The following is a 144179-nucleotide window of genomic DNA, read 5'->3' on the forward strand; positions in this document are numbered from 1 at the left end:
TTTTTCCCGAGGCTACTATTCCATTTGGTACGTATCCCACTTCGTCTTTCTCCATTCATCTGTTTATGGACCTTTTTTTTGCTTCCATGTCTTGGCTATTTCAATATTGTTGCAATGCACATTTGCCTGCCTCTCTCTTTCCGAATCTGGTGGTCTTAGGTTATAGGCCCAAAAGGTGCCCTGCCGCATCATATGGTAGCTCAATTTTTACCTTTTCAAGCAGCTCAATTCAGTTTGCGTTAGTGCTGTTGCCACTTTACATCCCACCAGCAGCTAGAAGGTACACAGATCTCTAAAACCCCTTCAGCATTTATAGTTTGTAGACATTTTGCTGATGGTCATGACTGGTGTGAGCTGAAACCTTTTTGGAGGTTGGATACGCATGTGGCTAATAATTCCTTATGCTGAGCTTTAGGCATGTCCTATTTTTTCTTTTCCTTTTTTTTAAAAAGAGTGAGTACAACTTCCCTCCTCTTATTGACTTCTTGAAAAGTTTCTCATGTGTTGAATTTTTTTGCCTATTCCCTACCCCAGGGCATTTTTTGAATGCAGGTGTCATTTAGAGCCCTTGAGTCCTTGTGACTATTAAGCAACCTTTGGCACTGGGTTTAAAGCTGCTGTTGTGGGAAACAGCCACAAGGCGGCAGCATTATTACGTTCTCCACTCTTCTTACTAGGGCAACAGAGTCTTCCTGGAGGTAGTTTTCCAAGGTTGTAAATTAGAGTGGAATGTGCTGGGACAAGCCCCCAGAAGTTTATGTCTCCTAACTTATGTTTGCTTTTTAAATTTAATTTCTATTTCTTATCGGAGTAAATTTGATTAGAGTGTTTTGATTGGCTGTACAGAATCTGCTCAATGATTCATACATATATCTGTTCATCTTCGGAACCTGTTATCATGTATGTGATTACAGAATGTATATTTTAAAGGTTTGGTGATTATATATTTTATATAGTTCATATGTTATATGTTTATATACATTTAACATACATTAGTATATGTATGTTAACCCCATAGTCCTAATTTACCCATCCTCCCACCTTTCATTTTGGCTAACCATTAGTTTATTTGATAAGTCTGTGAGTGTCTTTTTTTGTGGAAATATGTTCATTGGTAGCAATCTTAGGATAACATGTATAAATGATATCATAGGATATTTGTCATACCCTTTTGACTAACTTACCCTTATATGACTATTTCTAGTCTCAACTGTAGTTCTGAAAACGGCATTGTTCATTTTTTTCCCGAGGCTACTCTTCCATTCTGTCCATATACCACTTCTTCTTTGTCCATTCACCTGTTTATGGACCATTTTTTGCTTCCATGTCTTGGGTATTTCAGTATTGTTGCAGTGCACATTTGCCTGCCTCTGTATTTCCGATTTTGGTGGTCTTAGGTTATAGGCCCAAAAGGTGCCCTGCCGCATCATATGGTAACTCAATTTTTACCTTTTCAAGCAGCTCCATTCACTATGCGTTAGTGCTGTTACCACTTTACATCCCACCAGCAGGTAGAATGTACACAATTCTCTAAAACCCCTTCAGCATTTAGAGTTTGTAGACTTTTTGCTGATGGTCATGACTGGTGTCACCTGAAACCTTTTTGAATTTGAATTTGCATGTGGCTAATAATTCCTTATACTGAGCTTTAGGCATGTCCTTTTTTTTTCTTTTCCTTTTTTTTTAAAGAGTGAGTACAACTTCCCTCCTCTTATTGACTTCTTGAAAAGTTACTCATGTGTTGAATTTTCTTGCCAATTCCATACCCCAGGGCATTTTTTGAGGGCCTGTGTCTTTTACAGCCCTGCAGTCCTTGTGACTATATAAGCAACCATTGGCACTGGGTTTAAAGCTACTGTTGTGGGAAGCAGCCAAAAGGCGGCAGCATTATTACGTTCTCAAGTCTTGTTACTAGGACAACACAGTCTTCCTGGAGGTAGTGTTCCGAGCTTGTAAATTAGAGTGCAATGTGCTGGGACAAGCCCCCAGAAGTTTATGTCTCCTAACTTATGTTTGTTTTTTAAATTTAATTTCTATTTCTTATCGGAGTAAATTTGATTAGAGTGTTGTGGTTTTCTGGCTGTACAGAATCTGCTCAATGATTCATACATATGTCTGTTCATCTTCGAACCTGTTAGCATGTATGTGATTACAGAATGTATATTTTAAAGGTATTGGTGATTATATTATTTATATATTTCATATGTTATATGTTTATATACATTTAACATACATTAGTATATGTATTTTAACCCCATTGTCCTAATTTACCCATCCTCCCACCTTTCATTTTGGCTAGCCATTAGTTTATTTGATAAGTCTGTGAGTGTCTTTTTCTGTGGAAATATGTTCATTGGTAGCAATCTTAGGATAACATGTATAAATGATGTCATAGGATATTTGTCATACCCTTTTGACTTACTTAACCTTATATGATTATTTCTAGGCTCAACTGTAGTCCTGAAAACGGCATTGTTCATTTTTTTCCCGAGGCTACTATTCCATTTGGTACGTATCCCACTTCGTCTTTGTCCATTCATCTGTTTATGGACCTTTTTTTTTGCTTCCATGTCTTTGCTATTTCAGTATTGTTGCAGTGCACATTTGCCTGCCTCTGTCTTTCCGATTCTGGTGGTCTTAGGTTATAGGCCCAAAAGGTGCCCTGCCGCATCATATGGTAGCTCAATTTTTACGTTTTCAAGCAGCTCGATTCAGTTTGCATTAGTGCTGTTACGACTTTATATCCCACCAGCAGCTAGAAGGTACACACTTCTCTAAAACCCCTTCAGCATTTATAGTTTGTAGACTTTTTGCTGATGGTCATGACTGGTGTGAGCTGAAACCTTTTTGGAGGTTGGATACGCATGTGGCTAATAATTCCTTATGCTGAGCTTTAGGCATGTCCTATTTTTTCTTTTCCTTTTTTTTAAAATGAGTGAGTACAACTTCCCTCCTCTTATTGATTTCTTGAAAAGTTTCTTATGTGTTGAATTTTCTTGCCTATTCCCTACCCCAGGGCATTTTTTGAGTGCCTGTGTCATTTACAACCGTGCAGTCCTTGTGACTATATAAGCAACCATTGGCACTGGGTTTAAAGGTGCTGTTTTTGGAGACAGCCACAAGGCGGCAGCATTATTACGTTCTCAAGTCTTGTTACTAGGACAACAGAGTCTTCCTGGAGGTATTGTTCCGAGCTTTTAAATTAGAGTGCAATGTGCTGGGACAAGCCCCCAGAAGTTTATGTCTCCTAACTTATGTTTGCTTTTTAAATATAATTTCTATTTCTTATCAGAGTCAATTTGCTTAGAGTGTTTTGATTGTCTGGCTGTACAGAATCTGTTCAATGATTCATACATATGTCTGTTCATCTTCGGATCCTGCTACCATGTACGTGATTACAGAATGTATATTTTTGAAGCTATTGGTGATGATATAATGCATATAGTTTATATGTGATATGTTTATATACATTTAACATACATTAGTATATGTATGTTAACCCCATTGTCCTAATTTACCCATCCTCCCACCTTTCATTTTGGCTAACCATTAGTTTATTTGATAAGTCTGTGAGTGTCTTTTTCTGTGGAAATATGTTCATTGGTAGCAATCTTAGGATAACATGTATTAATGATATCATAGGATATTTGTCATACCCTTTTGACTTACTTAACCTTATATGATTATTTCTAGGCTCATCTCTAGTCCTGAAAACGGCATTGTTCATTTTTTTCCAGAGGCTTCTATTCCATTTGGTACGTGTACCATTTCGTCTTTGTCCATTCATCTGTTTATGGACCTTTTTTTTGCTTCCATGTCTTGGCTATTTCAATATTGTTGCAGTGCACATTTGCCTGCCTCTGTCTTTCCGAATCCAGTTGTCTTAGGTTATAGGCCCAAAATGTGCCCTGCCGCATCATATGGTAGCTCAATGTTTACCTTTTCAAGCAGCTCGATTCAGTTTGCGTTACTGCTGTTACCACTTTACATCCCACCAGCAGCTAGAAGGTACACAGTTCTCTAAAACCCCTTCAGCATTTATAGTTTGTAGACTTTTTGCTGATGGTCATGACTGGTGTCACCTGAAACCTTTTTGGAGGTTGGATACGCATGTGGCTAATAATTCCTTATGCTGAGCTTTAGGCATGTCCTTTTTTTCTTTTCCTTTTTTTTTAAAGAGTGACTACAACTTCCCTCCTCTTATTGACTTCTTGAAAATTTCTCATGTGTTGAATTTTCTTGCCAATTCCATACCCCAGGGCATTTTTTGAAGGCCTGTGTCTTTTACAGCCCTGCAGTCCTTGTGACTATATAAGCAACCATTGGCACTGGGTTTAAAGCTACTGTTGTGGGAAGCAGCCACAAGGCGGCAGCATTATTACGTTCTCAAGTCCTGTTACTAGGACAACACAGTCTTCCTGGAGGTAGTGTTCCGAGCTTGTAAATTAGAGTGCAATGTGCTGGGACAAGCCCCCAGAAGTTTATGTCTCCTTACTTATGTTTGTTTTTTAAATTTAATTTGTATTTTTTATCGGAGTAAATTTGATTAGAGTGTTTTGATTGTCTGGCTGTACAGAATCTGTTCAATGATTCATACATATGTCTGTTCATCTTCGGATCCTGTTACCATGTATGTGATCACAGAATATATATTTTGAAGGTATTGGTGATTATATAATTCATATCGTTTATATGTTATATGTTTATATACATTTAACTTACATTAGTATATGTATGTTAACCCCATAGTCCTAACTTACCCATCCCCCCACCTTTCATTTTGGCTAACCATTAGTTTATTTGATAAGTCTGTGAGTGTCTTTTTCTGTGGAAATATGTTCATTGGTAGCAATCTTAAGAAAACTTGTATAAATGATATCATAGGATATTTGTCATACCCTTTTGACTTACTTAACCTTATATGATTTTTTCTAGGCTCAACTGTAGTCCTGAAAACAGCATTGTTCATTTTTCTCCCGAGGCTACTATTCCATTCTGTCCGTATACCACTTCTTCTTTGTCCATTCATCTGTTTATGGACCTTTTTTTTGCTTCCATATCTTGGCTATTTCAGTATTGTTGCAGTGCATATTTGCCTGCCTCTGTCTTTCCAATTTTGGTGGTCTTAGGTTATAGGCCCAAAAGGTGCCCTGCCCCATCATTTGGTAGCTCAATTTTTACCTTTTCAAGCAGCTCGATTCATTTTGCGTTAGTGCTGTTTCCACTTTACATCCCACCAGCAGCTAGAAGGTACACAATGCTCTAAAACCCCTTCAGCATTTATAGTTTGTAGACTTTTTGCTGATGGTCATGACTGGTGTCACCTGAAACCTTTTTGAATTTGAATTTGCATGTGGCTAATAATTCCTTATACTGAGCTTTAGGCATGTCCTTTTTTATTCTTTTCCTTTTTTTTTTAAAGAGTGAGTACAACTTCCCTCCTCTTATTGACTTCTTGAAAATTTACTCATGTGTTGAATTTTTTTGCCTATTCCCTACTCCAGGGCATTCTTTGAGGGCCGGTGTCATTTAGAGCCCTGCAGTCCTTGTGACTATTAAGCAACCTTTGGCACTGGGTTTAAAGCTGCTGTTGTGGGAAACAGCCACAAGGTGGCAGCATTATTACGTTCTCAACTCTTGTTACTAGGGCAACAGAGTCTTCCTGGAGGTAGTTTTCCAAGGTTGTAAATTAGAGTGGAATGTGCTGGGACAAGCCCCCAGAAGTTTATGTCTCCTAACTTATGTTTGCTTTTTAAATTTAATTTCTATTTCTTATCAGAGTCAGTTTGCTTAGAGTGTTTTGATTGTCTGGCTGTACAGAATCTGCTCAATGATTCATACATATGTCTGTTCATCTTCGGATCCTGCTACCATGTACGTGATTACAGAATGTATATTTTTGAAGCTATTGGTGATGATATAATGCATATAGTTTATATGTGATATGTTTATATACATTTAACATACATTAGTATATGTATGTTAACCCCATTGTCCTAATTTACCCATCCTCCCACCTTTCATTTTGGCTAACCATTAGTTTATTTGATAAGTCTGTGAGTGTCTTTTTCTGTGGAAATATGTTCATTGGTAGCAATCTTAGGATAACATGTATTAATGATATCATAGGATATTTGTCATACCCTTTTGACTTACTTAACCTTATATGATTATTTCTAGGCTCAACTCTAGTCCTGAAAACGGCATTGTTCATTTTTTTCCAGAGGCTTCTATTCCATTTGGTACGTGTACCATTTCGTCTTTGTCCATTCATCTGTTTATGGACCTTTTTTTTGCTTCCATGTCTTGGCTATTTCAATATTGTTGCAGTGCACATTTGCCTGCCTCTGTCTTTCCGAATCCAGTTGTCTTAGGTTATAGGCCCAAAATGTGCCCTGCCGCATCATATGGTAGCTCAATGTTTACCTTTTCAAGCAGCTCGATTCAGTTTGCGTTACTGCTGTTACCACTTTACATCCCACCAGCAGCTAGAAGGTACACAGTTCTCTAAAACCCCTTCAGCATTTATAGTTTGTAGACTTTTTGCTGATGGTCATGACTGGTGTGAGCTGAAACCTTTTTGGAGGTTGGATACGCATGTGGCTAATAATTCCTTATGCTGAGCTTTAGGCATGTCCTTTTTTTCTTTTCCTTTTTTTTTAAAGAGTGACTACAACTTCCCTCCTCTTATTGACTTCTTGAAAATTTCTCATGTGTTGAATTTTCTTGCCAATTCCATACCCCAGGGCATTTTTTGAGGGCCTGTGTCTTTTACAGCCCTGCAGTCCTTGTGACTATATAAGCAACCATTGGCACTGGGTTTAAAGCTACTGTTGTGGGAAGCAGCCACAAGGCGGCAGCATTATTACGTTCTCAAGTCTTGTTACTAGGACAACACAGTCTTCCTGGAGGTAGTGTTCCGAGCTTGTAAATTAGAGTGCAATGTGCTGGGACAAGCCCCCAGAAGTTTATGTCTCCTAACTTATGTTTGTTTTTTAAATTTAATTTCTATTTCTTATCGGAGTAAATTTGATTAGAGTGTTGTGGTTTTCTGGCTGTACAGAATCTGCTCAATGATTCATACATATGTCTGTTCATCTTCGAACCTGTTAGCATGTATGTGATTACAGAATGTATATTTTAAAGGTATTGGTGATTATATAATTTATATATTTCATATGTTATATGTTTATATACATTTAACATACATTAGTATATGTATTTTAACCCCATAGTCCTAATTTACCCATCCTCCCACCTTTCATTTTGGCTAGCCATTAGTTTATTTGATAAGTCTGTGAGTGTCTTTTTCTGTGGAAATATGTTCATTGGTAGCAATCTTAGGATAACATGTATAAATGATGTCCTAGGATATTTGTCATACCCTTTTGACTTACTTAACCTTATATGATTATTTCTAGGCTCAACTGTAGTCCTGAAAACGGCATTGTTCATTTTTTTCCCGAGGCTACTATTCCATTTGGTACGTATCCCACTTCGTCTTTCTCCATTCATCTGTTTATGGACCTTTTTTTTGCTTCCATGTCTTGGCTATTTCAATATTGTTGCAATGCACATTTGCCTGCCTCTCTCTTTCCGAATCTGGTGGTCTTAGGTTATAGGCCCAAAAGGTGCCCTGCCGCATCATATGGTAGCTCAATTTTTACCTTTTCAAGCAGCTCAATTCAGTTTGCGTTAGTGCTGTTGCCACTTTACATCCCACCAGCAGCTAGAAGGTACACAGATCTCTAAAACCCCTTCAGCATTTATAGTTTGTAGACATTTTGCTGATGGTCATGACTGGTGTGAGCTGAAACCTTTTTGGAGGTTGGATACGCATGTGGCTAATAATTCCTTATGCTGAGCTTTAGGCATGTCCTATTTTTTCTTTTCCTTTTTTTTAAAAAGAGTGAGTACAACTTCCCTCCTCTTATTGACTTCTTGAAAAGTTTCTCATGTGTTGAATTTTTTTGCCTATTCCCTACCCCAGGGCATTTTTTGAATGCAGGTGTCATTTAGAGCCCTTGAGTCCTTGTGACTATTAAGCAACCTTTGGCACTGGGTTTAAAGCTGCTGTTGTGGGAAACAGCCACAAGGCGGCAGCATTATTACGTTCTCCACTCTTCTTACTAGGGCAACAGAGTCTTCCTGGAGGTAGTTTTCCAAGGTTGTAAATTAGAGTGGAATGTGCTGGGACAAGCCCCCAGAAGTTTATGTCTCCTAACTTATGTTTGCTTTTTAAATTTAATTTCTATTTCTTATCGGAGTAAATTTGATTAGAGTGTTTTGATTGGCTGTACAGAATCTGCTCAATGATTCATACATATATCTGTTCATCTTCGGAACCTGTTATCATGTATGTGATTACAGAATGTATATTTTAAAGGTTTGGTGATTATATATTTTATATAGTTCATATGTTATATGTTTATATACATTTAACATACATTAGTATATGTATGTTAACCCCATAGTCCTAATTTACCCATCCTCCCACCTTTCATTTTGGCTAACCATTAGTTTATTTGATAAGTCTGTGAGTGTCTTTTTTTGTGGAAATATGTTCATTGGTAGCAATCTTAGGATAACATGTATAAATGATATCATAGGATATTTGTCATACCCTTTTGACTAACTTACCCTTATATGACTATTTCTAGTCTCAACTGTAGTTCTGAAAACGGCATTGTTCATTTTTTTCCCGAGGCTACTCTTCCATTCTGTCCATATACCACTTCTTCTTTGTCCATTCACCTGTTTATGGACCATTTTTTGCTTCCATGTCTTGGGTATTTCAGTATTGTTGCAGTGCACATTTGCCTGCCTCTGTATTTCCGATTTTGGTGGTCTTAGGTTATAGGCCCAAAAGGTGCCCTGCCGCATCATATGGTAACTCAATTTTTACCTTTTCAAGCAGCTCCATTCACTATGCGTTAGTGCTGTTACCACTTTACATCCCACCAGCAGGTAGAATGTACACAATTCTCTAAAACCCCTTCAGCATTTAGAGTTTGTAGACTTTTTGCTGATGGTCATGACTGGTGTCACCTGAAACCTTTTTGAATTTGAATTTGCATGTGGCTAATAATTCCTTATACTGAGCTTTAGGCATGTCCTTTTTTTTTCTTTTCCTTTTTTTTTAAAGAGTGAGTACAACTTCCCTCCTCTTATTGACTTCTTGAAAAGTTACTCATGTGTTGAATTTTCTTGCCAATTCCATACCCCAGGGCATTTTTTGAGGGCCTGTGTCTTTTACAGCCCTGCAGTCCTTGTGACTATATAAGCAACCATTGGCACTGGGTTTAAAGCTACTGTTGTGGGAAGCAGCCACAAGGCGGCAGCATTATTACGTTCTCAAGTCTTGTTACTAGGACAACACAGTCTTCCTGGAGGTAGTGTTCCGAGCTTGTAAATTAGAGTGCAATGTGCTGGGACAAGCCCCCAGAAGTTTATGTCTCCTAACTTATGTTTGTTTTTTAAATTTAATTTCTATTTCTTATCGGAGTAAATTTGATTAGAGTGTTGTGGTTTTCTGGCTGTACAGAATCTGCTCAATGATTCATACATATGTCTGTTCATCTTCGAACCTGTTAGCATGTATGTGATTACAGAATGTATATTTTAAAGGTATTGGTGATTATATTATTTATATATTTCATATGTTATATGTTTATATACATTTAACATACATTAGTATATGTATTTTAACCCCATTGTCCTAATTTACCCATCCTCCCACCTTTCATTTTGGCTAGCCATTAGTTTATTTGATAAGTCTGTGAGTGTCTTTTTCTGTGGAAATATGTTCATTGGTAGCAATCTTAGGATAACATGTATAAATGATGTCATAGGATATTTGTCATACCCTTTTGACTTACTTAACCTTATATGATTATTTCTAGGCTCAACTGTAGTCCTGAAAACGGCATTGTTCATTTTTTTCCCGAGGCTACTATTCCATTTGGTACGTATCCCACTTCGTCTTTGTCCATTCATCTGTTTATGGACCTTTTTTTTTGCTTCCATGTCTTTGCTATTTCAGTATTGTTGCAGTGCACATTTGCCTGCCTCTGTCTTTCCGATTCTGGTGGTCTTAGGTTATAGGCCCAAAAGGTGCCCTGCCGCATCATATGGTAGCTCAATTTTTACGTTTTCAAGCAGCTCGATTCAGTTTGCATTAGTGCTGTTACGACTTTATATCCCACCAGCAGCTAGAAGGTACACACTTCTCTAAAACCCCTTCAGCATTTATAGTTTGTAGACTTTTTGCTGATGGTCATGACTGGTGTGAGCTGAAACCTTTTTGGAGGTTGGATACGCATGTGGCTAATAATTCCTTATGCTGAGCTTTAGGCATGTCCTATTTTTTCTTTTCCTTTTTTTTAAAATGAGTGAGTACAACTTCCCTCCTCTTATTGATTTCTTGAAAAGTTTCTTATGTGTTGAATTTTCTTGCCTATTCCCTACCCCAGGGCATTTTTTGAGTGCCTGTGTCATTTACAACCGTGCAGTCCTTGTGACTATATAAGCAACCATTGGCACTGGGTTTAAAGGTGCTGTTTTTGGAGACAGCCACAAGGCGGCAGCATTATTACGTTCTCAAGTCTTGTTACTAGGACAACAGAGTCTTCCTGGAGGTAGTGTTCCGAGCTTTTAAATTAGAGTGCAATGTGCTGGGACAAGCCCCCAGAAGTTTATGTCTCCTAACTTATGTTTGCTTTTTAAATATAATTTCTATTTCTTATCAGAGTCAATTTGCTTAGAGTGTTTTGATTGTCTGGCTGTACAGAATCTGTTCAATGATCCATACATATGTCTGTTCATCTTCGGATCCTGCTACCATGTACGTGATTACAGAATGTATATTTTTGAAGCTATTGGTGATGATATAATGCATATAGTTTATATGTGATATGTTTATATACATTTAACATACATTAGTATATGTATGTTAACCCCATTGTCCTAATTTACCCATCCTCCCACCTTTCATTTTGGCTAACCATTAGTTTATTTGATAAGTCTGTGAGTGTCTTTTTCTGTGGAAATATGTTCATTGGTAGCAATCTTAGGATAACATGTATTAATGATATCATAGGATATTTGTCATACCCTTTTGACTTACTTAACCTTATATGATTATTTCTAGGCTCATCTCTAGTCCTGAAAACGGCATTGTTCATTTTTTTCCAGAGGCTTCTATTCCATTTGGTACGTGTACCATTTCGTCTTTGTCCATTCATCTGTTTATGGACCTTTTTTTTGCTTCCATGTCTTGGCTATTTCAATATTGTTGCAGTGCACATTTGCCTGCCTCTGTCTTTCCGAATCCAGTTGTCTTAGGTTATAGGCCCAAAATGTGCCCTGCCGCATCATATGGTAGCTCAATGTTTACCTTTTCAAGCAGCTCGATTCAGTTTGCGTTACTGCTGTTACCACTTTACATCCCACCAGCAGCTAGAAGGTACACAGTTCTCTAAAACCCCTTCAGCATTTATAGTTTGTAGACTTTTTGCTGATGGTCATGACTGGTGTGAGCTGAAACCTTTTTGGAGGTTGGATACGCATGTGGCTAATAATTCCTTATGCTGAGCTTTAGGCATGTCCTTTTTTTCTTTTCCTTTTTTTTTAAAGAGTGACTACAACTTCCCTCCTCTTATTGACTTCTTGAAAATTTCTCATGTGTTGAATTTTCTTGCCAATTCCATACCCCAGGGCATTTTTTGAAGGCCTGTGTCTTTTACAGCCCTGCAGTCCTTGTGACTATATAAGCAACCATTGGCACTGGGTTTAAAGCTACTGTTGTGGGAAGCAGCCACAAGGCAGCAGCATTATTACGTTCTCAAGTCCTGTTACTAGGACAACACAGTCTTCCTGGAGGTAGTGTTCCGAGCTTTTAAATTAGAGTGCAATGTGCTGGGACAAGCCCCCAGAAGTTTATGTCTCCTTACTTATGTTTGTTTTTTAAATTTAATTTGTATTTTTTATCGGAGTAAATTTGATTAGAGTGTTTTGATTGTCTGGCTGTACAGAATCTGTTCAATGATTCATACATATGTCTGTTCATCTTCGGATCCTGTTACCATGTATGTGATCACAGAATATATATTTTGAAGGTATTGGTGATTATATAATTCATATCGTTTATATGTTATATGTTTATATACATTTAACTTACATTAGTATATGTATGTTAACCCCATAGTCCTAACTTACCCATCCCCCCACCTTTCATTTTGGCTAACCATTAGTTTATTTGATAAGTCTGTGAGTGTCTTTTTCTGTGGAAATATGTTCATTGGTAGCAATCTTAAGAAAACTTGTATAAATGATATCATAGGATATTTGTCATACCCTTTTGACTTACTTAACCTTATATGATTTTTTCTAGGCTCAACTGTAGTCCTGAAAACAGCATTGTTCATTTTTCTCCCGAGGCTACTATTCCATTCTGTCCGTATACCACTTCTTCTTTGTCCATTCATCTGTTTATGGACCTTTTTTTTGCTTCCATATCTTGGCTATTTCAGTATTGTTGCAGTGCATATTTGCCTGCCTCTGTCTTTCCAATTTTGGTGGTCTTAGGTTATAGGCCCAAAAGGTGCCCTGCCCCATCATTTGGTAGCTCAATTTTTACCTTTTCAAGCAGCTCGATTCATTTTGCGTTAGTGCTGTTTCCACTTTACATCCCACCAGCAGCTAGAAGGTACACAATGCTCTAAAACCCCTTCAGCATTTATAGTTTGTAGACTTTTTGCTGATGGTCATGACTGGTGTCACCTGAAACCTTTTTGAATTTGAATTTGCATGTGGCTAATAATTCCTTATACTGAGCTTTAGGCATGTCCTTTTTTATTCTTTTCCTTTTTTTTTTAAAGAGTGAGTACAACTTCCCTCCTCTTATTGACTTCTTGAAAATTTACTCATGTGTTGAATTTTTTTGCCTATTCCCTACTCCAGGGCATTCTTTGAGGGCCGGTGTCATTTAGAGCCCTGCAGTCCTTGTGACTATTAAGCAACCTTTGGCACTGGGTTTAAAGCTGCTGTTGTGGGAAACAGCCACAAGGTGGCAGCATTATTACGTTCTCAACTCTTGTTACTAGGGCAACAGAGTCTTCCTGGAGGTAGTTTTCCAAGGTTGTAAATTAGAGTGGAATGTGCTGGGACAAGCCCCCAGAAGTTTATGTCTCCTAACTTATGTTTGCTTTTTAAATTTAATTTCTATTTCTTATCAGAGTCAGTTTGCTTAGAGTGTTTTGATTGTCTGGCTGTACAGAATCTGCTCAATGATTCATACATATGTCTGTTCATCTTCGGATCCTGCTACCATGTACGTGATTACAGAATGTATATTTTTGAAGCTATTGGTGATGATATAATGCATATAGTTTATATGTGATATGTTTATATACATTTAACATACATTAGTATATGTATGTTAACCCCATTGTCCTAATTTACCCATCCTCCCACCTTTCATTTTGGCTAACCATTAGTTTATTTGATAAGTCTGTGAGTGTCTTTTTCTGTGGAAATATGTTCATTGGTAGCAATCTTAGGATAACATGTATTAATGATATCATAGGATATTTGTCATACCCTTTTGACTTACTTAACCTTATATGATTATTTCTAGGCTCAACTCTAGTCCTGAAAACGGCATTGTTCATTTTTTTCCAGAGGTTTCTATTCCATTTGGTACGTGTACCATTTCGTCTTTGTCCATTCATCTGTTTATGGACCTTTTTTTTGCTTCCATGTCTTGGCTATTTCAATATTGTTGCAGTGCACATTTGCCTGCCTCTGTCTTTCCGAATCCAGTTGTCTTAGGTTATAGGCCCAAAATGTGCCCTGCCGCATCATATGGTAGCTCAATGTTTACCTTTTCAAGCAGCTCGATTCAGTTTGCGTTACTGCTGTTACCACTTTACATCCCACCAGCAGCTAGAAGGTACACAGTTCTCTAAAACCCCTTCAGCATTTATAGTTTGTAGACTTTTTGCTGATGGTCATGACTGGTGTGAGCTGAAACCTTTTTGGAGGTTGGATACGCATGTGGCTAATAATTCCTTATGCTGAGCTTTAGGCATGTCCTTTTTTTCTTTTCCTTTTTTTTTAAAGAGTGACTACAACTTCCCTCCTCTTATTGACTTCTTGAAAATTTCTCATGTGTTGAATTTTCTTGCCAATTCCATACCCCAGGGCATTTTTTGAGGGCCTGTGTCTTTTACAGCCCTGCAGTCCTTGTGACTATATAAGCAACCATTGGCACTGGGTTTAAAGCTACTGTTGTGGGAAGCAGCCACAAGGCGGCAGCATTATTACGTTCTCAAGTCTTGTTACTAGGACAACACAGTCTTCCTGGAGGTAGTGTTCCGAGCTTGTAAATTAGAGTGCAATGTGCTGGGACAAGCCCCCAGAAGTTTATGTCTCCTAACTTATGTTTGTTTTTTAAATTTAATTTCTATTTCTTATCGGAGTAAATTTGATTAGAGTGTTGTGGTTTTCTGGCTGTACAGAATCTGCTCAATGATTCATACATATGTCTGTTCATCTTCGAACCTGTTAGCATGTATGTGATTACAGAATGTATATTTTAAAGGTATTGGTGATTATATAATTTATATATTTCATATGTTATATGTTTATATACATTTAACATACATTAGTATATGTATTTTAACCCCATAGTCCTAATTTACCCATCCTCCCACCTTTCATTTTGGCTAGCCATTAGTTTATTTGATAAGTCTGTGAGTGTCTTTTTCTGTGGAAATATGTTCATTGGTAGCAATCTTAGGATAACATGTATAAATGATGTCCTAGGATATTTGTCATACCCTTTTGACTTACTTAACCTTATATGATTATTTCTAGGCTCAACTGTAGTCCTGAAAACGGCATTGTTCATTTTTTTCCCGAGGCTACTATTCCATTTGGTACGTATCCCACTTCGTCTTTGTCCATTCATCTGTTTATGGACCTTTTTTTTTGCTTCCATGTCTTTGCTATTTCAGTATTGTTGCAGTGCACATTTGCCTGCCTCTGTCTTTCCGATTCTGGTGGTCTTAGGTTATAGGCCCAAAAGGTGCCCTGCCGCATCATATGGTAGCTCAATTTTTACGTTTTCAAGCAGCTCGATTCAGTTTGCATTAGTGCTGTTACGACTTTATATCCCACCAGCAGCTAGAAGGTACACACTTCTCTAAAACCCCTTCAGCATTTATAGTTTGTAGACTTTTTGCTGATGGTCATGACTGGTGTGAGCTGAAACCTTTTTGGAGGTTGGATACGCATGTGGCTAATAATTCCTTATGCTGAGCTTTAGGCATGTCCTATTTTTTCTTTTCCTTTTTTTTAAAATGAGTGAGTACAACTTCCCTCCTCTTATTGATTTCTTGAAAAGTTTCTTATGTGTTGAATTTTCTTGCCTATTCCCTACCCCAGGGCATTTTTTGAGTGCCTGTGTCATTTACAACCGTGCAGTCCTTGTGACTATATAAGCAACCATTGGCACTGGGTTTAAAGGTGCTGTTTTTGGAGACAGCCACAAGGCGGCAGCATTATTACGTTCTCAAGTCTTGTTACTAGGACAACAGAGTCTTCCTGGAGGTATTGTTCCGAGCTTTTAAATTAGAGTGCAATGTGCTGGGACAAGCCCCCAGAAGTTTATGTCTCCTAACTTATGTTTGCTTTTTAAATATAATTTCTATTTCTTATCAGAGTCAATTTGCTTAGAGTGTTTTGATTGTCTGGCTGTACAGAATCTGTTCAATGATTCATACATATGTCTGTTCATCTTCGGATCCTGCTACCATGTACGTGATTACAGAATGTATATTTTTGAAGCTATTGGTGATGATATAATGCATATAGTTTATATGTGATATGTTTATATACATTTAACATACATTAGTATATGTATGTTAACCCCATTGTCCTAATTTACCAATCCTCCCACCTTTCATTTTGGCTAACCATTAGTTTATTTGATAAGTCTGTGAGTGTCTTTTTCTGTGGAAATATGTTCATTGGTAGCAATCTTAGGATAACATGTATTAATGATATCATAGGATATTTGTCATACCCTTTTGACTTACTTAACCTTATATGATTATTTCTAGGCTCATCTCTAGTCCTGAAAACGGCATTGTTCATTTTTTTCCAGAGGCTTCTATTCCATTTGGTACGTGTACCATTTCGTCTTTGTCCATTCATCTGTTTATGGACCTTTTTTTTGCTTCCATGTCTTGGCTATTTCAATATTGTTGCAGTGCACATTTGCCTGCCTCTGTCTTTCCGAATCCAGTTGTCTTAGGTTATAGGCCCAAAATGTGCCCTGCCGCATCATATGGTAGCTCAATGTTTACCTTTTCAAGCAGCTCGATTCAGTTTGCGTTACTGCTGTTACCACTTTACATCCCACCAGCAGCTAGAAGGTACACAGTTCTCTAAAACCCCTTCAGCTTTTATAGTTTGTAGACTTTTTGCTGATGGTCATGACTGGTGTGAGCTGAAACCTTTTTGGAGGTTGGATACGCATGTGGCTAATAATTCCTTATGCTGAGCTTTAGGCATGTCCTTTTTTTCTTTTCCTTTTTTTTTAAAGAATGACTACAACTTCCCTCCTCTTATTGACTTCTTGAAAATTTCTCATGTGTTGAATTTTCTTGCCAATTCCATACCCCAGGGCATTTTTTGAGGGCCTGTGTCTTTTAAAGCCCTGCAGTCCTTGTGACTATATAAGCAACCATTGGCACTGGGTTTAAAGCTACTGTTGTGGGAAGCAGCCACAAGGCGGCAGCATTATTACGTTCTCAAGTCTTGTTACTAGGACAACACAGTCTTCCTGGAGGTAGTGTTCCGAGCTTGTAAATTAGAGTGCAATGTGCTGGGACAAGCCCCCAGAAGTTTATGTCTCCTTACTTATGTTTGTTTTTTAAATTTAATTTGTATTTTTTATCGGAGTAAATTTGATTAGAGTGTTTTGATTGTCTGGCTGTACAGAATCTGTTCAATGATTCATACATATGTCTGTTCATCTTCGGATCCTGTTACCATGTATGTGATCACAGAATATATATTTTGAAGGTATTGGTGATTATATAATTCATATCGTTTATATGTTATATGTTTATATACATTTAACTTACATTAGTATATGTATGTTAACCCCATAGTCCTAACTTACCCATCCCCCCACCTTTCATTTTGGCTAACCATTAGTTTATTTGATAAGTCTGTGAGTGTCTTTTTCTGTGGAAATATGTTCATTGGTAGCAATCTTAAGAAAACTTGTATAAATGATATCATAGGATATTTGTCATACCCTTTTGACTTACTTAACCTTATATGATTTTTTCTAGGCTCAACTGTAGTCTTGAAAACAGCATTGTTCATTTTTCTCCCGAGGCTACTATTCCATTCTGTCCGTATACCACTTCTTCTTTGTCCATTCATCTGTTTATGGACCTTTTTTTTGCTTCCATATCTTGGCTATTTCAGTATTGTTGCAGTGCATATTTGCCTGCCTCTGTCTTTCCAATTTTGGTGGTCTTAGGTTATAGGCCCAAAAGGTGCCCTGCCCCATCATTTGGTAGCTCAATTTTTACCTTTTCAAGCAGCTCGATTCATTTTGCGTTAGTGCTGTTTCCACTTTACATCCCACCAGCAGCTAGAAGGTACACAATGCTCTAAAACCCCTTCAGCATTTATAGTTTGTAGACTTTTTGCTGATGGTCATGACTGGTGTCACCTGAAACCTTTTTGAATTTGAATTTGCATGTGGCTAATAATTCCTTATACTGAGCTTTAGGCATGTCCTTTTTTATTCTTTTCCTTTTTTTTTTAAAGAGTGAGTACAACTTCCCTCCTCTTATTGACTTCTTGAAAATTTACTCATGTGTTGAATTTTTTTGCCTATTCCCTACTCCAGGGCATTCTTTGAGGGCCGGTGTCATTTAGAGCCCTGCAGTCCTTGTGACTATTAAGCAACCTTTGGCACTGGGTTTAAAGCTGCTGTTGTGGGAAACAGCCACAAGGTGGCAGCATTATTACGTTCTCAACTCTTGTTACTAGGGCAACAGAGTCTTCCTGGAGGTAGTTTTCCAAGGTTGTAAATTAGAGTGGAATGTGCTGGGACAAGCCCCCAGAAGTTTATGTCTCCTAACTTATGTTTGCTTTTTAAATTTAATTTCTATTTCTTATCAGAGTCAGTTTGCTTAGAGTGTTTTGATTGTCTGGCTGTACAGAATCTGCTCAATGATTCATACATATGTCTGTTCATCTTCGGATCCTGCTACCATGTACGTGATTACAGAATGTATATTTTTGAAGCTATTGGTGATGATATAATGCATATAGTTTATATGTGATATGTTTATATACATTTACCATACATTAGTATATGTATGTTAACCCCATTGTCCTAATTTACCCATCCTCCCACCTTTCATTTTGGCTAACCATTAGTTTATTTGATAAGTCTGTGAGTGTCTTTTTCTGTGGAAATATGTTCATTGGTAGCAATCTTAGGATAACATGTATTAATGATATCATAGGATATTTGTCATACCCTTTTGACTTACTTAACCTTATATGATTATTTCTAGGCTCAACTCTAGTCCTGAAAACGGCATTGTTCATTTTTTTCCAGAGGCTTCTATTCCATTTGGTACGTGTACCATTTCGTCTTTGTCCATTCATCTGTTTATGGACCTTTTTTTTGCTTCCATGTCTTGGCTATTTCAATATTGTTGCAGTGCACATTTGCCTGCCTCTGTCTTTCCGAATCCAGTTGTCTTAGGTTATAGGCCCAAAATGTGCCCTGCCGCATCATATGGTAGCTCAATGTTTACCTTTTCAAGCAGCTCGATTCAGTTTGCGTTACTGCTGTTACCACTTTACATCCCACCAGCAGCTAGAAGGTACACAGTTCTCTAAAACCCCTTCAGCATTTATAGTTTGTAGACTTTTTGCTGATGGTCATGACTGGTGTGAGCTGAAACCTTTTTGGAGGTTGGATACGCATGTGGCTAATAATTCCTTATGCTGAGCTTTAGGCATGTCCTTTTTTTCTTTTCCTTTTTTTTTAAAGAGTGACTACAACTTCCCTCCTCTTATTGACTTCTTGAAAATTTCTCATGTGTTGAATTTTCTTGCCAATTCCATACCCCAGGGCATTTTTTGAGGGCCTGTGTCTTTTACAGCCCTGCAGTCCTTGTGACTATATAAGCAACCATTGGCACTGGGTTTAAAGCTACTGTTGTGGGAAGCAGCCACAAGGCGGCAGCATTATTACGTTCTCAAGTCTTGTTACTAGGACAACACAGTCTTCCTGGAGGTAGTGTTCCGAGCTTGTAAATTAGAGTGCAATGTGCTGGGACAAGCCCCCAGAAGTTTATGTCTCCTAACTTATGTTTGTTTTTTAAATTTAATTTCTATTTCTTATCGGAGTAAATTTGATTAGAGTGTTGTGGTTTTCTGGCTGTACAGAATCTGCTCAATGATTCATACATATGTCTGTTCATCTTCGAACCTGTTAGCATGTATGTGATTACAGAATGTATATTTTAAAGGTATTGGTGATTATATAATTTATATATTTCATATGTTATATGTTTATATACATTTAACATACATTAGTATATGTATTTTAACCCCATAGTCCTAATTTACCCATCCTCCCACCTTTCATTTTGGCTAGCCATTAGTTTATTTGATAAGTCTGTGAGTGTCTTTTTCTGTGGAAATATGTTCATTGGTAGCAATCTTAGGATAACATGTATAAATGATGTCCTAGGATATTTGTCATACCCTTTTGACTTACTTAACCTTATATGATTATTTCTAGGCTCAACTGTAGTCCTGAAAACGGCATTGTTCATTTTTTTCCCGAGGCTACTATTCCATTTGGTACGTATCCCACTTCGTCTTTCTCCATTCATCTGTTTATGGACCTTTTTTTTGCTTCCATGTCTTGGCTATTTCAATATTGTTGCAATGCACATTTGCCTGCCTCTCTCTTTCCGAATCTGGTGGTCTTAGGTTATAGGCCCAAAAGGTGCCCTGCCGCATCATATGGTAGCTCAATTTTTACCTTTTCAAGCAGCTCAATTCAGTTTGCGTTAGTGCTGTTGCCACTTTACATCCCACCAGCAGCTAGAAGGTACACAGATCTCTAAAACCCCTTCAGCATTTATAGTTTGTAGACATTTTGCTGATGGTCATGACTGGTGTGAGCTGAAACCTTTTTGGAGGTTGGATACGCATGTGGCTAATAATTCCTTATGCTGAGCTTTAGGCATGTCCTATTTTTTCTTTTCCTTTTTTTTAAAAAGAGTGAGTACAACTTCCCTCCTCTTATTGACTTCTTGAAAAGTTTCTCATGTGTTGAATTTTTTTGCCTATTCCCTACCCCAGGGCATTTTTTGAATGCAGGTGTCATTTAGAGCCCTTGAGTCCTTGTGACTATTAAGCAACCTTTGGCACTGGGTTTAAAGCTGCTGTTGTGGGAAACAGCCACAAGGCGGCAGCATTATTACGTTCTCCACTCTTCTTACTAGGGCAACAGAGTCTTCCTGGAGGTAGTTTTCCAAGGTTGTAAATTAGAGTGGAATGTGCTGGGACAAGCCCCCAGAAGTTTATGTCTCCTAACTTATGTTTGCTTTTTAAATTTAATTTCTATTTCTTATCGGAGTAAATTTGATTAGAGTGTTTTGATTGGCTGTACAGAATCTGCTCAATGATTCATACATATATCTGTTCATCTTCGGAACCTGTTATCATGTATGTGATTACAGAATGTATATTTTAAAGGTTTGGTGATTATATATTTTATATAGTTCATATGTTATATGTTTATATACATTTAACATACATTAGTATATGTATGTTAACCCCATAGTCCTAATTTACCCATCCTCCCACCTTTCATTTTGGCTAACCATTAGTTTATTTGATAAGTCTGTGAGTGTCTTTTTTTGTGGAAATATGTTCATTGGTAGCAATCTTAGGATAACATGTATAAATGATATCATAGGATATTTGTCATACCCTTTTGACTAACTTACCCTTATATGACTATTTCTAGTCTCAACTGTAGTTCTGAAAACGGCATTGTTCATTTTTTTCCCGAGGCTACTCTTCCATTCTGTCCATATACCACTTCTTCTTTGTCCATTCACCTGTTTATGGACCATTTTTTGCTTCCATGTCTTGGGTATTTCAGTATTGTTGCAGTGCACATTTGCCTGCCTCTGTATTTCCGATTTTGGTGGTCTTAGGTTATAGGCCCAAAAGGTGCCCTGCCGCATCATATGGTAACTCAATTTTTACCTTTTCAAGCAGCTCCATTCACTATGCGTTAGTGCTGTTACCACTTTACATCCCACCAGCAGGTAGAATGTACACAATTCTCTAAAACCCCTTCAGCATTTAGAGTTTGTAGACTTTTTGCTGATGGTCATGACTGGTGTCACCTGAAACCTTTTTGAATTTGAATTTGCATGTGGCTAATAATTCCTTATACTGAGCTTTAGGCATGTCCTTTTTTTTTCTTTTCCTTTTTTTTTAAAGAGTGAGTACAACTTCCCTCCTCTTATTGACTTCTTGAAAAGTTACTCATGTGTTGAATTTTCTTGCCAATTCCATACCCCAGGGCATTTTTTGAGGGCCTGTGTCTTTTACAGCCCTGCAGTCCTTGTGACTATATAAGCAACCATTGGCACTGGGTTTAAAGCTACTGTTGTGGGAAGCAGCCAAAAGGCGGCAGCATTATTACGTTCTCAAGTCTTGTTACTAGGACAACACAGTCTTCCTGGAGGTAGTGTTCCGAGCTTGTAAATTAGAGTGCAATGTGCTGGGACAAGCCCCCAGAAGTTTATGTCTCCTAACTTATGTTTGTTTTTTAAATTTAATTTCTATTTCTTATCGGAGTAAATTTGATTAGAGTGTTGTGGTTTTCTGGCTGTACAGAATCTGCTCAATGATTCATACATATGTCTGTTCATCTTCGAACCTGTTAGCATGTATGTGATTACAGAATGTATATTTTAAAGGTATTGGTGATTATATTATTTATATATTTCATATGTTATATGTTTATATACATTTAACATACATTAGTATATGTATTTTAACCCCATTGTCCTAATTTACCCATCCTCCCACCTTTCATTTTGGCTAGCCATTAGTTTATTTGATAAGTCTGTGAGTGTCTTTTTCTGTGGAAATATGTTCATTGGTAGCAATCTTAGGATAACATGTATAAATGATGTCATAGGATATTTGTCATACCCTTTTGACTTACTTAACCTTATATGATTATTTCTAGGCTCAACTGTAGTCCTGAAAACGGCATTGTTCATTTTTTTCCCGAGGCTACTATTCCATTTGGTACGTATCCCACTTCGTCTTTGTCCATTCATCTGTTTATGGACCTTTTTTTTTGCTTCCATGTCTTTGCTATTTCAGTATTGTTGCAGTGCACATTTGCCTGCCTCTGTCTTTCCGATTCTGGTGGTCTTAGGTTATAGGCCCAAAAGGTGCCCTGCCGCATCATATGGTAGCTCAATTTTTACGTTTTCAAGCAGCTCGATTCAGTTTGCATTAGTGCTGTTACGACTTTATATCCCACCAGCAGCTAGAAGGTACACACTTCTCTAAAACCCCTTCAGCATTTATAGTTTGTAGACTTTTTGCTGATGGTCATGACTGGTGTGAGCTGAAACCTTTTTGGAGGTTGGATACGCATGTGGCTAATAATTCCTTATGCTGAGCTTTAGGCATGTCCTATTTTTTCTTTTCCTTTTTTTTAAAATGAGTGAGTACAACTTCCCTCCTCTTATTGATTTCTTGAAAAGTTTCTTATGTGTTGAATTTTCTTGCCTATTCCCTACCCCAGGGCATTTTTTGAGTGCCTGTGTCATTTACAACCGTGCAGTCCTTGTGACTATATAAGCAACCATTGGCACTGGGTTTAAAGGTGCTGTTTTTGGAGACAGCCACAAGGCGGCAGCATTATTACGTTCTCAAGTCTTGTTACTAGGACAACAGAGTCTTCCTGGAGGTATTGTTCCGAGCTTTTAAATTAGAGTGCAATGTGCTGGGACAAGCCCCCAGAAGTTTATGTCTCCTAACTTATGTTTGCTTTTTAAATATAATTTCTATTTCTTATCAGAGTCAATTTGCTTAGAGTGTTTTGATTGTCTGGCTGTACAGAATCTGTTCAATGATTCATACATATGTCTGTTCATCTTCGGATCCTGCTACCATGTACGTGATTACAGAATGTATATTTTTGAAGCTATTGGTGATGATATAATGCATATAGTTTATATGTGATATGTTTATATACATTTAACATACATTAGTATATGTATGTTAACCCCATTGTCCTAATTTACCCATCCTCCCACCTTTCATTTTGGCTAACCATTAGTTTATTTGATAAGTCTGTGAGTGTCTTTTTCTGTGGAAATATGTTCATTGGTAGCAATCTTAGGATAACATGTATTAATGATATCATAGGATATTTGTCATACCCTTTTGACTTACTTAACCTTATATGATTATTTCTAGGCTCATCTCTAGTCCTGAAAACGGCATTGTTCATTTTTTTCCAGAGGCTTCTATTCCATTTGGTACGTGTACCATTTCGTCTTTGTCCATTCATCTGTTTATGGACCTTTTTTTTGCTTCCATGTCTTGGCTATTTCAATATTGTTGCAGTGCACATTTGCCTGCCTCTGTCTTTCCGAATCCAGTTGTCTTAGGTTATAGGCCCAAAATGTGCCCTGCCGCATCATATGGTAGCTCAATGTTTACCTTTTCAAGCAGCTCGATTCAGTTTGCGTTACTGCTGTTACCACTTTACATCCCACCAGCAGCTAGAAGGTACACAGTTCTCTAAAACCCCTTCAGCATTTATAGTTTGTAGACTTTTTGCTGATGGTCATGACTGGTGTCACCTGAAACCTTTTTGGAGGTTGGATACGCATGTGGCTAATAATTCCTTATGCTGAGCTTTAGGCATGTCCTTTTTTTCTTTTCCTTTTTTTTTAAAGAGTGACTACAACTTCCCTCCTCTTATTGACTTCTTGAAAATTTCTCATGTGTTGAATTTTCTTGCCAATTCCATACCCCAGGGCATTTTTTGAAGGCCTGTGTCTTTTACAGCCCTGCAGTCCTTGTGACTATATAAGCAACCATTGGCACTGGGTTTAAAGCTACTGTTGTGGGAAGCAGCCACAAGGCGGCAGCATTATTACGTTCTCAAGTCCTGTTACTAGGACAACACAGTCTTCCTGGAGGTAGTGTTCCGAGCTTGTAAATTAGAGTGCAATGTGCTGGGACAAGCCCCCAGAAGTTTATGTCTCCTTACTTATGTTTGTTTTTTAAATTTAATTTGTATTTTTTATCGGAGTAAATTTGATTAGAGTGTTTTGATTGTCTGGCTGTACAGAATCTGTTCAATGATTCATACATATGTCTGTTCATCTTCGGATCCTGTTACCATGTATGTGATCACAGAATATATATTTTGAAGGTATTGGTGATTATATAATTCATATCGTTTATATGTTATATGTTTATATACATTTAACTTACATTAGTATATGTATGTTAACCCCATAGTCCTAACTTACCCATCCCCCCACCTTTCATTTTGGCTAACCATTAGTTTATTTGATAAGTCTGTGAGTGTCTTTTTCTGTGGAAATATGTTCATTGGTAGCAATCTTAAGAAAACTTGTATAAATGATATCATAGGATATTTGTCATACCCTTTTGACTTACTTAACCTTATATGATTTTTTCTAGGCTCAACTGTAGTCCTGAAAACAGCATTGTTCATTTTTCTCCCGAGGCTACTATTCCATTCTGTCCGTATACCACTTCTTCTTTGTCCATTCATCTGTTTATGGACCTTTTTTTTGCTTCCATATCTTGGCTATTTCAGTATTGTTGCAGTGCATATTTGCCTGCCTCTGTCTTTCCAATTTTGGTGGTCTTAGGTTATAGGCCCAAAAGGTGCCCTGCCCCATCATTTGGTAGCTCAATTTTTACCTTTTCAAGCAGCTCGATTCATTTTGCGTTAGTGCTGTTTCCACTTTACATCCCACCAGCAGCTAGAAGGTACACAATGCTCTAAAACCCCTTCAGCATTTATAGTTTGTAGACTTTTTGCTGATGGTCATGACTGGTGTCACCTGAAACCTTTTTGAATTTGAATTTGCATGTGGCTAATAATTCCTTATACTGAGCTTTAGGCATGTCCTTTTTTATTCTTTTCCTTTTTTTTTTAAAGAGTGAGTACAACTTCCCTCCTCTTATTGACTTCTTGAAAATTTACTCATGTGTTGAATTTTTTTGCCTATTCCCTACTCCAGGGCATTCTTTGAGGGCCGGTGTCATTTAGAGCCCTGCAGTCCTTGTGACTATTAAGCAACCTTTGGCACTGGGTTTAAAGCTGCTGTTGTGGGAAACAGCCACAAGGTGGCAGCATTATTACGTTCTCAACTCTTGTTACTAGGGCAACAGAGTCTTCCTGGAGGTAGTTTTCCAAGGTTGTAAATTAGAGTGGAATGTGCTGGGACAAGCCCCCAGAAGTTTATGTCTCCTAACTTATGTTTGCTTTTTAAATTTAATTTCTATTTCTTATCAGAGTCAGTTTGCTTAGAGTGTTTTGATTGTCTGGCTGTACAGAATCTGCTCAATGATTCATACATATGTCTGTTCATCTTCGGATCCTGCTACCATGTACGTGATTACAGAATGTATATTTTTGAAGCTATTGGTGATGATATAATGCATATAGTTTATATGTGATATGTTTATATACATTTAACATACATTAGTATATGTATGTTAACCCCATTGTCCTAATTTACCCATCCTCCCACCTTTCATTTTGGCTAACCATTAGTTTATTTGATAAGTCTGTGAGTGTCTTTTTCTGTGGAAATATGTTCATTGGTAGCAATCTTAGGATAACATGTATTAATGATATCATAGGATATTTGTCATACCCTTTTGACTTACTTAACCTTATATGATTATTTCTAGGCTCAACTCTAGTCCTGAAAACGGCATTGTTCATTTTTTTCCAGAGGCTTCTATTCCATTTGGTACGTGTACCATTTCGTCTTTGTCCATTCATCTGTTTATGGACCTTTTTTTTGCTTCCATGTCTTGGCTATTTCAATATTGTTGCAGTGCACATTTGCCTGCCTCTGTCTTTCCGAATCCAGTTGTCTTAGGTTATAGGCCCAAAATGTGCCCTGCCGCATCATATGGTAGCTCAATGTTTACCTTTTCAAGCAGCTCGATTCAGTTTGCGTTACTGCTGTTACCACTTTACATCCCACCAGCAGCTAGAAGGTACACAGTTCTCTAAAACCCCTTCAGCATTTATAGTTTGTAGACTTTTTGCTGATGGTCATGACTGGTGTGAGCTGAAACCTTTTTGGAGGTTGGATACGCATGTGGCTAATAATTCCTTATGCTGAGCTTTAGGCATGTCCTTTTTTTCTTTTCCTTTTTTTTTAAAGAGTGACTACAACTTCCCTCCTCTTATTGACTTCTTGAAAATTTCTCATGTGTTGAATTTTCTTGCCAATTCCATACCCCAGGGCATTTTTTGAGGGCCTGTGTCTTTTACAGCCCTGCAGTCCTTGTGACTATATAAGCAACCATTGGCACTGGGTTTAAAGCTACTGTTGTGGGAAGCAGCCACAAGGCGGCAGCATTATTACGTTCTCAAGTCTTGTTACTAGGACAACACAGTCTTCCTGGAGGTAGTGTTCCGAGCTTGTAAATTAGAGTGCAATGTGCTGGGACAAGCCCCCAGAAGTTTATGTCTCCTAACTTATGTTTGTTTTTTAAATTTAATTTCTATTTCTTATCGGAGTAAATTTGATTAGAGTGTTGTGGTTTTCTGGCTGTACAGAATCTGCTCAATGATTCATACATATGTCTGTTCATCTTCGAACCTGTTAGCATGTATGTGATTACAGAATGTATATTTTAAAGGTATTGGTGATTATATAATTTATATATTTCATATGTTATATGTTTATATACATTTAACATACATTAGTATATGTATTTTAACCCCATAGTCCTAATTTACCCATCCTCCCACCTTTCATTTTGGCTAGCCATTAGTTTATTTGATAAGTCTGTGAGTGTCTTTTTCTGTGGAAATATGTTCATTGGTAGCAATCTTAGGATAACATGTATAAATGATGTCCTAGGATATTTGTCATACCCTTTTGACTTACTTAACCTTATATGATTATTTCTAGGCTCAACTGTAGTCCTGAAAACGGCATTGTTCATTTTTTTCCCGAGGCTACTATTCCATTTGGTACGTATCCCACTTCGTCTTTCTCCATTCATCTGTTTATGGACCTTTTTTTTGCTTCCATGTCTTGGCTATTTCAATATTGTTGCAATGCACATTTGCCTGCCTCTCTCTTTCCGAATCTGGTGGTCTTAGGTTATAGGCCCAAAAGGTGCCCTGCCGCATCATATGGTAGCTCAATTTTTACCTTTTCAAGCAGCTCCATTCAGTTTGCGTTAGTGCTGTTGCCACTTTACATCCCACCAGCAGCTAGAAGGTACACAGATCTCTAAAACCCCTTCAGCATTTATAGTTTGTAGACATTTTGCTGATGGTCATGACTGGTGTGAGCTGAAACCTTTTTGGAGGTTGGATACGCATGTGGCTAATAATTCCTTATGCTGAGCTTTAGGCATGTCCTATTTTTTCTTTTCCTTTTTTTTAAAAAGAGTGAGTACAACTTCCCTCCTCTTATTGACTTCTTGAAAAGTTTCTCATGTGTTGAATTTTTTTGCCTATTCCCTACCCCAGGGCATTTTTTGAATGCAGGTGTCATTTAGAGCCCTTGAGTCCTTGTGACTATTAAGCAACCTTTGGCACTGGGTTTAAAGCTGCTGTTGTGGGAAACAGCCACAAGGCGGCAGCATTATTACGTTCTCCACTCTTCTTACTAGGGCAACAGAGTCTTCCTGGAGGTAGTTTTCCAAGGTTGTAAATTAGAGTGGAATGTGCTGGGACAAGCCCCCAGAAGTTTATGTCTCCTAACTTATGTTTGCTTTTTAAATTTAATTTCTATTTCTTATCGGAGTAAATTTGATTAGAGTGTTTTGATTGGCTGTACAGAATCTGCTCAATGATTCATACATATATCTGTTCATCTTCGGAACCTGTTATCATGTATGTGATTACAGAATGTATATTTTAAAGGTTTGGTGATTATATATTTTATATAGTTCATATGTTATATGTTTATATACATTTAACATACATTAGTATATGTATGTTAACCCCATAGTCCTAATTTACCCATCCTCCCACCTTTCATTTTGGCTAACCATTAGTTTATTTGATAAGTCTGTGAGTGTCTTTTTTTGTGGAAATATGTTCATTGGTAGCAATCTTAGGATAACATGTATAAATGATATCATAGGATATTTGTCATACCCTTTTGACTAACTTACCCTTATATGACTATTTCTAGTCTCAACTGTAGTTCTGAAAACGGCATTGTTCATTTTTTTCCCGAGGCTACTCTTCCATTCTGTCCATATACCACTTCTTCTTTGTCCATTCACCTGTTTATGGACCATTTTTTGCTTCCATGTCTTGGGTATTTCAGTATTGTTGCAGTGCACATTTGCCTGCCTCTGTATTTCCGATTTTGGTGGTCTTAGGTTATAGGCCCAAAAGGTGCCCTGCCGCATCATATGGTAACTCAATTTTTACCTTTTCAAGCAGCTCCATTCACTATGCGTTAGTGCTGTTACCACTTTACATCCCACCAGCAGGTAGAATGTACACAATTCTCTAAAACCCCTTCAGCATTTAGAGTTTGTAGACTTTTTGCTGATGGTCATGACTGGTGTCACCTGAAACCTTTTTGAATTTGAATTTGCATGTGGCTAATAATTCCTTATACTGAGCTTTAGGCATGTCCTTTTTTTTTCTTTTCCTTTTTTTTTAAAGAGTGAGTACAACTTCCCTCCTCTTATTGACTTCTTGAAAAGTTACTCATGTGTTGAATTTTCTTGCCAATTCCATACCCCAGGGCATTTTTTGAGGGCCTGTGTCTTTTACAGCCCTGCAGTCCTTGTGACTATATAAGCAACCATTGGCACTGGGTTTAAAGCTACTGTTGTGGGAAGCAGCCAAAAGGCGGCAGCATTATTACGTTCTCAAGTCTTGTTACTAGGACAACACAGTCTTCCTGGAGGTAGTGTTCCGAGCTTGTAAATTAGAGTGCAATGTGCTGGGACAAGCCCCCAGAAGTTTATGTCTCCTAACTTATGTTTGTTTTTTAAATTTAATTTCTATTTCTTATCGGAGTAAATTTGATTAGAGTGTTGTGGTTTTCTGGCTGTACAGAATCTGCTCAATGATTCATACATATGTCTGTTCATCTTCGAACCTGTTAGCATGTATGTGATTACAGAATGTATATTTTAAAGGTATTGGTGATTATATTATTTATATATTTCATATGTTATATGTTTATATACATTTAACATACATTAGTATATGTATTTTAACCCCATTGTCCTAATTTACCCATCCTCCCACCTTTCATTTTGGCTAGCCATTAGTTTATTTGATAAGTCTGTGAGTGTCTTTTTCTGTGGAAATATGTTCATTGGTAGCAATCTTAGGATAACATGTATAAATGATGTCATAGGATATTTGTCATACCCTTTTGACTTACTTAACCTTATATGATTATTTCTAGGCTCAACTGTAGTCCTGAAAACGGCATTGTTCATTTTTTTCCCGAGGCTACTATTCCATTTGGTACGTATCCCACTTCGTCTTTGTCCATTCATCTGTTTATGGACCTTTTTTTTTGCTTCCATGTCTTTGCTATTTCAGTATTGTTGCAGTGCACATTTGCCTGCCTCTGTCTTTCCGATTCTGGTGGTCTTAGGTTATAGGCCCAAAAGGTGCCCTGCCGCATCATATGGTAGCTCAATTTTTACGTTTTCAAGCAGCTCGATTCAGTTTGCATTAGTGCTGTTACGACTTTATATCCCACCAGCAGCTAGAAGGTACACACTTCTCTAAAACCCCTTCAGCATTTATAGTTTGTAGACTTTTTGCTGATGGTCATGACTGGTGTGAGCTGAAACCTTTTTGGAGGTTGGATACGCATGTGGCTAATAATTCCTTATGCTGAGCTTTAGGCATGTCCTATTTTTTCTTTTCCTTTTTTTTAAAATGAGTGAGTACAACTTCCCTCCTCTTATTGATTTCTTGAAAAGTTTCTTATGTGTTGAATTTTCTTGCCTATTCCCTACCCCAGGGCATTTTTTGAGTGCCTGTGTCATTTACAACCGTGCAGTCCTTGTGACTATATAAGCAACCATTGGCACTGGGTTTAAAGGTGCTGTTTTTGGAGACAGCCACAAGGCGGCAGCATTATTACGTTCTCAAGTCTTGTTACTAGGACAACAGAGTCTTCCTGGAGGTAGTGTTCCGAGCTTTTAAATTAGAGTGCAATGTGCTGGGACAAGCCCCCAGAAGTTTATGTCTCCTAACTTATGTTTGCTTTTTAAATATAATTTCTATTTCTTATCAGAGTCAATTTGCTTAGAGTGTTTTGATTGTCTGGCTGTACAGAATCTGTTCAATGATTCATACATATGTCTGTTCATCTTCGGATCCTGCTACCATGTACGTGATTACAGAATGTATATTTTTGAAGCTATTGGTGATGATATAATGCATATAGTTTATATGTGATATGTTTATATACATTTAACATACATTAGTATATGTATGTTAACCCCATTGTCCTAATTTACCCATCCTCCCACCTTTCATTTTGGCTAACCATTAGTTTATTTGATAAGTCTGTGAGTGTCTTTTTCTGTGGAAATATGTTCATTGGTAGCAATCTTAGGATAACATGTATTAATGATATCATAGGATATTTGTCATACCCTTTTGACTTACTTAACCTTATATGATTATTTCTAGGCTCATCTCTAGTCCTGAAAACGGCATTGTTCATTTTTTTCCAGAGGCTTCTATTCCATTTGGTACGTGTACCATTTCGTCTTTGTCCATTCATCTGTTTATGGACCTTTTTTTTGCTTCCATGTCTTGGCTATTTCAATATTGTTGCAGTGCACATTTGCCTGCCTCTGTCTTTCCGAATCCAGTTGTCTTAGGTTATAGGCCCAAAATGTGCCCTGCCGCATCATATGGTAGCTCAATGTTTACCTTTTCAAGCAGCTCGATTCAGTTTGCGTTACTGCTGTTACCACTTTACATCCCACCAGCAGCTAGAAGGTACACAGTTCTCTAAAACCCCTTCAGCATTTATAGTTTGTAGACTTTTTGCTGATGGTCATGACTGGTGTGAGCTGAAACCTTTTTGGAGGTTGGATACGCATGTGGCTAATAATTCCTTATGCTGAGCTTTAGGCATGTCCTTTTTTTCTTTTCCTTTTTTTTTAAAGAGTGACTACAACTTCCCTCCTCTTATTGACTTCTTGAAAATTTCTCATGTGTTGAATTTTCTTGCCAATTCCATACCCCAGGGCATTTTTTGAAGGCCTGTGTCTTTTACAGCCCTGCAGTCCTTGTGACTATATAAGCAACCATTGGCACTGGGTTTAAAGCTACTGTTGTGGGAAGCAGCCACAAGGCAGCAGCATTATTACGTTCTCAAGTCCTGTTACTAGGACAACACAGTCTTCCTGGAGGTAGTGTTCCGAGCTTTTAAATTAGAGTGCAATGTGCTGGGACAAGCCCCCAGAAGTTTATGTCTCCTTACTTATGTTTGTTTTTTAAATTTAATTTGTATTTTTTATCGGAGTAAATTTGATTAGAGTGTTTTGATTGTCTGGCTGTACAGAATCTGTTCAATGATTCATACATATGTCTGTTCATCTTCGGATCCTGTTACCATGTATGTGATCACAGAATATATATTTTGAAGGTATTGGTGATTATATAATTCATATCGTTTATATGTTATATGTTTATATACATTTAACTTACATTAGTATATGTATGTTAACCCCATAGTCCTAACTTACCCATCCCCCCACCTTTCATTTTGGCTAACCATTAGTTTATTTGATAAGTCTGTGAGTGTCTTTTTCTGTGGAAATATGTTCATTGGTAGCAATCTTAAGAAAACTTGTATAAATGATATCATAGGATATTTGTCATACCCTTTTGACTTACTTAACCTTATATGATTTTTTCTAGGCTCAACTGTAGTCCTGAAAACAGCATTGTTCATTTTTCTCCCGAGGCTACTATTCCATTCTGTCCGTATACCACTTCTTCTTTGTCCATTCATCTGTTTATGGACCTTTTTTTTGCTTCCATATCTTGGCTATTTCAGTATTGTTGCAGTGCATATTTGCCTGCCTCTGTCTTTCCAATTTTGGTGGTCTTAGGTTATAGGCCCAAAAGGTGCCCTGCCCCATCATTTGGTAGCTCAATTTTTACCTTTTCAAGCAGCTCGATTCATTTTGCGTTAGTGCTGTTTCCACTTTACATCCCACCAGCAGCTAGAAGGTACACAATGCTCTAAAACCCCTTCAGCATTTATAGTTTGTAGACTTTTTGCTGATGGTCATGACTGGTGTCACCTGAAACCTTTTTGAATTTGAATTTGCATGTGGCTAATAATTCCTTATACTGAGCTTTAGGCATGTCCTTTTTTATTCTTTTCCTTTTTTTTTTAAAGAGTGAGTACAACTTCCCTCCTCTTATTGACTTCTTGAAAATTTACTCATGTGTTGAATTTTTTTGCCTATTCCCTACTCCAGGGCATTCTTTGAGGGCCGGTGTCATTTAGAGCCCTGCAGTCCTTGTGACTATTAAGCAACCTTTGGCACTGGGTTTAAAGCTGCTGTTGTGGGAAACAGCCACAAGGTGGCAGCATTATTACGTTCTCAACTCTTGTTACTAGGGCAACAGAGTCTTCCTGGAGGTAGTTTTCCAAGGTTGTAAATTAGAGTGGAATGTGCTGGGACAAGCCCCCAGAAGTTTATGTCTCCTAACTTATGTTTGCTTTTTAAATTTAATTTCTATTTCTTATCAGAGTCAGTTTGCTTAGAGTGTTTTGATTGTCTGGCTGTACAGAATCTGCTCAATGATTCATACATATGTCTGTTCATCTTCGGATCCTGCTACCATGTACGTGATTACAGAATGTATATTTTTGAAGCTATTGGTGATGATATAATGCATATAGTTTATATGTGATATGTTTATATACATTTAACATACATTAGTATATGTATGTTAACCCCATTGTCCTAATTTACCCATCCTCCCACCTTTCATTTTGGCTAACCATTAGTTTATTTGATAAGTCTGTGAGTGTCTTTTTCTGTGGAAATATGTTCATTGGTAGCAATCTTAGGATAACATGTATTAATGATATCATAGGATATTTGTCATACCCTTTTGACTTACTTAACCTTATATGATTATTTCTAGGCTCAACTCTAGTCCTGAAAACGGCATTGTTCATTTTTTTCCAGAGGCTTCTATTCCATTTGGTACGTGTACCATTTCGTCTTTGTCCATTCATCTGTTTATGGACCTTTTTTTTGCTTCCATGTCTTGGCTATTTCAATATTGTTGCAGTGCACATTTGCCTGCCTCTGTCTTTCCGAATCCAGTTGTCTTAGGTTATAGGCCCAAAATGTGCCCTGCCGCATCATATGGTAGCTCAATGTTTACCTTTTCAAGCAGCTCGATTCAGTTTGCGTTACTGCTGTTACCACTTTACATCCCACCAGCAGCTAGAAGGTACACAGTTCTCTAAAACCCCTTCAGCATTTATAGTTTGTAGACTTTTTGCTGATGGTCATGACTGGTGTGAGCTGAAACCTTTTTGGAGGTTGGATACGCATGTGGCTAATAATTCCTTATGCTGAGCTTTAGGCATGTCCTTTTTTTCTTTTCCTTTTTTTTTAAAGAGTGACTACAACTTCCCTCCTCTTATTGACTTCTTGAAAATTTCTCATGTGTTGAATTTTCTTGCCAATTCCATACCCCAGGGCATTTTTTGAGGGCCTGTGTCTTTTACAGCCCTGCAGTCCTTGTGACTATATAAGCAACCATTGGCACTGGGTTTAAAGCTACTGTTGTGGGAAGCAGCCACAAGGCGGCAGCATTATTACGTTCTCAAGTCTTGTTACTAGGACAACACAGTCTTCCTGGAGGTAGTGTTCCGAGCTTGTAAATTAGAGTGCAATGTGCTGGGACAAGCCCCCAGAAGTTTATGTCTCCTAACTTATGTTTGTTTTTTAAATTTAATTTCTATTTCTTATCGGAGTAAATTTGATTAGAGTGTTGTGGTTTTCTGGCTGTACAGAATCTGCTCAATGATTCATACATATGTCTGTTCATCTTCGAACCTGTTAGCATGTATGTGATTACAGAATGTATATTTTAAAGGTATTGGTGATTATATAATTTATATATTTCATATGTTATATGTTTATATACATTTAACATACATTAGTATATGTATTTTAACCCCATAGTCCTAATTTACCCATCCTCCCACCTTTCATTTTGGCTAGCCATTAGTTTATTTGATAAGTCTGTGAGTGTCTTTTTCTGTGGAAATATGTTCATTGGTAGCAATCTTAGGATAACATGTATAAATGATGTCCTAGGATATTTGTCATACCCTTTTGACTTACTTAACCTTATATGATTATTTCTAGGCTCAACTGTAGTCCTGAAAACGGCATTGTTCATTTTTTTCCCGAGGCTACTATTCCATTTGGTACGTATCCCACTTCGTCTTTCTCCATTCATCTGTTTATGGACCTTTTTTTTGCTTCCATGTCTTGGCTATTTCAATATTGTTGCAATGCACATTTGCCTGCCTCTCTCTTTCCGAATCTGGTGGTCTTAGGTTATAGGCCCAAAAGGTGCCCTGCCGCATCATATGGTAGCTCAATTTTTACCTTTTCAAGCAGCTCCATTCAGTTTGCGTTAGTGCTGTTGCCACTTTACATCCCACCAGCAGCTAGAAGGTACACAGATCTCTAAAACCCCTTCAGCATTTATAGTTTGTAGACATTTTGCTGATGGTCATGACTGGTGTGAGCTGAAACCTTTTTGGAGGTTGGATACGCATGTGGCTAATAATTCCTTATGCTGAGCTTTAGGCATGTCCTATTTTTTCTTTTCCTTTTTTTTAAAAAGAGTGAGTACAACTTCCCTCCTCTTATTGATTTCTTGAAAAGTTTCTTATGTGTTGAATTTTCTTGCCTATTCCCTACCCCAGGGCATTTTTTGAGTGCCTGTGTCATTTACAACCGTACAGTCCTTGTGACTATATAAGCAACCATTGGCACTGGGTTTAAAGGTGCTGTTTTTGGAGACAGCCACAAGGCGGCAGCATTATTACGTTCTCAAGTCTTGTTACTAGGACAACAGAGTCTTCCTGGAGGTAGTGTTCCGAGCTTTTAAATTAGAGTGCAATGTGCTGGGACAAGCCCCCAGAAGTTTATGTCTCCTTACTTATGTTTGTTTTTTAAATTTAATTTGTATTTTTTATCGGAGTAAATTTGATTAGAGTGTTTTGATTGTCTGGCTGTACAGAATCTGTTCAATGATTCATACATATGTCTGTTCATCTTCGGATCCTGTTACCATGTATGTGATTACAGAATGTATATTTTGAAGGTATTGGTGATTATATAATTCATATCATTTATATGTTATATGTTTATATACATTTAACTTATATTAGTATATGTATGTTAACCCCATAGTCCTAATTTACCCATCCCCCCACCTTTCATTTTGGCTAACCATTAGTTTATTTGATAAGTCTGTGAGTGTCTTTTTCTGTGGAAATATGTTCATTGGTAGCAATCTTAGGATAACATGTATAAATGATATCATAGGATATTTGTCATACCCTTTTGACTTACTTAACCTTATATGATTATTTCTAGGCTCAACTCTAGTCCTGAAAACGGCATTGTTCATTTTTTTCCAGAGGCTACTATTCCATTTGGTACGTATACCATTTCGTCTTTGTCCATTCATCTGTTTATGGACCTTTTTTTTGCTTCCATGTCTTGGCTATTTCAATATTGTTGCAGTGCACATTTGCCTGCCTCTGTCTTTCCGAATCCGGTGGTCTTAGGTTATAGGCCCAAAAGGTGCCCTGCCGCATCATATGGTAGCTCAGTGTTTACCTTTTCAAGCAGCTCGATTCAGTTTGCGTTACTGCTGTTACCACTTTACATCCAAACAGCAGCTAGAAGGTACACAGTTCTCTAAAACCCCTTCAGCATTTATAGTTTGTAGACTTTTTGCTGATGGTCATGACTGGTGTGAGCTGAAACCTTTTTGGAGGTTGGATACGCATGTGGCTAATAATTCCTTATGCTGAGCTTTAGGCATGTCCTTTTTTTCTTTTCCTTTTTTTTAAAGAGTGAGTACAACTTCCGTACTCTTATTGACTTCTTGAAAATTTCTCATGTGTTGAATTTTCTTGCCAATTCCCTACACCAGCGTATTTTTTGAGGGCCTGTGTCTTTTACAGCCCTGCAGTCCTTGTGACTATATAAGCAACCATTGGCACTGGGTTTAAAGCTACTGTTGTGGGAAGCAGCCACAAGGCGGCAGCATTATTACGTTCTCAAGTCTTGTTACTAGGACAACACAGTCTTCCTGGAGGTAGTGTTCCGAGCTTGTAAATTAGAGTGCAATGTGCTGGGACAAGCCCCCAAAAGTTTATGTCTCCTAACTTATGTTTGTTTTTTAAATTTAATTTCTATTTCTTATCGGAGTAAATTTGATTAGAGTGTTTTGATTGTCTGGCTGTACAGAATCTGCTCAATGATTCATACATATGTCTGTTCATCTTCGGATCCTGTTACCATGTATGTGATTACAGAATGTATATTTTGAAGGTATTGGTGAATATATAATTCATATCATTTATATGTTATATGTTTATATACATTTAACATACATTAGTATATGTATGTTAACCCCATAGTCCTAATTTACCCATCCTCCCACCTTTCATTTTGGCTAACCATTAGTTTATATGATAAGTCTGTGAGTGTCTTTTTCTGTGGAAATATGTTCATTGGTAGCAATCTTAGGATAACATGTATAAATGATGTCATAGGATATTTGTCATACCCTTTTGACTTACTTAACCTTATATGATTATTTCTAGGCTCAACTCTAGTCCTGAAAATGGCATTGTTCATTTTTCTCCCGAGGCTACTATTCCATTCTGTCCGTATACCACTTCTTCTTTGTCCATTCATCTGTTTATGGACCTTTTTTTTGCTTCCATATCTTGGCTATTTCAGTATTGTTGCAGTGCATATTTGCCTGCCTCTGTCTTTCCAATTTTGGTGTTCTTAGGTTATAGGCCCAAAAGGTGCCCTGCCGCATCATTTGGTAGCTCAATTTTTACCTTTTCAAGCAGCTCGATTCAGTTTGCGTTAGTGCTGTTTCCACTTTACATCCCACCAGCAGCTAGAAGGTACACAGATCTCTAAAACCCCTTCAGCATTTATAGTTTGTAGACATTTTGCTGATGGTAATGACTGGTGTGAGCTGAAACCTTTTTGAATTTGAATTTGTATGTGGCTAATAATTCCTTATACTAAGCTTTAGGCATGTCCTTTTTTTTCTTTTCCTTTTTTTTTTAAAGAGTGAGTACAACTTCCCTCCTCTTATTGACTTCTTGGAAATTTCTCATGTGTTGAATGTTCTTGCCAATTCCCTACCCCAGGGCATATTTTGAGGGCTTGTGTCATTTACAGCCCTGCAGTCCTTGTGACTATATAAGCAATCATTGGCACTGGGTTTAAAGTGCTGTTGTGGGAAGCAGCCACAAGGCGGCAGCATTATTGCGTTCTCAAGTCTTGTTACTAGGAGAACAGAGTCTTCCTGGAGGTAGTGTTCTGAGCTTGTAAATTAGAGTGCAATATGCTGGGACAAGCCCCCAGAAGTTTATGTCTCCTAACTTATGTTTGCTTTTTAAATTTAATTTCTATTTCTTATCGGAGTAAATTTGATTAGAGTGTTGTGGTTTTCTGGCTGTACAGAATCTGCTCAATGATTCATACATATGTCTGTTCATCTTCGAACCTGTTAGCATGTATGTGATTACAGAATGTATATTTTAAAGGTATTGGTGATTATATAATTTATATATTTCATATGTTATATGTTTATATACATTTAACATACATTAGTATATGTATTTTAACCCCATAGTCCTAATTTACCCATCCTCCCACCTTTCATTTTGGCTAGCAATTAGTTTATTTGATAAGTCTGTGAGTGTCTTTTTCTGTGGAAATATGTTCATTGGTAGCAATCTTAGGATAACATGTATAAATGATGTCCTAGGATATTTGTCATACCCTTTTGACTTACTTAACCTTATATGATTATTTCTAGGCTCAACTGTAGTCCTGAAAACGGCATTGTTCATTTTTTTCCCGAGGCTACTATTCCATTTGGTACGTATCCCACTTCGTCTTTGTCCATTCATCTGTTTATGGACCTTTTTTTGCTTCCATGTCTTGGCTATTTCAGTATTGTTGCAGTGCACATTTGCCTGCCTCTGTCTTTCCGATTCTGGTGGTCTTAGGTTATAGGCCCAAAAGGTGCCCTGCCGCATCGTATGGTAACTCAATTTTTACCTTTTGAAGCAGCTCCATTCAGTTTGCATTAGTGGTATTACTTCTTTACATCCCACCAGCAGCTAGAAGGTACACATTCCTCTAAAACCCCTTCAGCATTTATAGTTTGTAGACTTTTTGATGATGGTCATGACTGGTGTTACCTGAAACCTTTTTGAATTTGAATTTGCATGTGGCTAATAATTCCTTATACTGAGCTTTAGGCATGTCATTTTTTTCTTTTCCTTTTGTTTTAAAGAGTGAGTACAACTCCCCTCCTCTTATTGACTTCTTGAAAAGTTTCTCATGTGTTGAATTTTTTTGCCTATTCCCTACCCCAGGGCATTTTTTGAATGCAGGTGTCATTTAGAGCCCTTGAGTCCTTGTGACTAATAAGCAACCTTTGGCACTGGGTTTAAAGCTGCTGTTGTGGGAAACAGCCACAAGGCGGCAGCATTATTACGTTCTCCACTCTTCTTACTAGGGCAACAGAGTCTTCCTGGAGGTAGTTTTCCAAGGTTGTAAATTAGAGTGGAATGTGCTGGGACAAGCCCCCAGAAGTTTATGTCTCCTAACTTATGTTTGCTTTTTAAATTTAATTTCTATTTCTTATCGGAGTAAATTTGATTAGAGTGTTTTGATTGGCTGTACAGAATCTGCTCAATGATTCATACATATATCTGTTCATCTTCGGAACCTGTTATCATGTATGTGATTACAGAATGTATATTTTAAAGGTTTGGTGATTATATATTTTATATAGTTCATATGTTATATGTTTATATACATTTAACATACATTAGTATATGTATGTTAACCCCATAGTCCTAATTTACCCATCCTCCCACCTTTCATTTTGGCTAACCATTAGTTTATTTGATAAGTCTGTGAGTGTCTTTTTTTGTGGAAATATGTTCATTGGTAGCAATCTTAGGATAACATGTATAAATGATATCATAGGATATTTGTCATACCCTTTTGACTAACTTACCCTTATATGACTATTTCTAGTCTCAACTGTAGTTCTGAAAACGGCATTGTTCATTTTTTTCCCGAGGCTACTCTTCCATTCTGTCCATATACCACTTCTTCTTTGTCCATTCACCTGTTTATGGACCATTTTTTGCTTCCATGTCTTGGGTATTTCAGTATTGTTGCAGTGCACATTTGCCTGCCTCTGTATTTCCGATTTTGGTGGTCTTAGGTTATAGGCCCAAAAGGTGCCCTGCCGCATCATATGGTAACTCAATTTTTACCTTTTCAAGCAGCTCCATTCAGTATGCGTTAGTGCTGTTACCACTTTACATCCCACCAGCAGGTAGAATGTACACAATTCTCTAAAACCCCTTCAGCATTTATAGTTTGTAGACTTTTTGCTGATGGTCATGACTGGTGTCACCTGAAACCTTTTTGAATTTGAATTTGCATGTGGCTAATAATTCCTTATACTGAGCTTTAGGCATGTCCTTTTTTTTTCTTTTCCTTTTTTTTTAAAGAGTGAGTACAACTTCCCTCCTCTTATTGACTTCTTGAAAAGTTACTCATGTGTTGAATTTTCTTGCCAATTCCATACCCCAGGGCATTTTTTGAGGGCCTGTGTCTTTTACAGCCCTGCAGTCCTTGTGACTATATAAGCAACCATTGGCACTGGGTTTAAAGCTACTGTTGTGGGAAGCAGCCAAAAGGCGGCAGCATTATTACGTTCTCAAGTCTTGTTACTAGGACAACACAGTCTTCCTGGAGGTAGTGTTCCGAGCTTGTAAATTAGAGTGCAATGTGCTGGGACAAGCCCCCAGAAGTTTATGTCTCCTAACTTATGTTTGTTTTTTAAATTTAATTTCTATTTCTTATCGGAGTAAATTTGATTAGAGTGTTGTGGTTTTCTGGCTGTACAGAATCTGCTCAATGATTCATACATATGTCTGTTCATCTTCGAACCTGTTAGCATGTATGTGATTACAGAATGTATATTTTAAAGGTATTGGTGATTATATTATTTATATATTTCATATGTTATATGTTTATATACATTTAACATACATTAGTATATGTATTTTAACCCCATTGTCCTAATTTACCCATCCTCCCACCTTTCATTTTGGCTAGCCATTAGTTTATTTGATAAGTCTGTGAGTGTCTTTTTCTGTGGAAATATGTTCATTGGTAGCAATCTTAGGATAACATGTATAAATGATGTCATAGGATATTTGTCATACCCTTTTGACTTACTTAACCTTATATGATTATTTCTAGGCTCAACTGTAGTCCTGAAAACGGCATTGTTCATTTTTTTCCCGAGGCTACTATTCCATTTGGTACGTATCCCACTTCGTCTTTGTCCATTCATCTGTTTATGGACCTTTTTTTTTGCTTCCATGTCTTTGCTATTTCAGTATTGTTGCAGTGCACATTTGCCTGCCTCTGTCTTTCCGATTCTGGTGGTCTTAGGTTATAGGCCCAAAAGGTGCCCTGCCGCATCATATGGTAGCTCAATTTTTACGTTTTCAAGCAGCTCGATTCAGTTTGCATTAGTGCTGTTACGACTTTATATCCCACCAGCAGCTAGAAGGTACACACTTCTCTAAAACCCCTTCAGCATTTATAGTTTGTAGACTTTTTGCTGATGGTCATGACTGGTGTGAGCTGAAACCTTTTTGGAGGTTGGATACGCATGTGGCTAATAATTCCTTATGCTGAGCTTTAGGCATGTCCTATTTTTTCTTTTCCTTTTTTTTAAAATGAGTGAGTACAACTTCCCTCCTCTTATTGATTTCTTGAAAAGTTTCTTATGTGTTGAATTTTCTTGCCTATTCCCTACCCCAGGGCATTTTTTGAGTGCCTGTGTCATTTACAACCGTGCAGTCCTTGTGACTATATAAGCAACCATTGGCACTGGGTTTAAAGCTACTGTTGTGGGAAGCAGCCACAAGGCAGCAGCATTATTACGTTCTCAAGTCTTGTTACTAGGACAACACAGTCTTCCTGGAGGTAGTGTTCTGAGCTTTTAAATTAGAGTGCAATGTGCTGGGACAAGCCCCCAGAAGTTTATGTCTCCTAACTTATGTTTGCTTTTTAAATATAATTTCTATTTCTTATCAGAGTCAATTTGCTTAGAGTGTTTTGATTGTCTGGCTGTACAGAATCTGTTCAATGATTCATACATATGTCTGTTCATCTTCGGATCCTGCTACCATGTACGTGATTACAGAATGTATATTTTTGAAGCTATTGGTGATGATATAATGCATATAGTTTATATGTGATATGTTTATATACATTTAACATACATTAGTATATGTATGTTAACCCCATTGTCCTAATTTACCCATCCTCCCACCTTTCATTTTGGCTAACCATTAGTTTATTTGATAAGTCTGTGAGTGTCTTTTTCTGTGGAAATATGTTCATTGGTAGCAATCTTAGGATAACATGTATTAATGATATCATAGGATATTTGTCATACCCTTTTGACTTACTTAACCTTATATGATTATTTCTAGGCTCATCTCTAGTCCTGAAAACGGCATTGTTCATTTTTTTCCAGAGGCTTCTATTCCATTTGGTACGTGTACCATTTCGTCTTTGTCCATTCATCTGTTTATGGACCTTTTTTTTGCTTCCATGTCTTGGCTATTTCAATATTGTTGCAGTGCACATTTGCCTGCCTCTGTCTTTCCGAATCCAGTTGTCTTAGGTTATAGGCCCAAAATGTGCCCTGCCGCATCATATGGTAGCTCAATGTTTACCTTTTCAAGCAGCTCGATTCAGTTTGCGTTACTGCTGTTACCACTTTACATCCCACCAGCAGCTAGAAGGTACACAGTTCTCTAAAACCCCTTCAGCATTTATAGTTTGTAGACTTTTTGCTGATGGTCATGACTGGTGTGAGCTGAAACCTTTTTGGAGGTTGGATACGCATGTGGCTAATAATTCCTTATGCTGAGCTTTAGGCATGTCCTTTTTTTCTTTTCCTTTTTTTTTAAAGAGTGACTACAACTTCCCTCCTCTTATTGACTTCTTGAAAATTTCTCATGTGTTGAATTTTCTTGCCAATTCCATACCCCAGGGCATTTTTTGAGGGCCTGTGTCTTTTACAGCCCTGCAGTCCTTGTGACTATATAAGCAACCATTGGCACTGGGTTTAAAGCTACTGTTGTGCGAAGCAGCCACAAGGCGGCAGCATTATTACGTTCTCAAGTCTTGTTACTAGGACAACACAGTCTTCCTGGAGGTAGTGTTCCGAGCTTGTAAATTAGAGTGCAATGTGCTGGGACAAGCCCCCAGAAGTTTATGTCTCCTAACTTATGTTTGTTTTTTAAATTTAATTTCTATTTCTTATCGGAGTAAATTTGATTAGAGTGTTGTGGTTTTCTGGCTGTACAGAATCTGCTCAATGATTCATACATATGTCTGTTCATCTTCGAACCTGTTAGCATGTATGTGATTACAGAATGTATATTTTAAAGGTATTGGTGATTATATAATTTATATATTTCATATGTTATATGTTTATATACATTTAACATACATTAGTATATGTATTTTAACCCCATAGTCCTAATTTACCCATCCTCCCACCTTTCATTTTGGCTAGCCATTAGTTTATTTGATAAGTCTGTGAGTGTCTTTTTCTGTGGAAATATGTTCATTGGTAGCAATCTTAGGATAACATGTATAAATGATGTCCTAGGATATTTGTCATACCCTTTTGACTTACTTAACCTTATATGATTATTTCTAGGCTCAACTGTAGTCCTGAAAACGGCATTGTTCATTTTTTTCCCGAGGCTACTATTCCATTTGGTACGTATCCCACTTCGTCTTTGTCCATTCATCTGTTTATGGACCTTTTTTTTTGCTTCCATGTCTTTGCTATTTCAGTATTGTTGCAGTGCACATTTGCCTGCCTCTGTCTTTCCGATTCTGGTGGTCTTAGGTTATAGGCCCAAAAGGTGCCCTGCCGCATCATATGGTAGCTCAATTTTTACGTTTTCAAGCAGCTCGATTCAGTTTGCATTAGTGCTGTTACGACTTTATATCCCACCAGCAGCTAGAAGGTACACACTTCTCTAAAACCCCTTCAGCATTTATAGTTTGTAGACTTTTTGCTGATGGTCATGACTGGTGTGAGCTGAAACCTTTTTGGAGGTTGGATACGCATGTGGCTAATAATTCCTTATGCTGAGCTTTAGGCATGTCCTATTTTTTCTTTTCCTTTTTTTTAAAATGAGTGAGTACAACTTCCCTCCTCTTATTGATTTCTTGAAAAGTTTCTTATGTGTTGAATTTTCTTGCCTATTCCCTACCCCAGGGCATTTTTTGAGTGCCTGTGTCATTTACAACCGTGCAGTCCTTGTGACTATATAAGCAACCATTGGCACTGGGTTTAAAGGTGCTGTTTTTGGAGACAGCCACAAGGCGGCAGCATTATTACGTTCTCAAGTCTTGTTACTAGGACAACAGAGTCTTCCTGGAGGTAGTGTTCCGAGCTTTTAAATTAGAGTGCAATGTGCTGGGACAAGCCCCCAGAAGTTTATGTCTCCTAACTTATGTTTGCTTTTTAAATATAATTTCTATTTCTTATCAGAGTCAATTTGCTTAGAGTGTTTTGATTGTCTGGCTGTACAGAATCTGTTCAATGATTCATACATATGTCTGTTCATCTTCGGATCCTGCTACCATGTACGTGATTACAGAATGTATATTTTTGAAGCTATTGGTGATGATATAATTCATGTAATTTATATGTTATATGTTTATATACATTTAACATACATTAGTATATGTATGTTAACCCCATAGTCCTAATTTACCCATCCTCCCACCTTTCATTTTGGCTAACCATTAGTTTATTTGATAAGTCTGTGAGTGTCTTTTTCTGTGGAAATATGTTCATTGGTAGCAATCTTAGGATAACATGTATAAATGATATCATAGGCTGTTTGTCATACCCTTTTCACTTACTTAACCTTATATGATTATTTCAAGGCTCAGCTGTAGTCCAGAAAACGGCATTGTTCATTTTTTTCCCGAGCTTACTATTCCATTCTGTCCATATACCACTTCTTCTTTTTCCATTCATATGTTTATGGACCTTTTTTTTTGCTTTCATGTCTTGGCTATTTCAATATTACTGCAGTGCGCATTTGCCTGCCTCTGTCTTTCCGATCCTGGTGGTCTTCGTTTATAGGCTCAAAGGTGCCCTGCCGCATCATATGGTAGCTCAATTTTTACCTTGTAAAGCAGCTCCATTCAGTTCTTGTTAGTGCTTTTACCACTTTACATCCCACCAGCAGCTAGTAGGTATGAGTTGTCTAAAACCCATTCAGCATTTATAGTTTGTAGACTTTTTGCTAATGGCCATTTGACTGGTGTGAGCTGAAACCTTTTTGGAGGTTGGAAACGCATGTGGCTAATAATTCCTTATACTGAGCTTTAACCATATCCTTTTTCTTCGTTTCCTTTTTTTGTTAAAGAGTAGGTACAACTTCCCTCCTCTCTTGACTTCTTGAAAAATTTCTCATGTGTTGAATTTTCCTGCCTATTCCCTACCCCAGGGCATTTTTTGAGGGCAGGTGTCATTTAGAGCCCTGCATTCCTTGGGACTATTAAGCAACCATTAGCAGTGGGTTTAAAGCTGCTCTTGTGCGAAACAGCCACAAGGCGGCAGCATTATTACGTTCTCTACTCTTGTTACTTGGGCAAAAGAGTCTTCCTGGAGGTAGGGTTCCGAGGTTGTAAATTAGAGTGGAATGTGCAGGGACAAGCCCCCAGAAGTTTATGTCTCCTTACTTATGTTTGTTTTTTAAATTTAGTTTCTATTTCTTATCGGAGTAAATTTGATTAGAGTGTGTTGATTGTCTGGCTGTACAGAATCTGCTCAATGATTCATACTTATGTCTCTTCACCTTTGGACCCTGTTACCATGTATGTGATTACAGAATGTATATTTTAAAGGTATTGGTGATTATATAATTCATATAATTTATCTGTTATATGTTTATATACATTTAACATACATTAGTATATGTATATTAACCCCATAGTCCTAATTTACCCATCCTCCCACCTTTCCTTTTGGCTAACCATTAGTTTACTTGATAAGTCTGTGAGTGTCTTTTTCTGTGGAAATAGGTTCATTGGTAGCAATCTTAGGATAACATGTATAAATGATATCATAGGATATTTGTCATACCCTTTTGACTTACTTAACCTTATATGATTATTTGTAGGCTCAACTGTAGTCGTGAAAACGGCATTGTTCCTTTTTTTCCCGAGGCTACTATTCCATTTGGTACGTATACCACTTCATCTTTGTCCATTCATGTGTTTATGGACCTTTTTTTTGCTTCCATGTCTTGGCTATTTCAATATTGTTGCAGTGCATATTTGCCTGCATCTGTCTTTCCGATTTTGGTGGTTTTATATTATAGGCCCAAAAGGTGCCCTGCCGCATCATATGTTAACTCAATTTTTACCTTTTCAAGCAGCTCCATTCAGTTTTCGTTAGTGCTCTTACCACTTTACATCCCACCGGCACCAAGAAGGTACACAGTTCTCTAAAACCCCTTCAGCATTTATAGTTTGTAGACTTTTTGCTGCTGGTCATGACTGGTGTGAGCTGAAACCTTATTGAATTTGAATTTGCATATGGCTAATAATTTCCTTTACTGAGCTTTAGGCATGCCCTTTTTTTCTTTTCCTTTTTTTTTAAAGAGTGAGTACAACCTCCCTCCTCTTATTGACTTCTTGAAAAATTTCTCATGTGTTGAATTTTCTTGCCTATTCCCTACCCCAGGGCATTTTTTGAGGGCCTGTGTCATTTACAGCCCTGCAGTCCTTGTGAGTCTATAAGCAACCATTGGCACTGGGTTTAAAGCTGCTGTTGTGGGAAATAGCCACAAGGCAGCAGCATTATTACGTTCTCAACACTTGTTACTAGGGCAGCAGAGTCTTCCTGGAGGTAGTGTTCCGAGGTTGTAAACTAGAGTGGAATGTGCTGGGACAAGCCCCCAGAAGTTTATATCTCCTTACTTATGTTTGTTTTTTAAATTTATTTTCTACTTCTTATCGGAGTAAATTTGATTAGAGTGTTTTGATTGTCTGGCTGTACAGAATCTGCTCAATGATTCATACATATGTCTGTTCATCTTCGGATCCTGTTACCATGTATGTGATTACAGAATGTATATTTTGAAGGGATTAGTGATTATATAATTCATATCATTTATATGTGATATGTTTATGTACATTTAACTTACATTAGTATATTTATGTTAACCCCATAGTTCTAATTTACCCATCCCCCCACCCTTCATTTTGGCTAACCATTAGTTTATTTGATAAGTCTGTGAGTGTCTTTTTCTGTGGAAATATGTTCATTGGTAGCAATCTTAGGATAACATGTATAAATGATATCATAGGACATTTGTCATACCCTTTTGACTTACTTATCGTTATATGATTAGTTCTAGGCTCAACTGTAGTCCTGAAAACGGTATTGTTCATTTTTTTCCCGAGGCTACTATTCCATTCTGTCCATATACCACTTCTTCTTTTTCCCGTCATCTGTTTATGGACCTTTTTTTTGCTTCCATGTCTTGGCTCTTTCAATATTGCTGCAGTGCACATTTGCCTGCCTCTGTCTTTCCTATTCTGGTGGTCTTAGGTTATAGGCCCAAAAGGTGCCCTGCCGCATCATATGGTAGCTCAATTTTTACCTTTTCAAGCACAGCTCCATTCAGTTTGCGTTAGTGCTGTTGCCACTTTACATCCCACCAGCAGCCAGAAGGTACACAGTTCTCTAAAACCCCCTCAGCATTTATCGTTTGTAGACTTTTTGCTGATGGTTATGACTGGTGTGAACTGAAACCTTTTTGAATTTGAATTTGCTTGTGGCTTATAATTCCTTATACTGAGCTTTAGGCATGTCCTTTTTTTTCTTTTCCTTTTTTTTAAAGAGTGAGTACAACTTCCCTCCTCTTATTGACTTCTTGAAAAATTTCTCATATGTTGAATTTTCTTGCCTATTGCCTACGCCAGGGCATGTTTTGAGGGCCTGTGTCATTTAGAGCCCTGCAGTCCTTGTGACTATATAAGCAACCATTGGCACTGGGTTTAAAGCTGCTGTTGTGGGAAACAGCCACAAGGCGGCAGCATTATTACGTTCTCAACTCTTGTTACTAGGGCAACTGAGTCTTCCTTGAGGCAGTTTTCCAAGGTTGTAAATTAGAGTAGAATGTGCTGGGACAAGCCCCAGAAGTTTATGTCTCCTTACTTATGTTTGTTTTTTAAACTTAATTTATATTTCTTGTCGGAGTAAATTTCATTAGAGTGTTTTGATTGTCTGGCTGTACAGAATCTGCTCAATGATTCATACATACGTCTGTTCATCTTCGGATACTGTTACCATGTATGTGATCACAAAATGTATATTTTGAAGGTATTGGTGATGATATAATTCATGTAATTTATATGTTATATGTTTATATACACTTAACATACATTAGTATATGTATGTTAACCCCATAGTCCTAATTTACCCATCCTCCCACCTTTCATTTTGGCTAACCATTAGTTTATTTGATAAGTCTGTGAGTGTCTTTTTCTGTGGAAATATGTTCATTGGTAGCAATCTTAGGATAACATGTATAAATGATATCATAGGCTGTTTGTCATACCCTTTTCACTTACTTAACCTTATATGATTATTTCAAGGCTCAACTGTAGTCCAGAAAACGGCATTGTTCATTTTTTTCCCGAGCTTACTATTCCATTCTGTCCATATACCACTTCTTCTTTTTCCATTCATATGTTTATGGACCGTTTTTTTTTGCTTTCATGTCTTGGCTATTTCAATATTACTGCAGTGCACATTTGCCTGCCTCTGTCTTTCCGATCCTGGTGGTCTTCGTTTATAGGCTCAAAGGTGCCCTGCCGCATCATATGGTAGCTCAATTTTTACCTTGTAAAGCAGCTCCATTCAGTTCTTGTTAGTGCTTTTACCACTTTACATCCCACCAGCAGCTAGTAGGTATGAGTTGTCTAAAACCCATTCAGCATTTATACTTTGTAGACTTTTTGCTAATGGCCATTTGACTGGTGTGAGCTGAAACCTTTTTGGAGGTTGGAAACGCATGTGGCTAATAATTCCTTATACTGAGCTTTAACCATATCCTTTTTCTTCGTTTCCTTTTTTTGTTAAAGAGTAGGTACAACTTCCCTCCTCTCTTGACTTCTTGAAAAATTTCTCATGTGTTGAATTTTCCTGCCTATTCCCTACCCCAGGGCATTTTTTGAGGGCAGGTGTCATTTAGAGCCCTGCATTCCTTGGGACTATTAAGCAACCATTAGCAGTGGGTTTAAAGCTGCTCTTGTGCGAAACAGCCACAAGGCGGCAGCATTATTACGTTCTCAACTCTTGTTACTTGGGCAAAAGAGTCTTCCTGGAGGTAGGGTTCCGAGGTTGTAAATTAGAGTGGAATGTGCAGGGACAAGCCCCCAGAAGTTTATGTCTCCTTACTTATGTTTGTTTTTTAAATTTAGTTTCTATTTCTTATCGGAGTAAATTTGATTAGAGTGTGTTGATTGTCTGGCTGTACAGAATCTGCTCAATGATTCATACTTATGTCTGTTCACCTTTGGACCCTGTTACCATGTATGTGATTACAGAATGTATATTTTAAAGGTATTGGTGATTATATAATTCATATAATTTATCTGTTATATGTTTATATACATTTAACATACATTAGTATATGTATATTAACCCCATAGTCCTAATTTACCCATCCTCCCACCTTTCCTTTTGGCTAACCATTAGTTTACTTGATAAGTCTGTGAGTGTCTTTTTCTGTGGAAATATGTTCTTTGGTAGCAATCTTAGGATAACATGTATAAATGATATCATAGGATATTTGTCATACCCTTTTGACTTACTTAACCTTATATGATTATTTGTAGGCTCAACTGTAGTCGTGAAAACGGCATTGTTCCTTTTTTTCCCGAGGCTACTATTCCATTTGGTACGTATACCACTTCATCTTTGTCCATTCATGTGTTTATGGACCTTTTTTTTGCTTCCATGTCTTGGCTATTTCAATATTGTTGCAGTGCATATTTGCCTGCATCTGTCTTTCCGATTTTGGTGGTTTTATATTATAGGCCCAAAAGGTGCCCTGCCGCATCATATGTTAACTCAATTTTTACCTTTTCAAGCAGCTCCATTCAGTTTTCGTTAGTGCTCTTACCACTTTACATCCCACCGGCACCAAGAAGGTACACAGTTCTCTAAAACCCCTTCAGCATTTATAGTTTGTAGACTTTTTGCTGCTGGTCATGACTGGTGTGAGCTGAAACCTTATTGAATTTGAATTTGCATATGGCTAATAATTTCCTTTACTGAGCTTTAGGCATGCCCTTTTTTTCTTTTCCTTTTTTTTTAAAGAGTGAGTACAACCTCCCTCCTCTTATTGACTTCTTGAAAAATTTCTCATGTGTTGAATTTTCTTGCCTATTCCCTACCCCAGGGCATTTTTTGAGGGCCTGTGTCATTTACAGCCCTGCAGTCCTTGTGAGTCTATAAGCAACCATTGGCACTGGGTTTAAAGCTGCTGTTGTGGGAAATAGCCACAAGGCAGCAGCATTATTACGTTCTCAACACTTGTTACTAGGGCAGCAGAGTCTTCCTGGAGGTAGTGTTCCGAGGTTGTAAACTAGAGTGGAATGTGCTGGGACAAGCCCCCAGAAGTTTATATCTCCTTACTTATGTTTGTTTTTTAAATTTATTTTCTACTTCTTATCGGAGTAAATTTGATTAGAGTGTTTTGATTGTCTGGCTGTACAGAATCTGCTCAATGATTCATACATATGTCTGTTCATCTTCGGATCCTGTTACCATGTATGTGATTACAGAATGTATATTTTGAAGGGATTAGTGATTATATAATTCATATCATTTATATGTGATATGTTTATGTACATTTAACTTACATTAGTATATTTATGTTAACCCCATAGTTCTAATTTACCCATCCCCCCACCCTTCATTTTGGCTAACCATTAGTTTATTTGATAAGTCTGTGAGTGTCTTTTTCTGTGGAAATATGTTCATTGGTAGCAATCTTAGGATAACATGTATAAATGATATCATAGGACATTTGTCATACCCTTTTGACTTACTTATCGTTATATGATTAGTTCTAGGCTCAACTGTAGTCCTGAAAACGGTATTGTTCATTTTTTTCCCGAGGCTACTATTCCATTCTGTCCATATACCACTTCTTCTTTTTCCCGTCATCTGTTTATGGACCTTTTTTTTGCTTCCATGTCTTGGCTCTTTCAATATTGCTGCAGTGCACATTTGCCTGCCTCTGTCTTTCCTATTCTGGTGGTCTTAGGTTATAGGCCCAAAAGGTGCCCTGCCGCATCATATGGTAGCTCAATTTTTACCTTTTCAAGCACAGCTCCATTCAGTTTGCGTTAGTGCTGTTGCCACTTTACATCCCACCAGCAGCCAGAAGGTACACAGTTCTCTAAAACCCCCTCAGCATTTATCGTTTGTAGACTTTTTGCTGATGGTTATGACTGGTGTGAACTGAAACCTTTTTGAATTTGAATTTGCTTGTGGCTTATAATTCCTTATACTGAGCTTTAGGCATGTCCTTTTTTTTCTTTTCCTTTTTTTTAAAGAGTGAGTACAACTTCCCTCCTCTTATTGACTTCTTGAAAAATTTCTCATATGTTGAATTTTCTTGCCTATTGCCTACGCCAGGGCATGTTTTGAGGGCCTGTGTCATTTAGAGCCCTGCAGTCCTTGTGACTATATAAGCAACCATTGGCACTGGGTTTAAAGCTGCTGTTGTGGGAAACAGCCACAAGGCGGCAGCATTATTACGTTCTCAACTCTTGTTACTAGGGCAACTGAGTCTTCCTTGAGGCAGTTTTCCAAGGTTGTAAATTAGAGTAGAATGTGCTGGGACAAGCCCCAGAAGTTTATGTCTCCTTACTTATGTTTGTTTTTTAAACTTAATTTATATTTCTTGTCGGAGTAAATTTCATTAGAGTGTTTTGATTGTCTGGCTGTACAGAATCTGCTCAATGATTCATACATACGTCTGTTCATCTTCGGATACTGTTACCATGTATGTGATCACAAAATGTATATTTTGAAGGTATTGGTGATGATATAATTCATGTAATTTATATGTTATATGTTTATATACACTTAACATACATTAGTATATGTATGTTAACCCCATAGTCCTAATTTACCCATCCTCCCACCTTTCATTTTGGCTAACCATTAGTTTATTTGATAAGTCTGTGAGTGTCTTTTTCTGTGGAAATATGTTCATTGGTAGCAATCTTAGGATAACATGTATAAATGATATCATAGGCTGTTTGTCATACCCTTTTCACTTACTTAACCTTATATGATTATTTCAAGGCTCAACTGTAGTCCAGAAAACGGCATTGTTCATTTTTTTCCCGAGCTTACTATTCCATTCTGTCCATATACCACTTCTTCTTTTTCCATTCATATGTTTATGGACCGTTTTTTTTTGCTTTCATGTCTTGGCTATTTCAATATTACTGCAGTGCACATTTGCCTGCCTCTGTCTTTCCGATCCTGGTGGTCTTCGTTTATAGGCTCAAAGGTGCCCTGCCGCATCATATGGTAGCTCAATTTTTACCTTGTAAAGCAGCTCCATTCAGTTCTTGTTAGTGCTTTTACCACTTTACATCCCACCAGCAGCTAGTAGGTATGAGTTGTCTAAAACCCATTCAGCATTTATACTTTGTAGACTTTTTGCTAATGGCCATTTGACTGGTGTGAGCTGAAACCTTTTTGGAGGTTGGAAACGCATGTGGCTAATAATTCCTTATACTGAGCTTTAACCATATCCTTTTTCTTCGTTTCCTTTTTTTGTTAAAGAGTAGGTACAACTTCCCTCCTCTCTTGACTTCTTGAAAAATTTCTCATGTGTTGAATTTTCCTGCCTATTCCCTACCCCAGGGCATTTTTTGAGGGCAGGTGTCATTTAGAGCCCTGCATTCCTTGGGACTATTAAGCAACCATTAGCAGTGGGTTTAAAGCTGCTCTTGTGCGAAACAGCCACAAGGCGGCAGCATTATTACGTTCTCAACTCTTGTTACTTGGGCAAAAGAGTCTTCCTGGAGGTAGGGTTCCGAGGTTGTAAATTAGAGTGGAATGTGCAGGGACAAGCCCCCAGAAGTTTATGTCTCCTTACTTATGTTTGTTTTTTAAATTTAGTTTCTATTTCTTATCGGAGTAAATTTGATTAGAGTGTGTTGATTGTCTGGCTGTACAGAATCTGCTCAATGATTCATACTTATGTCTGTTCACCTTTGGACCCTGTTACCATGTATGTGATTACAGAATGTATATTTTAAAGGTATTGGTGATTATATAATTCATATAATTTATCTGTTATATGTTTATATACATTTAACATACATTAGTATATGTATATTAACCCCATAGTCCTAATTTACCCATCCTCCCACCTTTCCTTTTGGCTAACCATTAGTTTACTTGATAAGTCTGTGAGTGTCTTTTTCTGTGGAAATATGTTCTTTGGTAGCAATCTTAGGATAACATGTATAAATGATATCATAGGATATTTGTCATACCCTTTTGACTTACTTAACCTTATATGATTATTTGTAGGCTCAACTGTAGTCGTGAAAACGGCATTGTTCCTTTTTTTCCCGAGGCTACTATTCCATTTGGTACGTATACCACTTCATCTTTGTCCATTCATGTGTTTATGGACCTTTTTTTTGCTTCCATGTCTTGGCTATTTCAATATTGTTGCAGTGCATATTTGCCTGCATCTGTCTTTCCGATTTTGGTGGTTTTATATTATAGGCCCAAAAGGTGCCCTGCCGCATCATATGTTAACTCAATTTTTACCTTTTCAAGCAGCTCCATTCAGTTTTCGTTAGTGCTCTTACCACTTTACATCCCACCGGCACCAAGAAGGTACACAGTTCTCTAAAACCCCTTCAGCATTTATAGTTTGTAGACTTTTTGCTGCTGGTCATGACTGGTGTGAGCTGAAACCTTATTGAATTTGAATTTGCATATGGCTAATAATTTCCTTTACTGAGCTTTAGGCATGCCCTTTTTTTCTTTTCCTTTTTTTTTAAAGAGTGAGTACAACCTCCCTCCTCTTATTGACTTCTTGAAAAATTTCTCATGTGTTGAATTTTCTTGCCTATTCCCTACCCCAGGGCATTTTTTGAGGGCCTGTGTCATTTACAGCCCTGCAGTCCTTGTGAGTCTATAAGCAACCATTGGCACTGGGTTTAAAGCTGCTGTTGTGGGAAATAGCCACAAGGCAGCAGCATTATTACGTTCTCAACACTTGTTACTAGGGCAGCAGAGTCTTCCTGGAGGTAGTGTTCCGAGGTTGTAAACTAGAGTGGAATGTGCTGGGACAAGCCCCCAGAAGTTTATATCTCCTTACTTATGTTTGTTTTTTAAATTTATTTTCTACTTCTTATCGGAGTAAATTTGATTAGAGTGTTTTGATTGTCTGGCTGTACAGAATCTGCTCAATGATTCATACATATGTCTGTTCATCTTCGGATCCTGTTACCATGTATGTGATTACAGAATGTATATTTTGAAGGGATTAGTGATTATATAATTCATATCATTTATATGTTATATGTTTATGTACATTTAACTTACATTAGTATATTTATGTTAACCCCATAGTTCTAATTTACCCATCCCCCCACCCTTCATTTTGGCTAACCATTAGTTTATTTGATAAGTCTGTGAGTGTCTTTTTCTGTGGAAATATGTTCATTGGTAGCAATCTTAGGATAACATGTATAAATGATATCATAGGACATTTGTCATACCCTTTTGACTTACTTATCGTTATATGATTAGTTCTAGGCTCAACTGTAGTCCTGAAAACGGTATTGTTCATTTTTTTCCCGAGGCTACTATTCCATTCTGTCCATATACCACTTCTTCTTTTTCCCGTCATCTGTTTATGGACCTTTTTTTTGCTTCCATGTCTTGGCTCTTTCAATATTGCTGCAGTGCACATTTGCCTGCCTCTGTCTTTCCTATTCTGGTGGTCTTAGGTTATAGGCCCAAAAGGTGCCCTGCCGCATCATATGGTAGCTCAATTTTTACCTTTTCAAGCACAGCTCCATTCAGTTTGCGTTAGTGCTGTTGCCACTTTACATCCCACCAGCAGCCAGAAGGTACACAGTTCTCTAAAACCCCCTCAGCATTTATCGTTTGTAGACTTTTTGCTGATGGTTATGACTGGTGTGAACTGAAACCTTTTTGAATTTGAATTTGCTTGTGGCTTATAATTCCTTATACTGAGCTTTAGGCATGTCCTTTTTTTTCTTTTCCTTTTTTTTAAAGAGTGAGTACAACTTCCCTCCTCTTATTGACTTCTTGAAAAATTTCTCATATGTTGAATTTTCTTGCCTATTGCCTACGCCAGGGCATGTTTTGAGGGCCTGTGTCATTTAGAGCCCTGCAGTCCTTGTGACTATATAAGCAACCATTGGCACTGGGTTTAAAGCTGCTGTTGTGGGAAACAGCCACAAGGCGGCAGCATTATTACGTTCTCAACTCTTGTTACTAGGGCAACTGAGTCTTCCTTGAGGCAGTTTTCCAAGGTTGTAAATTAGAGTAGAATGTGCTGGGACAAGCCCCAGAAGTTTATGTCTCCTTACTTATGTTTGTTTTTTAAACTTAATTTATATTTCTTGTCGGAGTAAATTTCATTAGAGTGTTTTGATTGTCTGGCTGTACAGAATCTGCTCAATGATTCATACATACGTCTGTTCATCTTCGGATACTGTTACCATGTATGTGATCACAAAATGTATATTTTGAAGGTATTGGTGATGATATAATTCATGTAATTTATATGTTATATGTTTATATACATTTAACATACATTAGTATATGTATGTTAACCCCATAGTCCTAATTTACCCATCCTCCCACCTTTCATTTTGGCTAACCATTAGTTTATTTGATAAGTCTGTGAGTGTCTTTTTCTGTGGAAATATGTTCATTGGTAGCAATCTTAGGATAACATGTATAAATGATATCATAGGCTGTTTGTCATACCCTTTTCACTTACTTAACCTTATATGATTATTTCAAGGCTCAACTGTAGTCCAGAAAACGGCATTGTTCATTTTTTTCCCGAGCTTACTATTCCATTCTGTCCATATACCACTTCTTCTTTTTCCATTCATATGTTTATGGACCGTTTTTTTTTGCTTTCATGTCTTGGCTATTTCAATATTACTGCAGTGCACATTTGCCTGCCTCTGTCTTTCCGATCCTGGTGGTCTTCGTTTATAGGCTCAAAGGTGCCCTGCCGCATCATATGGTAGCTCAATTTTTACCTTGTAAAGCAGCTCCATTCAGTTCTTGTTAGTGCTTTTACCACTTTACATCCCACCAGCAGCTAGTAGGTATGAGTTGTCTAAAACCCATTCAGCATTTATACTTTGTAGACTTTTTGCTAATGGCCATTTGACTGGTGTGAGCTGAAACCTTTTTGGAGGTTGGAAACGCATGTGGCTAATAATTCCTTATACTGAGCTTTAACCATATCCTTTTTCTTCGTTTCCTTTTTTTGTTAAAGAGTAGGTACAACTTCCCTCCTCTCTTGACTTCTTGAAAAATTTCTCATGTGTTGAATTTTCCTGCCTATTCCCTACCCCAGGGCATTTTTTGAGGGCAGGTGTCATTTAGAGCCCTGCATTCCTTGGGACTATTAAGCAACCATTAGCAGTGGGTTTAAAGCTGCTCTTGTGCGAAACAGCCACAAGGCGGCAGCATTATTACGTTCTCAACTCTTGTTACTTGGGCAAAAGAGTCTTCCTGGAGGTAGGGTTCCGAGGTTGTAAATTAGAGTGGAATGTGCAGGGACAAGCCCCCAGAAGTTTATGTCTCCTTACTTATGTTTGTTTTTTAAATTTAGTTTCTATTTCTTATCGGAGTAAATTTGATTAGAGTGTGTTGATTGTCTGGCTGTACAGAATCTGCTCAATGATTCATACTTATGTCTGTTCACCTTTGGACCCTGTTACCATGTATGTGATTACAGAATGTATATTTTAAAGGTATTGGTGATTATATAATTCATATAATTTATCTGTTATATGTTTATATACATTTAACATACATTAGTATATGTATATTAACCCCATAGTCCTAATTTACCCATCCTCCCACCTTTCCTTTTGGCTAACCATTAGTTTACTTGATAAGTCTGTGAGTGTCTTTTTCTGTGGAAATATGTTCTTTGGTAGCAATCTTAGGATAACATGTATAAATGATATCATAGGATATTTGTCATACCCTTTTGACTTACTTAACCTTATATGATTATTTGTAGGCTCAACTGTAGTCGTGAAAACGGCATTGTTCCTTTTTTTCCCGAGGCTACTATTCCATTTGGTACGTATACCACTTCATCTTTGTCCATTCATTTGTTTATGGACCTTTTTTTTGCTTCCATGTCTTGGCTATTTCAATATTGTTGCAGTGCATATTTGCCTGCATCTGTCTTTCCGATTTTGGTGGTTTTATATTATAGGCCCAAAAGGTGCCCTGCCGCATCATATGTTAACTCAATTTTTACCTTTTCAAGCAGCTCCATTCAGTTTTCGTTAGTGCTCTTACCACTTTACATCCCACCGGCACCAAGAAGGTACACAGTTCTCTAAAACCCCTTCAGCATTTATAGTTTGTAGACTTTTTGCTGCTGGTCATGACTGGTGTGAGCTGAAACCTTATTGAATTTGAATTTGCATATGGCTAATAATTTCCTTTACTGAGCTTTAGGCATGCCCTTTTTTTCTTTTCCTTTTTTTTTAAAGAGTGAGTACAACCTCCCTCCTCTTATTGACTTCTTGAAAAATTTCTCATGTGTTGAATTTTCTTGCCTATTCCCTACCCCAGGGCATTTTTTGAGGGCCTGTGTCATTTACAGCCCTGCAGTCCTTGTGAGTCTATAAGCAACCATTGGCACTGGGTTTAAAGCTGCTGTTGTGGGAAATAGCCACAAGGCAGCAGCATTATTACGTTCTCAACACTTGTTACTAGGGCAGCAGAGTCTTCCTGGAGGTAGTGTTCCGAGGTTGTAAACTAGAGTGGAATGTGCTGGGACAAGCCCCCAGAAGTTTATATCTCCTTACTTATGTTTGTTTTTTAAATTTATTTTCTACTTCTTATCGGAGTAAATTTGATTAGAGTGTTTTGATTGTCTGGCTGTACAGAATCTGCTCAATGATTCATACATATGTCTGTTCATCTTCGGATCCTGTTACCATGTATGTGATTACAGAATGTACATTTTGAAGGGATTAGTGATTATATAATTCATATCATTTATATGTGATATGTTTATGTACATTTAACTTACATTAGTATATTTATGTTAACCCCATAGTTCTAATTTACCCATCCCCCCACCCTTCATTTTGGCTAACCATTAGTTTATTTGATAAGTCTGTGAGTGTCTTTTTCTGTGGAAATATGTTCATTGGTAGCAATCTTAGGATAACATGTATAAATGATATCATAGGACATTTGTCATACCCTTTTGACTTACTTATCGTTATATGATTAGTTCTAGGCTCAACTGTAGTCCTGAAAACGGTATTGTTCATTTTTTTCCCGAGGCTACTATTCCATTCTGTCCATATACCACTTCTTCTTTTTCCCGTCATCTGTTTATGGACCTTTTTTTTGCTTCCATGTCTTGGCTCTTTCAATATTGCTGCAGTGCACATTTGCCTGCCTCTGTCTTTCCTATTCTGGTGGTCTTAGGTTATAGGCCCAAAAGGTGCCCTGCCGCATCATATGGTAGCTCAATTTTTACCTTTTCAAGCACAGCTCCATTCAGTTTGCGTTAGTGCTGTTGCCACTTTACATCCCACCAGCAGCCAGAAGGTACACAGTTCTCTAAAACCCCCTCAGCATTTATCGTTTGTAGACTTTTTGCTGATGGTTATGACTGGTGTGAACTGAAACCTTTTTGAATTTGAATTTGCTTGTGGCTTATAATTCCTTATACTGAGCTTTAGGCATGTCCTTTTTTTTCTTTTCCTTTTTTTTAAAGAGTGAGTACAACTTCCCTCCTCTTATTGACTTCTTGAAAAATTTCTCATATGTTGAATTTTCTTGCCTATTGCCTACGCCAGGGCATGTTTTGAGGGCCTGTGTCATTTAGAGCCCTGCAGTCCTTGTGACTATATAAGCAACCATTGGCACTGGGTTTAAAGCTGCTGTTGTGGGAAACAGCCACAAGGCGGCAGCATTATTACGTTCTCAACTCTTGTTACTAGGGCAACTGAGTCTTCCTTGAGGCAGTTTTCCAAGGTTGTAAATTAGAGTAGAATGTGCTGGGACAAGCCCCAGAAGTTTATGTCTCCTTACTTATGTTTGTTTTTTAAACTTAATTTATATTTCTTGTCGGAGTAAATTTCATTAGAGTGTTTTGATTGTCTGGCTGTACAGAATCTGCTCAATGATTCATACATACGTCTGTTCATCTTCGGATACTGTTACCATGTATGTGATCACAAAATGTATATTTTGAAGGTATTGGTGATGATATAATTCATGTAATTTATATGTTATATGTTTATATACATTTAACATACATTAGTATATGTATGTTAACCCCATAGTCCTAATTTACCCATCCTCCCACCTTTCATTTTGGCTAACCATTAGTTTATTTGATAAGTCTGTGAGTGTCTTTTTCTGTGGAAATATGTTCATTGGTAGCAATCTTAGGATAACATGTATAAATGATATCATAGGCTGTTTGTCATACCCTTTTCACTTACTTAACCTTATATGATTATTTCAAGGCTCAACTGTAGTCCAGAAAACGGCATTGTTCATTTTTTTCCCGAGCTTACTATTCCATTCTGTCCATATACCACTTCTTCTTTTTCCATTCATATGTTTATGGACCGTTTTTTTTTGCTTTCATGTCTTGGCTATTTCAATATTACTGCAGTGCACATTTGCCTGCCTCTGTCTTTCCGATCCTGGTGGTCTTCGTTTATAGGCTCAAAGGTGCCCTGCCGCATCATATGGTAGCTCAATTTTTACCTTGTAAAGCAGCTCCATTCAGTTCTTGTTAGTGCTTTTACCACTTTACATCCCACCAGCAGCTAGTAGGTATGAGTTGTCTAAAACCCATTCAGCATTTATACTTTGTAGACTTTTTGCTAATGGCCATTTGACTGGTGTGAGCTGAAACCTTTTTGGAGGTTGGAAACGCATGTGGCTAATAATTCCTTATACTGAGCTTTAACCATATCCTTTTTCTTCGTTTCCTTTTTTTGTTAAAGAGTAGGTACAACTTCCCTCCTCTCTTGACTTCTTGAAAAATTTCTCATGTGTTGAATTTTCCTGCCTATTCCCTACCCCAGGGCATTTTTTGAGGGCAGGTGTCATTTAGAGCCCTGCATTCCTTGGGACTATTAAGCAACCATTAGCAGTGGGTTTAAAGCTGCTCTTGTGCGAAACAGCCACAAGGCGGCAGCATTATTACGTTCTCAACTCTTGTTACTTGGGCAAAAGAGTCTTCCTGGAGGTAGGGTTCCGAGGTTGTAAATTAGAGTGGAATGTGCAGGGACAAGCCCCCAGAAGTTTATGTCTCCTTACTTATGTTTGTTTTTTAAATTTAGTTTCTATTTCTTATCGGAGTAAATTTGATTAGAGTGTGTTGATTGTCTGGCTGTACAGAATCTGCTCAATGATTCATACTTATGTCTGTTCACCTTTGGACCCTGTTACCATGTATGTGATTACAGAATGTATATTTTAAAGGTATTGGTGATTATATAATTCATATAATTTATCTGTTATATGTTTATATACATTTAACATACATTAGTATATGTATATTAACCCCATAGTCCTAATTTACCCATCCTCCCACCTTTCCTTTTGGCTAACCATTAGTTTACTTGATAAGTCTGTGAGTGTCTTTTTCTGTGGAAATATGTTCTTTGGTAGCAATCTTAGGATAACATGTATAAATGATATCATAGGATATTTGTCATACCCTTTTGACTTACTTAACCTTATATGATTATTTGTAGGCTCAACTGTAGTCGTGAAAACGGCATTGTTCCTTTTTTTCCCGAGGCTACTATTCCATTTGGTACGTATACCACTTCATCTTTGTCCATTCATTTGTTTATGGACCTTTTTTTTGCTTCCATGTCTTGGCTATTTCAATATTGTTGCAGTGCATATTTGCCTGCATCTGTCTTTCCGATTTTGGTGGTTTTATATTATAGGCCCAAAAGGTGCCCTGCCGCATCATATGTTAACTCAATTTTTACCTTTTCAAGCAGCTCCATTCAGTTTTCGTTAGTGCTCTTACCACTTTACATCCCACCGGCACCAAGAAGGTACACAGTTCTCTAAAACCCCTTCAGCATTTATAGTTTGTAGACTTTTTGCTGCTGGTCATGACTGGTGTGAGCTGAAACCTTATTGAATTTGAATTTGCATATGGCTAATAATTTCCTTTACTGAGCTTTAGGCATGCCCTTTTTTTCTTTTCCTTTTTTTTTAAAGAGTGAGTACAACCTCCCTCCTCTTATTGACTTCTTGAAAAATTTCTCATGTGTTGAATTTTCTTGCCTATTCCCTACCCCAGGGCATTTTTTGAGGGCCTGTGTCATTTACAGCCCTGCAGTCCTTGTGAGTCTATAAGCAACCATTGGCACTGGGTTTAAAGCTGCTGTTGTGGGAAATAGCCACAAGGCAGCAGCATTATTACGTTCTCAACACTTGTTACTAGGGCAGCAGAGTCTTCCTGGAGGTAGTGTTCCGAGGTTGTAAACTAGAGTGGAATGTGCTGGGACAAGCCCCCAGAAGTTTATATCTCCTTACTTATGTTTGTTTTTTAAATTTATTTTCTACTTCTTATCGGAGTAAATTTGATTAGAGTGTTTTGATTGTCTGGCTGTACAGAATCTGCTCAATGATTCATACATATGTCTGTTCATCTTCGGATCCTGTTACCATGTATGTGATTACAGAATGTACATTTTGAAGGGATTAGTGATTATATAATTCATATCATTTATATGTTATATGTTTATGTACATTTAACTTACATTAGTATATTTATGTTAACCCCATAGTTCTAATTTACCCATCCCCCCACCCTTCATTTTGGCTAACCATTAGTTTATTTGATAAGTCTGTGAGTGTCTTTTTCTGTGGAAATATGTTCATTGGTAGCAATCTTAGGATAACATGTATAAATGATATCATAGGACATTTGTCATACCCTTTTGACTTACTTATCGTTATATGATTAGTTCTAGGCTCAACTGTAGTCCTGAAAACGGTATTGTTCATTTTTTTCCCGAGGCTACTATTCCATTCTGTCCACATACCACTTCTTCTTTTTCCCGTCATCTGTTTATGGACCTTTTTTTTGCTTCCATGTCTTGGCTCTTTCAATATTGCTGCAGTGCACATTTGCCTGCCTCTGTCTTTCCTATTCTGGTGGTCTTAGGTTATAGGCCCAAAAGGTGCCCTGCCGCATCATATGGTAGCTCAATTTTTACCTTTTCAAGCAGCTCCATTCAGTTTTCCTTAGTGCTGTTACCAGTTTACTTCCCACCAGCAGCCAGAAGGTACACAGTTCTCTAAAACCCCTTCTGCATTTATCGTTTGTAGACTTTTTTCTGATGGTCATGACTGGTGTCAGCTGAAACCTTTTTGAATTTGAATTTGCATGTGGCTAATAATTCCTTATACTGAGCTTTAGGCTTGTTCTTTTTTTTCTTTTCCTTTTTTTTAAAGAGTGAGTACAACTTCCCTCCTCTTATTGACTTCTTGAAAAATTTCTCATCTGTTGAATTTTCTTGCCTATTCCCTACCCCAGGACATTTTTTGAGCACCTGTGTCATTTATAGCCCTGCATTCCTTGTGACTCTATAAGCAACCATTGGCACTGGGTTTAAAGCTGCAGTTGTGGGAAACAGCCACAAGGTGCCAGCATTATTACATTCTCAAATCTTGTTACTAGGGCAACAGAGTCTTCCTGGAGGTAGTGTTCCCAGGTTGTAAATTAGAGTGGAATGTGCTGGGACAAGCCCCCAGAAGTTGCTGTCTCCTTACTTATGTTTGTTTTTTAAATTTAATTTCTATTTCTTATTGGAGTAAATTTGATTTGAGTGTTTTGATTGTCTGGCTGTACAGAACCTGCTCAATGATTCAAACATATGTCTCTACATCTTCGGATCCTGTTACCATGTATGTGATTACAGAATGTATATTTTAAAGGTATTGCTGATGAAGTCAAGAAGTCAATAGGAAGAGGGAAGTTGTAATCACTCTTTAAAAAAAAAGGACATGCCTAAACCTCAGTATAAGGAATTATTAGCCACATGCAAATTCAAATTCAAAAAGGTTTCAGGTCACACCAGTCATGACGATCAGCAAAAAGTGTACAAATTATATATGCTGAAGGGCTTTTAGAGAACTCTGTACCTTCTAGCTGCTGGTGGAATGTAAAGTGGTAACAGCACTAACGAAAACAGAATGGAGCTGCTTTAAAAGGTAAAAATTGATCTACAATATGATGCGGCAGAGCAGCTTTTGGGCCTATAACCTAAGACCACCAGAATCGGAAAGACAGAGACAGGCAAATGTGCACTGCAGCAATATTGAAATAGCCAAGACATGTAAGCAAAAAAAAGGTCCATAAACAGATGAAAGGACAAAGAAAAAGTGGTATATGGACGGAATGGAATAGTATCCTCCGGAATAAAATGAACAATGCCATTTTCAGGACTACAGATGAGCCTAGAAATAATCATATTAGCTTAAGTAAGTCAAGAGGGAATGACAAATATCCTATGATAGCAGGTATATATATATATGTTACTCTACGATTGCTACCAATGAACATATTTCCACAGAGAAAGACACTCACAGACCTATAAAACAAACTAATGGTTAGCCAAAATGAAAGGTGGGAAGATGGAAAAATTAAGACTATGGAGCTAACATACATATACTAATGTATGTTAAATGTATATAAACTATATGAATTATATAGTCACCAATACATATAAAATATATAATGACAAAACACCTACCAAATACCAAGGGAGGTCTACTCAACATTCTGTAATAACATACATGGTAACAGGATCCGAAGATGAACAGACATGCGTATGTATCATTGAGCAGATTCTGTACAGCCAGACAATCACAACACTCTAATCAAATTTACTCCGATAAGAAATAGAAATTAAATTTAAAAAACAAACAGAAGTAAGGAGACATAAACTTCTGGGGGCTTGTCCCAGCACATTCCAGTGTAATTTACAACCTTGGAACACTACCTCCAGGAAGACTCTGTTGCCCCAGTAACAAGAGTTGAGAACGTAATAATGCTGCCGCCTTGTAGCTGTTTCCCACAACAGCAGCTTTAAACCAAGTACTAATGGTTGCTTAATAGTCACAAGGATTGCAGGGCTGTAAATGACACCTGTCCTCAAAAAATGCCCTGGGGTAGGGAATAGGCAAGAAAATTCAACACATGACAAATGTTTCAAGAAGTCACTATGAAGAGGGAAGTTTTAGTCACTCTTTAAATAAAAAAGGAAAAGGACAAAAAAGCACATGCCTAAAGCTCAGTATAAGGAATTATTAGCCACATGCAAATCCAACTTCCAAAAAGGTTTCAGCTTACACCAGTCAAATGACCATCAGCAAAAAGTCTACAAACTATAAATGCTGAAGGGCTTTTAGAGAACTCTGTACCTTCTAGCTGCTGGTGGAATGTAAAATGGTAACAGCACTAACGAAAACTGAACGGAGCTGCTTTAAAAGGTAAAAATTAAGCTACCATATGATGCGGCAGGGCACCTTTTGGGCCTATAACCTAAGACCACAAGAATCGGAAAGACAGAGGCAGGCAAATGGCACTGCAGCAATATTGAAATTGCCAAGACATGGAAGCACAATAAAGGTCCATAATCAGATGAATGGACAAAGAAGAAGTGGTATATGGACAGATCGGAGTATCAGTCACAAAAAAAATAAAACAAGAAGTGGGATATGGACAGATCGGAGTATCAGTCACAAAAAAAATAAAACAATGGCATATGCAGCACCACAGATGAGCCTAGAGATAATCACACAACGTGAAGTAAGTCAGAATGCGAAAGACAAAATGCCCTATGATGTCCCTTATGTTATCTGAAAATTCATAAACATGAACAGATTTCCTAGAGAAAGGCAATCTCAGATTGAGAAGACAAACTTATGGTTAAGCCAAAGAAAAGGTGTGAGGAATGGATAAATTAGGATATTGGGGTTAACACACATATATTAGTACATATAAAATATATAATCCCCAAAGACCTATGGAATACCAAAAGTGGTCTACTCAACACTCTGTAACAACCTACATGGGAAAGGACCCAAAGATCAACAGATATATATGTATATGTGTAAATGCACAAGATTCTGTACACCTAGAAAAAAAGACATTTTTCAATCAAATTTGCTCTGATAAAAACTACAACTTAAAGACACAAACAAGAATTACGGAGGCTAAAACTTATGGGGGTTTGTCCTGGCACATTCCACTCTAATCTGCAACCTAAAAGCGCAACTTGCAGCAAGGTTCTGTTTGCCTAGCAAGCAGAGTTGGCAACATTGAAATGCTGCCACCCTAAGGCTGTTTCCTCAAACAGCAGCTTTAAATCTACTGCTAATGGTCACTAATATTCACAAGGACTGCAGGGCTGTAAATGACTCATGCCCTCAAAAAATGTCCTGGGGTAGGGAATGGCCACAAAAATCGAAACGTGGCAAATTTTTCAAGAAGGCAATTTGAAGTTGTAACTTTAGCTCCATCTTAAAAAAAAATGAAAAGAACATTGATAAACGCAAAACATCAGGAATTATGAGACGCATGCAAATCCAATCTACACAAAGCTATCACCTCACACCAGTCAGAATGACCATCAGCAAAATGTCAACAAACAGAGCATTAACCAAGATGGCGGAGTAGAAGGACGTGCTCTCACTCCCTCTAGCGAGAGCACCAGAATCACAACTGGCTGCTGGACAATCACTGACAGGAAGACCCTGGACTACACCAAGGAGGATACCGCACGTCCAAGGACAGAGGAGAAGCCACAGTGAGACGGTAGGAGGGCGCAATCAGAGTAAAATCAAATCCCATAACTGCTGGGTGGGTGACTCACAGACTGGCGAACACTTATACCACAGAAGTCCACCCACTGGAGTGAAGGTTCTGAGCCCCACGTCAGGCTTCCCAACCTGGGGGTCCTGCAACGGGAGGAGGAATTCCTAGAGAATCAGACTTTGAAGCCTAGTGGGAATTGATTGCAGGACTCCTACAGGACTGGGGGAAACAGAGACCCCACTCTTGGAGGGCACACACAAAGTAGTGTGCGCATCGGGACCCAGGGGAAGGAGCAGTGACCCTGGGGGAGACTGAACCAGACCTACCTGCTGGTGTTTGGGGGTCTCCTGCAGAGGCGGGGCGTGGCTCTGTTTCACCGTGGGGACAAGGACACTGGCAGCGGAGGTTCTGGGAAGTGCTCCTTGGCGTGAGCCCTCCCAGAGTCTGCCATTAACCCCACCAAAGAGCCCAGGTAGGCTCCAGTGTTGGGTTGCCTCAGGCAAAACAACCAACAGGGAGGGAACCCAGCCCCACCCATCAACAGTCAAGTGGATTAAAGTTTTACTGAGCTCTGACCGCCACAGCAACAGTCAGCTCTACCCACCACCAGAGCCTCCCATCAAGCCTCTTAGATAGCCTCAACCACCAGAGGGCAGACAGCAGAAACAAGAAAAACGACAATCCTGCAGCCTGTGGACCAAAAACCACAGTTACAGAAAGATAGACAAGATGAAAAGGCAGAGGGCTATGTACCAGATGAAGGAACAAGAAAAAACCCCAGAAAAACAACTAAATGAAGTGGAGATAGGCAACCTTCCAGAAAAAGAATTCAGAATAATGATAGTGAAGATGATCCAGGACCTCGGAATAAGAATGGAGGCAAAGATTGAGAAGATGCAAGAAATGATTAACAAAGACCTAGAAGAATTAAAGAACAAACAAACAGAGATGACCAATACAATAACTGAAATGAAAACTACGCTAGAAGGAATCAATAGCAGAATAACTGAGGCAGAAGAACGGATAAGTGACCTGGAAGACAGAATGGTGGAATTCACTGCTGCGGAACAGAATAAAGAAAAAAGAATGAAAAGAAATGAAGACAGCCTGAGAGACCTCTGGGACAACATTAAATGCAACAACATTCGCATTATAGGGGTCCCAGAAGGAGAAGAGAGAGAGAAAGGACCAGAGAAAATATTTGAAGAGATTATAGTCGAAAACTTCCCTAACATGGGAAAGGAAATAGCCACCCAAGTCCAGGAAGCGCAGAGAGTCCCATACAGGATAAACCCAAGGAGAAACACGCTGAGACACATAGTAATCAAAGTGGCAAAAATTAAAGACAAAGAAAAATTATTGAAAGCAGCAAGGGAAAAACGACAAATAACATACAAGGGAACTCCCATAAGGTTAACAGCTGATTTCTCAGCAGAAACTCTACAAGCCAGAAGGGAGTGGCATGATATACTTAAAGTGATGAAAGGGAAGAACCTACAACCAAGATTACTCTACCCGGCAAGGATCTCATCTAGATTTGATGGAGAAATCAAAAGCTTTACAGACAAGCAAAAGCTACGAGAATTCAGCACCACCAAACCAGCTCTACAACAAATGCTAAAGGAACTTCTCTAAGTGGGAAACACAAGAGAAGAAAAGGACCTACAAAAACAAACCCAAAACAATTCAGAAAATGGTCATAGGAACATACATATCGATAATTACCTTAAACGTGAATGGATTAAATGCCCCAACCAAAGGACATAGACTGGCTGAATGGATACAAAAACAAGACCCATATATATGCTATCTACAAGAGACCCACTTTAGACCTAGGGACACATACAGACTGAAAGTGAGGGGATGGAAAAGGATATTCCATGCAAATGGAAATCGAAAGAAAGCTGGAGTAGCTATACTCATATCAGATAAAATAGACTTTAAAATAAAGAATGTTACAAGAGACAAGGAAGGACACTACATAATGATCAAGGGATCAATCCAAGAAGAAGATATAACAATTATAAATATATATGCACCCAACATAGGAGCACCTCAATACATAAGGCAACTGCTAACAGCTATAAAAGAGGAGATCGACAGTAACACAATCATAGTGGGGGACTTTAACACCTCACTTACACCAATGGACAGATCATCCAAAATGAAAATGAATAAGGAAACAGAAGCTTTAAATGACACAATAGACCAGTTAGATTTAATTGATATATATAGGACATTCCATCCAAAAACAGCAGATTACACGTTCTTCTCAAGTGCGCACGGAACATTCTCCAGGATAGATCACATCTTGGGTCACAAATCAAGCCTCAGTAAATTTAAGAAAATTGAAATCATATCAAGCATCTTTTTGGACCACAACGCTATGAGATGAGAAATGAATTACAGGGAAAAAAACGTAAAACAGACAAACACATGGAGGCTAAACAATACGTTACTAAATAACCAAGAGATCACTGAAGAAATCAGAGAGGAAATCAAAAAATACCTAGAGACAAATGACAATGAAAACACGACGACCCAAAGCCTATGGGATGCAGCAAAAGCAGTTCTAAGAGGGAAGTTGATAGCTATACAAGCCTATCTCAAGAAACAAGAAAAATCTCAAGTAAACAATCTAACCTTACACCTAAAGAAACTAGAGAAAGAAGAGCAAACAAAACCCAAAGGTAGCAGAAGGAAAGAAATCATAAAGATCAGAGCAGAAATAAATGAAATAGAAACAAAGAAAACAATAGCAAAGATCAATAAAACTAAAAGTTGGTTCTTTGAGAAGATAAACAAAATTGATAAGCCATTAGCCCAGACTCATCAAGAAAAAGAGGGAGAGGACTCAAATCAATAAAATCAGAAATGAAAAAGGAGAAGTTACAACAGACACCGCAGAAATACAAAGCATCCTAAGAGACTACTACGAGCAACTTTATGCCAATAAAATGGACAACCTGGAAGAAATGGACACATTTTTAGAAAGGTATAACCTTCCAAGACTGAACCAGGAAGAAACAGAAACTATGAACAGACCAATCACAAGTAATGAAATTGAAACTGTGATTAAAAATCTTCCAACAAACCAAAGTCCAGGACCAGATGGCTTCACAGGTGAATTCTATCAAACATTTAGAGAAGAGCTAACACCTATCCTTCTCAAACTCTTCCAAAAATTGCAGAGGAAGGAACACTCCCAAACTCATTCTATGAGGCCACCATCACCCTGATACCAAAACCAGACAAAGACACTACAAAAAAAGAAAATTACAGACCAATATCACTGATGAATATAGATGCAAAAATCCTCAACAAAACACTAGCAAACAGAATCCAACAACACATTAAAAGGATCATACACCACGATCAAGTGGGATTTATCCCAGGGATGCAAGGATTCGTCAATATACGCAAATCAATCAATGTGATACACCATATTAACAAATTGAAGAATAAAAACCATATGATCATCTCAATAGATGCAGAAAAAGCTTTTGACAAAATTCAACACCCATTTATGATAAAAACTCTCCAGAAAGTGGGCCTAGAGGGAACCTACCTCAACATAATAAAGGCCATATATGACAAACCCACAGCAAACATCATTCTCAATGGTGAAAAACTGAAAGCATTTCCTCTAAGATCAGGAACGAGACAAGGATGTCCACTCTCACCACTATTATTCAACATAGTTCTGGAAGTCCTATCCACGGCAATCAGAGAAGAAAAAGAAATAAAAGGAATACAAATTGGAAAAGAGGAGGTAAAACTGTCACTGTTTGCGGATGACATGATACTATACATAGAGAATCCTAAAACTGCCACCAGAAAACTGCTAGAGCTAATGAATGAATATGGTAAAGTTGCAGGATACAAAATGAATGCACAGAAATCTCTTGCATTCCTATACACTAATGATGAAAAATCTGAAAGAGAAATTATGGAAACACTCCCATTTACCATTGCAACAAAAAGAATAAAATAACTAGGAATAAACCTACCTAGGGAGACAAAAGACCTGTATGCAGAAAACTATAAGACACTGATGAAAGAAATTAAAGATGATACCAACAGATGGAGAGATATACCATGTTCTTGGATTGGAAGAATCAACATTGTGATAATGAGTATACTACCCAAAGCAATATACAGATTCAATGCAATCCCTATCAAATTACCAATGGCATTTTTAACGGAGCTAGAACAAATCATCTTAAAATTTGTATGGAGTCACAAAAGACCCCGAATAGCCAAAGCAGTCTTGAGGGAAAAAAATGGAGCTGGAGGAATCAGACTCCCTGACTTCAGACTATACTACAAAGCTACAGTAATCAAGACAATATGGTACTGGCACAAAAACAGAAACATAGATCAATGGAACAAGATAGAAAGCCCACAGATTAACCCACGCACCTATGGTCAACTAATCTATGACAAAGGAGGCAAAGATATACAATGGAGAAAAGACAGTCTCTTCAATAAGTGGTGCTGGGAAAACTGGACAGCTACATGCAAAAGAATGAAATTAGAATACTCCCTAACACCATACACAAAAATAAACTCAAAATGGATTAGCGACCTAAATATAAGACTGGACACTATAAAACTCTTAGAGGAAAACATAGGAAGAACACTCTTTGACATAAATCACAGCAAGATCTTTTTTGATCCACCTCCTAGAGTAATGGAAATAAAAACAAAAATAAACAAATGGGACCTAATGAAACCTCAAAGCTTTTGCACAGCAAAGGAAACCATAAACAAGACGAAAAGACAACCCTCGGAATGGGAGAAAATATTTGCAAACGAATCAACGGACAAAGGATTAATCTCCAAAATATATAAACAGCTCATTCAGCTCAATATTAAAGAAACAAACGCCCCAATCCAAAAATGGGCAGAAGACCTAAATAGACATTTCTCCAAAGAAGACATACAGACGGCCACGAAGCACATGAAAAGATGCTCAACATCGCTAATTATTAGAGAAATGCAAATCAAAACTACAATGAGGTATCACCTCACTCCTGTTAGAATGGGCATCATCAGAAAATCTACAAACAACAAATGCTGGAGAGGGTGTGGAGAAAAGGGAACCCTCTTGCACTGTTGGTGGGAATGTAAATTGATACAGCCACTATGGAGAACAATATGGAGGTTCCTTAAAACACTAAAAATAGAATTACCATATGACCCAGCAATCCCACTACTGAGCATATACCCAGAGAAAACCGTAATTCAAAAAGACACATGCACCCGAATGTTCATTGCAGCACTATTTACAATAGCCAGGTCATGGAAGCAACCTAAATGTCCATCAACAGACGAATGGATAAAGAAGTTGTGGTACATATATACAATGGAATATTACTCAGCCATAAAAAGGAACGAAATTGAGTCGTTTGTTGAGACGTGGATGGATCTAGAGACTGTCATACAGAGTGAAGTAAGTCAGAAAGAGAAAAACAAATATCGTATATTAATGCATATATGTGGAACCTAGAAAAATGGTACAGATGAGCCAGTTTGCAGGGCAGAAGTTGAGACACAGATGTAGAGAATGGACATATGGACACCAAGGGGGGAAAACTGCGGTGAGGTGGGGATGGTGGTGAGCTGAATTGGGCGATTGGGATTGACATGTATACACTGATGTGTATAAAATCGATGCCTAATAAGAACCTGCAGTATAAAAAAGCAAACAAAACAACTAATACTAAACTTTCTTTGGGTTATTTGTATGGAAATATGTTAATATAAATGTTTCAGCTATTACATGAAATTTCTAAAAATCTTATATTTGTATTTGTATGGAAATATGTATGGAAATATGTTAATATAAATGTTTCAGACATTACATGAAATTTCTAAAAATCTTATATGTTCTGGTATAATGTTATAAGTAATAATCCTATTTATTACTTTAAAATGTATATCTCAGAAATAACTAATTTTCTTGTCAACTGCATTATTATGAACTTTCATCAAATCTTTTACCGTGGTCATTTTTAAGTCTTTTGTCATTTACAGACAGTTCTGGGTGTACTCTGATGATTTTGCATATATGTTCCTATAAAAGGGTTTCATCTTCAAGAAATTCATGGAAAAGACTCTGACAAATACAGGTTTCTGGTAACTGACTGTACTGCTGAACTGAATGATTAAGCGTTTTCAGAACTCTGATGAAAAACTGATGAACTCATAAAATTGCTAACAAAAGATCAAGATAAGAAAAAAAAACAATTAATTACATGGGACTGAGTGAACTGATGAGGATGAGTATAATTTTTGTGACTTTTCTGTCTGAATTAAAAAAAAAATCCCACAAGGACTCAGAGGCAAAGAATATACAAATCAATTTTCACGGCAAAGTAAAGGAGCTGTTACAGTGGAGGATTACTGGACTGAATGTCAGTATTATGACATAGTATGAGTGTGTTTCATGTTTGGTAATTGCAATCATTCTTGCTTTTGTTGTAGTCATCCATGTACAATGCTTGGTGTCAGTCTATTTATCTCTTGTAAAAATAAAATACAGTGTGTGTGTGTGAAAAAAAACAAAAAAAAAGGAAAAAAAGGACATACCTAAAGCTCAGTATAAGGAATTATTAGCCACATACAAATTCAAATTCAAAAAGGTTTCAGCTCACACCAGTCATGACCATCAGCAAAAAGTCTACAAACGATAAATGCTGAAAGGGTTTTAGAGAACTGTGTACCTTCTAGCTGCTGGTGGGATGTAAAGTGGCAACAGCACTAACGCAAACTGAATGGAGCTGCTTGAAAAGGTCAAAATCCAGCTACCATATGATGCGGCAGGGCACCTTTTGGGCCTATAACCTAAGACCACCAGAATCGGAAAGACAGAGGCAGGCAAATGCGCACTGCAGCAATATGGAAATAACCAAGTCATGGAAGCAAAACAAAGGTCCATAAACAGATGAATGGAAAAAGAAGAAGTGGTATATGGACAGAATGGAATAGTAGCCTCGGGAAAAAAATGAACAATGCCGTTTTCAGGACTAAATTTGAGCCTAGAAATAATCATATAAGGTTAAGTAAGTCAAAAGGGTATGACAGATATCCTATGATATCAATTATACATGTTATCCTAAGATTGCTACCAATGAACATATTTCCACAGAAAAAGACACTCACAGACTTATCAAATAAACTAATGGTTAGCGAAAATGAAAGGTGGGAGGATGGGTAAGTTAGGACTATGGGGTTAACATACATATACCAATGCATGTTAAATGTATATAAACATATAACAGATAAAGTATATGAATTATATAATCACCAATACCTTTAAAATATATATTCTGTGATCACATACATGATAACAGGATCCGAAGATGAACAGACATATGTATGAATCATTGCGCAGATTCTGTACAGCCAAACAATCAAAACACTCTAATCAAATTGACTCTGATATGAAATAGAAATTAAATTTAAAAAACAAACATAAGTAAGGAGACATAAACTTCTGGGGTCTTGTCAGAGCACATTTCACTCTAACTTACAACCTCGGAACACTATCTCCAGGAAGACTCTGTTGCCCCAGTAACAAGAGTTGAGAACGTAATAATGCTGCCACCGTATGGCTGTTTACCAGAAAAGCAGCTTTAAACCCAGTGCCAATGTTTGCTTATATAGTCACAAAGACTGCAGGGCTGTAAATGACACAGGCCCTCAAAAAATGCCCTGGGGTAGGGAATAGGCAAGAAAATTCAACACATGAGAAATTTTTCAAGAAGTCAATAAGAGGAGGGAAGTTGTACTCACTCTTTAAAAAAAAAGGAAAAGAAAAAAAAGACTTCTCTAAAGCTCAGTATAAGGAATTATTAGCCACATGCAAATTCAAATTCAAAAAGGTTTCATCTCACACCAGTCATGACCATCAGCAAAAAGTCTACAAACTATAAATGCTGAAGGGGTTTTAGAGAAATGTGTACATTCTAGCTGCTGGTGGGATGTAAAGAGGTAACAGCACTAACGCAAACTGAATGGAGCTGCTTGAAAAGGTAAAAATTGAGTTACCATATGATGCGGCAGGGCACCTTTTGGGCCTATAACCTAAGACCACCGGAATCGGAAAGACAGAGGCAGGCAAATGTGCACTGCAAAAATACTGAAATAGCCAAGAAATGGAAGCAAAAAAAGGTCCATAAACAGGTGAATGGACAAAGAAGAAGTGGTATATGGACAGAATGGAAGAGTAGACTCGGGAAAAAAATGAACAATGCCGTATTCAGGACTACAGTTGAGACTAGAAATAATCATATAAGGTTAAGTAAGTCAAAAGGGTATGACAAATATCCTATGATATTATTTACACAAGTTTTCCTAAGATCGTTACCAATGAACATATTTCCACAGAAAAAGACACTCACAGACTAATCAAATAAACTAATGGTTAGCCAAAATGAAAGGTGGGGGAATGGGTAAATTAGGACAATGGGGATAACATACATATACTAATGTAAGTTAAATGTATATAAACATATAACATATAAATGATATGAATTATATAATCACCAATTCCTTTGAAATATACATTCTGTAATCACATACATGGTAACAGGATCCGAAGATGAACAGACATATGCATGAATCATTGAGCAGATTCTGTACAGCCAGACAATCAAAACACTCTAATCAAATTTACTCTGATAAGAAATAGAAATTAAATTTAAAAAACAAACATAAGTAAGGAGACATAAACTTCTGGGGGCTTGTCCCAGCACATTCCACTCTAATTTACAACCTCGGAACACAACGTCTAGGAAGAATCTGTTGCCCTACTAACAAGAGTTGAGAACGTAATAATGCTGCCGCCTTGTGGCTGTTTCCCAAAAGAGAAGCTTTAAACCCAGTGCCAATGGCTGTTTATATAGTTACAAGGACTGCAGGCTTGTAAATGACAGAGGCCCTCAAAAAATGCCCTGGGGTAGGGAATAGGCAAGAAAATTCAACACATGAGAAATGTTTCAAGAAGTCAATAAGAAGAGGGAAGTTGTACTCACTGTGTAAAAAAAAAAGGAAAAGGAAAAAAAGGACATGCCTAAACCTCAGTATAAGGAATTATTAGCCACATGCAAATTCAAATTCAATAAGGTTTCATCTCACACCACTCATGACCATCAGCAAAAAGTCTACAAAGTATAAATGTTGAAGGGGTTTTAGAGAACTGTGTACCTTCTAGCTGCTGGTGGGATGTAAAGTGGTAACAGGACTAACGCAAACTGAATCTAGCTGTTTGAAAAGGTAACAATTGAGTTACCATATGATGCGGCACGACACCTTTTGGGCCTATAACCTAAGACAACCAGAATAGGAAAGACAGAGGCAGGCAAATGTGCACTGCAGCATTACTGAAATAGCCAAGACATGGAAGCAAAAAAAAGGTCCATAAACAGATGGATGGACAAAGAAGAAGTAGTATACGTAACAAATGGAATCCTAGCCTCGCGAAAAAAATGAACAATGCAGTTTTCAGGACTACAGTTGAGCCTAGAAATAATCATATAAGGTTAAGTAAGTCAAAAGGGTATGACAAATATCCTATAATATCATTTATACATATTATCATAAGATTGCTACCAATGAAAATATTTCCACAGAAAAAGACACTCACAGACTTGTCAAATAAACTAATGGTTAGCCAAAATGAAAGGTGGGAGGATGGGTAAATTAGGACTATGGGGTTAACATACATATACTAATGTATGTTAAATGTATATAAACATATAACATATAAACTATATGAATTATATAATCACCAATACCTTCAAAATATACATTCTGTGATCACAAACATGGTAACAGGATCCGAAGATGAACATACATATGTATGCATCATTGAGCAGATTCTGTACAGCCAGACAATCAAAACACTCTAATCAAATTTACTCCGATAAGAAATAGAAATTAAATTTAAAAAACAAACATAAGTATGGAGACATAAACTTCTGGGGGCTTGTCCCAGCACATTCCACTCTAATTTACAACCTCGGAACACTACCTCCAGGAAGACTCTGTTGCCCTAGTAACAAGACTTGAGAACGTAATAATGCTGCCGCCTTGTGGCTGTTTCCCACAACAGCAGCTTTAAACCCAGTGCCAATGGTTGCTTATATAGTCACAAGGACTGCACGGCTGTAAATGACACAGGCCCTCAAAAAATGCCCTGCAGTAGGGGATAGGTAAGAACATTCAACACATGAGAAACTTTTCAAGAAGTCAATAAGAGGAGGGAAGTTGTACTCACACTTTAGAAAAAAAAGGAGAAGAAAAAAAGGACATGCCTAAAGCTCAGTATTAGGAATTATTAGCCACATGCGTATCCAACCACCAAAAAGGTTTCAGCTCACGCCAGTCATGACCATCAGCAAAAAGTCTACAAACTATAAATGCTGAAGGGGTTTTAGAGAAATGTGTACCTTCTAGCTGCTGGTGGGATGTAAAGCGGTAACAGCACTAACGCAAACTGAATCGAGCTGCTTGAAAAGGTAAAAATTGAGTTACCATATGTGGCGGCAGGGCACCTTGTGGGCCTATAACCTAAGACCACCAAAATTGGAAAGACAGAGGCAGGCAAATATGCACTGCAACAATACTGAAATAGCCAAGACATGGAAGCAAAAAAAAGGTCCATAAACAGATGAATGGACAAAGAAGAAGTGGTATACGTACCAAATGGAATAGTAGCCTCACGAAAAAAATGAACAATGCCGTTTTCATTACTACAGTTGAGCCTAGAAATAATCATATAAGGTTAAGTAAGTCAAAGGGGTATGAGAAATATCCTATGATATCATTTATACATGTTATCCTAAGATTGCTACCAATGAACATATTTCCACAGAAAAAGACACTCACAGACTTATCAAATAAACTAATCGTTACCAAAATGAAACGTGGGAAGATGGGTAAATTAGAACTATGGGGTTAACATACATATACTAATGTATGTTAAATGTATATAAACATATATCATATAAACTATATGAATTATATAATCACCAATAACTTTAAAATATACTTTCTGTAATCACATACATGGTAACAGGATCGGAAGATGAACAAACATATGTATGAATCATTGAGCAGATTCTGTACAGCCAGACAATCAAAACACTCTAATCAAATTTACTCTGATAAGAAATACAAATTAAATTTAAAAAAAAAACATAAGTAAGGAGACTAAAACTTCTGTGGGCTTGTCCCAGCACATTCCACTCTAATTTACAAGCTCGGAACACTACCTCCAGGAAGACTCTGTTGGCCTAGTAACAAGACTTGAGAACGTAATAATGCTGCCGCCTTGTGGCTGTTTCCCACAACAGCAGCTTTAAACCCAGTGCCAATGGTTGCTTAATAGTCAAAAGGACTGCAGGGCTCTAAATGACACCTGCCCTCAAAAAATGCCCTGGGCTAGGGAATAGGCAAGAAAATTCAACACATGAGAAACTTTTCAAGAAGTCAATAAGAGGAGGGAAGTTGTACTCACTCTTTAAAAAAAAAAGGAAAAGAAAAAATAGTACATGCATAAAGCTCAGTATAAGGAATTATTAGCCACATGCAAATTCAAATTCAAAAAGGGGGATATAAAGTGGTAACAGCAGTAACGCAAACTGAATCGAGCTGCTTGAAAACGTAAACATTGAGCTACCATATGATGCGGCAGGGCAACTTTTGGGCCTATAACCTAAGACCACCGGATTCGGAAAGACAGAGGCAGGCAAATGTGCACTGCAAAAATATTGAAATAGCAAAGACATGGAAGCAAAAAAAAGGTCCATAAACAGATGAATGGACAAAGACGAAATGGTATACGTACCAAATGGAATAGTAGCCTCTGGAAAAAAATGAACAATGCCGTTTTCAGGACTAGAGTTGAGACTAGAAATAATCATATAAGGTTAAGTAAGACAAAAGGGTATGAAAAATATCCTATGATATTATTTATACAAGTTTTCCTAAGATTGCTACCAATGAACATATTTCCACAGAAAAAAAACACTCACAGACTTATCAAATAAACTAATGGTTAGCCAAAATGAAAGGTGGGGGGATGGGTAAATTAGGACTATGGGGTTAACATACATATACTAATATAAGTTAAATGTATATAAACATATAACATATAAATGATATGAATTATATAATCACCAATACCTTCAAAATATACATTCTGTAATCACATACATGGTAACAGGATCCGAAGATGAACAGACATATGTATGAATCATTGAACAGATTCTGTACAGCCAGACAATCAAAACACTCTAATCAAATTTACTCCGATAAAAAATACAAATTAAATTTAAAAAACAAACATAAGTAAGGAGACATAAACTTCTGGGGGCTTGTCCCAGCACATTGCACTCTAATTTAAAAGCTCGGAACACTACCTCCAGGAAGACTCTGTTGTCCTAGTAACAAGACTTGAGAACGTAATAATGCTGCCGCCTTGTGGCTGTCTCCAAAAACAGCACCTTTAAACCCAGTGCCAATGGTTGCTTATATAGTCACAAGGACTGCACGGTTGTAAATAACACAGGCACTCAAAAAATGCCCTGGGGTAGGGAATAGGCAAGAAAATTCAACACATGAGAAACTTTTCAAGAAGTCAATAAGAGGAGGGAAGTTGTACTCACTCTTTTTAAAAAAAAGGAAAAGAAAAAATAGGACATGCCTAAAGCTCAGCATAAGGAATTATTAGCCACATGCGTATCCAACCTCCAAAAAGGTTTCAGCTCACACCAGTCATGACCATCAGCAAAAAGTCTACAAACTATAAATGCTGAAGGGGTTTTAGAGAAGTGTGTACTTTCTAGCTGCTGGTGGGATATAAAGTCGTAACAGCACTAACGCAAACTGAATCGAACTGCTTGAAAAGGTAAAAATTGAGCTACCAAATGATGCGGCAGGGCACCTTTTGGGCTTATAACCTAAGACCACCAAAATTGGAAAGACAGAGGCAGGCAAATATGCACTGCAACAATACTGAAATAGCCAAGATATGGAAGCAAAAAAAAGGTCCATAAACAGATGAATGGACAAAGAAGAAGTGGTATACGGACAGAATGGAATAGTAGCCTCGGGAGAAAAATGAACAATGCTGTTTTCAGGACTACAGTTGAGCCTAGAAAAAATCATATAAGATTAAGTAAGTCAAAAGGGTATGACAAATATCCTATGATATCATTTATACAAGTTTTCTTAAGATTGCTACCAATGAACATATTTCCACAGAAAAAGACACTCACAGACGTATCAAATAAACTAATGTTTAGCCAAAATGAAAGGTGGGGGGATGGGTAAGTTAGGACTATGGGGTTGACATACATATACTAATGTAAGTTAAATGTATATAAACATATAACATATAAACGATATGAATTATATAATCACCAATACCTTCAAAATATATATTCTGTGATCACATACATGGTAACAGGATCCGAAAATGAACAGACATATGTATGAATCATTGAGCAGATTCTGTACAGCCAGACAATCAAAACACTCTAATCAAATTTACTCCGATAAGAAATAGAAATTAAATTTAAAAAAACAAACATAAGTTAGGAGACATAAACTTTTGGGGGCTTGTCCCAGCACATTGCACTCTAATTTACAAGCTCAGAACACTACCTCCAGGAAGACTCTGTTCTCCTAGTAACAAGACTTGAGAACGCAATAATGCTGCCGCCTTGTGGCTGCTTCCCACAACAGCACTTTAAACCCAGTGCCAATGATTGCTTATACAGTCACAAGGACTGCAGGGCTGTAAATGACACAAGCCCTCAAAATATGCCCTGGGGTAGGGAATTGGCAAGAACATTCAACACATGAGAAATTTCCAAGAAGTCAATAAGAGGAGGGAAGTTGTACTCACTCTTTAAAAAAAAAGGAAAAGAAAAAAAGGACATGCCTAAAGCTCAGTATAAGGAATTATTAGCCACATGCAAATTCAAATTCAAAATGGTTTCAGCTCACTCCAGTCATGACCATCAGCAAAAAGTCTACAAACTATAAATGCTGAAGGGGTTTTAGAGAACTGTGTACCTTCTAGCTGCTGGTGGGATGTAAAGTCGTAACAGCACTAACGCAAACTGAACGGAGCTGCTTGAAAAGGTAAAAATTGAGCTACCATATGATGCGGCATGGCACCTTTGGGCCTATAACCTAAGACCACCAGAATCAGAAACACAGAAGCCGGCAAATGTGCACTGCAGCAATATTGAAATAGCCTAGACATGGAAGCAAAAAATGGTCCATAAACAGGTGAATGGACAAAGAAGAAGTGGTATATGGACAGAATGGAAGAGTAGCCTCGGGAAAAAAATGAACAATGCCGTTTTCAGAACTACAGTTGAGACTAGAAATAGTCATATAAGGTTAAGTAAGTCAAAAGGGTGTGACAAATATCCTATGAAATCATTTATACATGTTTTCCTAAGATTACTACCAATGAACATATTTCCACAGAAAAAGACAGTCACAGACTTATCAAAAATACTAACGGTTAGCCAAAATGAAAGGTGGGATGATGGGTAAATTAGGACTATGGGGTTAACATACATATACTAATGTAAGTTAAATGTATATAAACATATAACATATAAATGATATGAATTATATAATCACCAATCCCTTCAAAATACACATTCTGTAATCACATACATGGTAACAGGATCCGCAGATGAACAGACATATGTATGAATCATTGAGCAGATTCTGTACAGCCAGACAATCAAAACACTCTAATCAAATTTACTCCGATAAAAAGTAGAAGTTAAATTTAAAAAACAAACATAAGTAAGGAGACATAAACTTCTGGGGGCTTGTCCCAGCACATTCCACTCTAATTTACAACCTCGGAACACTACCTCCAGGAAGACTCTGCTGCCCTATTAACAAGAGTTGAGAACCTAATAATGCTGCTGCCTTGTGGCTATTTCCCACAACAGCAGCTTTAAACCCAGTGCCAATGGTTGCTTATATTGTCACAAGGACTGCAGGGCTGTAAATGATACAGGCCCTCAAAAAATGCCTTGGGGTAGGGAATAGGCAAGAAAATTCAGCACATGAGAAATTTTTCAAGAAGTCAATAAGAGGAGGGAGGTTGTATGCACTCTCTAAAAAAGAAAGGAAAAGAAAAAAAAGGGCATGCCTAAAGCTCAGTAAAGGAAATTATTAGGCACATGCAAATTCAAATTCAATAAGGTTTCAGCTCACACCAGTCATGACCATCAGCAAAAAATCTACAAACTATAAATGCTGAACGGGTTTTAGAGAACTGTGTACCTTCTAGGTTCCGGTGGGATGTAAACTGGTAAGAGCACTAACGAAAACTGAATGCAGCTACTTGAAAAGGTAAAAATTGAGTTACCGTATGATGCGGCAGGGCACCTTTTGGGCCTATAATATAAGACCACCAAAATCGGAAAGACAGATGCAGGCAAATATGCACTGCAACAATATTGAAATAGCCAAGACATGGAAGCAAAAAAAAGGTCCATAAACAAATGAATGGACAAAGACGAAGTGGTATACGTACCAAATGGAATAGTAGCCTCGGGAAAAAAATGAACAATGCCGTTTTCATGACGACAGTTGAGCCTAGAAAAAATCATACAAGGGTAAGTTAGTCAAAAGGGTATGACAAATATCCTATGATATCATTTATACACGTTATCCTAAGATTGCTACCAATGAACATATTTCCACAAAAAAGACACTCACAGACTTATCAAATAAACTAATGGTTAGCCAAAATGAAAGGTGGGAGGATGGGTAAATTAGGACTATGGGGTTAACATACATATACTAATGTATGTTACATGTATATAAACATATAACATATGAACTATATAAATTATATAATCACCAAACCTTTAAAATATACATTCTGTAATCACATACATGATAACAGGTTCCGAAGATGAACAGATATATGTATGAATCATTGAGCAGATTCTGTACAGCCAATCAAAACACTCTAATCAAATTTACTCCGATAAGAAATAGAAATTAAATTTAAAAAGCAAACATAAGTTAGGAGACATAAACTTTTGGGGGCTTGTCCTAGCACATTCCACTCTAATTTACAACCTTGGAAAACTACCTCCAGGAAGACTCTGTTGCCCTAGTAACAAGAGTTGAGAACGTAATAATGCTGCCGCCTTGTGGCTGTTTCCCACAACAGCAGCTTTAAACCCAGTGCCAAAGGTTGCTTAATAGTCACAAGGACTCAAGGGCTCTAAATGACACCTGCCTTCAAAAAATGCTCTGGGGTAGGGAATAGGCAAAAAAATTCAACACATGAGAAACTTTTCAAGAAGTCAATAAGAGGAGGGAAGTTGTACTCACTCTTTAAAACAAAAGGAAAAGAAAAAAATGACATGCCTAAAGCTCAGTATAAGGAATTATTAGCCACATGCAAATTCAAATTCAAAAAGGTTTCAGGTAACACCAGTCATGACCATCATCAAAAAGTCTACAAACTATAAATGCTGAAGGGGTTTTAGAGGAATGTGTACCTTCTAGCTGCTGGTGGGATGTGAAGAAGTAATACCACTAATGCAAACTGAATGGAGCTGCTTGAAAAGGTAAAAATTGAGTTACCATACGATGCGGCAGGGCACCTTTTGGGCCTATAACCTAAGACCACCAGAATCGGAAAGACAGAGGCAGGCAAATGTGCACTGCAACAATACTGAAATAGCCAAGACATGGAAGCAAAAAAAGGTCCATAAACAGATGAATGGACAAAGACGAAATGGTATACGTACCAAATGGAATAGTAGCCTCTGGAAAAAAATGAACAATGCTGTTTTCAGGACTAGAGTTGAGCCTAGAAATAATCATATAAGGTTAAGTAAGTCAAAAGGGTATGACAAATATCCTATGATATCATTTATACATGTTATCCTAAGATTGCTACCAATGAACATATTTCCACAGAAAAAGACACTCACAGACTTATCAAATAAACTAATGGTTAGCCAAAATGAAAGGTGGGAGGATGGGTAAATTAGGACAATGGGGTTAACATACATATACTAATGTATGTTAAATGTATATAAACATATAATATATAAACTATATAAATAATATAATCACCAATACCTTTAAAATATACATTCTGTAATCACATACATGCTAACAGGTTCCGAAGATGAACAGATATATGTATGAATCATTGAACAGATTCTGTACAGCCAGACAATCAAAACACTCTAATCAAATTTACTCCGATAAAAAATACAAATTAAATTTAAAAAACAAACATAAGTAAGGAGACATAAACTTCTGGGGGCTTGTCCCAGCACATTGCACTCTAATTTAAAAGCTCGGAACACTACCTCCAGGAAGACTCTGTTGTCCTAGTAACAAGACTTGAGAACGTAATAATGCTGCCGCCTTGTGGCTGTCTCCAAAAACAGCACCTTTAAACCCAGTGCCAATGGTTGCTTATATAGTCACAAGGACTGCACGGTTGTAAATGACACAGGCACTCAAAAAATGCCCTGGGGTAGGGAATAGGCAAGAAAATTCAACACATAAGAAACTTTTCAAGAAATCAATAAGAGGAGGGAAGTTGTACTCACTCATTTTAAAAAAAAGGAAAAGAAAAAATAGGACATGCCTAAAGCTCAGCATAAGGAATTATTAGCCACATGCGTATCCAACCTCCAAAAAGGTTTCAGCTCACACCAGTCATGACCATCAGCAAAAAGTCTACAAACTATAAATGCTGAAGGGGTTTTAGAGAAGTGTGTACCTTCTAGCTGCTGGTGGGATATAAAGTCGTAACAGCACTAATGCAAACTGAATCGAGCTGATTGAAAACGTAAAAATTGAGCTACCATATGATGCGGCAGGGCACCATTTGGGCCTATAACCTAAGACCACCAGAATCGGAAAGACAGAGGCAGGCAAATGTGCACTGCAACAATACTGAAATAGCAAAGACATGGAAGCAAAAAAAAAGGTCCATAAACAGATGAATGGACAAAGACGAAGTGGGATATGTACCAAATGGAATAGTAGCCTCGGGAAAAAAATGAACAATGCCGTTTTCAGGACTACAGTTGAGCCTAGAAATAATCATATAAGGTTAAGTAAGTCAAAAGGGTATGACAAATATCCTATGACATCATTTATACATGTTATCCTAAGATTGCTACCAATGAACATATTTCCTAAGAAAAAGACACTCACAGACTTATCAAATAAACTAATGGCTAGCCAAAATGAAAGGTGGGAGGATGGGTAAATTAGGACAATGGGGTTAAAATACATATACTAATGTATGTTAAATGTATATACACATATAACATATGAAATATATAAATAATATAATCACCAATACCTTTAAAATATACATTCTGTAATCACATACATGCTAACAGGTTCGAAGATGAACAGACATATGTATGAATCATTGAGCAGATTCTGTACAGCCAGAAAACCACAACACTCTAATCAAATTTACTCCGATAAGAAATAGAAATTAAATTTAAAAAACAAACATAAGTTAGGAGACATAAACTTCTGGGGGCTTGTCCCAGCACATTGCACTCTAATTTACAAGCTCGGAACACTACCTCCAGGAAGACTGTGTTGTCCTAGTAACAAGACTTGAGAACATAATAATGCTGCCGCCTTGTGGCTGCTTCCCACAACAGTAGCTTTAAACCCAGTGCCAATGGTTGCTTATATAGTCACAAGGACTGCAGGGCTGTAAAAGACACAGGCCCTCAAAAAATGCCCTGGGGTAGGGAATTGGCAAGAAAATTCAACACAAGAGAAATTTTCAAGAAGTCAATAAGAGTACGGAAGTTGTACTCACTCTTTAAAAAAAAAGGAAAAGAAAAAAAGGACATGCCTAAAGCTCAGCATAAGGAATTATTAGCCACATGCGTATCCAACCTCCAAAAAGGTTTCAGCTCACACCAGTCATGACCATCAGCAAAAAGTCTACAAACTATAAATGCTGAAGGGGTTTTAGAGAACTGTGTACCTTCTAGCTGCTGTTTGGATGTAAAGTGGTAACAGCAGTAACGCAAACTGAATCGAGCTGCTTGAAAAGGTAAACATTGAGCTACCATATGATGTGGCAGGGCACCTTTTGGGCCTATAACCTAAGACCACCGGATTCGGAAAGACAGAGGCAGGCAAATGTGCACTGCAACAATATTGAAATAGCCAAGACATGGAAGCAAAAAAAAGGTCCATAAACAGATGAATGGACAAAGACGAAATGGTATACGTACCAAATGGAATAGTAGCCTCTGGAAAAAAATGAACAATGCCGTTTTCAGGACTAGAGTTGAGCCTAGAAGTAATCATATAAGGTTAAGTAAGTCAAAAGGGTATGACAAATATCCTATGATATCATTTATACATGTTATCCTAAGATTGCTACCAATGAAAATATTTCCAGAGAAAAAGACACTGACAGACTTATCAAATAAACTAATGGTTAGCCAAAATGAAAGGTGGGGGGATGGGTAAATTAGGACTATGGGGTTAACATACATATACTAATATAAGTTAAATGTATATAAACATATAACATATAAATGATATGAATTATATAATCACCAATACCTTCAAAATATACATTCTGTAATCACATACATGCTAACAGGTTCCGAAGATGAACAGATATATGTATGAATCATTGAACAGATTCTGTACAGCCAGACAATCAAAACACTCTAATCAAATTTACTCCGATAAAAAATACAAATTAAATTTAAAAAACAAACATAAGTAAGGAGACATAAACTTCTGGGGGCTTGTCCCAGCACATTGCACTCTAATTTACAAGCTCGGAACACTACCTCCAGGAAGACTCTGTTGTCCTAGTAACAAGACTTGAGAACGTAATAATGCTGCCGCCTTGTGGCTGTCTCCCAAAACAGCAGCTTTAAACCCAGTGACAATGGTTGCTTATATAGTCCCAAGGACTGCAGGGCTGTAAATGACACAGGCCCTCAAAAATTGCCCTGGGGTAGGGACTAGGCAAGAAAATCCAACACATGAGAAATTTTTCAAGAAGTCAATAAGAGGAGGGGAGTTGTACTCACTCTTTAAAAAAAAAAAGGAAAAGAAAAAAAAGTACATGCCTAAAGCTTAGTATAAGGAATTATTAGCCACATACAAATTCAAATTCAAAAAGGTTTCAGCTCACACCAGTCATTACCATCAGCAAAATGTCTACAAACTATAAATGCTGAAGGGGTTTTAGAGATCTGTGTACCTTCTAGCTGCTGGTGGGTTGTAAAGTGGAAACAGCACTAACGCAAACTGAATCGAGCTGCTTGAAAAGGGAAAAATTGAGCTACCAAATGATGCGGCAGGGCACCTTTTGGGCCTATAACCTAAGACCACCAAAATTGGAAAGACAGAGGCAGGCAAATATGCACTGCAACAATACTGAAATAGCCAAGATATGGAAGCAAAAAAAAGGTCCATAAACAGATGAATGGACAAAGAAGAAGTGGTATACGGACAGAATGGAATAGTAGCCTCGGGAGAAAAATGAACAATGCTGTTTTCAGGACTACAGTTGAGCCTAGAAAAAATCATATAAGGTTAAGTAAGTCAAAAGGGTATGACAAATATCCTATGATATCATTTATACAAGTTTTCTTAAGATTGCTACCAATGAACATATTTCCACAGAAAAAGACACTCACAGACTTATCAAATAAACTAATGGTTAGCCAAAATGAAAGGTGGGGGGATGGGTAAGTTAGGACTATGGGGTTAACATACATATACTAATGTAAGTTAAATGTATATAAACATATAACATATAAACGATATGAATTATATAATCACCAATACCTTCAAAATATATATTCTGTGATCACATACATGGTAACAGGATCCGAAGATGAACAGACATATGTATGAATCATTCAGCAGATTCTGTACAGCCAGACAATCAAAACACTCTAATCAAATTTACTCCGATAAGAAATAGAAATTAAATTAAAAAAAAAAACATAAGTTAGGAGACATAAACTTCTGGGGGCTTGTCCCAGCATATTGCACTCTAATTTACAAGCTCAGAACACTACCTCCAGGAAGACTCTGTTCTCCTAGTAACAAGACTTGAGAACGCAATAATGCTGCCGCCTTGTGGCTGCTTCCCACAACAGCACTTTAAACCCAGTGCCAATGATTGCTTATATAGTCACAAGGACTGCAGGGCTGTAAATGACACAAGCCCTCAAAATATGCCCTGGGGTAGGGAATTGGCAAGAACATTCAACACATGAGAAATTTCCAAGAAGTCAATAAGAGGAGGGAAGTTGTACTCACTCTTTAAAAAAAAAAGGAAAAGAAAAAAAAGGACATGCCTAAAGCTTAGTATAAGGAATTATTAGCCACATACAAATTCAAATTCAAAAAGGTTTCAGCTCACACCAGTCATTACCATCAGCAAAATGTCTACAAACTATAAATGCTGAAGGGGTTTTAGAGATCTGTGTACCTTCTAGCTGCTGGTGGGATGTAAAGTGGAAACAGCACTAACGCAAACTGAATCGAGCTGCTTGAAAAGGTAAAAATTGAGCTACCAAATGATGCGGCAGGGCACCTTTTGGGCCTATAACCTAAGAACACCAAAATTGGAGAGACAGAGGCAGGCAAATATGCACTGCAACAATACTGAAATAGCCAAGATATGTAAGCAAAAAAAAAGGTCCATAAACAGATGAATGGACAAAGACGAAGTGGGATACGTACCAAATGGAATAGTAGCCTCGGGAAAAAAATGAACAATGCCGTTTTCAGGACTACAGTTGAGCCTAGAAATAATCATATAAGGTTAAGTAAGTCAAAAGGGTATGACAAATATCCTATGACATCATTTATACATGTTATCCGAAGATTGCTACCAATGAACATATTTCCACAGAAAAAGACACTCACAGACTTATCAAATAAACTAATGGCTAGCCAAAATGAAAGGTGGGAGGATGGGTAAATTAGGACTATGGGGTTAACATACATATACTAATGTATGTTAAATGTATATAAACATATAACATATGAACTATATAAATTATATAATCACCAATACCTTTAAAATATACATTCTGTAATCACATACATGCTAACAGGTTCGAAGATGAACAGACATATGTATGAATCATTGAGCAGATTCTGTACAGCCAGAAAACCACAACACTCTAATCAAATTTACTCCGATAAGAAATAGAAATTAAATTTAAAAAACAAACATGAGTTAGGAGACATAAACTTCTGGGGGCTTGTCCCAGGACATTGCACTCTAATTTACAGGCTCGGAACACTACCTCCAGGAAGACTGTGTTGTCCTAGTAACAAGACTTGAGAACGTAATAATGCTGCCGCCTTCTGGCTGCTTCCCACAACAGTAGCTTTAAACCCAGTGCCAATGGTTGCTTATATAGTCACAAGGACTGCAGGGCTGTAAAAGACACAGGCCCTCAAAAAATGCCCTGGGGTAGGGAATTGGCAAGAAAATTCAACACAAGAGAAATTTTCAAGAAGTCAATAAGAGTACGGAAGTTGTACTCACTCTTTAAAAAAAAAGGAAAAGAAAAAAAGGACATGCCTAAAGCTCAGCATAAGGAATTATTAGCCACATGCGTATCCAACCTCCAAAAAGGTTTCAGCTCACACCAGTCATGACCATCAGCAAAAAGTCTACAAACTATAAATGCTGAAGGGGTTTTAGAGAACTGTGTACCTTCTAGCTGCTGTTTGGATGTAAAGTGGTAACAGCAGTAACGCAAACTGAATCGAGCTGCTTGAAAAGGTAAACATTGAGCTACCATATGATGTGGCAGGGCACCTTTTGGGCCTATAACCTAAGACCACCGGATTCGGAAAGACAGAGGCAGGCAAATGTGCACTGCAACAATATTGAAATAGCCAAGACATGGAAGCAAAAAAAAGGTCCATAAACAGATGAATGGACAAAGACGAAATGGTATACGTACCAAATGGAATAGTAGCCTCTGGAAAAAAATGAACAATGCCGTTTTCAGGACTAGAGTTGAGCCTAGAAGTAATCATATAAGGTTAAGTAAGTCAAAAGGGTATGACAAATATCCTATGATATCATTTATACATGTTATCCTAAGATTGCTACCAATGAAAATATTTCCAGAGAAAAAGACACTGACAGACTTATCAAATAAACTAATGGTTAGCCAAAATGAAAGGTGGGGGGATGGGTAAATTAGGACTATGGGGTTAACATACATATACTAATATAAGTTAAATGTATATAAACATATAACATATAAATGATATGAATTATATAATCACCAATACCTTCAAAATATACATTCTGTAATCACATACATGCTAACAGGTTCCGAAGATGAACAGATATATGTATGAATCATTGAACAGATTCTGTACAGCCAGACAATCAAAACACTCTAATCAAATTTACTCCGATAAAAAATACAAATTAAATTTAAAAAACAAACATAAGTAAGGAGACATAAACTTCTGGGGGCTTGTCCCAGCACATTGCACTCTAATTTACAAGCTCGGAACACTACCTCCAGGAAGACTCTGTTGTCCTAGTAACAAGACTTGAGAACGTAATAATGCTGCCGCCTTGTGGCTGTCTCCCAAAACAGCAGCTTTAAACCCAGTGACAATGGTTGCTTATATAGTCCCAAGGACTGCAGGGCTGTAAATGACACAGGCCCTCAAAAATTGCCCTGGGGTAGGGACTAGGCAAGAAAATCCAACACATGAGAAATTTTTCAAGAAGTCAATAAGAGGAGGGGAGTTGTACTCACTCTTTAAAAAAAAAAAGGAAAAGAAAAAAAAGTACATGCCTAAAGCTTAGTATAAGGAATTATTAGCCACATACAAATTCAAATTCAAAAAGGTTTCAGCTCACACCAGTCATTACCATCAGCAAAATGTCTACAAACTATAAATGCTGAAGGGGTTTTAGAGATCTGTGTACCTTCTAGCTGCTGGTGGGTTGTAAAGTGGAAACAGCACTAACGCAAACTGAATCGAGCTGCTTGAAAAGGGAAAAATTGAGCTACCAAATGATGCGGCAGGGCACCTTTTGGGCCTATAACCTAAGACCACCAAAATTGGAAAGACAGAGGCAGGCAAATATGCACTGCAACAATACTGAAATAGCCAAGATATGGAAGCAAAAAAAAGGTCCATAAACAGATGAATGGACAAAGAAGAAGTGGTATACGGACAGAATGGAATAGTAGCCTCGGGAGAAAAATGAACAATGCTGTTTTCAGGACTACAGTTGAGCCTAGAAAAAATCATATAAGGTTAAGTAAGTCAAAAGGGTATGACAAATATCCTATGATATCATTTATACAAGTTTTCTTAAGATTGCTACCAATGAACATATTTCCACAGAAAAAGACACTCACAGACTTATCAAATAAACTAATGGTTAGCCAAAATGAAAGGTGGGGGGATGGGTAAGTTAGGACTATGGGGTTAACATACATATACTAATGTAAGTTAAATGTATATAAACATATAACATATAAACGATATGAATTATATAATCACCAATACATTCAAAATATATATTCTGTGATCACATACATGGTAACAGGATCCGAAGATGAACAGACATATGTATGAATCATTGAGCAGATTCTGTACAGCCAGACAATCAAAACACTCTAATCAAATTTACTCCGATAAGAAATAGAAATTAAATTTAAAAAAAAAACATAAGTTAGGAGACATAAACTTCTGGGGGCTTGTCCCAGCATATTGCACTCTAATTTACAAGCTCAGAACACTACCTCCAGGAAGACTCTGTTCTCCTAGTAACAAGACTTGAGAACGCAATAATGCTGCCGCCTTGTGGCTGCTTCCCACAACAGCACTTTAAACCCAGTGCCAATGATTGCTTATATAGTCACAAGGACTGCAGGGCTGTAAATGACACAAGCCCTCAAAATATGCCCTGGGGTAGGGAATTGGCAAGAACATTCAACACATGAGAAATTTCCAAGAAGTCAATAAGAGGAGGGAAGTTGTACTCACTCTTTAAAAAAAAAAGGAAAAGAAAAAAAAGGACATGCCTAAAGCTTAGTATAAGGAATTATTAGCCACATACAAATTCAAATTCAAAAAGGTTTCAGCTCACACCAGTCATTACCATCAGCAAAATGTCTACAAACTATAAATGCTGAAGGGGTTTTAGAGATCTGTGTACCTTCTAGCTGCTGGTGGGATGTAAAGTGGAAACAGCACTAACGCAAACTGAATCGAGCTGCTTGAAAAGGTAAAAATTGAGCTACCAAATGATGCGGCAGGGCACCTTTTGGGCCTATAACCTAAGAACACCAAAATTGGAGAGACAGAGGCAGGCAAATATGCACTGCAACAATACTGAAATAGCCAAGATATGGAAGCAAAAAAAAGGTCCATAAACAGATGAATGGACAAAGAAGAAGTGGTATACGGACAGAATGGAATAGTAGCCTCGGGAGAAAAATGAACAATGCTGTTTTCAGGACTACAGTTGAGCCTAGAAAAAATCATATAAGGTTAAGTAAGTCAAAAGGGTATGACAAATATCCTATGATATCATTTATACAAGTTTTCTTAAGATTGCTACCAATGAACATATTTCCACAGAAAAAGACACTCACAGACTTATCAAATAAACTAATGGTTAGCCAAAATGAAAGGTGGGGGGATGGGTAAGTTAGGACTATGGGGTTAACATACATATACTAATGTAAGTTAAATGTATATAAACATATAACATATAAACGAAATGAATTATATAATCACCAATACCTTCAAAATATATATTCTGTGATCACATACATGGTAACAGGATCCGAAGATGAACAGACATATGTATGAATCATTGAGCAGATTCTGTACAGCCAGACAATCAAAACACTCTAATCAAATTTACTCCGATAAGAAATAGAAATTAAATTAAAATAAAAAACATAAGTTAGGAGACATAAACTTCTGGGGGCTTGTCCCAGCATATTGCACTCTAATTTACAAGCTCAGAACACTACCTCCAGGAAGACTCTGTTCTCCTAGTAACAAGACTTGAGAACGCAATAATGCTGCCGCCTTGTGGCTGCTTCCCACAACAGCACTTTAAACCCAGTGCCAATGATTGCTTATATAGTCACAAGGACTGCAGGGCTGTAAATGACACAAGCCCTCAAAATATGCCCTGGGGTAGGGAATTGGCAAGAACATTCAACACATGAGAAATTTCTAAGAAGTCAATAAGAGGAGGGAAGTTGTACTCACTCTTTAAAAAAAAAAGGAAAAGAAAAAAAAGGACATGCCTAAAGCTTAGTATAAGGAATTATTAGCCACATACAAATTCAAATTCAAAAAGGTTTCAGCTCACACCAGTCATTACCATCAGCAAAATGTCTACAAACTATAAATGCTGAAGGGGTTTTAGAGATCTGTGTACCTTCTAGCTGCTGGTGGGATGTAAAGTGGAAACAGCACTAACGCAAACTGAATCGGGCTGCTTGAAAAGGTAAAAATTGAGCTACCAAATGATGCGGCAGGGCACCTTTTGGGCCTATAACCTAAGACCACCAAAATTGGAAAGACAGAGGCAGGCAAATATGCACTGCAACAATACTGAAATAGCCAAGATATGGAAGCAAAAAAAAGGTCCATAAACAGATGAATGGACAAAGAAGAAGTGGTATACGGACAGAATGGAATAGTAGCCTCGGGAGAAAAATGAACAATGCTGTTTTCAGGACTACAGTTGAGCCTAGAAAAAATCATATAAGGTTAAGTAAGTCAAAAGGGTATGACAAATATCCTATGATATCATTTATACAAGTTTTCTTAAGATTGCTACCAATGAACATATTTCCACAGAAAAAGACACTCACAGACTTATCAAATAAACTAATGGTTAGCCAAAATGAAAGGTGGGGGGATGGGTAAGTTAGGACTATGGGGTTAACATACATATACTAATGTAAGTTAAATGTATATAAACATATAACATATAAACGATATGAATTATATAATCACCAATACCTTCAAAATATATATTCTGTGATCACATACATGGTAACAGGATCCGAAGATGAACAGACATATGTATGAATCATTGAGCAGATTCTGTACAGCCAGACAATCAAAACACTCTAATCAAATTTACTCCGATAAGAAATAGAAATTAAATTTAAAAAAAAAACATAAGTTAGGAGACATAAACTTCTGGGGGTTTGTCCCAGCATATTGCACTCTAATTTACAAGCTGAGAACACTACCTCCAGGAAGACTCTGTTCTCCTAGTAACAAGACTTGAGAACGCAATAATGCTGCCGCCTTGTGGCTGCTTCCCACAACAGCACTTTAAACCCAGTGCCAATGATTGCTTATATAGTCACAAGGACTGCAGGGCTGTAAATGACACAAGCCCTCAAAATATGCCCTGGGGTAGGGAATTGGCAAGAACATTCAACACATGAGAAATTTCCAAGAAGTCAATAAGAGGAGGGAAGTTGTACTCACTCTTTAAAAAAAAAAGGAAAAGAAAAAAAGGACATGCCTAAAGCTCAGTATAAGGAATTATTAGCCACATGCAAATTCAAATTCAAAAAGGTTTCAGGTAACACCACTCATGACCATCATCAAAAAGTCTACAAACTATAAATGCTGAAGGGGTTTTAGAGGAATGTGTACCTTCTAGCTGCTGGTGGGATGTAAAGAAGTAATACCACTAATGCAAACTGAATGGAGCTGCTTGAAAAGGTAAAAATTGAGTTACCATACGATGCGGCAGGGCACCTTTTGGGCCTATAACCTAAGACCACCAGAATCGGAAAGACAGAGGCAGGCAAATGTGCACTGCAACAATACTGAAATAGCCAAGACATGGAAGCAAAAAAAGGTCCATAAACAGATGAATGGACAAAGACGAAATGGTATACGTACCAAATGGAATAGTAGCCTCTGGAAAAAAATGAACAATGCTGTTTTCAGGAGTAGAGTTGAGCCTAGAAATAATCATATAAGGTTAAGTAAGTCAAAAGGGTATGAAATATCCTATGATATCATTTATACATGTTATCCTAAGATTGCTACCAATGAACATATTTCCACAGAAAAAGACACTCACAGACTTATCATATAAACTAATGGTTAGCCAAAATGAAAGGTGGGAGGATGGGTAAATTAGGACTATGGGGTTAACATACATATACTAATGTATGTTAAATGTATATAAACATATAACATATAAATGATATGAATTATATATTCACCAATACCTTCAAAATATACATTCTGTGATCACATACATGGTAACAGGATCCGAAGATGAACAGACATATGTATGAATCATTGAGCAGATTCTGTACAGCCAGAAAACCACAACACTCTAATCAAATTTACTCCGATAAGAAATAGAAATTAAATTTAAAAAACAAACATAAGTTAGGAGACATAAACTTCTGGGGGCTTGTCCCAGGACATTGCACTCTAATTTACAGGCTCGGAACACTACCTCCAGGAAGACTGTGTTGTCCTAGTAACAAGACTTGAGAACGTAATAATGCTGCCGCCTTGTGGCTGCTTCCCACAACAGTAGCTTTAAACCCAGTACCAATGGTTGCTTATATAGTCACAAGGACTGCAGGGCTGTAAAAGACACAGGCCCTCAAAAAATGCCCTGGTGTAGGGAATAGGCAAGGAAATTCAACACATGAGAAATTTTCAAGAAGTCAATAAGAGTACGGAAGTTGTACTCACTCTAAAAAAAAAGGAAAAGAAAAAAAGGAAATGCCTAAAGCTCAGCATAAGGAATTATTAGCCACATGTGTATCCAACCTCCAAAAAGGTTTCAGCTCACAACAGTCATGACCATCAGCAAAAAGTCTACAAACTATAAATGCTGAAGGGGTTTTAGAGAACTGTGTACCTTCTAGCTGCTGTTTGGATGTAAAGTGGTAACAGCAGTAACGCAAACTGAATTGAGCTGCTTGAAAAGGTAAACATTGAGCTACCATATGATGCGGTAGGGCACCTTTTGGGCCTATAACCTAAGACCACCGGATTCGGAAAGACAGAGGCAGGCAAATGTGCACTGCAACAATATTGAAATAGCCAAGACATGGAAGCAAAAAAAAGGTCCATAAACAGATGAAAGGACAAAGACGAAATGGTATATGTACCAAATGGAATAGTAGCCTCTGGAAAAAAATGAACAATGCCGTTTTCAGGACTAGAGTTGAGCCTAGAAATAATCATATAAGGTTAAGTAAGTCAAAAGGGTATGACAAATATCCTATGATATCATTTATACATGTTATCCTAAGATTGCTAGCAATGAACATATTTCCACTGAAAAAGACACTCACAGACTTATCAAATAAACTAATGGTTAGCCAAAATGAAAGGTGGGGGGATGGGTAAATTAGGACTATGGGGTTAACATACATATACTAATATAAGTTAAATGTATATAAACATATAACATATAAATGATATGAATTATATAATCACCAATACCTTCAAAATATACATTCTGTAATCACATACATGGTAACAGGATCCGAAGATGAACAGACATATGTATGAATCATTGAACAGATTCTGTACAGCCAGACAATAAAAACACTCTAATCAAATTTACTCCGATAAAAAATACAAATTAAATTTAAAAAACAAACATAAGTAAGGAGACATAAACTTCTGGGGGCTTGTCCCAGCACACTGCACTCTAATTTACAAGCTCGGAACACTACCTCCAGGAAGACTCTGTTGTCCTAGTAACAAGACTTGAGAACGTAATAATGCTGCCGCCTTGTGGCTGTCTCCAAAAACAGCACCTTTAAACCCAGTGCCAATGGTTGCTTATATAGTCACAAGGACTGCACGGTTGTAAATGACACAGGCACTCAAAAAATGCCCTGGGGTAGGGAATAGGCAAGAAAATTCAACACATAAGAAACTTTTCAAGAAATCAATAAGAGGAGGGAAGTTGTACTCACTCTTTTTAAAAAAAAGGAAAAGAAAAAATAGGACATGCCTAAAGCTCAGCATAAGGAATTATTAGCCACATGCGTATCCAACCTCCAAAAAGGTTTCAGCTCACACCAGTCATGACCATCAGCAAAAAGTCTACAAACTATAAATGCTGAAGGGGTTTTAGAGAAGTGTGTACCTTCTAGCTGCTGGTGGGATATAAAGTCGTAAGAGCACTAATGCAAACTGAATCGAGCTGCTTGAAAACGTAAAAATTGAGCTACCATATGATGCGGCAGGGCACCTTTTGGGCCTATAACCTAAGACCACCAGAATCGGAAAGACAGAGGCAGGCAAATGTGCACTGCAACAATACTGAAATAGCAAAGACATGGAAGCAAAAAAAAGGTCCATAAACAGGTGAATGGACAAAGAAGAAGTGGTATATGGACAGAATGGAAGAGTAGCCTCGGGAAAAAAATGAACAATGCCGTTTTCAGGACTAGAGTTGAGACTAGAAATAATCATATAAGGTTAAGTAAGACAAAAGGGTATTACAAATATCCTATGATATTATTTATACAAGTTTTCCTAAGATTGCTACCAATGAACATATTTCCACAGAAAAAGACACTCACAGACTTATCAAATAAACTAATGGTTAGCCAAAATGAAAGGTGGGAGGATGGGTAAATTAGGACTATGGGGTTAACATACATATACTAATGTATGTTAAATGTATATAAACATATAACATATAAATGATATGAATTATATATTCACCAATACCTTCAAAATATACATTCTGTAATCACATACATGGTAACAGGATCCGAAGATGAACAGACATATGTGTGAATCATTGAGCAGATTCTGTACAGCCAGACAATCAAAACACTCTAATCAAATTTACTCCGATAAGAAAGACAAATTAAATTTAAAAAACAAACATAAGTAAGGAGACATAAACGTCTGGGGGCTTGTCCCAGCACATTGCACTCTAATTTACAAGCTCGGAACACTACCTCCAGGAAGACTCTGTTGTCCTAGTAACAAGACTTGAGAACGTAATAATGCTGCTGCCTTGTGGCTGTCTCCCAAAACAGCAGCGTTAAACCCAGTGACAATGGTTGCTTATATAGTCACAAGGACTGCAGGGCTGTAAATGACACAGGCCCTCAAAAATTGCCCTGGGGTAGGGAATAGGCAAGAAAATCCAACACATGAGAAATTTTTCAAGAAGTCAATAAGAGGAGGGGAGTTGTACTCACTCTTTAAAAAAAAAAAGGAAAAGAAAAAAAAGGACATGCCTAAAGCTCAGTATAAGGAATTATTAGCCACATACAAATTCAAATTCAAAAAGGTTTCAGCTCACACCAGTCATTACCATCAGCAAAATGTCTACAAACTATAAATGCTGAAGGGGTTTTAGAGATCTGTGTACCTTCTAGCTGCTGGTGGGATGTAAAGTGGCAACAGCACTAACGCAAACTGAATGGAGCTGCTTGAAAAGGTAAAAATTGAGCTACCATATGATGCGGCAGGGCACCTTTTGGGCCTATAACCTAAGACCACCAGATTCGGAAAGAGAGAGGCAGGCAAATGTGCATTGCAACAATATTGAAATAGCCAAGATATGGAAGCAAAAAAAAGGTCCATAAACAGATGAATGGACAAAGACGAAGTGGGATACGTACCAAATGGAATAGTAGCCTCGGGAAAAAAATGAACAATGCCGTTTTCAGGACTACAGTTGAGCCTAGAAATAATCATATAAGGTTAAGTAAGTCAAAAGGGTATGACAAATATCCTAGGACATCATTTATACATGTTATCCTAAGATTGCTACCAATGAACATATTTCCACAGAAAAAGACACTCACAGACTTATCAAATAAACTAATGGCTAGCCAAAATGAAAGGTGGGAGGATGGGTAAATTAGGACAATGGGGTTAAAATACATATACTAATGTATGTTAAATGTATATAAACATATAACATATGAAATATATAAATTATATAATCACCAATACCTTTAAAATATACATTCTGTAATCACATACATGCTAACAGGTTCGAAGATGAACAGACATATGTATGAATCATTGAGCAGATTCTGTACAGCCAGAAAACCACAACACTCTAATCAAATTTACTCCGATAAGAAATAGAAATTAAATTTAAAAAACAAACATAAGTTAGGAGACATAAACTTCTGGGGGCTTGTCCCAGCACATTGCACTCTAATTTACAAGCTCGGAACACTACCTCCAGGAAGACTGTGTTGTCCTAGTAACAAGACTTGAGAACGTAATAATGCTGCCGCCTTGTGGCTGCTTCCCACAACAGTAGCTTTAAACCCAGTGCCAATGGTTGCTTATATAGTCACAAGGACTGCAGGGCTGTAAAAGACACAGGCCCTCAAAAAATTCCCTGGGGTATGGAATTGGCAAGAAAATTCAACACATGAGAAATTTTCAAGAAGTCAATAAGAGGAGGGAAGTTGTAGTCACTCTTTAAAAAAAAAGGAAAAGAAAAAAAGGACATGCCTAAAGCTCAGCATAAGGATTTATTAGCCACATGCGTATCCAACCTCCAAAAAGGTTTCAGCTCACACCAGTCATGACCATCAGCAAAAAGTCTACAAACTATAAATGCTGAAGGGGTTTTAGAGAACTGTGTACCTTCTAGCTGCTGGGGGGATGTAAAGTGGTAACAGCAGTAACGCAAACTGAATCGAGCTGCTTGAAAAGGTAAACACTGAGCTACCATATGATGCGGCAGGGCACATTTTGGGCCTATAACCTAAGACAACTGGATTCGGAAAGACAGAGGCAGGCAAATGTGCACTGCAACAATATTGAAATAGCCAAGACATGGAAGCAAAAAAAAGGTCCATAAACAGATGAATGGACAAAGACGAAATGGTACACGTACCAAATGGAATAGAAGCCTCTGGAAAAAAATGAACAATGCCGTTTTCAGGACTAGAGTTGAGCCTAGAAATAATCATATAAGGTTAAGTAAGTCAAAAGGGTATGAGAAATATCCTATGATATCATTAATACATGTTATCCTAAGATTGCTACCAATGAACATATTTCCACAGAAAAAGACACTCACAGACTTATCAAATAAACTAATGGTTAGCCAAAATGAAAGGTGGGAGGATGGGTAAATTAGGACAATGGGGTTAACATACATATACTAATGTATGTTAAATGTATATAAACATATAATATATAAACTATATAAATAATATAATCACCAATACCTTTAAAATATACATTCTGTAATCACATACATGCTAACAGGTTCTGAAGATGAACAGATATATGTATGAATCATTGAACAGATTCTGTACAGCCAGACAATCAAAACACTCTAATCAAATTTACTCCGATAAAAAATACAAATTAAATTTAAAAAACAAACATAAGTAAGGAGACATAAACTTCTGGGGGCTTGTCCCAGCACATTGCACTCTAATTTAAAAGCTCGGAACACTACCTCCAGGAAGACTCTGTTCTCCTAGTAACAAGACTTGAGAACGCAATAATGCTGCCGCCTTGTGGCTGCTTCCCACAACGGCACTTTAAACCCAGTGCCAATGATTGCTTATATAGTCACAAGGACTGCAGGGCTGTAAATGACACAAGCCCTCAAAATATGCCCTGGGGTAGGGAATTGGCAAGAACATTCAACACATGAGAAATTTCCAAGAAGTCAATAAGAGGAGGGTAGTTGTACTCACTCTTTAAAAAAAAAAGGAAAAGAAAAAAAAGGACATGCCTAAAGCTTAGTATAAGGAAATATTAGCCACATACAAATTCAAATTCAAAAAGGTTTCAGCTCACACCAGTCATTACCATCAGCAAAATGTCTACAAACTATAAATGCTGAAGGGGTTTTAGAGATCTGTGTACCTTCTAGCTGCTGGTGGGATGTAAAGTGGAAACAGCACTAACGCAAACTGAATCGAGCTGCTTGAAAAGGTAAAAATTGAGCTACCAAATGATGGGGCAGGGCACCTTTTGGGCCTATAACCTAAGACCACCAAAATTGGAAAGACAGAGGCAGGCAAATATGCACTGCAACAATACTGAAATAGCCAAGATATGGAAGCAAAAAAAAGGTCCATAAACAGATGAATGGACAAAGAAGAAGTGGTATACGGACAGAATGGAATAGTAGCCTCGGGAGAAAAATGAACAATGCTGTTTTCAGGACTACAGTTGAGCCTAGAAAAAATCATATAAGGTTAAGTAAGTCAAAAGGGTATGACAAATATCCTATGATATCATTTATACAAGTTTTCTTAAGATTGCTACCAATGAACATATTTCCACAGAAAAAGACACTCACAGACTTATCAAATAAACTAATGTTTAGCCAAAATGAAAGGTGGGGGGATGGGTAAGTTAGGACTATGGGGTTAACATACATATACTAATGTAAGTTAAATGTATATAAACATATAACATATAAACGATATGAATTATATAATCACCAATACCTTCAAAATATATATTCTGTGATCACATACATGGTAACAGGATCCGAAGATGAACAGACATATGTATGAATCATTGAACAGATTCTGTACAGCCAGACAATCAAAACACTCTAATCAAATTTACTCCGATAAAAAATACAAATTAAATTTAAAAAACAAACATAAGTAAGGAGACATAAACTTCTGGGGGCTTGTCCCAGCACATTGCACTCTAATTTAAAAGCTCGGAACACTACCTCCAGGAAGACTCTGTTGTCTTAGTAACAAGACTTGAGAACGTAATAATGCTGCCGCCTTGTGGCTGTCTCCAAAAACAGCACCTTTAAACCCAGTGCCAATGGTTGCTTATATAGTCACAAGGACTGCACGGTTGTAAATGACACAGGCACTCAAAAAATGCCCTGGGGTAGGGAATAGGCAAGAAAATTCAACACATAAGAAACTTTTCAAGAAATCAATAAGAGGAGGGAAGTTGTACTCACTCATTTTTAAAAAAAGGAAAAGAAAAAATAGGACATGCCTAAAGCTCAGCATAAGGAATTATTAGCCACATGCGTATCCAACCTCCAAAAAGGTTTCAGCTCACACCAGTCATGACCATCAGCAAAAAGTCTACAAACTATAAATGCTGAAGGGGTTTTAGAGAAGTGTGTACCTTCTAGCTGCTGGTGGGATATAAAGTCGTAACAGCACTAATGCAAACTGAATCGAGCTGCTTCAAAACGTAAAAATTGAGCTACCATATGATGCGGCAGGGCACCTTTTGGGCCTATAACCTAAGACCACCAGAATCGGAAAGACAGAGGCAGGCAAATGTGCACTGCAACAATACTGAAATAGCAAAGACATGGAAGCAAAAAAAAAGGTCCATAAACAGATGAATGGACAAAGACGAAGTGGGATACGTACCAAATGGAATAGTAGCCTCGGGAAAATAATGAACAATGCCGTTTTCAGGACTACAGTTGAGCCTAGAAATAATCATATAAGGTTAAGTAAGTCAAAAGGGTATGACAAATATCCTATGACATCATTTATACATGTTATCCTAAGATTGCTACCAATGAACATATTTCCACAGAAAAAGACACTCACAGACTTATCAAATAAACTAATGGCTAGCCAAAATGAAAGGTGGGAGGATGGGTAAATTAGGACAATGGGGTTAAAATACATATACTAATGTATGTTAAATGTATATAAACATATAACATATGAAATATATAAATTATATAATCACCAATAACTTTAAAATATACATTCTGTAATCACATACATGCTAACAGGTTCGAAGATGAACAGACATATGTATGAATCATTGAGCAGATTCTGTACAGCCAGAAAACCACAACACTCTAATCAAATTTACTCCGATAAGAAATAGAAATTAAATTTAAAAAACAAACATAAGTTAGGAGACATAAACTTCTGGGGGCTTGTCCCAGCACATTGCACTCTAATTTACAAGCTCGGAACACTACCTCCAGGAAGACTGTGTTGTCCTAGTAACAAGACTTGAGAACGTAATAATGCTGCCGCCTTGTGGCTGCTTCCCACAACAGTAGCTTTAAACCCAGTGCCAATGGTTGCTTATATAGTCACAAGGACTGCAGGGCTGTAAAAGACACAGGCCCTCAAAAAATTCCCTGGGGTATGGAATTGGCAAGAAAATTCAACACATGAGAAATTTTCAAGAAGTCAATAAGAGGAGGGAAGTTGTAGTCACTCTTTAAAAAAAAAGGAAAAGAAAAAAAGGACATGCCTAAAGCTCAGCATAAGGAATTATTAGCCACATGCGTATCCAACCTCCAAAAAGGTTTCAGCTCACACCAGTCATGACCATCAGCAAAAAGTCTACAAACTATAAATGCTGAAGGGGTTTTAGAGAACTGTGTACCTTCTAGCTGCTGGTGGGATGTAAAGTGGTAACAGCAGTAACGCAAACTGAATCGAGCTGCTTGAAAAGGTAAACATTGAGCTACCATATGATGCGGCAGGGCACATTTTGGGCCTATAACCTAAGACCACCGGAATCGGAAAGACAGAGGCAGGCAAATGTGCACTGCAACAATACTGAAATAGCCAAGACATGGAAGCAAAAAAAAAGGTCCATAAACAGATGAATGGACAAAGAAGAAGTGGGATACGTACCAAATGGAATAGTAGCCTCGGGAAAAAAATGAACAATGCCGTTTTCAGGACTACAGTTGAGCCTAGAAATAATCATATAAGGTTAAGTAAGTCAAAAGGGTATGACAAATATCCTATGACATCATTTATACATGTTATCCTAAGATTGCTACCAATGAACATATTTCCACAGAAAAAGACACTCACAGATTTATCAAATAAACTAATGGCTAGCCAAAATGAAAGGTGGGAGGATGGGTAAATTAGGACTATGGGGTTAAAATACATATACTAATGTATGTTAAATGTATATAAACATATAACATATGAAATATATAAATTATATAATCACCAATACATTTAAAATATACATTCTGTAATCACATACATGCTAACAGGTTCGAAGATGAACAGACATATGTATGAATCATTGAGCAGATTCTGTACAGCCAGAAAACCACAACACTCTAATCAAATTTACTCCGATAAGAAATAGAAATTAAATTTAAAAAACAAACATAAGTTAGGAGACATAAACTTCTGGGGGCTTGTCCCAGCACATTGCACTCTAATTTACAAGCTCGGAACACTACCTCCAGGAAGACTCTGTTGTCCTAGTAACAAGACTTGAGAACGTAATAATACTGCCGCCTTGTGGCTGTCTCCAAAAACAGCACCTTTAAACCCAGTGCCAATGGTTGCTTATATAGTCACAAGGACTGCACGGTTGTAAATGACACAGGCACTCAAAAAATGCCCTGGGGTAGGGAATAGGCAAGAAAATTCAACACATAAGAAACTTTTCAAGAAATCAATAAGAGGAGGGAAGTTGTACTCACTCTTTTTAAAAAAAAGGAAAAGAAAAAATAGGACATGCCTAAAGCTCAGCATAAGGAATTATTAGCCACATGCGTATCCAACCTCCAAAAAGGTTTCAGCTCACACCAGTCATGACCATCAGCAAAAAGTCTACAAACTATAAATGCTGAAGGGGTTTTAGAGAAGTGTGTACCTTCTAGCTGCTGGTTGGATATAAAGTCGTAACAGCACTAATGCAAACTGAATCGAGCTGCTTGAAAACGTAAAAATTGAGCTACCATATGATGCGGCAGGGCACCTTTTGGGCCTATAACCTAAGACCACCAGAATCGGAAAGACAGAGGCAGGCAAATGTGCACTGCAACAATACTGAAATAGCAAAGACATGGAAGCAAAAAAAAGGTCCATAAACAGGTGAATGGACAAAGAAGAAGTGGTATATGGACAGAATGGAAGAGTAGCCTCGGGAAAAAAATGAACAATGCCGTTTTCAGGACTAGAGTTGAGACTAGAAATAATCATATAAGGTTAAGTAAGACAAAAGGGTATTACAAATATCCTATGATATTATTTATACAAGTTTTCCTAAGATTGCTACCAATGAACATATTTCCACAGAAAAAGACACTCACAGACTTATCAAATAAACTAATGGTTAGCCAAAATGAAAGGTGGGAGGATGGGTAAATTAGGACTATGGGGTTAACATACATATACTAATGTAAGTTAAATGTATATAAACATATAACATATAAATGATATGAATTATATATTCACCAATACCTTCAAAATATACATTCTGTAATCACATACATGGTAACAGGATCCGAAGATGAACAGACATATGTGTGAATCATTGAGCAGATTCTGTACAGCCAGACAATCAAAACACTCTAATCAAATTTACTCCGATAAGAAAGACAAATTAAATTTAAAAAACAAACATAAGTAAGGAGACATAAACGTCTGGGGGCTTGTCCCAGCACATTGCACTCTAATTTACAAGCTCGGAACACTACCTCCAGGAAGACTCTGTTGTCCTAGTAACAAGACTTGAGAACGTAATAATGCTGCCGCCTTGTGGCTGTCTCCCAAAACAGCAGCTTTAAACCCAGTGACAATGGTTGCTTATATAGTCACAAGGACTGCAGGGCTGTAAATGACACAGGCCCTCAAAAATTGCCCTGGGGTAGGGAATAGGCAAGAAAATCCAACACATGAGAAATTTTTCAAGAAGTCAATAAGAGGAGGGGAGTTGTACTCACTCTTTAAAAAAAAAAAGGAAAAGAAAAAAAAGGACATGCCTAAAGCTCAGTATAAGGAATTATTAGCCACATACAAATTCAAATTCAAAAAGGTTTCAGCTCACACCAGTCATTACCATCAGCAAAATGTCTACAAACTATAAATGCTGAAGGGGTTTTAGAGATCTGTGTACCTTCTAGCTGCTGGTGGGATGTAAAGTGGCAACAGCACTAACGCAAACTGAATGGAGCTGCTTGAAAAGGTAAAAATTGAGCTACCATATGATGCGGCAGGGCACCTTTTGGGCCTATAACCTAAGACCACCAGATTCGGAAAGAGAGAGGCAGGCAAATGTGCATTGCAACAATATTGAAATAGCCAAGACATGGAAGCAAAAAAAAGGTCCATAAACAGATGAATGGACAAAGACGAAGTGGGATACGTACCAAATGGAATAGTAGCCTCGGGAAAAAAATGAACAATGCCGTTTTCAGGACTACAGTTGAGCCTAGAAATAATCATATAAGGTTAAGTAAGTCAAAAGGGTATGACAAATATCCTAGGACATCATTTATACATGTTATCCTAAGATTGCTACCAATGAACATATTTCCACAGAAAAAGACACTCACAGACTTATCAAATAAACTAATGGCTAGCCAAAATGAAAGGTGGGAGGATGGGTAAATTAGGACTATGGGGTTAAAATACATATACTAATGTATGTTAAATGTATATAAACATATAACATATGAAATATATAAATTATATAATCACCAATACCTTTAAAATATACATTCTGTAATCACATACATGCTAACAGGTTCGAAGATGAACAGACATATGTATGAATCATTGAGCAGATTCTGTACAGCCAGAAAACCACAACACTCTAATCAAATTTACTCCGATAAGAAACAGAAATTAAATTTAAAAAAAAAACATAAGTTAGGAGACATAAACTTCTGGGGGCTTGTCCCAGCATATTGCACTCTAATTTACAAGCTCAGAACACTACCTCCAGGAAGACTCTGTTCTCCTAGTAACAAGCCTTGAGAACGCAATAATGCTGCCGCCTTGTGGCTGCTTCCCACAACAGCACTTTAAACCCAGTGCCAATGATTGCTTATATAGTCACAAGGACTGCAGGGCTGTAAATGACACAAGCCCTCAAAATATGCCCTGGGGTAGGGAATTGGCAAGAACATTCAACACATGAGAAATTTCCAAGAAGTCAATAAGAGGAGGGAAGTTGTACTCACTCTTTAAAAAAAAAAGGAAAAGAAAAAAAGGACATGCCTAAAGCTCAGTATAAGGAATTATTAGCCACATGCAAATTCAAATTCAAAAAGGTTTCAGCTCACTCCAGTCATGACCATCAGCAAAAAGTCTACAAACAATAAATGCTGAAGGGGTTTTAGAGAAGTGTGTACCTTCTAGCTGCTGGTGGGATGTAAAGTGGTAACAGCAGTAACGCAAACTGAATCGAGCTGCTTGAAAAGGTAAAAATTGAGTTACCATATGGTGCGGCAGGGCACCTTTTGGGCCTATAACCTAAGACCACCAGATTCGGAAAGAGAGAGGCAGGCAAATGTGCATTGCAACAATATTGAAATAGCCAAGACATGGAAGCAAAAAAAAAGGTCCATAAACAGATGAATGGACAAAGACGAAGTGGGATACGTACCAAATGGAATAGTAGCCTCGGGAAAAAAATGAACAATACCGTTTTCAGGACTACAGTTGAGCCTAGAAATAATCATATAAGGTTAAGTAAGTCAAAAGGGTATGACAAATATCCTATGACATCATTTATACATGTTATCCTAAGATTGCTATCAATGAACATATTTCCACAGAAAAAGACACTCACAGACTTATCAAATAAACTAATGGCTACCCAAAATGAAAGGTGGGAGGATGGGTAAATTAGGACTATGGGGTTAACATACATATACTAATGTATGTTAAATGTATATAAACATATAACATATGAACTATATAAATTATATAATCACCAATACATTTAAAATATACATTCTGTAATCACATACATGCTAACAGGTTCGAAGATGAACAGACATATGTATGAATCATTGAGCAGATTCTGTACAGCCAGAAAACCACAACACTCTAATCAAATTTACTCCGATAAGAAATAGAAATTAAATTTAAAAAACAAACATAAGTTAGGAGACATAAACTTCTGGGGGCTTGTCCCAGCACATTGCACTCTAATTTACAAGCTCGGAACACTACCTCCAGGAAGACTGTGTTGTCCTAGTAACAAGCCTTGAGAACGTAATTATGCTGCCGCCTTGTGGCTGCTTCCCACAACAGTAGCTTTAAACCCAGTGCCAATGGTTGCTTATATAGTCACAAGGACTGCAGGGCTGTAAAAGACACAGGCCCTCAAAAAATTCCCTGGGGTATGGAATTGGCAAGAAAATTCAACACATGAGAAATTTTCAAGAAGTCAATAAGAGGAGGGAAGTTGTAGTCACTCTTTAAAAAAAAAGGAAAAGAAAAAAAGGACATGCCTAAAGCTCAGCATAAGGAATTATTAGCCACATGCGTATCCAACCTCCAAAAAGGTTTCAGCTCACACCAGTCATGACCATCAGCAAAAAGTCTACAAACTATAAATGCTGAAGGGGTTTTAGAGAACTGTGTACCTTCTAGCTGCTGGGGGGATGTAAAGTGGTAACAGCAGTAACGCAAACTGAATCGAGCTGCTTGAAAAGGTAAACATTGAGCTACCATATGATGCGGCAGGGCACATTTTGGGCCTATAACCTAAGACAACTGGATTCGGAAAGACAGAGGCAGGCAAATGTGCACTGCAACAATACTGAAATAGCCAAGACATGGAAGCAAAAAAAAGGTCCATAAACAGGTGAATGGACAAAGACGAAATGGTACACGTACCAAATGGAATAGAAGCCTCTGGAAAAAAATGAACAATGCCGTTTTCAGGACTAGAGTTGAGCCTAGAAATAATCATATAAGGTTAAGTAAGTCAAAAGGGTATGACAAATATCCTATGATATCATTAATACATGTTATCCTAAGATTGCTACCAATGAACATATTTCCACAGAAAAAGACACTCACAGACTTATCAAATAAACTAATGGTTAGCCAAAATGAAAGGTGGGAGGATGGGTAAATTAGGACAATGGGGTTAACATACATATACTAATATAAGTTAAATGTATATAAACATATAACATATAAATGATATGAATTATATAATCACCAATACCTTCAAAATATACATTCTGTAATCACATACATGCTAACAGGTTCAGAAGATGAACAGATATATGTATGAATCATTGAACAGATTCTGTACAGCCAGACAATCAAAACACTCTAATCAAATTTACTCCGATAAAAAATACAAATTAAATTTAAAAAACAAACATAAGTAAGGAGACAAAAACTTCTGGGGGCTTGTCCCAGCACATTGCACTCTAATTTAAAAGCTCGGAACACTACCTCCAGGAAGACTCTGTTCTCCTAGTAACAAGACTTGAGAACGCAATAATGCTGCCGCCTTGTGGCTGCTTCCCACAACAGCACTTTAAACCCAGTGCCAATGATTGCTTATATAGTCACAAGGACTGCAGGGCTGTAAATGACACAAGCCCTCAAAATATGCCCTGGGGTAGGGAATTGGCAAGAACATTCAACACATGAGAAATTTCCAAGAAGTCAATAAGAGGAGGGAAGTTGTACTCACTCTTTAAAAAAAAAAGGAAAAGAAAAAAAAGGACATGCCTAAAGCTTAGTATAAGGAAATATTAGCCACATACAAATTCAAATTCAAAAAGGTTTCAGCTCACACCAGTCATTACCATCAGCAAAATGTCTACAAACTATAAATGCTGAAGGGGTTTTAGAGATCTGTGTACCTTCTAGCTGCTGGTGGGATGTAAAGTGGAAACAGCACTAACGCAAACTGAATCGAGCTGCTTGAAAAGGTAAAAATTGAGCTACCAAATGATGGGGCAGGGCACCTTTTGGGCCTATAACCTAAGACCACCAAAATTGGAAATACAGAGGCAGGCAAATATGCACTGCAACAATACTGAAATAGCCAAGATATGGAAGCAAAAAAAAGGTCCATAAACAGATGAATGGACAAAGAAGAAGTGGTATACGGACAGAATGGAATAGTAGCCTCGGGAGAAAAATGAACAATGCTGTTTTCAGGACTACAGTTGAGCCTAGAAAAAATCATATAAGGTTAAGTAAGTCAAAAGGGTATGACAAATATCCTATGATATCATTTATACAAGTTTTCTTAAGATTGCTACCAATGAACATATTTCCACAGAAAAAGACACTCACAGACTTATCAAATAAACTAATGTTTAGCCAAAATGAAAGGTGGGGGGATGGGTAAGTTAGGACTATGGGGTTAACATACATATACTAATGTAAGTTAAATGTATATAAACATATAACATATAAACGATATGAATTATATAATCACCAATACCTTCAAAATATATATTCTGTGATCACATACATGGTAACAGGATCCGAAGATGAACAGACATATGTATGAATCATTGAACAGATTCTGTACAGCCAGACAATCAAAACACTCTAATCAAATTTACTCCGATAAAAAATACAAATTAAATTTAAAAAACAAACATAAGTAAGGAGACATAAACTTCTGGGGGCTTGTCCCAGCACATTGCACTCTAATTTAAAAGCTCGGAACACTACCTCCAGGAAGACTCTGTTGTCTTAGTAACAAGACTTGAGAACGTAATAATGCTGCCGCCTTGTGGCTGTCTCCAAAAACAGCACCTTTAAACCCAGTGCCAATGGTTGCTTATATAGTCACAAGGACTGCACGGTTGTAAATGACACAGGCACTCAAAAAATGCCCTGGGGTAGGGAATAGGCAAGAAAATTCAACACATAAGAAACTTTTCAAGAAATCAATAAGAGGAGGGAAGTTGTACTCACTCATTTTTAAAAAAAGGAAAAGAAAAAATAGGACATGCCTAAAGCTCAGCATAAGGAATTATTAGCCACATGCGTATCCAACCTCCAAAAAGGTTTCAGCTCACACCAGTCATGACCATCAGCAAAAAGTCTACAAACTATAAATGCTGAAGGGGTTTTAGAGAAGTGTGTACCTTCTAGCTGCTGGTGGGATATAAAGTCGTAACAGCACTAATGCAAACTGAATCGAGCTGCTTGAAAACGTAAAAATTGAGCTACCATATGATGCGGCAGGGCACCTTTTGGGCCTATAACCTAAGACCACCAGAATCGGAAAGACAGAGGCAGGCAAATGTGCACTGCAACAATACTGAAATAGCAAAGACATGGAAGCAAAAAAAAAGGTCCATAAACAGATGAATGGACAAAGACGAAGTGTGATACGTACCAAATGGAATAGTAGCCTCGGGAAAAAAATGAACAATGCCGTTTTCAGGACTACAGTTGAGCCTAGAAATAATCATATAAGGTTAAGTAAGTCAAAAGGGTATGACAAATATCCTATGACATCATTTATACATGTTATCCTAAGATTGCTACCAATGAACATATTTCCACAGAAAAAGACACTCACAGACTTATCAAATAAACTAATGGCTAGCCAAAATGAAAGGTGGGAGGATGGGTAAATTAGGACAATGGGGTTAAAATACATATACTAATGTATGTTAAATGTATATAAACATATAACATATGAAATATATAAATTATATAATCACCAATAACTTTAAAATATACATTCTGTAATCACATACATGCTAACAGGTTCGAAGATGAACAGACATATGTATGAATCATTGAGCAGATTCTGTACAGCCAGAAAACCACAACACTCTAATCAAATTTACTCCGATAAGAAATAGAAATTAAATTTAAAAAAGAAACATAAGTTAGGAGACATAAACTTCTGGGGGCTTGTCCCAGCACATTGCACTCTAATTTACAAGCTCGGAACACTACCTCCAGGAAGACTGTGTTGTCCTAGTAACAAGACTTGAGAACGTAATAATGCTGCCGCCTTGTGGCTGCTTCCCACAACAGTAGCTTTAAACCCAGTGCCAATGGTTGCTTATATAGTCACAAGGACTGCAGGGCTGTAAAAGACACAGGCCCTCAAAAAATTCCCTGGGGTATGGAATTGGCAAGAAAATTCAACACATGAGAAATTTTCAAGAAGTCAATAAGAGGAGGGAAGTTGTAGTCACTCTTTAAAAAAAAAGGAAAAGAAAAAAAGGACATGCCTAAAGCTCAGCATAAGGAATTATTAGCCACATGCGTATCCAACCTCCAAAAAGGTTTCAGCTCACACCAGTCATGACCATCAGCAAAAAGTCTACAAACTATAAATGCTGAAGGGGTTTTAGAGAACTGTGTACCTTCTAGCTGCTGGTGGGATGTAAAGTGGTAACAGCAGTAACGCAAACTGAATCGAGCTGCTTGAAAAGGTAAACATTGAGCTACCATATGATGCGGCAGGGCACATTTTGGGCCTATAACCTAAGACCACCGGAATCGGAAAGACAGAGGCAGGCAAATGTGCACTGCAACAATACTGAAATAGCCAAGACATGGAAGCAAAAAAAAAGGTCCATAAACAGATGAATGGACAAAGAAGAAGTGGGATACGTACCAAATGGAATAGTAGCCTCGGGAAAAAAATGAACAATGCCGTTTTCAGGACTACAGTTGAGCCTAGAAATAATCATATAAGGTTAAGTAAGTCAAAAGGGTATGACAAATATCCTATGACATCATTTATACATGTTATCCTAAGATTGCTACCAATGAACATATTTCCACAGAAAAAGACACTCACAGATTTATCAAATAAACTAATGGCTAGCCAAAATGAAAGGTGGGAGGATGGGTAAATTAGGACTATGGGGTTAAAATACATATACTAATGTATGTTAAATGTATATAAACATATAACATATGAAATATATAAATTATATAATCACCAATACATTTAAAATATACATTCTGTAATCACATACATGCTAACAGGTTCGAAGATGAACAGACATATGTATGAATCATTGAGCAGATTCTGTACAGCCAGAAAACCACAACACTCTAATCAAATTTACTCCGATAAGAAATAGAAATTAAATTTAAAAAACAAACATAAGTTAGGAGACATAAACTTCTGGGGGCTTGTCCCAGCACATTGCACTCTAATTTACAAGCTCGGAACACTACCTCCAGGAAGACTGTGTTGTCCTAGTAACAAGACTTGAGAACGTAATAATGCTGCCGCCTTGTGGCTGCTTCCCACAACAGTAGCTTTAAACCCAGTGCCAATGGTTGCTTATATAGTCACAAGGACTGCAGGGCTGTAAAAGACACAGGCCCTCAAAAAATGCCCTGGGGTATGGAATTGGCAAGAAAATTCAACACATGAGAAATTTTCAAGAAGTCAATAAGAGGAGGGAAGTTGTAGTCACTCTTTAAAAAAAAAGGAAAAGAAAAAAAGGACATGCCTAAAGCTCAGCATAAGGAATTATTAGCCACATGCGTATCCAACCTCCAAAAAGGTTTCAGCTCACACCAGTCATGACCATCAGCAAAAAGTCTACAAACTATAAATGCTGAAGGGGTTTTAGAGAACTGTGTACCTTCTAGCTGCTGGTGGGATGTAAAGTGGTAACAGCAGTAACGCAAACTGAATCGAGCTGCTTGAAAAGGTAAACATTGAGCTACCATATGATGAGGCAGGGCACATTTTGGGCCTATAACCTAAGACAACTGGATTCGGAAAGACAGAGGCAGGCAAATGTGCACTGCAACAATATTGAAATAGCCAACACATGGAAGCAAAAAAAAGGTCCATAAACAGATGAATGGACAAAGACGAAATGGTACACGTACCAAATGGAATAGAAGCCTCTGGAAAAAAATGAACAATGCCGTTTTCAGGACTAGAGTTGAGCCTAGAAATAATCATATAAGGTTAAGTAAGTCAAAAGGGTATGACAAATATCCTATGACATCATTTATACATGTTATCCTAAGATTGCTACCAATGAACATATTTCCACAGAAAAAGACACTCACAGACTTATCAAATAAACTAATGGTTAGCCAAAATGAAAGGTGGGAGTATGGGTAAATTAGGACAATGGGGTTAACATACATATACTAATGTATGTTAAATGTATATAAACATATAATATATAAACTATATAAATAATATAATCACCAATACCTTTAAAATATACATTCTGTAATCACATACATGCTAACAGGTTCCGAAGATGAACAGATATATGTATGAATCATTGAACAGATTCTGTAAAGCCAGACAATCAAAACACTCTAATCAAATTTACTCCGATAAAAAATACAAATTAAATTTAAAAAACAAACATAAGTAAGGAGACATAAACTTCTGGGGGCTTGTCCCAGCACATTGCACTCTAATTTAAAAGCTCGGAACACTACCTCCAGGAAGACTCTGTTGTCCTAGTAACAAGACTTGAGAACGTAATAATGCTGCCGCCTTGTGGCTGTCTCCAAAAACAGCACCTTTAAACCCAGTGCCAATGGTTGCTTATATAGTCACAAGGACTGCACGGTTGTAAATGACACAGGCACTCAAAAAATGCCCTGGGGTAGGGAATAGGCAAGAAAATTCAACACATAAGAAACTTTTCAAGAAATCAATAAGAGGAGGGAAGTTGTACTCACTCATTTTAAAAAAAAGGAAAAGAAAAAATAGGACATGCCTAAAGCTCAGCATAAGGAATTATTAGCCACATGCGTATCCAACCTCCAAAAAGGTTTCAGCTCACACCAGTCATGACCATCAGCAAAAAGTCTACAAACTATAAATGCTGAAGGGGTTTTAGAGAATTGTGTACATTCTAGCTGCTGGTGGGATGTAAAGTGGTAACAGCACTAACGCATACTGAATGGAGCTGCTTGAAAAGGTAAAAATTGAGTTACCATATGATGCGGCAGGGCACCTTTTGGGCCTATAACCTAAGACCACCAAAATCGGAAATACAGAGGCAGGCAAATGTGCACTGCAACAATACTGAAATACCCAAGACATGGAAGCAAAAAATGGTCCATAAACAGGTGAATGGACAAAGAAGAAGTGGTATATGGACAGAATGGAAGAGTAGCCTCGGGAAAAAAATGAACAATGCCGTTTTCAGAACTACAGTTGAGACTAGAAATAGTCATATAAGGTTAAGTAAGTCAAAAGGGTGTGACAAATATCCTATGAAATCATTTATACATGTTTTCCTAAGATTACTACCAATGAACATATTTCCACAGAAAAAGACAGTCACAGACTTATCAAAAATACTAACGGTTAGCCAAAATGAAAGGTGGGAGGATGGGTAAATTAGGACTATGGGGTTAACATACATATACTAATGTATGTTAAATGTATATAAACATATAACATATGAACTATATAAATTATATAATCACCAAACCTTTAAAATATACATTCTGTAATCACATACATAATAACAGGTTCCGAAGATGAACAGATATATGTATGAATCATTGAGCAGATTCTGTACAGCCAATCAAAACACTCTAATCAAATTTACTCCGATAAGAAATAGAAATTAAATTTAAAAAGCAAACATAAGTTAGGAGACATAAACTTCTGGGGGCTTGTCCCAGCACATTCCACTCTAATTTACAACCTTGGAAAACTACCTCCAGGAAGACTCTGTTGCCCTAGTAAGAAGAGGTGAGAACGTAATAATGCTGCCGCCTTGTGGCTGTTTCCCACAACAGCAGCTTTAAACCCAGTGCCAAAGGTTGCTTAATAGTCACAAGGACTGAAGGGCTCTAAATGACACCTGCCTTCAAAAAATGCCCTGGGGTAGGGAATAGGCAAAAAAATTCAACACATGAGAAACTTTTCAAGAAGTCAATAAGAGGAGGGAAGTTGTACTCACTCTTTAAAACAAAAGGAAAAGAAAAAAATGACATGCCTAAAGCTCAGTATAAGGAATTATTATCCACATGCAAATTCAAATTCAAAAAGGTTTCAGGTAACACCAGTCATGACCATCATCAAAAAGTCTACAAACTATAAATGCTGAAGGGGTTTTAGAGGAATGTGTACCTTCTAGCTGCTGGTGGGATGTAAAGAAGTAATACCACTAATGCAAACTGAATGGAGCTGCTTGAAAAGGTAAAAATTGAGTTACCATACGATGCAGCAGGGCACCTTTTGGGCCTATAACCTAAGACCACCAGAATCGGAAAGACACAGGCAGGCAATTGTGCACTGCAACAATACTGAAATAGCCAAGACATGGAAGCAAAAAAAGGTCCATAAACAGATGAATGGACAAAGACGAAATGGTATACGTACCAAATGGAATAGTAGCCTCTGGAAAAAAATGAACAATGCCGTTTTCAGGACTAGAGTTGAGCCTAGAAATAATCATATAAGGTTAAGTAAGTCAAAAGGGTACGACAAATATCCTATGATATCATTTATACATGTTATCCTAAGATTGCTACCAATGAACATATTTCCACAGAAAAAGACACTCACAGACTTATCAAATAAACTAATGGTTAGCCAAAATGAAAGGTGGGGGGATGGGTAAATTAGGACTATGGGGTTAACATACATATACTAATGTATGTTAAATGTATATAAACATATAACATATGAAATATATAAATAATATAATCACCAATACCTTTAAAATATACATTCTGTAATCACATACATGCTAACAGGTTCGAAGATGAACAGACATATGTATGAATCATTGAGCAGATTCTGTACAGCCAGAAAACCACAACACTCTAATCAAATTTACTCCGATAAGAAATAGAAATTAAATTTAAAAAACAAACATAAGTTAGGAGACATAAACTTCTGGGGGCTTGTCCCAGCACATTGCACTCTAATTTACAAGCTCGGAACACTACCTCCAGGAAGACTGTGTTGTCCTAGTAACAAGACTTGAGAACGTAATAATGCTGCCGCCTTGTGGCTGCTTCCCACAACAGTAGCTTTAAACCCAGTGCCAATGGTTGCTTATATAGTCACAAGGACTGCAGGGCTGTAAAAGACACAGGCCCTCAAAAAATTCCCTGGGGTATGGAATTGGCAAGAAAATTCAACACATGAGAAATTTTCAAGAAGTCAATAAGAGGAGGGAAGTTGTAGTCACTCTTTAAAAAAAAAGGAAAAGAAAAAAAGGACATGCCTAAAGCTCAGCATAAGGAATTATTAGCCACATGCGTATCCAACCTCCAAAAAGGTTTCAGCTCACACCAGTCATGACCATCAGCAAAAAGTCTACAAACTATAAATGCTGAAGGGGTTTTAGAGAACTGTGTACCTTCTAGCTGCTGGTGGGATGTAAAGTGGTAACAGCAGTAACGCAAACTGAATCGAGCTGCTTGAAAAGGTAAACATTGAGCTACCATATGATGCGGCAGGGCACATTTTGGGCCTATAACCTAAGACCACCGGAATCGGAAAGACAGAGGCAGGCAAATGTGCACTGCAACAATACTGAAATAGCCAAGACATGGAAGCAAAAAAAAAGGTCCATAAACAGATGAATGGACAAAGAAGAAGTGGGATACGTACCAAATGGAATAGTAGCCTCGGGAAAAAAATGAACAATGCCGTTTTCAGGACTACAGTTGAGCCTAGAAATAATCATATAAGGTTAAGTAAGTCAAAAGGGTATGACAAATATCCTATGACATCATTTATACATGTTATCCTAAGATTGCTACCAATGAACATATTTCCACAGAAAAAGACACTCACAGATTTATCAAATAAACTAATGGCTAGCCAAAATGAAAGGTGGGAGGATGGGTAAATTAGGACTATGGGGTTAAAATACATATACTAATGTATGTTAAATGTATATAAACATATAACATATGAAATATATAAATTATATAATCACCAATACATTTAAAATATACATTCTGTAATCACATACATGCTAACAGGTTCGAAGATGAACAGACATATGTATGAATCATTGAGCAGATTCTGTACAGCCAGAAAACCACAACACTCTAATCAAATTTACTCCGATAAGAAATAGAAATTAAATTTAAAAAACAAACATAAGTTAGGAGACATAAACTTCTGGGGGCTTGTCCCAGCACATTGCACTCTAATTTACAAGCTCGGAACACTACCTCCAGGAAGACTGTGTTGTCCTAGTAACAAGACTTGAGAACGTAATAATGCTGCCGCCTTGTGGCTGCTTCCCACAACAGTAGCTTTAAACCCAGTGCCAATGGTTGCTTATATAGTCACAAGGACTGCAGGGCTGTAAAAGACACAGGCCCTCAAAAAATGCCCTGGGGTATGGAATTGGCAAGAAAATTCAACACATGAGAAATTTTCAAGAAGTCAATAAGAGGAGGGAAGTTGTAGTCACTCTTTAAAAAAAAAGGAAAAGAAAAAAAGGACATGCCTAAAGCTCAGCATAAGGAATTATTAGCCACATGCGTATCCAACCTCCAAAAAGGTTTCAGCTCACACCAGTCATGACCATCAGCAAAAAGTCTACAAACTATAAATGCTGAAGGGGTTTTAGAGAACTGTGTACCTTCTAGCTGCTGGTGGGATGTAAAGTGGTAACAGCAGTAACGCAAACTGAATCGAGCTGCTTGAAAAGGTAAACATTGAGCTACCATATGATGAGGCAGGGCACATTTTGGGCCTATAACCTAAGACAACTGGATTCGGAAAGACAGAGGCAGGCAAATGTGCACTGCAACAATATTGAAATAGCCAACACATGGAAGCAAAAAAAAGGTCCATAAACAGATGAATGGACAAAGACGAAATGGTACACGTACCAAATGGAATACAAGCCTCTGGAAAAAAATGAACAATGCCGTTTTCAGGACTAGAGTTGAGCCTAGAAATAATCATATAAGGTTAAGTAAGTCAAAAGGGTATGACAAATATCCTATGATATCATTTATACATGTTATCCTAAGATTGCTACCAATGAACATATTTCCACAGAAAAAGACACTCACAGACTTATCAAATAAACTAATGGTTAGCCAAAATGAAAGGTGGGAGTATGGGTAAATTAGGACAATGGGGTTAACATACATATACTAATGTATGTTAAATGTATATAAACATATAATATATAAACTATATAAATAATATAATCACCAATACCTTTAAAATATACATTCTGTAATCACATACATGCTAACAGGTTCCGAAGATGAACAGATATATGTATGAATCATTGAACAGATTCTGTAAAGCCAGACAATCAAAACACTCTAATCAAATTTACTCCGATAAAAAATACAAATTAAATTTAAAAAACAAACATAAGTAAGGAGACATAAACTTCTGGGGGCTTGTCCCAGCACATTGCACTCTAATTTAAAAGCTCGGAACACTACCTCCAGGAAGACTCTGTTGTCCTAGTAACAAGACTTGAGAACGTAATAATGCTGCCGCCTTGTGGCTGTCTCCAAAAACAGCACCTTTAAACCCAGTGCCAATGGTTGCTTATATAGTCACAAGGACTGCACGGTTGTAAATGACACAGGCACTCAAAAAATGCCCTGGGGTAGGGAATAGGCAAGGAAATTCAACACATAAGAAACTTTTCAAGAAATCAATAAGAGGAGGGAAGTTGTACTCACTCATTTTAAAAAAAAGGAAAAGAAAAAATAGGACATGCCTAAAGCTCAGCATAAGGAATTATTAGCCACATGCGTATCCAACCTCCAAAAAGGTTTCAGCTCACACCAGTCATGACCATCAGCAAAAAGTCTACAAACTATAAATGCTGAAGGGGTTTTAGAGAATTGTGTACATTCTAGCTGCTGGTGGGATGTAAAGTGGTAACAGCACTAACGCATACTGAATGGAGCTGCTTGAAAAGGTAAAAATTGAGTTACCATATGATGCGGCAGGGCACCTTTTGGGCCTATAACCTAAGACCACCAAAATCGGAAATACAGAGGCAGGCAAATGTGCACTGCAACAATACTGAAATACCCAAGACATGGAAGCAAAAAATGGTCCATAAACAGGTGAATGGACAAAGAAGAAGTGGTATATGGACAGAATGGAAGAGTAGCCTCGGGAAAAAAATGAACAATGCCGTTTTCAGAACTACAGTTGAGACTAGAAATAGTCATATAAGGTTAAGTAAGTCAAAAGGGTGTGACAAATATCCTATGAAATCATTTATACATGTTTTCCTAAGATTACTACCAATGAACATATTTCCACAGAAAAAGACAGTCACAGACTTATCAAAAATACTAAGGGTTAGCCAAAATGAAAGGTGGGAGGATGGGTAAATTAGGACTATGGGGTTAACATACATATACTAATGTATGTTAAATGTATATAAACATATAACATATGAACTATATAAATTATATAATCACCAAACCTTTAAAATATACATTCTGTAATCACATACATAATAACAGGTTCCGAAGATGAACAGATATATGTATGAATCATTGAGCAGATTCTGTACAGCCAATCAAAACACTCTAATCAAATTTACTCCGATAAGAAATAGAAATTAAATTTAAAAAGCAAACATAAGTTAGGAGACATAAACTTCTGGGGGCTTGTCCCAGCACATTCCACTCTAATTTACAACCTTGGAAAACTACCTCCAGGAAGACTCTGTTGCCCTAGTAAGAAGAGGTGAGAACGTAATAATGCTGCCGCCTTGTGGCTGTTTCCCACAACAGCAGCTTTAAACCCAGTGCCAAAGGTTGCTTAATAGTCACAAGGACTGAAGGGCTCTAAATGACACCTGCCTTCAAAAAATGCCCTGGGGTAGGGAATAGGCAAAAAAATTCAACACATGAGAAACTTTTCAAGAAGTCAATAAGAGGAGGGAAGTTGTACTCACTCTTTAAAACAAAAGGAAAAGAAAAAAATGACATGCCTAAAGCTCAGTATAAGGAATTATTAGCCACATGCAAATTCAAATTCAAAAAGGTTTCAGGTAACACCAGTCATGACCATCATCAAAAAGTCTACAAACTATAAATGCTGAAGGGGTTTTAGAGGAATGTGTACCTTCTAGCTGCTGGTGGGATGTAAAGAAGTAATACCACTAATGCAAACTGAATGGAGCTGCTTGAAAAGGTAAAAATTGAGTTACCATACGATGCAGCAGGGCACCTTTTGGGCCTATAACCTAAGACCACCAGAATCGGAAAGACACAGGCAGGCAATTGTGCACTGCAACAATACTGAAATAGCCAAGACATGGAAGCAAAAAAAGGTCCATAAACAGATGAATGGACAAAGACGAAATGGTATACGTACCAAATGGAATAGTAGCCTCTGGAAAAAAATGAACAATGCCGTTTTCAGGACTAGAGTTGAGCCTAGAAATAATCATATAAGGTTAAGTAAGTCAAAAGGGTACGACAAATATCCTATGATATCATTTATACATGTTATCCTAAGATTGCTACCAATGAACATATTTCCACAGAAAAAGACACTCACAGACTTATCAAATAAACTAATGGTTAGCCAAAATGAAAGGTGGGGGGATGGGTAAATTAGGACTATGGGGTTAACATACATATACTAATATAAGTTAAATGTATATAAACATATAACATATAAATGATATGAATTATATAATCACCAATACCTTCAAAATATACATTCTGTAATCACATACATGGTAACAGGATCCGAAGATGAACAGACATATGTATGAATCATTGAACAGATTCTGTACAGCCAGACAATCAAAACACTCTAATCAAATTTACTCCGATAAAAAATACAAATTAAATTTAAAAAACAAACATAAGTAAGGAGACATAAACTTCTGGGGGCTTGTCCCAGCACATTGCACTCTAATTTACAAGCTCGGAACACTACCTCCAGGAAGACTCTGTTGTCCTAGTAACAAGACTTGAGAACGTAATAATGCTGCCGCCTTGTGGCTGTCTCCCAAAACAGCAGCTTTAAACCCAGTGACAATGGTTGCTTATATAGTCCCAAGGACTGCAGGGCTGTAAATGACACAGGCCCTCAAAAATTGCCCTGGGGTAGGGAATAGGCAAGAAAATCCAATACATGAGAAATTTTTCAAGAAGTCAATAAGAGGAGGGGAGTTGTACTCACTCTTTAAAAAAAAAAAGGAAAAGAAAAAAAAGTACATGCCTAAAGCTTAGTATAAGGAATTATTAGCCACATACAAATTCAAATTCAAAAAGGTTTCAGCTCACACCAGTCATTACCATCAGCAAAATGTCTACAAACTATAAATGCTGAAGGGGTTTTAGAGATCTGTGTACCTTCTAGCTGCTGGTGGGTTGTAAAGTGGAAACAGCACTAACGCAAACTGAATCGAGCTGCTTGAAAAGGTAAAAATTGATCTACCAAATGATGCGGCAGGGCACCTTTTGGGCCTATAACCTAAGACCACCAAAATTGGAAAGACAGAGGCAGGCAAATATGCACTGCAACAATACTGAAATAGCCAAGATATGGAAGCAAAAAAAAGGTCCATAAACAGATGAATGGACAAAGAAGAAGTGGTATACGGACAGAATGGAATAGTAGCCTCGGGAGAAAAATGAACAATGCTGTTTTCAGGACTACAGTTGAGCCTAGAAAAAATCATATAAGGTTAAGTAAGTCAAAAGGGTATGACAAATATCCTATGATATCATTTATACAAGTTTTCTTAAGATTGCTACCAATGAACATATTTCCACAGAAAAAGACACTCACAGACTTATCAAATAAACTAATGGTTAGCCAAAATGAAAGGTGGGGGGATGGGTAAGTTAGGACTATGGGGTTAACATACATATACTAATGTAAGTTAAATGTATATAAACATATAACATATAAACGATATGAATTATATAATCACCAATACCTTCAAAATATATATTCTGTGATCACATACATGGTAACAGGATCCGAAGATGAACAGACATATGTATGAATCATTGAGCAGATTCTGTACAGCCAGACAATCAAAACACTCTAATCAAATTTACTCCGATAAGAAATAGAAATTAAATTTAAAAAAAAAACATAAGTTAGGAGACATAAACTTCTGGGGGCTTGTCCCAGCATATTGCACTCTAATTTACAAGCTCAGAACACTACCTCCAGGAAGACTCTGTTCTCCTAGTAACAAGACTTGAGAACGCAATAATGCTGCCGCCTTGTGGCTGCTTCCCACAACAGCACTTTAAACCCAGTGCCAATGATTGCTTATATAGTCACAAGGACTGCAGGGCTGTAAATGACACAAGCCCTCAAAATATGCCCTGGGGTAGGGAATTGGCAAGAACTTTCAACACATGAGAAATTTCCAAGAAGTCAATAAGAGGAGGGAAGTTGTACTCACTCTTTAAAAAAAAAAGGAAAAGAAAAAAAAGGACATGCCTAAAGCTTAGTATAAGGAATTATTAGCCACATACAAATTCAAATTCAAAAAGGTTTCAGCTCACACCAGTCATTACCATCAGCAAAATGTCTACAAACTATAAATGCTGAAGGGGTTTTAGAGATCTGTGTACCTTCTAGCTGCTGGTGGGATGTAAAGTGGTAACAGCAGTAACGCAAACTGAATCGAGCTGCTTGAAAAGGTAAAAATTGAGTTACCATATGGTGCGGCAGGGCACCTTTTGGGCCTATAACCTAAGACCACCAGATTCGGAAAGAGAGAGGCAGGCAAATGTGCATTGCAACAATATTGAAATAGCCAAGACATGGAAGAAAAAAAAAAGGTCCATAAACAGATGAATGGACAAAGACGAAGTGGGATACGTACCAAATGGAATAGTAGCCTCGGGAAAAAAATGAACAATGCCGTTTTCAGGACTACAGTTGAGCCTAGAAATAATCATATAAGGTTAAGTAAGTCAAAAGGGTATGACAAATATCCTATGACATCATTTATACATGTTATCCTAAGATTGCTACCAATGAACATATTTCCACAGAAAAAGACACTCACAGACTTATCAAATAAACTAATGGCTAGCCAAAATGAAAGGTGGGAGGATGGGTAAATTAGGACTATGGGGTTAACATACATATACTAATGTATGTTAAATGTATATAAACATATAACATATGAACTATATAAATTATATAATCACCAATACCTTTAAAATATACATTCTGTAATCACATACATGCTAACAGGTTCGAAGATGAACAGACATATGTATGAATCATTGAGCAGATTCTGTACAGCCAGAAAACCACAACACTCTAATCAAATTTACTCCGATAAGAAATAGAAATTAAATTTAAAAAACAAACATGAGTTAGGAGACATAAACTTCTGGGGGCTTGTCCCAGGACATTGCACTCTAATTTACAGGCTCGGAACACTACCTCCAGGAAGACTCTGTTCTCCTAGTAACAAGACTTGAGAACGCAATAATGCTGCCGCCTTGTGGCTGCTTCCCACAACAGTAGCTTTAAACCCAGTGCCAATGGTTGCTTATATAGTCACAAGGACTGCAGGGCTGTAAAAGACACAGGCCCTCAAAAAATGCCCTGGGGTAGGGAATTGGCAAGAAAATTCAACACATGAGAAATTTTCAAGAAGTCAATAAGAGTACGGAAGTTGTACTCACTCTTTAAAAAAAAAGGAAAAGAAAAAAAGGACATGCCTAAAGCTCAGCATAAGGAATTATTAGCCACATGCGTATCCAACCTCCAAAAAGGTTTCAGCTCACACCAGTCATGACCATCAGCAAAAAGTCTACAAACTATAAATGCTGAAGGGGTTTTAGAGAACTGTGTACCTTCTAGCTGCTGTTTGGATGTAAAGTGGTAACAGCAGTAACGCAAACTGAATCGAGCTGCTTGAAAAGGTAAACATTGAGCTACCATATGATGTGGCAAGGCACCTTTTGGGCCTATAACCTAAGACCACCGGATTCAGAAAGACAGAGGCAGGCAAATGTGCACTGCAACAATATTGAAATAGCCAAGACATGGAAGCAAAAAAAAGGTCCATAAACAGATGAATGGACAAAGACGAAATGGTATACGTACCAAATGGAATAGTAGCCTCTGGAAAAAAATGAACAATGCCGTTTTCAGGACTAGAGTTGAGCCTAGAAATAATCATATAAGGTTAAGTAAGTCAAAAGGGTATGACAAATATCCTATGATATCATTTATACATGTTATCCTAAGATTGCTACCAATGAACATATTTCCACAGAAAAAGACACTCACAGACTTATCAAATAAACTAATGGTTAGCCAAAATGAAAGTTGGGGGGATGGGTAAATTAGGACTATGGGGTTAACATACATATACTAATATAAGTTAAATGTATATAAACATATAACATATAAATGATATGAATTATATAATCACCAATACCTTCAAAATATACATTCTGTAATCACATACATGCTAACAGGTTCAGAAGATGAACAGATATATGTATGAATCATTGAACAGATTCTGTACAGCCAGACAATCAAAACACTCTAATCAAATTTACTCCGATAAAAAATACAAATTAAATTTAAAAAACAAACATAAGTAAGGAGACATAAACTTCTGGGGGCTTGTCCCAGCACATTGCACTCTAATTTAAAAGCTCGGAACACTACCTCCAGGAAGACTCTGTTCTCCTAGTAACAAGACTTGAGAACGCAATAATGCTGCCGCCTTGTGGCTGCTTCCCACAACAGCACTTTAAACCCAGTGCCAATGATTGCTTATATAGTCACAAGGACTGCAGGGCTGTAAATGACACAAGCCCTCAAAATATGCCCTGGGGTAGGGAATTGGCAAGAACATTCAACACATGAGAAATTTCCAAGAAGTCAATAAGAGGAGGGAAGTTGTACTCACTCTTTAAAAAAAAAAGGAAAAGAAAAAAAAGGACATGCCTAAAGCTTAGTATAAGGAATTATTAGCCACATACAAATTCAAATTCAAAAAGGTTTCAGCTCACACCAGTCATTACCATCAGCAAAATGTCTACAAACTATAAATGCTGAAGGGGTTTTAGAGATCTGTGTACCTTCTAGCTGCTGGTGGGATGTAAAGTGGAAACAGCACTAACGCAAACTGAATCGAGCTGCTTGAAAAGGTAAAAATTGAGCTACCAAATGATGGGGCAGGGCACCTTTTGGGCCTATAACCTAAGACCACCAAAATTGGAAAGACAGAGGCAGGCAAATATGCACTGCAACAATACTGAAATAGCCAAGATATGGAAGCAAAAAAAAGGTCCATAAACAGATGAATGGACAAAGAAGAAGTGGTATACGGACAGAATGGAATAGTAGCCTCGGGAGAAAAATGAACAATGCTGTTTTCAGGACTACAGTTGAGCCTAGAAAAAATCATATAAGGTTAAGTAAGTCAAAAGGGTATGACAAATATCCTATGATATCATTTATACAAGTTTTCTTAAGATTGCTACCAATGAACATATTTCCACAGAAAAAGACACTCACAGACTTATCAAATAAACTAATGTTTAGCCAAAATGAAAGGTGGGGGGATGGGTAAGTTAGGACTATGGGGTTAACATACATATACTAATGTAAGTTAAATGTATATAAACATATAACATATAAACGATATGAATTATATAATCACCAATACCTTCAAAATATATATTCTGTGATCACATACATGGTAACAGGATCCGAAGATGAACAGACATATGTATGAATCATTGAACAGATTCTGTACAGCCAGACAATCAAAACACTCTAATCAAATTTACTCCGATAAAAAATACAAATTAAATTTAAAAAACAAACATAAGTAAGGAGACATAAACTTCTGGGGGCTTGTCCCAGCACATTGCACTCTAATTTAAAAGCTCGGAACACTACCTCCAGGAAGACTCTGTTGTCTTAGTAACAAGACTTGAGAACGTAATAATGCTGCCGCCTTGTGGCTGTCTCCAAAAACAGCACCTTTAAACCCAGTGCCAATGGTTGCTTATATAGTCACAAGGACTGCACGGTTGTAAATGACACAGGCACTCAAAAAATGCCCTGGGGTAGGGAATAGGCAAGAAAATTCAACACATAAGAAACTTTTCAAGAAATCAATAAGAGGAGGGAAGTTGTACTCACTCATTTTTAAAAAAAGGAAAAGAAAAAATAGGACATGCCTAAAGCTCAGCATAAGGAATTATTAGCCACATGCGTATCCAACCTCCAAAAAGGTTTCAGCTCACACCAGTCATGACCATCAGCAAAAAGTCTACAAACTATAAATGCTGAAGGGGTTTTAGAGAAGTGTGTACCTTCTAGCTGCTGGTGGGATATAAAGTCGTAACAGCACTAATGCAAACTGAATCGAGCTGCTTGAAAACGTAAAAATTGAGCTACCATATGATGCGGCAGGGCACCTTTTGGGCCTATAACCTAAGACCACCAGAATCGGAAAGACAGAGGCAGGCAAATGTGCACTGCAACAATACTGAAATAGCAAAGACATGGAAGCAAAAAAAAAGGTCCATAAACAGATGAATGGACAAAGACGAAGTGTGATACGTACCAAATGGAATAGTAGCCTCGGGAAAAAAATGAACAATGCCGTTTTCAGGACTACAGTTGAGCCTAGAAATAATCATATAAGGTTAAGTAAGTCAAAAGGGTATGACAAATATCCTATGACATCATTTATACATGTTATCCTAAGATTGCTACCAATGAACATATTTCCACAGAAAAAGACACTCACAGACTTATCAAATAAACTAATGGCTAGCCAAAATGAAAGGTGGGAGGATGGGTAAATTAGGACAATGGGGTTAAAATACATATACTAATGTATGTTAAATGTATATAAACATATAACATATGAAATATATAAATTATATAATCACCAATAACTTTAAAATATACATTCTGTAATCACATACATGCTAACAGGTTCGAAGATGAACAGACATATGTATGAATCATTGAGCAGATTCTGTACAGCCAGAAAACCACAACACTCTAATCAAATTTACTCCGATAAGAAATAGAAATTAAATTTAAAAAACAAACATAAGTTAGGAGACATAAACTTCTGGGGGCTTGTCCCAGCACATTGCACTCTAATTTACAAGCTCGGAACACTACCTCCAGGAAGACTGTGTTGTCCTAGTAACAAGACTTGAGAACGTAATAATGCTGCCGCCTTGTGGCTGCTTCCCACAACAGTAGCTTTAAACCCAGTGCCAATGGTTGCTTATATAGTCACAAGGACTGCAGGGCTGTAAAAGACACAGGCCCTCAAAAAATGCCCTGGGGTATGGAATTGGCAAGAAAATTCAACACATGAGAAATTTTCAAGAAGTCAATAAGAGGAGGGAAGTTGTAGTCACTCTTTAAAAAAAAAGGAAAAGAAAAAAAGGACATGCCTAAAGCTCAGCATAAGGAATTATTAGCCACATGCGTATCCAACCTCCAAAAAGGTTTCAGCTCACACCAGTCATGACCATCAGCAAAAAGTCTACAAACTATAAATGCTGAAGGGGTTTTAGAGAACTGTGTACCTTCTAGCTGCTGGTGGGATGTAAAGTGGTAACAGCAGTAACGCAAACTGAATCGAGCTGCTTGAAAAGGTAAACATTGAGCTACCATATGATGAGGCAGGGCACATTTTGGGCCTATAACCTAAGACAACTGGATTCGGAAAGACAGAGGCAGGCAAATGTGCACTGCAACAATATTGAAATAGCCAACACATGGAAGCAAAAAAAAGGTCCATAAACAGATGAATGGACAAAGACGAAATGGTACACGTACCAAATGGAATAGAAGCCTCTGGAAAAAAATGAACAATGCCGTTTTCAGGACTAGAGTTGAGCCTAGAAATAATCATATAAGGTTAAGTAAGTCAAAAGGGTATGACAAATATCCTATGATATCATTTATACATGTTATCCTAAGATTGCTACCAATGAACATATTTCCACAGAAAAAGACACTCACAGACTTATCAAATAAACTAATGGTTAGCCAAAATGAAAGGTGGGAGTATGGGTAAATTAGGACAATGGGGTTAACATACATATACTAATGTATGTTAAATGTATATAAACATATAATATATAAACTATATAAATAATATAATCACCAATACCTTTAAAATATACATTCTGTAATCACATACATGCTAACAGGTTCCGAAGATGAACAGATATATGTATGAATCATTGAACAGATTCTGTAAAGCCAGACAATCAAAACACTCTAATCAAATTTACTCCGATAAAAAATACAAATTAAATTTAAAAAACAAACATAAGTAAGGAGACATAAACTTCTGGGGGCTTGTCCCAGCACATTGCACTCTAATTTAAAAGCTCGGAACACTACCTCCAGGAAGACTCTGTTGTCCTAGTAACAAGACTTGAGAACGTAATAATGCTGCCGCCTTGTGGCTGTCTCCAAAAACAGCACCTTTAAACCCAGTGCCAATGGTTGCTTATATAGTCACAAGGACTGCACGGTTGTAAATGACACAGGCACTCAAAAAATGCCCTGGGGTAGGGAATAGGCAAGAAAATTCAACACATAAGAAACTTTTCAAGAAATCAATAAGAGGAGGGAAGTTGTACTCACTCATTTTAAAAAAAAGGAAAAGAAAAAATAGGACATGCCTAAAGCTCAGCATAAGGAATTATTAGCCACATGCGTATCCAACCTCCAAAAAGGTTTCAGCTCACACCAGTCATGACCATCAGCAAAAAGTCTACAAACTATAAATGCTGAAGGGGTTTTAGAGAATTGTGTACATTCTAGCTGCTGGTGGGATGTAAAGTGGTAACAGCACTAACGCATACTGAATGGAGCTGCTTGAAAAGGTAAAAATTGAGTTACCATATGATGCGGCAGGGCACCTTTTGGGCCTATAACCTAAGACCACCAAAATCGGAAATACAGAGGCAGGCAAATGTGCACTGCAACAATACTGAAATACCCAAGACATGGAAGCAAAAAATGGTCCATAAACAGGTGAATGGACAAAGAAGAAGTGGTATATGGACAGAATGGAAGAGTAGCCTCGGGAAAAAAATGAACAATGCCGTTTTCAGAACTACAGTTGAGACTAGAAATAGTCATATAAGGTTAAGTAAGTCAAAAGGGTGTGACAAATATCCTATGAAATCATTTATACATGTTTTCCTAAGATTACTACCAATGAACATATTTCCACAGAAAAAGACAGTCACAGACTTATCAAAAATACTAACGGTTAGCCAAAATGAAAGGTGGGAGGATGGGTAAATTAGGACTATGGGGTTAACATACATATACTAATGTATGTTAAATGTATATAAACATATAACATATGAACTATATAAATTATATAATCACCAAACCTTTAAAATATACATTCTGTAATCACATACATAATAACAGGTTCCGAAGATGAACAGATATATGTATGAATCATTGAGCAGATTCTGTACAGCCAATCAAAACACTCTAATCAAATTTACTCCGATAAGAAATAGAAATTAAATTTAAAAAGCAAACATAAGTTAGGAGACATAAACTTCTGGGGGCTTGTCCCAGCACATTCCACTCTAATTTACAACCTTGGAAAACTACCTCCAGGAAGACTCTGTTGCCCTAGTAAGAAGAGGTGAGAACGTAATAATGCTGCCGCCTTGTGGCTGTTTCCCACAACAGCAGCTTTAAACCCAGTGCCAAAGGTTGCTTAATAGTCACAAGGACTGAAGGGCTCTAAATGACACCTGCCTTCAAAAAATGCCCTGGGGTAGGGAATAGGCAAAAAAATTCAACACATGAGAAACTTTTCAAGAAGTCAATAAGAGGAGGGAAGTTGTACTCACTCTTTAAAACAAAAGGAAAAGAAAAAAATGACATGCCTAAAGCTCAGTATAAGGAATTATTAGCCACATGCAAATTCAAATTCAAAAAGGTTTCAGGTAACACCAGTCATGACCATCATCAAAAAGTCTACAAACTATAAATGCTGAAGGGGTTTTAGAGGAATGTGTACCTTCTAGCTGCTGGTGGGATGTAAAGAAGTAATACCACTAATGCAAACTGAATGGAGCTGCTTGAAAAGGTAAAAATTGAGTTACCATACGATGCAGCAGGGCACCTTTTGGGCCTATAACCTAAGACCACCAGAATCGGAAAGACACAGGCAGGCAATTGTGCACTGCAACAATACTGAAATAGCCAAGACATGGAAGCAAAAAAAGGTCCATAAACAGATGAATGGACAAAGACGAAATGGTATACGTACCAAATGGAATAGTAGCCTCTGGAAAAAAATGAACAATGCCGTTTTCAGGACTAGAGTTGAGCCTAGAAATAATCATATAAGGTTAAGTAAGTCAAAAGGGTACGACAAATATCCTATGATATCATTTATACATGTTATCCTAAGATTGCTACCAATGAACATATTTCCACAGAAAAAGACACTCACAGACTTATCAAATAAACTAATGGTTAGCCAAAATGAAAGGTGGGGGGATGGGTAAATTAGGACTATGGGGTTAACATACATATACTAATATAAGTTAAATGTATATAAACATATAACATATAAATGATATGAATTATATAATCACCAATACCTTCAAAATATACATTCTGTAATCACATACATGGTAACAGGATCCGAAGATGAACAGACATATGTATGAATCATTGAACAGATTCTGTACAGCCAGACAATCAAAACACTCTAATCAAATTTACTCCGATAAAAAATACAAATTAAATTTAAAAAACAAACATAAGTAAGGAGACATAAACTTCTGGGGGCTTGTCCCAGCACATTGCACTCTAATTTACAAGCTCGGAACACTACCTCCAGGAAGACTCTGTTGTCCTAGTAACAAGACTTGAGAACGTAATAATGCTGCCGCCTTGTGGCTGTCTCCCAAAACAGCAGCTTTAAACCCAGTGACAATGGTTGCTTATATAGTCCCAAGGACTGCAGGGCTGTAAATGACACAGGCCCTCAAAAATTGCCCTGGGGTAGGGAATAGGCAAGAAAATCCAACACATGAGAAATTTTTCAAGAAGTCAATAAGAGGAGGGGAGTTGTACTCACTCTTTAAAAAAAAAAAGGAAAAGAAAAAAAAGTACATGCCTAAAGCTTAGTATAAGGAATTATTAGCCACATACAAATTCAAATTCAAAAAGGTTTCAGCTCACACCAGTCATTACCATCAGCAAAATGTCTACAAACTATAAATGCTGAAGGGGTTTTAGAGATCTGTGTACCTTCTAGCTGCTGGTGGGTTGTAAAGTGGAAACAGCACTAACGCAAACTGAATCGAGCTGCTTGAAAAGGTAAAAATTGATCTACCAAATGATGCGGCAGGGCACCTTTTGGGCCTATAACCTAAGACCACCAAAATTGGAAAGACAGAGGCAGGCAAATATGCACTGCAACAATACTGAAATAGCCAAGATATGGAAGCAAAAAAAAGGTCCATAAACAGATGAATGGACAAAGAAGAAGTGGTATACGGACAGAATGGAATAGTAGCCTCGGGAGAAAAATGAACAATGCTGTTTTCAGGACTACAGTTGAGCCTAGAAAAAATCATATAAGGTTAAGTAAGTCAAAAGGGTATGACAAATATCCTATGATATCATTTATACAAGTTTTCTTAAGATTGCTACCAATGAACATATTTCCACAGAAAAAGACACTCACAGACTTATCAAATAAACTAATGGTTAGCCAAAATGAAAGGTGGGGGGATGGGTAAGTTAGGACTATGGGGTTAACATACATATACTAATGTAAGTTAAATGTATATAAACATATAACATATAAACGATATGAATTATATAATCACCAATACCTTCAAAATATATATTCTGTGATCACATACATGGTAACAGGATCCGAAGATGAACAGACATATGTATGAATCATTGAGCAGATTCTGTACAGCCAGACAATCAAAACACTCTAATCAAATTTACTCCGATAAGAAATAGAAATTAAATTTAAAAAAAAAACATAAGTTAGGAGACATAAACTTCTGGGGGCTTGTCCCAGCATATTGCACTCTAATTTACAAGCTCAGAACACTACCTCCAGGAAGACTCTGTTCTCCTAGTAACAAGACTTGAGAACGCAATAATGCTGCCGCCTTGTGGCTGCTTCCCACAACAGCACTTTAAACCCAGTGCCAATGATTGCTTATATAGTCACAAGGACTGCAGGGCTGTAAATGACACAAGCCCTCAAAATATGCCCTGGGGTAGGGAATTGGCAAGAACTTTCAACACATGAGAAATTTCCAAGAAGTCAATAAGAGGAGGGAAGTTGTACTCACTCTTTAAAAAAAAAAGGAAAAGAAAAAAAAGGACATGCCTAAAGCTTAGTATAAGGAATTATTAGCCACATACAAATTCAAATTCAAAAAGGTTTCAGCTCACACCAGTCATTACCATCAGCAAAATGTCTACAAACTATAAATGCTGAAGGGGTTTTAGAGATCTGTGTACCTTCTAGCTGCTGGTGGGATGTAAAGTGGTAACAGCAGTAACGCAAACTGAATCGAGCTGCTTGAAAAGGTAAAAATTGAGTTACCATATGGTGCGGCAGGGCACCTTTTGGGCCTATAACCTAAGACCACCAGATTCGGAAAGAGAGAGGCAGGCAAATGTGCATTGCAACAATATTGAAATAGCCAAGACATGGAAGCAAAAAAAAAGGTCCATAAACAGATGAATGGACAAAGACGAAGTGGGATACGTACCAAATGGAATAGTAGCCTCGGGAAAAAAATGAACAATGCCGTTTTCAGGACTACAGTTGAGCCTAGAAATAATCATATAAGGTTAAGTAAGTCAAAAGGGTATGACAAATATCCTATGACATCATTTATACATGTTATCCTAAGATTGCTACCAATGAACATATTTCCACAGAAAAAGACACTCACAGACTTATCAAATAAACTAATGGCTAGCCAAAATGAAAGGTGGGAGGATGGGTAAATTAGGACTATGGGGTTAACATACATATACTAATGTATGTTAAATGTATATAAACATATAACATATGAACTATATAAATTATATAATCACCAATACCTTTAAAATATACATTCTGTAATCACATACATGCTAACAGGTTCGAAGATGAACAGACATATGTATGAATCATTGAGCAGATTCTGTACAGCCAGAAAACCACAACACTCTAATCAAATTTACTCCGATAAGAAATAGAAATTAAATTTAAAAAACAAACATGAGTTAGGAGACATAAACTTCTGGGGGCTTGTCCCAGGACATTGCACTCTAATTTACAGGCTCGGAACACTACCTCCAGGAAGACTCTGTTCTCCTAGTAACAAGACTTGAGAACGCAATAATGCTGCCGCCTTGTGGCTGCTTCCCACAACAGTAGCTTTAAACCCAGTGCCAATGGTTGCTTATATAGTCACAAGGACTGCAGGGCTGTAAAAGACACAGGCCCTCAAAAAATGCCCTGGGGTAGGGAATTGGCAAGAAAATTCAACACATGAGAAATTTTCAAGAAGTCAATAAGAGTACGGAAGTTGTACTCACTCTTTAAAAAAAAAGGAAAAGAAAAAAAGGACATGCCTAAAGCTCAGCATAAGGAATTATTAGCCACATGCGTATCCAACCTCCAAAAAGGTTTCAGCTCACACCAGTCATGACCATCAGCAAAAAGTCTACAAACTATAAATGCTGAAGGGGTTTTAGAGAACTGTGTACCTTCTAGCTGCTGTTTGGATGTAAAGTGGTAACAGCAGTAACGCAAACTGAATCGAGCTGCTTGAAAAGGTAAACATTGAGCTACCATATGATGTGGCAAGGCACCTTTTGGGCCTATAACCTAAGACCACCGGATTCAGAAAGACAGAGGCAGGCAAATGTGCACTGCAACAATATTGAAATAGCCAAGACATGGAAGCAAAAAAAAGGTCCATAAACAGATGAATGGACAAATACGAAATGGTATACGTACCAAATGGAATAGTAGCCTCTGGAAAAAAATGAACAATGCCGTTTTCAGGACTAGAGTTGAGCCTAGAAATAATCATATAAGGTTAAGTAAGTCAAAAGGGTATGACAAATATCCTATGATATCATTTATACATGTTATCCTAAGATTGCTACCAATGAACATATTTCCACAGAAAAAGACACTCACAGACTTATCAAATAAACTAATGGTTAGCCAAAATGAAAGTTGGGGGGATGGGTAAATTAGGACTATGGGGTTAACATACATATACTAATATAAGTTAAATGTATATAAACATATAACATATAAATGATATGAATTATATAATCACCAATACCTTCAAAATATACATTCTGTAATCACATACATGCTAACAGGTTCAGAAGATGAACAGATATATGTATGAATCATTGAACAGATTCTGTACAGCCAGACAATCAAAACACTCTAATCAAATTTACTCCGATAAAAAATACAAATTAAATTTAAAAAACAAACATAAGTAAGGAGACATAAACTTCTGGGGGCTTGTCCCAGCACATTGCACTCTAATTTAAAAGCTCGGAACACTACCTCCAGGAAGACTCTGTTCTCCTAGTAACAAGACTTGAGAACGCAATAATGCTGCCGCCTTGTGGCTGCTTCCCACAACAGCACTTTAAACCCAGTGCCAATGATTGCTTATATAGTCACAAGGACTGCAGGGCTGTAAATGACACAAGCCCTCAAAATATGCCCTGGGGTAGGGAATTGGCAAGAACATTCAACACATGAGAAATTTCCAAGAAGTCAATAAGAGGAGGGAAGTTGTACTCACTCTTTAAAAAAAAAAGGAAAAGAAAAAAAAGGACATGCCTAAAGCTTAGTATAAGGAATTATTAGCCACATACAAATTCAAATTCAAAAAGGTTTCAGCTCACAACAGTCATTACCATCAGCAAAATGTCTACAAACTATAAATGCTGAAGGGGTTTTAGAGATCTGTGTACCTTCTAGCTGCTGGTGGGATGTAAAGTGGAAACAGCACTAACGCAAACTGAATCGAGCTGCTTGAAAAGGTAAAAATTGAGCTACCAAATGATGGGGCAGGGCACCTTTTGGGCCTATAACCTAAGACCACCAAAATTGGAAAGACAGAGGCAGGCAAATATGCACTGCAACAATACTGAAATAGCCAAGATATGGAAGCAAAAAAAAGGTCCATAAACACATGAATGGACAAAGAAGAAGTGGTATACGGACAGAATGGAATAGTAGCCTCGGGAGAAAAATGAACAATGCTGTTTTCAGGACTACAGTTGAGCCTAGAAAAAATCATATAAGGTTAAGTAAGTCAAAAGGGTATGACAAATATCCTATGATATCATTTATACAAGTTTTCTTAAGATTGCTACCACTGAACATATTTCCACAGAAAAAGACACTCACAGACTTATCAAATAAACTAATGTTTAGCCAAAATGAAAGGTGGGGGGATGGGTAAGTTAGGACTATGGGGTTAACATACATATACTAATGTAAGTTAAATGAATATAAACATATAACATATAAACGATATGAATTATATAATCACCAATACCTTCAAAATATATATTCTGTGATCACATACATGGTAACAGGATCCGAAGATGAACAGACATATGTATGAATCATTGAACAGATTCTGTACAGCCAGACAATCAAAACACTCTAATCAAATTTACTCCGATAAAAAATACAAATTAAATTTAAAAAACAAACATAAGTAAGGAGACATAAACTTCTGGGGGCTTGTCCCAGCACATTGCACTCTAATTTAAAAGCTCGGAACACTACCTCCAGGAAGACTCTGTTGTCCTAGTAACAAGACTTGAGAACGTAATAATGCTGCCGCCTTGTGGCTGTCTCCAAAAACAGCACCTTTAAACCCAGTGCCAATGGTTGCTTATATAGTCACAAGGACTGCACGGTTGTAAATGACACAGGCACTCAAAAAATGCCCTGGGGTAGGGAATAGGCAAGAAAATTCAACACATAAGAAACTTTTCAAGAAATCAATAAGAGGAGGGAAGTTGTACTCACTCATTTTAAAAAAAAGGAAAAGAAAAAATAGGACATGCCTAAAGCTCAGCATAAGGAATTATTAGCCACATGCGTATCCAACCTCCAAAAAGGTTTCAGCTCACACCAGTCATGACCATCAGCAAAAAGTCTACAAGCTATAAATGCTGAAGGGGTTTTAGAGAAGTGTGTACCTTCTAGCTGCTGGTGGGATATAAAGTCGTAACAGCACTAATGCAAACTGAATCGAGCTGCTTGAAAACGTAAAAATTGAGCTACCATATGATGCGGCAGGGCATCTTTTGGGCCTATAACCTAAGACCACCAGAATCGGAAAGACAGAGGCAGGCAAATGTGCACTGCAACAATACTGAAATAGCAAAGACATGGAAGCAAAAAAAAAGGTCCATAAACAGATGAATGGACAAAGACGAAGTGGGATACGTACCAAATGGAATAGTAGCCTCGGGAAAAAAATGAACAATGCCGTTTTCAGGACTACAGTTGAGCCTAGAAATAATCATATAAGGTTAAGTAAGTCAAAAGGGTATGACAAATATCCTATGACATCATTTATACATGTTATCCTAAGATTGCTATCAATGAACATATTTCCACAGAAAAAGACACTCACAGACTTATCAAATAAACTAATGGCTAGCCAAAATGAAAGGTGGGAGGATGGGTAAATTAGGACTATGGGGTTAACATACATATACTAATGTATGTTAAATGTATATAAACATATAACATATGAACTATATAAATTATATAATCACCAATACCTTTAAAATATACATTCTGTAATCACATACATGCTAACAGGTTCCGAAGATGAACAGATATATGTATGAATCATTGAACAGATTCTGTACAGTCAGACAATCAAAACACTCTAATCAAATTTACTCCGATAAAAAATACAAATTAAATTTAAAAAACAAACATAAGTAAGGAGACATAAACTTCTGGGGGCTTGTCCCAGCACATTGCACTCTAATTTAAAAGCTCGGAACACTACCTCCAGGAAGACTCTGTTGTCCTAGTAACAAGACTTGAGAACGTAATAATGCTGCCGCCTTGTGGCTGTCTCCAAAAACAGCACCTTTAAACCCAGTGCCAATGGTTGCTTATATAGTCACAAGGACTGCAGGGTTGTAAATGACACAGGCACTCAAAAAATGCCCTGGGGTAGGGAATAGGCAAGAAAATTCAACACATAAGAAACTTTTCAAGAAATCAATAAGAGGAGGGAAGTTGTACTCACTCATTTTAAAAAAAAGGAAAAGAAAAAATAGGACATGCCTAAAGCTCAGCATAAGGAATTATTAGCCACATGCGTATCCAACCTAGAAAAAGGTTTCAGCTCACACCAGTCATGACCATCAGCAAAAAGTCTACAAACTATAAATGCTGAAGGGGTTTTAGAGAAGTGTGTACCTTCTAGCTGCTGGTGGGATATAAAGTCGTAACAGCACTAATGCAAACTGAATCGAGCTGCTTGAAAACGTAAAAATTGAGCTACCATATGATGCGGCAGGGCACCTTTTGGGCCTATAACCTAAGACCACCAGAATCGGAAAGACAGAGGCAGGCAAATGTGCACTGCAACAATACTGAAATAGCAAAGACATGGAAGCAAAAAAAAAGGTCCATAAACAGATGAATGGACAAAGACGAAGTGGGATACGTACCAAATGGAATAGTAGCCTCGGGAAAAAAATGAACAATGCCGTTTTCAGGACTACAGTTGACCCTAGAAATAATCATATAAGGTTAAGTAAGTCAAAAGGGTATGACAAATATACTATGACATCATTTATACATGTTACCCTAAGATTGCTACCAATGAACATATTTCCACAGAAAAAGACACTCACAGACTTATCAAATAAACTAATGGCTAGCCAAAATGAAAGGTGGGAGGATGGGTAAATTAGGACAATGGGGTTAAAATACATATACTAATGTATGTTAAATGTATATAAACATATAACATATGAAATATATAAATAATATAATCACCAATACCTTTAAAATATACATTCTGTAATCACATACATGCTAACAGGTTCGAAGATGAACAGACATATGTATGAATCATTGAGCAGATTCTGTACAGTCAGAAAACCACAACACTCTAATCAAATTTACTCCGATAAGAAATAGAAATTAAATTTAAAAAACAAACATAAGTTAGGAGACATAAACTTCTGGGGGCTTGTCCCAGCACATTGCACTCTAATTTACAAGCTCGGAACACTACCTCCAGGAAGACTGTGTTGTCCTAGTAACAAGACTTGAGAACGTAATAATGCTGCCGCCATGTGGCTGCTTCCCACAACAGTAGCTTTAAACCCAGTGCCAATGGTTGCTTATATAGTCACAAGGACTGCAGGGCTGTAAAAGACACAGGCCCTCAAAAAATGCCCTGGGGTATGGAATTGGCAAGAAAATTCAACACATGAGTAACTTTTCAAGAAGTCAATAAGAGGAGGGAAGTTGTACTCACTCTTTAAAAAAAAAGGAAAAGAAAAAAAAAGGACATGCCTAAAGCTCAGTATAAGGAATTATTACCCACATGCAAATTCAAATTCAAAAAGGTTTCAGGTGACACCAGTCATGACCATCAGCAAAAAGTCTACAAACTATAAATGCTGAAGGGGTTTTAGAGAATTGTGTACATTCTAGCTGCTGGTGGGATGTAAAGTGGTAACAGCACTAACGCATACTGAATGGAGCTGCTTGAAAAGGTAAAAATTGAGTTACCATATGATGCGGCAGGGCACCTTTTGGGCCTATAACCTAAGACCACCAAAATCGGAAATACAGAGGCAGGCAAATGTGCACTGCAACAATACTGAAATACCCAAGACATGGAAGCAAAAAATGGTCCATAAACAGGTGAATGGACAAAGAAGAAGTGGTATATGGACAGAATGGAAGAGTAGCCTCGGGAAAAAAATGAACAATGCCGTTTTCAGAACTACAGTTGAGACTAGAAATAGTCATATAAGGTTAAGTAAGTAAAAAGGGTGTGACAAATATCCTATGAAATCATTTATACATGTTTTCCTAAGATTACTACCAATGAACATATTTCCACAGAAAAAGACAGTCACAGACTTATCAAAAATACTAACGGTTAGCCAAAATGAAAGGTGGGAGGATGGGTAAATTAGGACTATGGGGTTAACCAACATATACTAATGTATGTTAAATGTATATAAACATATAACATATGAACTATATAAATTATATAATCACCAAACCTTTAAAATATACATTCTGTAATCACATACATAATAACAGGTTCCGAAGATGAACAGATATATGTATGAATCATTGAGCAGATTCTGTACAGCCAATCAAAACTCTCTAATCAAATTTACTCCGATAAGAAATAGAAATTAAATTTAAAAAGCAAACATAAGTTAGGAGACATAAACTTCTGGGGGCTTGTCCCAGCACATTCCACTCTAATTTACAACCTTGGAAAACTACCTCCAGGAAGACTCTGTTGCCCTAGTAAGAAGAGGTGAGAACGTAATAATGCTGCCGCCTTGTGGCTGTTTCCCACAACAGCAGCTTTAAACCCAGTGCCAAAGGTTGCTTAATAGTCACAAGGACTGAAGGGCTCTAAATGACACCTGCATTCAAAAAATGCCCTGGGGTAGGGAATAGGCAAAAAAATTCAACACATGAGAAACTTTTCAAGAAGTCAATAAGAGGAGGGAAGTTGTACTCACTCTTTAAAACAAAAGGAAAAGAAAAAAATGACATGCCTAAAGCTCAGTATAAGGAATTATTAGCCACATGCAAATTCAAATTCAAAAAGGTTTCAGGTAACACCAGTCATGACCATCATCAAAAAGTCTACAAACTATAAATGCTGAAGGGGTTTTAGAGGAATGTGTACCTTCTAGCTGCTGGTGGGATGTAAAGAAGTAATACCACTAATGAAACTGAATGGAGCTGCTTGAAAAGGTAAAAATTGAGTTACCATACGATGCAGCAGGGCACCTTTTGGGCCTATAACCTAAGACCACCAGAATCGGAAAGACAGAGGCAGGCAAATGTGCACTGCAACAATACTGAAATAGCCAAGACATGGAAGCAAAAAAAGGTCCATAAACAGATGAATGGACAAAGACGAAATGGTATACATACCAAATGGAATAGTAGCCTCTGGAAAACAATGAACAATGCCGTTTTCAGGACTAGAGTTGAGCCTAGAAATAATCATATAAGGTTAAGTAAGTCAAAAGGGTATGACAAATATCCTATGATATCATTTATACATGTTATCCTAAGATTGCTACCAATGAACATATTTCCACAGAAAAAGACACTCACAGACTTATTAAATAAACTAATGGTTAGCCAAAATGAAAGGTGGGGGGATGGGTAAATTAGGACTATGGGGTTAACATACATATACTAATATAAGTTAAATGTATATAAACATATAACATATAAATGATATGAATTATATAATCACCAATACCTTCAAAATATACATTCTGTAATCACATACATGGTAACAGGATCCGAAGATGAACAGACATATGTATGAATCATTGAACAGATTCTGTACAGCCAGACAATCAAAACACTCTAATCAAATTTACTCCGATAAAAAATACAAATTAAATTTAAAAAACAAACATAAGTAAGGAGACATAAACTTCTGGGGGCTTGTCCCAGCACATTGCACTCTAATTTAAAAGCTCGGAACACTACCTCCAGGAAGACTCTGTTGTCCTAGTAACAAGACTTGAGAACGTAATAATGCTGCCGCCTTGTGGCTGTCTCCAAAAACAGCACCTTTAAACCCAGTGCCAATGGTTGCTTATATAGTCACAAGGACTGTACGGTTGTAAATGACACAGGCACTCAAAAAATGCCCTGGGGTAGGGAATAGGCAAGAAAATTCAACACATAAGAAACTTTTCAAGAAATCAATAAGAGGAGGGAAGTTGTACTCACTCTTTTTAAAAAAAAGGAAAAGAAAAAATAGGACATGCCTAAAGCTCAGCATAAGGAATTATTAGCCATATGCGTATCCAACCTCCAAAAAGGTTTCAGCTCACACCAGTCATGACCATCAGCAAAAAGTCTACAAACTATAAATGCTGAAGGGGTTTTAGAGAAGTGTGTACCTTCTAGCTGCTGGTGGGATATAAAGTTGTAACAGCACTAAAGCAAACTGAATCGAGCTGCTTGAAAACGTAAAAATTGAACTACCATATGATGCGGCAGGGCACCTTTTGGGCCTATAACCTAAGACCACCAGAATCGGAAAGACAGAGGCAGGCAAATGTGCACTGCAACAATACTGAAATAGCAAAGACATGGAAGCAAAAAAAAGGTCCATAAACAGGTGAATGGACAAAGAAGAAGTGGTATATGGACAGAATGGAAGAGTAGCCTCGGGAAAAAAATGAACAATGCCGTTTTCAGGACTAGAGTTGAGACTAGAAATAATCATATAAGGTTAAGTAAGACAAAAGGGTATTACAAATATCCTATGATATTATTTATACAAGTTTTCCTAAGATTGCTACCAATGAACATATTTCCACAGAAAAAGACACTCACAGACTTATCAAATAAACTAATGGTTAGCCAAAATGAAAGGTGGGAGGATGGGTAAATTAGGACTATGGGGTTAACATACATATACTAATATAAGTTAAATGTATATAAACATATAACATATAAATGATATGAATTATATAATCACCAATACCTTCAAAATATACATTCTGTAATCACATACATGGTAACAGGATCCGAAGATGAACAGACATATGTGTGAATCATTGAACAGATTCTGTACAGCCAGACAATCAAAACACTCTAATCAAATTTACTCCGATAAAAAATACAAATTAAATTTAAAAAACAAACATAAGTAAGGAGACATAAACTTCTGGGGGCTTGTCCCAGCACATTGCACTCTAATTTACAAGCTCGGAACACTACCTCCAGGAAGACTCTGTTGTCCTAGTAACAAGACTTGAGAACGTAATAATGCTGCCGCCTTGTGGCTGTCTCCCAAAACAGCAGCTTTAAACCCAGTGACAATGGTTGCTTATATAGTCCCAAGGACTGCAGGGCTGTAAATGACACAGCCCTCAAAAATTGCCCTGGGGTAGGGAATAGGCAAGAAAATCCAACACATGAGAAATTTTTCAAGAAGTCAATAAGAGGAGGGGAGTTGTACTCACTCTTTAAAAAAAAAAAGGAAAAGAAAAAAAAGGACATGCCTAAAGCTTAGTATAAGGAATTATTAGCCACATACAAATTCAAATTCAAAAAGGTTTCAGCTCACACCAGTCATTACCATCAGCAAAATGTCTACAAACTATAAATGCTGAAGGGGTTTTAGAGATCTGTGTACCTTCTAGCTGCTGGTGGGATGTAAAGTGGAAACAGCACTAACGCAAACTGAATCGAGCTGCTTGAAAAGGTAAAAATTGAGCTACCAAATGATGCGGCAGGGCACCTTTTGGGCCTATAACCTAAGACCACCAAAATTGGAAAGACAGAGGCAGGCAAATATGCACTGCAACAATACTGAAATAGCCAAGATATGGAAGCAAAAAAAAGGTCCATAAACAGATGAATGGACAAAGAAGAAGTGGTATACGGACAGAATGGAATAGTAGCCTCGGGAGAAAAATGAACAATGCTGTTTTCAGGACTACAGTTGAGCCTAGAAAAAATCATATAAGGTTAAGTAAGTCAAAAGGGTATGACAAATATCCTATGATATCATTTATACAAGTTTTCTTAAGATTGCTACCAATGAACATATTTCCACAGAAAAAGACACTCACAGACTTATCAAATAAACTAATGGTTAGCCAAAATGAAAGGTGGGGGGATGGGTAAGTTAGGACTATGGGGTTAAAATACATATACTAATGTAAGTTAAATGTATATAAACATATAACATATAAACGATATGAATTATATAATCACCAATACCTTCAAAATATATATTCTGTGATCACATACATGGTAACAGGATCCGAAGATGAACAGACATATGTATGAATCATTGAGCAGATTCTGTACAGCCAGACAATCAAAACACTCTAATCAAATTTACTCCGATAAGAAACAGAAATTAAATTTAAAAAAAAAACATAAGTTAGGAGACATAAACTTCTGGGGGCTTGTCCCAGCATATTGCACTCTACTTTACAAGCTCAGAACACTACCTCCAGGAAGACTCTGTTCTCCTAGTAACAAGACTTGAGAACGCAATAATGCTGCCGCCTTGTGGCTGCTTCCCACAACAGCACTTTAAACCCAGTGCCAATGATTGCTTATATAGTCACAAGGACTGCAGGGTTGTAAATGACACAAGCCCTCAAAATATGCCCGGGGGTAGGGAATTGGCAAGAACATTCAACACATGAGAAATTTCCAAGAAGTCAATAAGAGGAGGGAAGTTGTACTCACTCTTTAAAAAAAAAAGGAAAAGAAAAAAAACGACATGCCTAAAGCTTAGTATAAGGAATTATTAGGCACATACAAATTCAAATTCAAAAAGGTTTCAGCTCACACCAGTCATTACCATCAGCAAAATGTCTACAAACTATAAATGCTGAAGGGGTTTTAGAGATCTGTGTACCTTCTAGCTGCTGGTGGGATGTAAAGTGGTAACAGTAGTAACGCAAACTGAATCGAGCTGCTTGAAAAGGTAAAAATTGAGTTACCATATGGTGCGGCAGGGCACCTTTTGGGCCTATAACCTAAGACCACCAGATTCGGAAAGAGAGAGGCAGGCAAATGTGCATTGCAACAATATTGAAATAGCCAAGACATGGAAGCAAAAAAAAAGGTCCATAAACAGATGAATGGACAAAGACGAAGTGGGATACGTACCAAATGGAAGAGTAGCCTCGGGAAAAAAATGAACAATGCCGTTTTCAGGACTACAGTTGAGCCTAGAAATAATCATATAAGGTTAAGTAAGTCAAAAGGGTATGACAAATATCCTATGACATCATTTATACATGTTATCCTAAGATTGCTACCAATGAACATATTTCCACAGAAAAAGACACTCACAGACTTATCAAATAAACTAATGGCTAGCCAAAATGAAAGGTGGGAGGATGGGTAAATTAGGACTATGGGGTTAACATACATATACTAATGTATGTTAAATGTATATAAACATATAACATATGAACTATATAAATTATATAATCACCAATACCTTTAAAATATACATTCTGTAATCACAGACATGCTAACAGGTTCGAAGATGAACAGACATATGTATGAATCATTGAGCAGATTCTGTACAGCCAGAAAACCACAACACTCTAATCAAATTTACTCCGATAAGAAATAGAAATTAAATTTAAAAAACAAACATAAGTTAGGAGACATAAACTTCTGGG

Source organism: Balaenoptera physalus, assembly GCF_965194825.1.
Source record: "Balaenoptera physalus genome assembly, contig: SUPER_1_unloc_3, whole genome shotgun sequence".
In the NCBI taxonomy this organism is placed as follows: domain Eukaryota; kingdom Metazoa; phylum Chordata; class Mammalia; order Artiodactyla; family Balaenopteridae; genus Balaenoptera; species Balaenoptera physalus.